Genomic DNA, 144,179 nt, shown 5'->3' with positions numbered 1-144,179 from the left:
GCAGGCGTAGTCTCCCAGAACTCCGCTAACCCGCTATATGAAGAGCTGTTGCGTGTCCGCGCGCAGCTCGCCTCCCTCCAAACCAACAACCTCCGCCTCCAGGCCAGCTACGTGCTCACCAGCAGGCCCAAACTCCTACCCCAGGCACAGCGGCCCCGGCCGCTCCTACTCCAACTACTCCAACGCCACCTCTCCCTACTCTTCCACCGCCACCCCTGCCTACTCACGAACCACCAGCCAAGAAGCGGCCTGCAACTTCCCCTACCTCCTTGACCACAGCAATCCCGGCCGAGATAACCCCAGTCCTACCTCCCAAATTCGAAGAACTCATGGAAGCCAGAATTCAGGCTGCGGTCCAGACGGCCATCCAGGACTTCGCCAATGAATTCTCCAGGCTCACTACCCGTCTAGACGAATTCGCTCGCCAAATTGACGAAAGATTTAAGGAGCAAGAGGCTCGCTACGCGACAGCTTGTGCCGAACGCGGTGGTCGGCAGCGGGAGCGGTCGCACGCCACGTCGGCTCTGCCAATGATCGCTGCTATTTGCGATCCTCAACTTTTTTCACACACAAGCTTGGAATCATCGTTCCCGGCAAGCTAGGCGGCATCCTTGGATACCACATTGGCCTAGGTGCGCTCAATTTTGTTGAATTTTCACAGCCTTGAAGACCGCCACGCCTCTGCGGCGCTAAGCCTAACGGTGGCAAGGCCTGCACCGGCCGCGTTCGGGGATTCCCCGGCTATGGCGGTCCCAGGCCAAGTCACCGGCTACGATCCAACCTCCCTAAGGATCGTCAATATGGAAACCGTGCAACTTGAGGAGCCTGTTCCCAGCGAAGAGGAATATCTTCAAGATATGCTTCGCGTATGGCGCGGACGAAAGAAGACGAAGACCCCCAGGAACGCCAAAGCGAACGCCGGCGAGCAAAGGGTGGCGGGGTGCTCTGCGCATATGCAGGGTGAGAACGCGTCGCGCGCTGATGCGCAACAAGCCAAACAGCCCCGATGGAGGCCACAGTACACGCCCCGCATCGGCAAAGAAGAAATTATCGTGGTGCTCAAGCCACGCGACACCATCGACCTAAAGGCTACCTTATACCTTAGGTCCTGGCGAAGCCGGCGCTGCCATTCGCAGCATCCTCGGGGACGCGGCAAGTGTGTGACTTGCTGTGTGGCCCGTGTGGGACCAGAACCTTCTCGTATGCACTCTTCAATCTGTCGAAGCTGCGGAGAAGCTGCTCGGGGACATCATGCTGCCAGTAGGAGGCCGCAAGATACTGTTCCGGGGCCACCCCAAGCTTTCCGGCGACTTCTGCAAGGGCGTCGTTACAGTCTCTCCGGACGAGACGTCCGAAACCGTGAGGAAGAAACTGAGTGAGGATCCCAATGTGATATCTGTGCGGAAACTGGGTAAAACACAGACTGCTGTGATTACCTTTGTGGGGACAAGGGTGCCGCGGACCGTGCTCTATAGTTGCGAGCGTCTCCCCGTCCGCTTCTATAAGAAAACGATCCCTGCCTGCCCACGCTGTGGCACGGTGGGGCATCGGGCCGACGCCTGCCCACGGCCGCAGCCTGGGCGCTGTGAACGCTGCGGGGCTCAGGTTCCTGCTCCTCCTGACAGCGGCCCAGCAGAACATCAGTGCTCCCCGTGCTGCCTAATCTGCGGAGGCAGCCATCCAACCGGGGCGCCTGGCTGCGCGGGCAAGTACCGCAAGGTCATCAAGCCGGGAGCCCCACCCGCCCCAAAGCAGAAGCAGACGCCGGGACCCAAAAAGACCCAGACGCCCAAGGCCGGACCCAAGCAGGCTCCGGGACCCAAGCCCGAACCCAAGAAGGCCCAGCCCGGGCCGCCAAAATTTGTGAAGTCCGGAAACGCGACGAGGCCACCGGTCCTGAAAGCCGAGGATTTCCCGCCTCTTGTTGTGACGGTAAAGGATGCGCAATCAAAGGACGAACCACGAAGAAAGACACAGGGACACACACAAGCGCACTAACAACTGTTTATTTCTTCCTTGAAACGCTTACTTATACACCTGGCCACGCATGCTCAAAAGCAATCTCTAACCACAATAGTCATGCCACCGGCTGTTAACGCAGACGCGAACGCAAAAAGTTGATTTCGGCAACGTACAGAGCCACGGACGTGTCACTGACGTGGCAGTTCCTGGACCTAAAACTAGAGTTCTGCGTGCGGCATGTATGTTGGTCTTACCAACCTCGTGCAAAAAAGGAACTTTTGCCGTACAAATCAGAGCATTCCAAGATTGTGAAAAGATGTATTGCTGCCCATTGCATGGATTCGGCTCTCAAAAAGTCGTGTGAGCATCAATTGCAGGCAAGTTTTGACAATCAGGTCCGCCGGCTTTCGGCAGCAGGTTTCCCTATGTCGCTCTTGACGGCGGTTGCCGAGGCCCTGATACGAAAGATGAAGACCGGTACGCCAAGTATGAGAGGGACGAGTGAACGCGAAGCGTTCAGGCCTGTGGTGGTGCCATATCTGCATAAGGTGTCTCATCACGTCAAGAGAGTTGCAGGCAGGCATGGTGTCCCTCTGGCGTTTTCTGCGCCGAATAAACTGGCGAAGCTGTGCGCCCGCACGTGCGGTGATAGAAGGAGTGGATGCCTAATCAGGCACGGGTCTACCTACATCCCTTGCGCCACAGGGGTGGTATACTCCTTCCCTCTTTCATGTGGTAAGACCTACATCGGGCAGACAGGGCGGTGCATAAACGAGCGACTCAGGGAACATGCGAATGAAGTCAGGAACAACACAGACAAAGGGGCACACCTTGTGTCCCATCTTAGTTCTTGCCGCAATTGCGCACCGCGACTTGACGAGACCGTGATACTGGGATAAAGTAAAAATGAACAAGCGCGGCTGGCTTTGGAAGCTTTCCACATAAAGGAAAACGCGGTAGATTGTATCAGTGACACGTCCGTGGCTCTGTACGTTGCCGAAATCAACTTTTTGCGTTCGCGTCTGCGTTAACAGCCGGTGGCATGACTATTGTGGTTAGAGATTGCTTTTGAGCATGCGTGGCCAGGTGTATAAGTAAGCGTTTCAAGGAAGAAATAAACAGTTGTTAGTGCGCTTGTGTGTGTCCCTGTGTCTTTCTTCGTGGTTCGTCCTTTGATTGCGCATCCTTTACCTTCACAACATCATGTACCAACTAGGCCCTACCCAAGTTTTGTTGAAGTTCCCGCCTCTGGTACCGCGCCAAAATCAGGTGAGCAGTTGGAGTGGGTTAGTCTCTGGGCCCACCCCCCCCCCTCCCTCCCCCACCGAATCCGCCCTACAGCGGCAGGTAGAGGAGCTCAGGCGCCAAAATCAAATTCTCGCCCGTAAAATTCAAGAATTAGAAGCTAAGCAGGCCGGGCATTCCGAGCCCATGCAGAACACTGAGCCCGAGGATAGCGATGACGGATCCTCAGCATCATCTTGCCTAACTAGCGTCTCGCGGCAAACCGCGGACACGGTGGTCGATTCGGCCCCTGCGGACGCTGGCCGCTTCGAGGCCCTGGAGCGTAAAGCCGAGCAGTTGGAGGAGCGGGTGGCAGCGCTCCCGAACCAAATTATGATTGCGGTCCGCGAGTCCTTTCAGGACATGTTCAGGTCCGCATTTGCTGCAATGCTTCCCGACATTGCGGCCCAGGTGACTGACTCTGTGGCTGTGCAGCCTTGGGTCAGCTCCCAAATAAAAAATTATCTCTCCTGCGACTCCCCGCAGCTAAAACGCAAAATAGCTCCTCGACAGGCAGCGGAAGAAAGCGGTTCCGGCCCGATAGCCGCGGCGTTGATGCAGCCCTTACCTGGGGCTGCGCCGGCCCCCGAACCGAGTGGCTACCCAGCACCGTAAAATAAAAACATCAAAATGGCTGGCAAACCTTCTCAGAAAACTAAAAAAGTAGACCAATTCGAAATCATTCAATGGAACTGCAGGGGTTTTAGAGCCTACAAAAAACGGTCACATCTCCAGCTCTACCTGCAGTCCCTTGGTGACATGCCGGCGCTTCTTGCTTTGCAAGAGCCCGGCAATGATGCTAAATTCTCTGGGTATAGCTCGTTTCAGGGGGGCTCCTCGACCTGCATCCTGGTGCATAAAGCATACACCGCGATTCGGGTTGATCTTGATCTGGAGACTGAGCAGGAATACACCATGGTGAGGGTTCTGCCTCTCAGGCGCCGCGACCCGTCAATACATGTACTTAATGTGTATTGCCCCCCACATAAGCCGCGTGTTACTTTCAGCGAAATTTTCTATCGTGCTCTCAAATCGGCTAACAATGAACCCCTGGTAATCATTGGGGATTTCAACGCACCCAGTCTACACTGGGGCTATCACTTCGAGAAAGCCAGGGGACGCAAGCTGGCGGAGCTCATCTCCACCCTTCGTCTTACGTTGCTCACGGATCCGTCTTGCCCCACACGTGTGGGCAACTCGGTCACCCGTGACACGTGTCCTGACTTATCTCTGGTTAGGAACACTACAAACGCCACATGGGAGAACCTGGGGGATACCCTGGGCAGCGACCACTGCCTTCACCGCATCACGCTTTTGGCGAAGGCAGCCCGTAAAAAGGGGGACAGGCGAAAATAACCAATTGGCAGCAATTTCGAACTCAGGACATCCCTCCCGTACTATTCTCCGACGGCTATGCGGAGTGGGCAACACAGGTCACCAACATACAGAAACAACACACGCAAACACTTCACACCACCGACGAGATCCCCGCAGTGGACAATCACCTCCTGCATCTGTGGGAGGCGCGCCGGAGCTTCACAAAACGATGGAAGAAACACAAGACGAATCGCAAGCTTAGAGCTCGCATGACACAACTTACGGAGCAGGCTGCGGCATATGCCGCCCAGCTCACAGACACCAATTGGATAGAACGCTGCAACTCGGCAGCGCGTCAGATGAGCTCGAAGGGGACTTGGCGTCTCTTACGCAGCCTCATAGACCCTTCTCAAACGAAAGGGGAGACGCAAAAACAGCTCCGGCGGGCTCTGCAGGGGTACCAAGCTACGACGGCGCAACTTGCGGACACTTTGTGCGACAGGTATCTCTGCCGCACAAATGACCCGGTTGGGCCCGAGTACACGTACTCCGGCAAGCCAAATCAGGATTTAGACGCCCCTTTTGAGTTGCATGACCTTAAGGTGGCCCTGGCTAAAATGCGTCGAGGTGGGGCACCGGGTCGGGATCGCTTAACAGTGAAACTGTTGGCGAACCTCTCCGACTCTGCATACCTCCACTTGCTACAATACATAAATCAGATCTGGGATGGGTGTCCACTCCCACTCGAATGGAAAACATCGCTTGTAACGTTCATCCCCAAAGCAGGTAAAGCCGTGACTACGGACAACTTGAGACCCATCTCATTGACCTCGTGTGTGGGAAAACTCATGGAGACGATGGTTCGGGATCGCCTCTCTCCATACATGGAGGGTAAGGGCCTCTTTGCACACTATGTTCGGGTTCCGCCCGCACATGTCTGCACAGGATGTCCTACTCCAACTACACAGGGACATAACACGACCCACAGCCATGCAACAAAACGACAAGGCCATTCTCGCCCTCGATCTTAAGGGGGCGTTTTACAATGTTAAACATGCCACCATACTCTCTAACTTGAACACAACTAACTGCGGGGCGAAGGCCTTCGCCTATGTCAGAGACTTCCTCTCTGAGCGTCAGGCACTCCTCCGGATCGAGGACGAGGAATACGGCCCGTACTCTATGGGTACACGAGGTACACCACAGGGGGCGGTGTTATCACCGCTCCTTTTCAACATCGCCATGATGCACCTGCCCGGCCGACTGGCTCAGGTGGAGGGCATAAAACACGCACTCTACGCAGACGATATTACAATCTGGACCACCGAGGGGAGCCTTGGGGAGATGGAGGACCGCCTTCAGCAGGCCGCCTCCATAGTCGATGCATATGCTGCCGACTGTGGTCTCCAATGTGCTCCCGCCAAATCAGAGCTTCTACACGTCAGGACAAACCACAAGGACAACACGTCTCTACACATATCTCTGTCGGGCGGTCCCATCAGAGAAGTGGCAGAGCTCCGGATCCTGGGTCTGTTCATCAATAACAAACTTAAGCCGGACTCTACTATAGCAAAACTCAAGACAATAGGTGAACAGGTAGGGCGCATGATCCACCGTGTTTCCAACAAGCGGGGTGGTCTGCGGGGCAGGGACGCGCTACGGCTCGCCCATGCCTTCGTGACCAGCCGGATCCTCTACGCCGTGCCGTACCTACGCACCACCAAACAACAAGACGAGTGCATTGACGCCATCATCAGGAAGGCAACAAAGCGAGTATTGGACCTCCCGGTGGCTACCTCCAACGCCAAACTGAAGGCGTTGGGAGTCGTAAACTCCTATCAGGAGTTGCGGGAGGCCCACCTCGTGAACCAATATACGCGGCTATCGCAGACGGTTCCTGGGCGCCGCCTGCTAAACCGCTTACACATCCAACACACATGCATACCAGAGGGGACGGAGAACATCCCGGTGCTGTGGCGCCACATGCTCTTGGTCGCTCCGCTCCCTCGTAACATGGACATGGCTTCACATGAAGGCAGACGACAAGCGCGGGTTCGCACGCTTGAGAGGCAGTATGGATATAAAGAGGGCGTCTACTAGGTGGACATCACAGGGCCGTCGCCCACGGGATTCTTCACGGCTGCCGTAATCCACCGGGGAATGAATGTCGATGGCCTATCTTTTCGGGCCCCAAATTCAACGCGAGCGGAGGAAGTCGCAATAGCTCTCGCTGCCGCCGATCCAAAATCGAGAACAGTTATCACGGACTCTCGCCGGGCCTGTGAACATTATCTTGCAGGCGAAATATCCCCTCTTGCCTCCAAAATTCTAAGACGCCCTCCCGCCGATCCAACTCGCACAAAAGTGATCTGGGCTCCTGGCCATCAGGGTCTACGAGGCAATGAGGCCGCTGATGCGGCCGTCCGAGCGCTCACACACCGGGCTCCTCATCCTAGCTCTCCTGGCACCGCTTCTGCGGTTCCGCAAAATCCTAATTCATTATTGCGACAGCCACCGTCTCTACCCAGTACCTGTCAAGGGACTGAGTAAGGCGGAGGAGCGAACTCTGCGGCGCCTGCAGACAGGAACTCTTCTCTGTCCTGCCTTAGCAAAACACTTCGATCCGAACACAGATGGGCGCTGCCCGCACTGTGGAGAGATCTGCGATATCTTTCACATGGTGTGGGCATGTACTCGGAATCCTCACCTTCCCCCTTCCCCCACCCCCACCCGAGAGGCATGGGAGACTGCCCTCCTCAACTGCTCCACGCTGTAGTCTCAAAGGGCTCTAGTAAAGCGGGCGCGAGACGGGGCCTCGTCGTGAGGTGTCCCGGACTAAGGATACCGACCATGTAGCAGGGTTTCTTGACCCTCAAACTCTCTTTGCAAATTAAAGTTTATCACCACCACCGCGCAGCCTAAAAAGCAGGCCCAGCTCCACACCCTCTAACTCCTGCACGGCGAACGACACCATCAGTGATGGCGAGGCCACGCACTAGCCTCACCATCTGGCAGTGGAACTTTCGCGGCTTTGGTTCCAAGCGCAGACTGGTTCACCAGTTCCTAGCTCGGGCAGACGGCCCCGACGTGCTCGCGCTGCAAGAGCCCTCCAATCCCCTTACCCTACCCAGCTACCTTCCCATCGTCCCCATTTCTCCTACACCCCCCTCGGGTTGCATTACTTGTACGCCGTGCGCTCACTACCATCTCCCACACTTTAGACGTCCCTGAAATAGATCATCTCCTCATTGAACTGGCGCCGCGGCACACTCGGGATAGCAGTCTCTTCATCCTCAACGTATACAGCCACCCGAAGTGCCTGCGGCACGACTTCGACCGACTATTCACGCTTGCCAAGCGCGCCGCACACAAATGCCCCCTCCTAATTGTAGGGGACTTCAACGCCCCACATACGGCCTGGGGCTACACAACCGACACCCCGAAGGGACGCAGGGTATGGCTCGCAGCTCAACAGGCCGGCTTCTCCCTTATCACAGACCCCACCACCCCTACTCGCATCGGGAACAGCGTCTGCGCAGACACTACTCCCGACCTCACCTTCACCCACCGCCTCCCCCACGCTGCGTGGTGTAACACCCAGGAGAATCTGGGTAGTGATCACTACATTATCGAGATTATTCTACAATCAGGCCAAACACGCAGACCCCCTCGTGGTACTACCATCACGAAATGGGACTCATTCCGCACCTCCCAAGCAGCTCGTACTCTAAACAACATATCAGACATAGCTACTTGGACCGACCAACTACAGCGTGACGTCCGCGCCGTGACTCGCCCCCTTCCAGAGGAATGCCGTGCAGACGCAATAGGTTCTCATCTCATGCACCTATGGGAGGCCAAGGCGGGTCTTGAGGGGAGGTGGCGGCGTCAGCGCTGGAATCGAACACTCAAACGCCGGCTGGCCCGGCTCAACAAGGAGATTGAGACACATAACGCGACCCTATCTCGCCAAAATTGCGATTCCCTCTGTAACAGGTTGGACGGCAACATGAGCCTGCCTCAGACCTGGAACCTATTCCGCCATCTCATTGATTCAACTCAGTCCAAAACACACCACCAACACAACCTCATAAAGCTCATACACACATGCCATGCCTCCCTGCAGGAACTCCTCGAGGAGCTTCGTGATCTATACTTCCCCGCATATCCCTCCGCAGACTACCCTGACTACAAAGGCTCACCCAATGACCTCCTCGACCGACCGATCACCGAGGCGGAAGTCAGGGCAGAACTTCAGCGCCTCAACACGTCCTCAGCTCCCCGCCCCGACGGAGTGCACAACAAGGCCCTCCGCAACCTTGATTCCCCCTCCGTCAAAGCCCTAACCGACGACTTCAATGAATGCTGGATGCGCGGCGCCCTCCCACCTCAGTGGAAAGACGCCAAGGTAGTCTGCTTATTTCACAAAATAGTCTATAGCACTAATCATTCGACTCTCCCTCTTGCCCAACCTCACCGCACCTCGCGCCGTTTAAACAACCATCTCAGCTTTCAACGCCTTTCAGGTAAAACCGTTGCATTCAATTCATCCGCTTTGCCGCAGGCTATTGTTCACTGGAATGGTCTTCCGCAACACATCGTCAATATTCGTGATCCAGCTTCTTTTAGGACCGAAATAACAGCCATTTTTTCTAATTACTGACGCGTCAATAACTATTGTATAATGATGTTCTTATTGTTTGATGGTGAGTACTAACAGTCAGTTGGCATTGTGTAATGATGTTCTTATTGTTTTATGGTGAGTACTAACAGTCAGTTGGCATTGTGTAATGATGTTCTTACTGTTTAATGAGTACTAACAGTCAATCAGCATTATATAATCATGTCATGCATGCTCCTGTTATTACCCCTATTTATGTAATCCCCCCCTCACACAATACTCCATGCTTGGAGCCTGTGAGGCAACGTGAATAAATAAATAAATCCGGCAAAGCCCTTCTCCCCGTTTACCTTCGTCCCATCTCCCGTACCTCGTGTGTGAGCAAGCTCATGGAGCATGTTCTCCACACCCGGCTCAGCCGATATCTGGAGAATAACAACCTCATGCCTTCGTGCATGTTTGGTTTCCGCCCAGGCTTATCCAACCAGGACGTCTTTCTACAACTCAAACACCACATCCTTGACTCCCCCGCGGGCGACACCAAGGCTATCCTCGGTGTCGACCTGACAAAAGCTTTCGACAACGTTACCCACGCAGCCGTCCTAGAAGGCCTTCACGCCCTAGGCGTAGGTCCACGGATGTACATTTACGTCCGCGACTTCCTCTCCAAACGCACAGCCACACTCACCTTGGGCGATCACCAGCTCCCCGGTGTCTCGCTGGGAGCACGCGGAACACCTCAGGGTGCTGTGCTGTCTCCTATTCTCTTCAACATAGCGCTTCTCCAACTCCCTCACGAACTCGCCCAAGTTCCCGACATACATTTCAGCGTTTATGCTGACGACATCACTGTCTGGGCCAATCGAGGCAGTGATGGCGACATGGAACACAACCTACAATTGGCCCTCAACATCATCGACTCGTACGTTCGCGCGCGCGGCCTCGCCTGCTCCCCTTCCAAATCGGAACTCTTCCTTTACCGCCCCAGGCCGCACGACCCCGCCAACCCTCCCATATCACTTAAACTAGGCAATCCTCCCATTCCCCTCGTCTCAAAGATTCGCATCCTGGGCCTTGTCCTTCACTCCCACGGCGCGCACGGCGACACCATCCAAGCTCTCCAGACACAAACTCAGCAAGTCACCCGTCTAATCCGACGCGTGGCGAACCGGCGCGCAGGTCTGCGAAAGCGGAACACTCTACGCCTCACCCAAGCCTACATCACAAGCAGCACGGCGTACTCATTTCCCTACCTCCCCCTAAAGCAGAAGGAGCGAGAACGCATCAACGCGCTCCTGGGGAGCTGCACGAAGGTCGTCCTACGCCTACCCCCCAGCACCTCTACTGTTCGGCTCCTCAACCTCGGTACCCACAACACATTTGAGGAGCTGGCAGAAGCCACTCTAACAGCACAGCTGACTCGCCTGTCGGGTACCGCGGCAGGCCGCACTCTGCTCTGTCAGCTAGGCATCGCCCCGATCATCCATCCTACCGAGGTGGCCCCCCTACCTCCAGACCTACGCACCCATCTTATCATCCATCCCATCCCTAAGAACATGCACCCGGAGCACGACGGAGAACGCAGGGCAGCCCGCGCCAAAGCCCTGCACAAGCTTTACGGCGACAGTTCCGAGGTAGCCTATGTGGACGTGGCAGCGTACTCGTCGGGCTCTCGCATGGTCCTCGCCGTCGCTATCAGGCCCGATTACTCGCATCAGGCTCCATCACCACAGACTCATCAGAAATTGCAGAGAAAGCAGCCATTGCGCTCGCTCTCATCTCCACCTCTGCCACCAAAATTCTCTCCGACTCAAAATACGCCCAGTCCAATTTCGCTAAAGACTTGATATCCTGCACCGCGGCTCGGCTTCTACGCTTCTGGCACCCCACCCACCCTGTAACCTTTATCTGGACCCCCGCACACGCAGGCCTCCCGGGTAACGAGGAGGTCCACTCCCTCGCCCGAGGTCTCACTTTCCGGGCTGGAGTTGGACCCCCTCCGTGATCCCAGGAGCGTCTGCTTACCTGCAGAGATATCCTTACCCACTACCGTGATACCCGGCGCGTTTACGCACCACCAGCTCCCTCTCTAACCCTAATCCAGGCCTCCCACTGGCGCCGACTCCAGACCCGTACTGCTCCTTACCCTATTCTTCTTCATGCCCGCTACCCCGATCAGTTCCTTTCCTCCTGTAAGCTCCCCGGGGAACCGGGAGATTTTATTTATATCCTTCTCACATGCCCCTACTTCCCACACCCTCCATCCCCAACCACGGCGGAGTCATACTGGGAGACTCTCCTGGCCAGCTCCGCTGCTGCTGACCAGCGCCGGATAATTACCGACGCCTTGAAGCGGATAGCCCTACAAGGACTGTCCTTTGCCCTTTAAGGTCAACCACTAAGGGTTGCATCGTGCCACGTAAGGCGAGGCAGGGTTTGCCCCCTCTGCACTGCTTGGCAATAAATGTTTCTACCACCACCACCGCTCCCCGGTGCTTCGTTCGAGCGCTGTTAGACACATCTGTGGACGACTGTACGATTAGAGGACGATGAGGTGCACATGAAGACGACGACGACGCTTGCGAGCAGATCTCGTGTCTCAGGATATCAGCACTTGGTATCGTAATACTTCTCCGCTAAACAGTCATTTCTTAACAGTATCATAACGCAATATTATTCTGGCAAGAAAACTCTCCAAGGGGGCTCCTGAACTGACTTGCGATACACCTGCTCAGCAATTAGCATTCGTTTGGAATGAACCTGAGGAAGGCAATCTCGAGGAGGCAGTTGTAAAGTGCACACCTTGCCCTACTGGCAATGCCGTATTATTGTCATAGTATGCAATATCCACAGAGTTCATATTATAGGCCTCTGAGCTCCCTCTGCGCTGCATCACTTTGCTCAGCATCAAGTAGCCCCCGTGTAATGGTGCTGACGAAAATTCTCAAGCAGGCAGCTCAGAGTGTACATCACACACCAACTGGCAGAGATCATATTGTGTTGCCATATAATATATTATCTGTCTTCCTCATATCAGTGTGTCACCATTCTGGCAAAGATAGATCTGTGGCACCTTAACTGCCTTCATGATTGACTCTGCTTAGCATCCTGCGTGTAATGGAGGTGACGAAGAACAGAACTGTCGAGAAGGCGACCAGTTACAACTGTAAAGTTGCCATCGACAGCCTTTCAGTAATTACGAAGCGAATGAAATTATATGAAGAGTAATTCACATAACATCTGGCGCGACCAGACCTGTCATGGCGAATTGTATCTTTAAGCCCAAATGATAAGGTAACACTTCCACGTAATAAAAACACAGCAGCAGCTGCTCAAGTACGTATGAGAGAGAAAAGCTCCCTTCCCACCACCAGACCCTGACCCTATCGACGCCCTATGTCGGAGAACTGCCAACGCATACATACATAATCTGCACCTGTCCTGCTAGGCTGGCACACTGCATTGGCCAATTACAGACAGTATACGGAATGTGGAAGTCATTTAAGACCTTCAATACTACAACAAAGCCGCAGTGCATTTTCTGGCAGCGCCACTTCCTCACTCAGGTTACGCATCTGCCTGCCACCTGGACCACATCCGGATGCACAAGCAATTCCTCTATACTGCCACAGAGGTGAGACAAAGAGGTGAGAGTTGGCTCACGCGCCCTCAGAGCTGGTTCTGCTAAAGCTGCTGGCGAACGGTGTCCTCCTTCCTTGATATTGCAGTGCTCAATTCTTACAATTTGAAAAATGACATTTTCATTTCTGCCTTTATCTCATGACACCTTTCGGTCAGTGTTCAGTACCTTTAATGCCTTTCTTTTATGTTTTTTCTCTCCCCCATGCAGAAGATATCGGACTCTTGGTACCTTGTCGGCAGCCGAAATGGAACTCCACAGCTGCCCCGTTCGAGGCATGCTCGACGGGCCCCTGTTGTCCCCGTCTCCAGAGTTGGATTTATGCAGTCAATGCTCTGCCAATGGGCCACAAGCCTGCCAGGAGCAGCCGCTGGACTTTTCGTCCACCAGTCAATCGATGTCAACACAGTCCTCGCCCAAGGCTTTGTCGCAAGCCTCCGAGGCCATGAAATCCTTCGGCTCGAGCGCCCTGACGAACATCGGTACATCTGCGATAACCAGCAACTCGTCTTCCCCTACGGTCTCTCAAAGCGTCACCGGCGGCTCTGCCTGTGTGGACCTGGGTGCTGTCTTAGTCCAGCACCAAGATGGCGTGGAACGCGTGATTGCATATGCGAGTCGCGTTTTGTCTCGCGCCGAAATTTACTCTACCTCGGAGGAGTGCCTCGCGGTTGTGTGCGCTACGATGAAGTTTAGACCCTACCTCTACGGCCGCCATTTCAAAGTCGTCACAGACCACCATTCCTTGTGCTGGCTGGCCAATCTAGTGGACCCATCGGGCCGCTCAGCAAGGTGGAGCCTCCGCCTCCAGGAATTCGACTATCAATCTGGATGCAAGCACGAAGATGCCGACATTTTCTCCCGCGCACCAGTCGACCTAAGTGATGACAGCATAGAGGACGACACTCGTTTCCTTGGAGTGGTCAGCGATTCCGACGTAATGGCGAGGCAGCGAGATGACATCAGCTTACGACCCGTCATTGAGCATTTGGAGGGCCGCACTGCTACCATACCCCGGGAGTTTTCCCAGAACCTCTCCTCTTTTTGCATGCAGGCTGTTGCAGAAGGGAATAAGATATCTGGTCATGAAATCGACAGAAATGAATTACATCCCACTGCTGATAAAGTGGCAGCCATAAAGAATGCCCCAAACCAGACAACGTGATCCAGCTGAAGGCTTTCTTGGCTTGTTCAATTTTTACTCCAAATTTTTGCCTAACCTAGCTACAGTTCTCAAACCCCCGCACGACTTGTTACGCAAAGAATCTGTATGGCATTGGTCGCGTCAATGTGAGCACGCCTTTAGGGTTTGTGAAGAGATGCAGACTAATGAATATGTTCTAGAGATGTATGACGTCAAAAAAGAAATACGGCTAATATGTGACGCTTCAGAATATGGTTTTGGTGAAGTGTTTTCGCATTACGTCGACGGAAAAGACAAGTCAACTGCATTTGCATCGCGCTCACTATCACCTGCTGAACGTAAATATGGCCAAATTGAAAAAGAAGCTTTGAACATCGTTTTTGCTGTGAAAAGATTCCACAACTACCTGTTGTTACGTCTCGCCTTCGTCCTGGGGAAGACAACGACATGGCAGCAGCGAAACGCCGACAAACCCCGAGACGCGCGTTGGGTGAGCGCCTGGATTGCCACGGAAGCCGCGTCCGTCTGCCCGGTTGAGCGAGCGTTTTCCCTACACCGAGTGTGAACGCGCGTTCGTAATGCGCGAGAACGCCGCTCATGGACATTCCGGCGTCTACGCTACGGTGATGGCATCGTCGCCCCTTCTCCCAGCGCGTGACGGCGGTGTGATCTCTCGGGAGTGAGTGAGTGCGTGTGTGTCTGTGATTGGTGCCAGTGAGAACTTCCTTCCCCTGCAAGCCCGGCCCCCATCTAGGGACCCTAGGGAAGGGAACTCTTTAAAACCCCGGCAGCGGCCCGGCCGGAGCTTTTTGTCATCGAATGATCTCCTGATGAGCTGTCGTGATGCAGCGTTCTTGCAGCTCACTTGTAAATATGTAAATTCCTGTATAAAGTCCTCTCTCATTGCCTTTTTCCAGCAGCGTCGTCTCAGACGTCCCTCATTCCCTCTCCGGCACACTACCATGCTACCTCGTCTTTAACACTGTACGGTTCAACCTCTACTGTGGTCACAGATCATCAACCGCTGACCATACTCTTCGACCCGAAAAGAAAAAGCAGTGCTGTGGATACTGCTACGGTGCACCGATGCTTTGTTTTCCTAGCAAACTACAGATACAAGATAGCACATAAGCCCGGTACGGCAATCGGCCATGCAGATGCATTATCTAGACTCTCTTGCCAGAGATGGGACAGCAGACTGAAGAGATCTTTTATTTTTGTCCACTTGAACTTCCTTTGCGTCAAAAGATATGGAGCGCGAAACAACACATGACAAGCTACTAACTGTGGTTCGCGACATAATGAGGCATGGATGGCAAAAATCTTTCTCAAGAATTGCAACCTTTCTGGGTTCAACGTTGTGAACTTTCTGTTGTAGCTGGTTGTATTGTTTGGACGAACATAGTGATCAGTCCGAAATGTTTGCAGAGTGTTGTACTAATTTGCTGCACGAACAGCAGCTTGGAATCGTAAAAATGAAAATGGTCGCAAGGTCAATGGTCTGGTGGCCGGGTATTGATGAAGCGCTAGAGCAAACGGTGCGAAAGTGCAGCATTTGTCAGTGTCCAGTCCTCCTCGCAACTGCTGCCTCTGGCTCCATAGAAAGTGTGCAAACAGCTGTGGGAGAGGGTTCATCTTGATTTTGCCGAGAAAGAAGGGAAAATGCTTCTGGTAGCTGTTGATAAATATAGCAAGTAGTTGGAAGTAAAAGTGTGTAGCACACCGACTGCCACTATGACAGTTGAAATGGTTAGATCTATGTTTTCTGCGCATAGTCTACGTTTGGAAATTGTAACCGACAACGGCCCGCAATTCTGTTCCGCTGAATTTGAAAGCTTCCTGAAAGCGCATGGGGTAAATCACCGATGCACCCCTCTGTACCACCCGCAGTCGAACGGGTAGGCGTAGCGTGCAGTACAGACTACAAAGACCACAATCAAGCAGTTGCTGGATAACAGAGAAAAAGGCACTGCAAGACCCTTGCAGCACAGAATAGACAAGTTTTTCTTGTGCTATCGAACAATACCGCCCACCTTCACCTGAAGCACACCAGCCGAATTGCTCTTGAGGAGAAAGTTGCGGACAAGGTTGTCCTTGTTGAGACCGAAGCTGACAAGTGCCATCACGGACAAAACCGAAATAGTGAAGCAATCTGCAGATAAGCCCAGACCGCAGCCGCAATCTTTTGTGACTGGTGATAATGTACTAGTCCGTTCTGTGCGCGGCGATCAAGTGAAGTGGCATCCTGGAAAAGTTCTGCGAGTGAAGTCTCCGACTATGTATTTGGTTGTTATTGGGAACAAAGTGCGTTTTACACATGCAGATCATTTCAGACATTATGTTCTTGACGATGAAACGAAAGCTAACAGGGAAATGTGCCTGTCACATGCCTTCGAGGTCGCCTCTCCTCCGCTGCCTGAGGTGCACCCAGAGCCTCAAATTGTACCAAACCCCTCAGACCACGTGTCATCTGATGATGAACAGACTTCATTAAAAACGGAGCACTCGGGAAAGGCGGCCTCCTGAGCGTTGGGGATATGACCGTTTTTGATCTAGTAGGGGAGGGAGTGTTGTGTTGGTACCCGGAATGAGGCATGGCGTTTAAATGCTACTGTGCGATAAAGATTGTGATCTCACACTGATTATGCGCATGCGCTAGTGCAGCTGCATGCATATAAATGGTTGCTCATGCTCTGTACTGGCGGGAGTTGCTTCCGTGCTGTCATGTAGGCAGCACTGATAATAAAGCAGAGTTCATCAAGCCAATGCCTTCTCTGGGGATGCAACAGTTATCAAGCTAAAATATCCTTGCCACCTCAAGGAAATGGTCGCAAATGCAGCTGAAAACGGCGCAAATGTCACCGAACGCAGAATTTCCAGTTCCTCCACTCTAACACGGCTGATATGGGACTTACAGACAGTTCCCAAAGGGAAGCATTCGAGTGCTCGAAGGGTACCAGCAACATGTGGATCAATGTTACAGCTCGAGGGTAAGAACAGAACTATCGTTACAGTGACCTAGAAGAGGGCAGTGCTACGAGCCGAGAGGGCAGCGCCTTGCATGCGTGTCACCGGAACTGTCCGAAGCGGTGGCGCTCTCCTCGATCACACTTGAAGGCGGCCGGTCTGGACATGCGCGGCCAGTGCATTTGTGTCTTATTTCGGTTGTAGCTTTTGGTCCTGCGCAGTTGTGTTTTGCGTACTGTTCTGATGTGAGTGCCCCCATTCCATGCATTAATGAGTGGAAAGCAACGTCTCAACCATTGCTATGCCCCAGGGTTTAGCATAGGAAACGCCCTAATAGAAAGTCCGAAGAAGCTGCCGCTGTTAAAAGTGCCTGCAAATCCTGACCGGAAATGCACGTGGGAAAGACGCCTACATAGAGATGACAAGCCGCTATCCGAAGACTGCACGGTATGTGAACTGCATTTCGGGCAACAGTTCATTATCGGAGACTAGGTGAACCGCATAAATGGGGAGGAAGTACGCATTCCAGACGGGACGGTAGCTACGCTTAACCGGGCGCAGTGCCCACAATTCTGCCGAACCTGCCAGCTTACCTAAGCAAAAAAGCCCATTTGCGAAGAGAAGTAGAAGAAAAAGGAAGGTAAGTAATGAAGTCACACATCAAAAAAAGGAACGAAGGCAGGTTGCAGAGGAGACAGAGGTTGACGAACCTGCGGGAGGCAACAAAGTCGGTGCGGCTGCGACTTGCGCCGCGGTGATGGCTATCAAAGTGCGTTGGACGCTTTATGAACTTCACGACGCATGGAGTATGTTTCACTTCATGTTCCCTCTAACTGTCAGGTGAGGTGACTGTTGAAAAAGCCGTGTTCGTCACTGCAGACAGAGCTGGCAACTTTCAATCGAACACGTGCGTGCTGGGTAGGTAGGTGGCTGGGCACCAGTGGAAACTATTCAAGATGCCATTAATACTCTGCAGGAAGGACATGAAATGTACATCTGCTAAGGTGCAGCATCACGGCATGAAAGCTCCCTGCATCCTTACAGTATGCTTGAAAGGCCGAGATGAGCACAAATCGGGAGCAGCCTACAGCACTAATTTCCAAGAAAGGGCAACGAAAGAGGGAATGGCTTGCTTGTATCGTTTGCAAATATTTGCGAAAAGCTTTAGTTGCGCTGCAGATCGCGCCTCAAAAAGCGTGAAGGAATCAAGCAAGGCAGCGCTACGAAGAAGCTGCAAGCAACTACACGAAAAAACCTGCCGCTTGTATGAAAGGTAGACACGCTCGCGCTAAACCTAAAAACAAAATGAAAACTGAGTGTGCGGTAAACAGTGAAGAAGTACTCGCTGAAACGAAAGGCAGTCTATGAAGCAGCAGCTTTAGGTTTATTTATTACGGCTCTAGCCATGTGGCAAAGAAATCTGTGCTGCCAAGCAAGTGCTTTGTTTGTATCGATAGCCTGTTATTTCCAGCAGAGCAAGGGCGCCGCTCCTGTTATTTCCAGCAGAGCAAGGGCGCCGCTTGCAAGCTGCAGCATTTGACCAGCATAACGATCAAGGAGGCTTGCTCTACCCCTCAGCTGAACTTTCCCATTTAGTAACAAGGCTAGAAGACATTTTCGCAAGCTATTTGAGTGCGCGAAAGGTACTCCATGAAAGTGTCATGGACATCTTGCAAATGATTAATTGCGCTGCTCCCTTAAAGATGGGATGCAGAGTGCATGCAGAAAGTTTGACTCCTCGCATAGTCAGCTTTTATGTAACCACACTGCTCAATTTTTTTTTGTAAAGGGGTTAAACAAGTCCAATAAGCTGTCAAAGGGAATGTCACCGCAACACCTCTAAAGCTGAGCAGGCTTATTAGCTGCATTTTGTACAGTCTATGCAACCACATATTGCAAGGCTCTGCACTTCTTATGTACATCTGAAGACGACAAGCATGTGCAATAAAATATTGTCAAGCAGTGGACGCAGTTTCGCTCTTTTATTTTTATTTTCGGCGTCACGCTTTAAACCTTCCTTAAAGCGAGCGTTAAAGAAAGGCATGCCTTCGCGTGTAAATATAAAATAACCTGCAAGTTAAAGCGACCGCGGTGGCTCAGTGGTTAGAGCACTAGGCTGCTGACCCGAAAGACGCGGGTTGCAACCCGGCCGCGGCGGTCGAATTTCGATGGAGATGAAATTCTAGAGGCCCGTGTAGTGTGCGACCTTAGCGCACGTTAAAGAATCCCCCCGGAAGGTAAATTGTTTTTTTTTAGGAAAGGAAATGGCACAGTAACTGTCTTACATATCTCAGCGGACGCCTGAACCGCGGCGTAAGGGAAGTAAGGAAGGTGGAAGTGAAAGACAGAAAGGGGTGCCGTAGTGGCCGTCTCCGGAATAATTTCGACCACCTGTGGATCCTTAACGTGCGCTGTCATCACACTGCACACGGCCACCTTTTGCGCTTCACCTCCTATGAAAAGCGGCAGCCGCGGTCGGGTTCGCACCCGTGAACTCCGGCTCAGTAGACGAGCACCTTAACCACAGAGCCATCACGGCGGGTGTAGGGACCTCGGGCACTTTTCTTGGCGCTTGTGGTTTTCACCTTAATTTGACTTGCAGATAAAGCAAAGGAAAGGAAAGTGCATTGTGCACTTGTGCTATGAAGAGACTCTGGCGGCACCTATAGTATATGGCGCAGCTTTAAATGGCATTTTAGGCAAATGTGCCAGTATGTGTGCGCGTGGACTAGTGCATCGTCTTGGAAAATTCATACCACACCCTCTATAATGAAATCATCACCTCTCATCTACTCGTTGCCTTTGTCATCCCTGCTACCTTGGTGCGGAGCCGCAGACTAAAAGAATACTACCCCACATTTCCTGACATCAATATTTCAACTTTCATCGCTTTAGCACTACTTCTGTTTCCAGTGCTTTTGTCGTGTGCTTCAGATAATTAGCCGGCCCTCATTGGACCTGGTAGGCGCAATAAATATCTATTTTAAAGTTATGGTTTGGTTTAACTTATTTGCTTTAACGTCCCAAAGTGACTCAGGCTATGTGACACGCCGCAGTGGAGGGCTCCGGAAATTTCGACCACCTCGGGTTCTTTAACGCGCACTGACATCGCCAGTGCACGGCCCTCTAGAATTTCGCCTCCACAGAAATCCAGCCGCTGCGGCCGGGATCGAATCCGCGTCTTTCGGGACAGGTATCAGGGTGAGGTAAGCGCAAGTGCAGTGCTGGAGAACGCTGGGCAGATTGTGCTGGAATATCTTGCCACCACACGTTCTCAGTGCCTCATAACCTAACGCGTACCGGAACCTTGGATGAGCCCTAACGATACCTTGATCGATAATAAAGCGTACATTATGGACTTCAAAATTTATAGCCCGATCAGCTCACCTCTAGCTGCCTACAATGTATTTACTCGATAATAGGATCCGAGCAACATCAGACTTCAAGCAACCAATGGACCAGGCCGGCTTTCGTACAGCCTACTCCACAATAAATCATAACTGCACCATCATTCGGGTCACTGAAAAATGCGCAGAATTTGAGCAACAATCATATACAGCTTTACTAGATTACGGACAAGCATTTTACTCATTCAAAATCTGAGAAGTCATGCAGGCAATGTATAACCAGTGTGTAGAAGAGGCATTTGTAAAATTACAGCAAGATATTTATAGCGGTTGCACAGGCAACATATTTCTCTATAGAGAACCTAATAAAATCTTCATCATGAAAGATGCAGGCAGGGATAACCGGGTGTAGTAGAGACATATTAAAACTAACGCAAGATGTATATAGTGGTTGCACAGCCAAGGTATTCCTCCATAGAGAAACTAATAAAGTAGTAGTCATGAAGGATGCAGGCAGGGAGAGGCGATCTCTTCAGTGTTCTTAACCGCGTGTTTACAAGTGGTATATAGAGATCTGGATTAGGAAGTGTAGGGGGTCGAAGTTAATGCAGAATACCTTAGCAATCTGCGATTTGCTGATGACATTCCTTTCCTAAGTATCTCAGGGGAGGAAGGGGGGGACAGTTGCAAAGGCTGGTCGAGGACCTAGACAGGAAAAGCAGAATGGGCAGTCTAAAAGTTACTGCGTGAAATGCTAATATTTAGCTGTATCGGAAAGCAACAGCCGTTTACGATAGGCGGCGAAGTACTGAAAGTGCTAAGGGATTACATCTCCTTGGGGCAGGTAGTGACCACAGATCCAAAGCACGAAGTGGAACGCATTTGCCAGTTATTATCAGATCATGGCTGGCAGTTTACCTATACCCTTCAAGAGAAAAGGATATATCCGCTGTATCTGCCAGCCCTTATGGGGCAGAAAGAAGCAGGCCAAAAAAAAGGCTGCAGATGAACTGAACACAACAGAGCCAGCTGTGGAAAGAAAAATGATAGGTGGAACGTTGAGACAGGAAGAGAGCAAATGGGATAAGGAAATAAACGCGACACCCTGATACTGTAGTGTAAATCAAGAAGAAATGGTTATAGGCAGCCTATGTAATGCGAATGTAAGATAAGAGAGGGTCTTTAACGGTGATAGACTGGATTCCAAGAGAAGGCAAGCGTAGGAGGGCTGGCAGAAATTCAGGTGGGCGGATGAGATTGGAAAGTTTGCAGGGTGAAGGTAGCCGCAGCAGGCACTGGATGGAAGTAATTGGACATATACACGAGAGGCACTTCTATCGAAGCAATTGGTAGATTGGCTGATGATGACATTAAAATATGAGAGTATTGTGCAACTCATGATCTAACATGAGCCTGTGGCCTAACTCAATCTTATCTTCATTTGTGCATTATGCTGTGTGGCAAATTTAGTGAGGTCGGTGATGAGCTCTGTACAGAAGTGGTGGTTTGGGAAATGAGCAATGCGAGGTGTTGACAACCATCGTTCATTTGCTGTCTGTTCGTGAAGAGAAAATACCAGCATAACTGAAATTCCAAGCCACCTGCATATTTCTTTTCTAATACATGCTAAACTGGCTTCTACTGACGTCACAACGGCTGCTATGTAGGCCGAACCGGAGTATGAGGAAAATGTGCACGAGTGTCTGATCAATTTATCGCCACCTGCGCCGTGAAATCATGGTGGCTACTATACGTGGTGCACTGTGACGGCACTTGTCACATAAAATGCAAAGCATATATAAGGATTAAAAAAATAAGCTTGGACAAGCCCATTGCCTTTCCAGGCTTTCTTGTGGCTGTCAGTGCTGCAGTTTGCTGGAGTATAAATCCTATTCAGTTGATTCAGAGTACCTTTAACCGGAGAGGAATTAGATATGCCTGCCTGCAAATGCACAACTCAATGCACCGATATAAACGTTTAGTTCACATCTTTGCTCTTTTTTCTGCTTTATTTTCAGTATATATAGGAGAACCCTGTGCTTCCCCTTGTCAAGACCATTAAGGCCCGCAAGCCTTTATCTACCATAGTAAGGCACGAGCAAGGCTTCCGCACTCCGTACCGAACCACTAGTCGAGGCGCATCACCTTTCTTTCTAAATTTTCCGGTATTATCACATATACTGTTATCTGTGGAATACATTCTCTACAAGCCCTAAAATATAGGCAGGTCTGCTGCTCATCGCAGAACCGCTGAAAGAAACTCGGCCGGGCGGTTTTTGAAGGTTCCTGATTGAGGCGAGCCTTGAAGAATAAAGCATGCGGGCTGATAGCCGCATGGTTTTGCTGAACTACGATCGGAACACAACTACCGCCCGTGTCGGCTGCACGTCACATCCCACTTTAGCCACACCCAAATTGCCTTGTATCTTCGTGTCCGCATCATTGCGAAGCAAATTGTAGCTCACGCAGCATGAGATTCACAACTGCAGTGTCTCGATCGTAACGACAACGCATGCTCTGTGCCTTTTGCCGTCATTGTCTGCTGCAGCTACCGTACCCAAGTCATCCGGATCGACAAAGACACGCGCTTCCTCACTGCCCAAGAAGCGTTAGCATTCCTCGCACACCGAGCATTTCTGGCACACCGAGGTACATAGTAATGTGCGTTTATTCGTGTTTCATACGGAACAGACAGCCTGTACGCATAAGCTGATTTGTTTGCAAATAACTGCTTATGGCCAGCCATACAGGAAGCGACCGATTCACGATTAGCTATTGCGATGTGACAGTCTTCATGCAATGACTAAACTATTCTGTATAAGCTGAAAGGAACCACCTGATATTTTTTCTCTGAGAGCCCATTTGCAAGACCGCACTAAATAGTCACAAAGCATTTGCTGATATAATGAGCATGTATGCCTGCATGTAAGCAAATTTTAGCTCAGGCAGGATGAGATTCACGACTGCTGTGTCTCGATCGTAATGACAAGGCATGCTCTGTGCCCTTTGCTGTCAATGTCTGCAGCAGATACCATACCCAAGTCACCCGGATCAACAAGGGCACGCGCTTCCTCGCTTCACGACAAGCGTTACCATTCCTCGCACACCGAGGTACTTAGTAATGTGCATTTACTGGTGTTTCAAACGGAACAGATATCCTGTACGCATAAGCTGATCTCTTTGAAATTACTGCATATGGCCAGCCATACAACAAGTGAGCGATTCACGATTTGCAATTGCGGTGTGACCATCTTCATGAAAAGAATAAACTCCTGTGTATCAGCTGCGAGGAACCACCTGATATCTTTTCTCTGAAAGCCCATTTGCAAGACCGCTGCAAATAATCACAAAGCAATGGCTGACATAATGAGCATGTATGCCTGCATGCAAGGAAATATTAGCTCAGGCAGGATGAGATTCACGACTGCTATGTCTTGATAGTAACGACAAGGCATGCTCTGTGCCCTTTGCCTTCATTGTCTGCAGCAGATACCATACCCAAGTCACCCGGATCGACAAGGGCACGCGCTTCCTCGCTTCACGGGAGTCGTTACCATTTCTCGCACACCGACGTACTTAGTAATGTGCGTTTCCTGGTGTTTCTTACGGAACAGATATCCTGTACGCATAAGCTGATTTGTTTGTAAATAACATCTTATGGCCAGCCCTATAACAAGTGAGCAATTCACGATTTGCTAGTGCGGTGTGAAAATCTTCATGAAATGACTAAACTCCTGTCTATCAGCAGACAGGAGCCAACTGATATTTTTTCTCTGAAAGCATATTTGCAGGACTGCAGCAAGTAGTCACAAAGCAATGCCTGATATAATGAGCATGTATGCCTGCATGTAAGCAAATTGTAGCTCAGCCAGGAAGAGATTCACGACTGCTGTGTCTTGATCGTAACGACAAGGCATGCTCTGTGCCCTTTGCCGTCATATTCTGCAGAAGATACCATAGCCAAGTCACCCTGATCGACAAAGACACGCGCTTCGTCGCTGCCCGAAAAGCGTTATCATTCCTCGCACACCGAGGTACATGGTAATGTGCGTTTATTGGTGTTTCATGCGGAACAGACATCCTGTACGCACAAGCTGATTTGTTTGTAAATCATTGCTTATGGCCAGCCCTACAAGAAGTGAACAATTCACGATTTGCTTTTTCGGTGTGACAATCTTCATGAAATGACTAAAATATTGTGTATCAGCCAAGAGGAACCACCTGATATTTTTTCTCTGAAAGCATATTTGCAAGACTGCAGCAAGTAGTCACAAAGCAATGCCTGATATAATGAGCATGTATGCCTGCACGTAAGCAAATTGTAGCTCAGCCAGGAAGAGATTCACGACTGCTGTGTCTTGATCGTAACGACAAGGCATGCTCTGTGCCCTTTGTCCATACAGAAGTCATCCGGATCGACAAAGACACGCGCTTCGTCGCTGCCCGAAAAGCGTTATCATTCCTCGCACACCGAGGTACTTAGTAATGTGCGATTAATGGTGTTTCATGCGAAACAGATATCCTGTACGCACAAGCTTTTTTGTTTGTAAATCATTGCTTATGGCCAGCCCTACAAGAAGTGAGCAATTCACGATTTGCTATTTCGGTGTGACAATCTTCATGAAATGACTAAAATCTTGTGTATCAGCTGAGAGGAACCACCTGATATTTTTTCTCTGAAAGCCCATTTGCAAGACCGCAGCAAATAATCACAAAGCAATGGATGATATAATGAGCATGTATGCCTGCATGTAAGCAAATTCTAGCTCAGGCAGGATGAGATTCACGACTGCTGTCTTGATCGTAACGACAACGTATGCTCTGTGCCCTTTGTCCATACACAAGTCATCCGGATCGACAAAGACACGCGCTTTGTCGCTGCCCGAAAAGCGTTACCATTCATCGCACGCCGAGGTACATGGTAATGTGCGTTTATTGGTGTTTCATGCTGAACAGATATCCTGTACGCACAAGCTGAGTTGTTTGTAAATCATTGCTTATGGCCAGCCCTAAAAGAATTGAGCGATTCACGATTTGCTGTTTCGGTGTGACAATCTTCATGAAATGACTAAAATCTTGTGTATCAGCTGAGAGGTACCACCTGATATTTTTTCTCTGAAAGCCCATTTGCAAGACCGCAGCAAATAATCACAAAGCAATGGATGATATAATGAGCATGTATGCCTGCATGTAAGCAAATTGTAGCTCAGCCAGGAAGAGATTCACGACTGCTGTGTCTTGATCGTAACGACAACGCATGGTCTGTGCCCTTTGTCCATACACAAGTCATCCGGATCGACAAAGACACGCGCTTCGTCGCTGCCCGAAAAGCGTTATCATTCCTCGCACACCGAGGTACTTAGTAATGTGCGTTTAATGGTGTTTCATGCGAAACAGATATCCTGTACGGACAAGCTGATTTCTTTGTAAATCATTGCTTATGGCCAGCCCTACAAGAAGTGAGCAATTCACGATTTGCTATTTCGGTGTGACAATCTTCATGAAATGACTAAAATCTTGTGTATCAGCTGAGAGGAACCACCTGATATTTTTTCTCTGAAAGCCCATTTGCAAGACCGCCGCAAATAATCACAAAGCAATGGATGATATAATGAGCATGTATGCCTGCATGTAAGCAAATTCTAGCTCAGGCAGGATGAGACTCACGACTGCTGTGTCATTGTCGTAATGACAACGCATGCTCTGTGCCCTTTGTCCATACACAAGTCATGCCGATCGACAAAGACACGAGCTTCCTCGCTGCCCGAAGAGCGTTACCATTCAACGCACGCCGAGGTACATGGTAATGTGCGTTTATTCGTGTTTCATGCGGAACACATATACTGTACGCACAAGCTGATTTGTTTGTAAATAATTGCTTATGGCCAGCCCTAAAAGAATTGAGCGATTCACGATTTGCTATTTCGGTGTGACAATCTTCATGAAATGACTAAACTCTTGTGTATCAGCTCAGAGGTACCACCAGATATTTTTTCCCTGAAAGCCCATATGCAAGACCGCACTAAATAGTCACAAAGCCATTACTGATATAATGAGCATGTATGCCTGCATGTAAGCAAATTGTAGATCAGGCAGGATGAGATTCACGACTCCTGTGTCTTGATCGTAACGACAATGCACGCTCTGTGCCCTCTGCCGTCATTGTCTGCAGCAAGTACCATACCCAAGTCATCCGGATCGACAAAGACACGCTCTTCCTCGCTGCTCAAGAAGCGTTACCATTCCTTGCACGCCGAGGTACTTAGTAATGCGCGTTTACTGGTGTTTCATGCAGAACAGATATCCTGTACGCATAAGCTGATTTCTTTGTAAATAATTCCTTACGGCAAGCCATACAAGAAGTGAGTGATTCACGATTTGCTAGTGCGATGTGACAATCTTCATGAAATGACTAAACTCTTGTGTACCAGCTGAGAGGAACCACCTGATGTTTTTGGTCTGAGAGCCCATTTCCAAGACCGCACTAAATATTCACAAAGCAATTGCTGATATAATGAGCATGTATGCCATCTTAGACAATTTAAACTCTTACTCTGAGCGGGTTAGCTTCACAAGCCTTTTGAGCGCATTTTAGTTGTGCCAATATATTACAACTGCAGGTAAATTCATACCAATGTTCCAGGCTACATATATTTCTTACCAAAGTATGCAAACCAGTTATCACCTTGCTGGAGAGTGAACTTCTCAGGGGGTGCCGAACTGACAACTGATGCTTTGTGTCACCCATTGTCCTGGCGGACATGGTCTAACTACAAACTCTTGCGACCAGGCTACATATCTTTCTTACCAAAGTATGCAAACCAGTTATCACCTTGCTGGAGAGTGAACTTCTCAGGGGGTGCCGAACTGACAACTGATGCGTTGTGTCACCCATTGTCCTGGCGGACATGGTCTAACTACAAACTCTTGCGATAAAATTATCTTAGTACAGGCAGCCCGTCAAACGAATACTTGAATTCCCTTTCCTTCTTATTTCCAAATGTGTCATAGCTTCAAACCTATCATTTTGCACTTCAGCAGAGTCAACAGTCTGAGACTATAACACGCCTGCACATTAGGCTATTTGCACAAAAATTTTATTTCTCTCACTTACGAAGTGTACTTCTTTGGAAGGTTCCTGCCACAAGAATAGATTTGTCATGGCAGTTATCTAATGGCAAAACATAGCACTGAAAATATTCGTACAGAAGAATGACTGATTCTAAGAAAAATGCCGTGGAAATTATTTAAAATGGGTCTAAAGAAATTTGCGCTCGCATTTTGCCACATTACTCGCTGCCTGCTTCGGTGTCTTCGCAGGCTGATATTGCTTCCCTGGCAAAGCCTAACGAGGTCATCGTCATCAAGCACACTGCTAAGGAGTAATTACGCCGCATGTTGCCTGCAACATGCGCTGGTGGAGGGGAACATATATACTGACACATCTTCTTTTGGTTTCAGAGCCCCCAAAGGATGATAATGTAAATGCGACAGTGAGAGTAGATTCCCGCTCTTCGCTTGCCTCCCAGTTCTGTGCTTTGTTTACGACGCGGGTTTCACAAGGCATGCTGTTTTGTATTTGCAGGACACAGAAGAGGCCTCCGTCCTTGAAGTCGTTGGGCGCTGACCGGGAGCTGCGGAGTTCGGTGGTGCAAATTCTGTCGAGTGGCCTGTCTTCTTCACGCGTGAACTAGAGCGATTAAAGTAAAATAAGGGCACAAAGCTACGTTTGCTTTGTGTGTTACCTAGGTTTGACACGCGAAGGTAAATTGTAATTTCTTTTTTGAGGAAAGGAAATGGCACAGTAGCTGTCTCACATATCTAGGCGGACACCTGAACCGCACCGTAAAGGAAGGGAGGAAGGTGGGAGTGAAAGAAGAAATGGAGAAAGGGGTGCTGTAGTGGACGTCTCCGGAATAATTTTGACCACCTGGGGATCTTTAACGTGCACTGTCTTCGCACTGCACACGGGCGCCTTTTGCGCTTTGCGTCCATCGAAACGCGGCCGCCGCGGTCGGGTTCGAACCCGGGTACTCCGGCTAGGTAGACAAGCACCTTAACCACAAAGCTACCGGGGCGGGTGTAGTGACCTCGGGCTCTATTCGTGGCGCTTGTGGTTTTCACCTTAATTTGACTTTCAGATAAAGCAAAGGAAAGGAAAGTGCATTGTGCACATGTGCTATGAAGATATTCTGACGGCACCTGTAGTATATGGCGCAGCTTTAAATGGCATTTTAGTCAAATGTGCCAGTATGCGTGCGCGTGGACTAGTGCATCGTGTTGGAAAATTCATAGTACTCCCTCTATAATGAAATCATCACCTCTCATCTACTCGTTGCCTCTGTCATCCCTGCTACCTTGGTGCGGAGCCATATACTTATAGAGTACTACCCCACATTTCCTGACATCAATATTTTATCTTTCATCTCTTTAGCACTACTTCTGTTTCCAGTGCTTTTTCGTGCACTTCGCGATAATCAGAAAGCAGAAGGGGTATAGAAAAAACAGGGAAAGAGGCAAGCGAACCAAGATTAAAGTGAAAAAGGCAGGGACAAAAGTTAAGATAAACAACGAGTGAAATTAAAAAGTAAAGAAACAGGGAAAAACTTAAATATATAATCACTGGAAGAAATAAAAAAGAAAAAATATGCAAATGAAAACAAACAAAAACTTAAAAGCGTAGAAGAAATAACGAAATAAAAATATAAAATGCGGGAGCACGCAGGGCGAGCAAATAGCAAGGCCCCCATGCCCGTGAGGCAGGGGCAGGGCCACGGCCCACCAAGATTGGCCATATGGTGCCCCCGACCACATGAGGCATGTGGAAACCTCAGGACTGGCAGGTAGGCCTACGAGCCGTCCGGGCTGGAATAAACACGATAGATGGCTGAAAGGAAAGAAGAAACATTAACGGCAATGCGAATAAGCAACAGACGAAACCGAGGGGAAGGTAACACAGACGGGAAGTCATGAGGGGAAAGTGCGGATACCGAACCCAAACTGAAGTTTGGAAGCGCGACGCCAGCGCGGCAGCGGCAAACCGTGGAACGCCGGGGCTCCATAAAGCAGCCGCTCTGCTCTAGTGCGCTACTAGACTGTGAAAAATGTGTGCTAAATTACCGACATTTCACAGAAAATTTCGGTTGGCACAGAGAAAATATCAGTTAGCGACCCAAGACATATTTCTAAGCGTATTTGTGTCTTTGTATCAGTGAGAGTGTCAACTCTGTCACAGAGCAGATCGCCCTTTGTGCAGCCCACAGCAGGAGCGGGAAACCAGCGAGACGGTTTTGTGCGGCAGTGTGTGTTCCAGCGTGTGCGCGAGCGGTACGTTGAGTGAAACGATGTTCATAGAGTGTGATAAGTAGGGCATTTGTATATTTTGTATATATTAAACTTTCATATTGTTAAGTGTAACTTATAGCCCATCATTCTACACACACACACACACACACACACATATATATATATATATATATATATATATATATATATATATATATATATATATATAGGTTGCGAAAGAATGAAGTACTTGACTGCTTACAAGAATATATAGCGAAGTATACGCTTCGTTAAAGAAAACATATTTATTCGACTCGACGTTTCGATCGGAAGACCGATCTTCTTCAGGAGTGATTTTACTTTGTTAATGCATCCCCTTTTATAGGGGTGGGCACAGAACAGGTAAGTGAGAAACACAAAGCACATAGCAGAAATTATTTATTTTCACCTGTTGTTCAATTTAGAATAATTAATTAAAAATCCCCTGTGCCCCTTGGTTTCTGTGGCTGTTGGCTTCTCTCACATTTATAACGAGCCCCTCATTCCCCTTCCCTTTTTTACTTAATTGCTTAGCGAGGGCCTCGGTTCTGGCAGCCTTGACGCTATAGGAAGCATAAGAGCGTTCTCACAAAGCTTCCACCCTCGCCGTTCGATGACGTTCTACGTCACATCAGCGGTAACTCAGGACGTGCTACGTCCGCCGCTCAAGAACGTGGGTGGCGCTGCTGGACACTCTGAAATGTTAGGTTATTTTTAAGCATAAATACCTCCAAAGCAGAAGATTCGACAGCCGTGGCCGTAGCTCAGCGGTAGGGCACCGGACGAGTAATTCGGAGGTCGTGGGTTCGGATCCCACCTGCGGCATGTGGTTGTTTTTCTTCTGCTTTTCCAATCAATTAGCTTTAAGCGATAACATACTCAGTATTATTCTAAACTGAACAACAGGTGAAAATAAATAAATGGTTTGGTTTATGGGGTTTAACATCCCAAAGCGACTAAGGCTATGAGAGACGCCGTAGTGGAGGGCTCCGGAAATTTCGACCACCTGGGGTTCATTAACATGCACTGACATCGCACAGTACACGGGCCTCGAATTTCTCCTGCAAAGAAATTCAACCGCCGCGGCCGGGATCGAACCCGCGTCTTTTGGGACAGCAGCCGAGCACCATAGCCACTGAGCCACCGCGAAGGCTTGAAATAAATAAATAAATAAATTAAAAATCCCCTGTGCCGCTTGGCTTCTGTGGCTGTTGGCTTCTCTCATATTATATATATATATATATATATATATATATATATATATATAGTTTGGTTTATGGGGTTTAACGTCCCAAAGCGACTAAGGCCTCTAGAATTTCTCCTCCAAAGAAATTCAACCGCCGCGGCCGGGATCGAACCCGCGTCTTTCGGGTCAGCAGCCGAGCACCATAACCACTGAGCCACCACGGCGGCATATATATATATATATGTATATATATATATATATATATATTCTATATCAGTTAGCCGAATAAGCCAACATACTTCAGAAGTGGGATATTTCAACCTGCACGGGATATTCAGCCTGCAAGAAAACCTACGTAAGCGTGAAGGATGACGAGAGCAACTACCCCCAAACTCGACGAGCGACGATGCTCTACAGAACAGTGGGACGTGTGTGTGAGAACTAAGCCAATTGCGCCAAGCGGACTGATCACATTCGTCGCCGAAACTGAATGATTTTAGCTGTTAAACCAAATTTCTGTTTCTAAAATAACAGTGCGGACATTGCAATGTATCTCTAATGTGTCTAACTTCCGAGTGTTTAGGTTGGCTCAATTGAATTGTCCGCAATCTTGTGTTTACTTTGTGTTTTGCTTCTTTATGTTCGAAGTTGTTTTATGTTTAGTTCTACTCGTGCTAGAGCAAATCACCTAATTTTGTTCGTGTGTGCTTCACGTGTTTTCAGAGTTTTCTGTTGTTTTGAATCAGTGTGACGGATGTAAATTGTTGATTGTTGAACTGTAGTTAAAAGTAGAGAGATGGCTGAAGGAAAGAGTGCGCCATCTATGGCAGATTTGTTAAAAATGGCGAATGAGAAGAGTGACGTTATCAATCAGCTTCTGCAGAGGTTAAGCATGCCACCTCAGCCAACCGTCTCGACATTTCAAATAATGCCTGACATGAGAAAATCAATCAAAGACTTCACCGCAGACAGAGCCCAGAACCAGCCAGCGCTTGGCTTCAAAGCCTAAAGGGAACGGCGACTCTACACAATTGGCCTCCGGAATTTAAGCTCGAAACTAAACCACATCTTTTTGGACCGGCTTTAGACTGGTACCGAAGTCATCGTGCGCGCATCAAGTCATGAAAGGAGTCCGAAGACCTCTTCCGGCGGACATTCATAGGCCAGCCGAGCGCGGCAGATCGATACCGGCGAATGAAGGAACCTGTGCAGCAGGGAAGAGTACGAGCGCGTATTTTCACGCTAAGGTACGTTTGTGCGCCGAGGCCCACCTGAACTTGAATGATACGCGTGAGCAAGTGTTGATTGGCTTGAGGTCACCTGTCAGCGAGTCAGCTGTGCTCAATGCTGATGGGGCGCACACGATGATGACGATCTCATTCATGACATCCAAGATTACGAGAGAGTGGAAAAGCCGAGAAATGAGCGAAGCGTACTTGAGATGGGTTCGAGACGGGCTACACCCATCCCAAGCGTGTTGCAAGGCAAGGATACCACGAAGTTGCAAGAAGAGCTACGATGAGGAACACAAGACTGCCCCTCGGCAATGAGAAAGGAGAGCCCAACTGCAGCAGTGGACACATTTCCAGGGATTGTCCTGAGCCGAAACGCGAGGTAACATGCCTTCGCTGCGGGCAGACCGAGCATACCCAGGGGCACTGCCAGCAACAGATCACCGTAATTGAGGAGCCCAGTACTGCACGACAAGGGCTCCTGCTGAAACATGTGACAGTCAATGGGAAAGTGAAATTAATTGAGATAGTGGACACTGCATAATGCGTGCTTCCGCTGCTGCCCGCGGCGGCGTCGAACTCAGGGCGGAGAACAAGCTGCTTTACGGGTGTAAACACAAACTCCCTGGCTGCGTGCATCACTGGGACCTGCAATGCAGACGTTGAAGTAGATGGCGTCATTGTCGCGAACGAGGCACTATCCATGGACGTGATTATACGAAGGACCTTCACAGAACTTCCGCATGTCACGTATAGAAGCGCAGATGGTTGCTTTCGTTTCTGGCCCAGGAACCAATGCCCATTCGCTCCCAACGAGGCAGCTCCCGCATAGTGGCTCAGGCGCGTGACTTCGGCAGACGTCCAGCTTGAGGGTGATTTCGTCAACCGGGTTGCCCTAACTACAGAGTTCGACCTCACGGGACCAGTTGTTGTATGCCGTTTGGGGCAGGACGTGCTTGTCGATATGGTAGGCGGTAAAGCCATGCTGCCACTCTGTCCGATCGACAGTGGAATAACGGTTATCAAAAAGGACACCTTTTTGGGCGCGCGGCACCGGTTGACATAACCGAAGCGGATCGAGGGTCACCGAGTGACATGGAATTAGTGGAAGGGAAAGAAAAGAGAGAGGAAGTGCGTTTGGTTTCAGAAAGGCGGCCAATTCTAGAGCATGAAGTTGACGTCGGAGAGAGCCTCACCGCAGAATAAAACGCAGAGCTGGTGAAGCTGCTCAACGACCATCGAGACTGTTTTGCGATGAGCCTCGAAGAGCTGGTATGCACAAAGGTGCTCGAGATGGATATCCAAGAAGTCCCGGGAAGTTCGCCGGTAGCAGTGCGTCCATACAAGATGAATTTGGAAGAGAGAGATACAATGAGAAAAATCGTTCAAGAATGCAAGCAGCAAGGCATAGTGAGCGAGACTCTTTCTCCGTACTCGAGTCCGGCGATTCTGGTGAAGAACGGAGAAAAACAGCTCGTGGTCGACTACCACAGGGTACACGCACAGACGGTTAAGAGAAATATCATTTGCCAAGCGTAGACATCCAGCTCGAGAGACTGTCTGGAGCCAAACTCTACGCCGTTTTGGACCTCGTACATGGCTATTTGCAAGTACCATTCTCCAAGAGTGCGAAGGCGAGAGCACCACAGCCCAGCACCGCCCCTACCGTGGGTGGTATCCACAGCGTCCACACCTGTCCATCTGATTGGACAGCATTCTTCGAACATTATTCCCAGTCAGGGATCTGGGGAATACGAAGCCTATTTAATGGGGTGTTGTTTTGTTGACTCCAGTGCACTCCTGTTAGCGAAGAAGCTCCCTTACACTGAAAGTCGCTCTCAGTTTCTCCTTTTGTAAATAATGTAAATATTCTATAAAGTTCGCTTTCCTTGATTTCTTCGTAACCCCGTCTCCCTCCTACATCGTCCCTTCTCCACCACGCTCACCCGATCCTAATAACGCATAGCTCGGGTGCACCGACGCTGTTGCGCTTCTGTGTTGAGTTGCAGCCGGAGCCAACGTCGCACAAGCTGCGTCGCTCGAAACGCACTGATATAAATCTGGCAAGGACACAGGAGCAGCGATCAACTTACAGCACAGTTTAACCAAACAAAGAAACGCCTGGCACAAAAACGCTTCGCTGTAGTTTTCGCTGACGTGGTCAGAGCGGCTACTCTGCCGAGAAGCCGGACAAACAGCGACGAGAGCGCCCCCGCTCGGCGGTACAGGCAAGGGCGACATCCGCGGCGTCGGAGTTTGCAAACTGAAAAAGTAATCTAGTAACGTTGGTGAAAAGTGTGGAAGTGTTACTCGACGTCTTGGTGTGATGTCATAAATTGTGACGTCGTATTGTGTGACGTCATGTTTACGCATTTCTGCAATGCGGGTGCCGCAGTGATCTCTTAGCATTTTCATGATGTCAAACCAGCGGCGGCGAAGGTGCGACGCTTCTCGCTAACGGTCCGCCCAAAAGTCACGGAACAACTTCGTCCAGAGAAAGCTGATGTGGACGAGCGTATCCCGGCATTGTAGTGGGTGTCACCCGTAGCGGTGGTTCAAAAACCCAATGGGACCATACGGCTATGTAACGACCTTCGAGAGGTGAACAAGGCCGTGGTTCCCGACAACTTTCCAGTTCCGCATACAGACGAGCTGCTGCACGCTTTGTTAGGAGCAAAACATTTTTCTGAGCTTATTTGGCACAAGCTTATCATGAAATAGTCCTCCATCCAGGCATTCGAGATCTCACTTCATTTATCACGCTTGAAGGATTATTCAGGTTCAAACGAGTGTTTTTTGGTTTGGCTCCGGTTTCATCCCTAACCCAACAACTAATATCTCAAGTTCTTAAAGAATGCACCGGAGCACTTTTCTACATCGATGATATCATAGTATTCGGAAGATCGGTACAAGAGCAAGAAAACAATCTCAGAGAAGTGCTGAGAAAAATAAAAGGGTCAGGGCTCAAACTTAACAAGTGTGTATTCTCGTTATCGAAACGCATGTTTCTAAGTCACAAGTCGAACAAGCAATGTGTATCACCTGCCCAAGACAAGCTAGAGAATCTAATCACAACGCCTCCTCCCACAACAGTGACAGAATTAAAATTATTCTTAGGTATGGCGGAGTATTACGCAAAATTTGTGCCTTGCCTCACTACTGTGGCAGGACCAATGCGGGCTCTTCTAGGAAAAAATTGCCCTTTTGAATAAAACAACCAGTCACGTTCAAGTCAGTTTTGAAGAGGCAAAACGTTTGCTCACGTCAGCACCAATATTATTCTAACCTACATACCATTGTCATACTGTCATTTTCAGTAATGCTTAGTTGCCTGGCAAGAGCAAAGACGCAGATGGAAGACAAAGAAGATGCACGAAAAGAGTCGGATACACCATGGATTCTTTCGGGTATAGGTAGTAAGACGGAGGGGGTCCGAGCAGCCGCGGCGAAGAAGGCGCGTTGCCTCTCCCCATGGGCATAAGCACTCAGTGTCGTCTCAGCCATCAAGGATCCCATTTTCGCTTGATGTTTCGCCAGAAGTATACCCGAATGTTCACGTCCACAAAATGTTTTCAGCTCACGTACACTCTAGTCCTTCACACGATACGAACGTGAGAGCTAATATGCTTCTTTTCTCTCATAATGACACAGTGGATTCATGAACGCACTCTCGATTGCTGCAGCCATGCGCCCTGCAAAACACAAGACCTTACAGTATTCCCTTCAGCGCAGCAGCCGAACTCACCGCAGCTGGGGACAAGACTGTGCATAGTGTGGACACAAAAGTAGCAAGGCGCTACGAATAATCCAAAGCATAGTTTATTATTAGCAAACCACTCATCAACGCGCATCCAGAAAGTGGCCGCTCGTCGCGTCCTAATTTTGCTACCACACCAGATTATAATATTACGCGACGTCGTAGGCCACACTCATAAAGTTATGAGCGCAAAAAACCACCAGAAATACAGATAAAATATCCAGAGAAGCTATAACAAGGTTCCACTTATTGGCATGGGACATTGCTTATATGATTATGGAAAGAATTTCAGCTAACAGTTGGATACCTATGGAGAACAGACTATGCATTTTTTGCTACCAAGACCTCCGGGTAGCAAAACAACACTTGCCCGCTGGCAAGGGTTAAGAAGATCCGACCTCCTTTTCGAAACGGCGTCCGCTGCCGACACGAACAGTGTGGTGGCCAATAGGCCTGCCTCACCCTGTCTATTTCGTGGTAGGAAAACAATTACGATAGTTGGAAACACCTCCGACTGAAACATTCCTAAGATCAGTGCCGCTACACCTTGCAATGAATTTAAAACCGAAATGAGAAAAGATGAGAAATGCGGCAATTAAAACCCAGGATGGCCTGGTAGCAAATGAAGATGGATGAAACAAGGTAAAGATGGACAGCACAGAGAAGAAACTTAGCAACAAAGCCCGCCCTCCAATGAAGGTTCACACAAGAGTGGTAACACAAAGTACCACAGAACGGACATCCTCAATGCGTTGTCATTAGAAATTACATAATATCCGACGAGGGAAGGAGTACGGTGGGCCCAGCACACAGCACTATGGCCTCGTGCCTGCCTTGTACCCAGGAAAATATAAAAAATAAATACTAAGGGCTTCACTTACGAAATAAATAATGCAGCATCAGAATAAGCGAGGCATTTAGGCCACTCGGATTAAATAAACGAAATGTACATTAGGCAAACTCATGTACAAGGCATACAAAAAAAGCTTATTATAAAATCTCTGTTCACCGCCATCCGGCACTAAGCAGTTTTTTAATGCGAACATGATTTCCTTCGGTCTGGTTCTCGCCTCTTGTAAGATAAAATGCTCTGAAAAAGGCCATCCTCACCCTCCCTGGTCGTTTACTGCGCGTTGTGCTGTGCTACTTAGCTTTATGCTGACATAGCGCAGAAACGAATTGTAAATACACGCGCACTATGCTGTGCAAACTACCACAGTAAAGAGAGGAGATAGCAACCTCTTTTTGTTGTTGTTTACTGGGCCCGTATATCCACTTTCTGTCGTAATCGAAACCGTCATAATCGGCCGCACCGGCCACATTTCATTGGTCGAAACGCCGGAAGAGGATGTGGCGGCTCGAATCCAGCGAAAACTGTCGAACAAACCGGACGGTGATGTCACACATATAGCGCATGCTCCATAGCAGATGCTCAAGGACCCCAGCAGAGCCTCCCGCTTCGGAGTGAACTGGTTAGTGTCACTGCGTTTTTCGGCATGTCAGCTAGCTATAAATCGGGTACGAGCTTTTGCTTACTTTTATTTCGTTGCGCGATTCGCAGCTCTTAGCCCTCACAAGCACCGATTTGTTGCAGATATTGTCACGGACAGAAGACGACAAAATAGGCAGTGGCGCGGCAGGCACAAAGCAGCCGCGCTAGGCCCGTCGCCATGAAATCATTCCATCGCCATGTCATGTAGTACTGTCTTCACCGGGTTTGCCGTCACGAAACAATATTGTTCACTTCATCGAAACCAGATGGCGCCACTATCACTGAAGCTGTCGCCTCTGCGTACCTTTTATGATTTAACATAAAGCATAATGTGCCGCACAATGCCTGTGTTTACTAAGCGAAAACGTGCATTCGCTATTCTTGAACCCTCTATTAGCTGCTTAAGCATCCTGCATTTTATGATCGTGTGCAGCGTCTGGCAGCGTGACTCCGCATGTGCACGAATGGTCGGTCTCCAACGACGCGTGACTGCACCGGCACCATTGCCACGGCAGAGGTGCTTTTAAGGCGTCCTTTGCGGTTCTGGACAGCTGCGGTGGCTCTGCACTGAGCTCGCGAGTTGGCTCGCAAGGTTGGTTTCGCATGCGCTTCATGCCATGGCGAACCTCTGAAAACTTCGTCTGCCTGGTTTCACAACGCATTAATTAAGAGAAACACAGCAAGCACTTTTTTTAGCTGATCCATTCTACTTATTTACTGCACAGAAATGAAAAGCCTTAAGCGGCACCTCGCGGTGCTTGCAGTGACTGTATATAAGGAATGAAAAACGCAAATTACCGCCTGCACAATGGTCCGATCACAGCAACATATTACGTATAGCGATGTTGCGGACGGCAATTAAGTCGCCACAACGTCTTCATGGTTCAGCACGGTAGCGCGCATTGTGCAGCGAATCAGTGTAGGCCATAAATTTGCCTCTCCATTCCTTACCAATGGCGACATTGGCGACGAGGTACCCTAGCGCCTCGTTTGCTTCGGGGCATTTGTATACAACCAGTGGTTGGAATTCGGTCACCAGAATTGTTGCCCAAGGGCATATTCTGTTCTCTGAAGCTTGTTAGCTTCTTCTGCCAGCATTCACTTGTGTACCTGCAGGCAACCGTTTTGCATAGCGTGGATCTGCCAGTTTTGCGTTACGGTTTTCATTCTTTGGTTCCCCTTTCAAGGGGGTTTAGGGGGGGGGGGGGGGGGTGTAATTTGTTAAGGTCCTGATTCTTGTTGTGTATTTTGTGGGGCCGTATTACCAATGAAGGGGTGCAAGATGTGATGAAATTTTTAGGGCCAACAATTTTTCACTTTATACACTGTCATAGATAGGTATAAATACTGTAAGGAGTAAACACTGTCATGGACAGGTGACCCTCTTCACAGTTACTGATACTGCTATTGCCAAGGGCTTCTTCTGCGCATTTGATTATCAGTAAGTACTTGTGCAGTAGGATTTTGTTTTGGTACTCGGTACAGTGTAAAATCTGTCAGTGCGCTAGCCAGTGCTAAGATCTCTGCTCACCCATCTCGCCATTGTCTCTCTGGTGACATGGGTTGCTCAGTCGCCACTGTCTGCCTGACGGCCCGGGTTGCGCAGTTACCACAGTCTCTGGTGACACAGGTTGCTCGGGAAGAGCCCCACTGGTGGCAGCATCTGCCATCGCACGGCGGTGGCGCATCCCTTAGCCGCTGCGCCATTGCGCCGGGAATGGTGTGAGGAATTCCTGCGGCACATCAGAAGATAGAGGCTGCAGCGTGACAGGCTGCGGCACACCAGGAGATCGCGGCTGCGGCGGTGAAAACGATGGCGCTCGACGATAACGTTGCATGAAGATAGCCGTAGGCGACATTCTCCGCATCAAGAAACCGTCCGTTCGGTTCAAGGGAGACTGCGCCTTTTCTTCACCAACTAAAGTGGTCGAGAGGAGGGGACCAGCCTTTCCCGACTTGGAGACGGCCGTACGTGGAATGCCTCCAAGCTTTCCATGGTTCCAGAGAGGGGCACCGGTGAACCAGGCCAGTTTAGTGTGACGCCGCAGCCGCGGTCTCCTGGTGCGCCGCAGCCTATCTTCAGATGTGCCGCAGCCTGCCGTGCTGCAGCCGCCTTGCCTCAGGACGCAGCAGCAGTCTACGAGCCCGTCGCCATCGTCGAAAGTGCAACGTTAAACTCGAGAGCGCCGGCCATCGGCCTGGCTCCAAGACTATCAGACTTATTAGTTGGTGGTCTGATCTTATGTTTATAGTCTGTAAATATGTGTAAATTGTGTAAATAGTACAGTGTACATGCCTTGGGGTTTCCTTACTTATACTTCCCAGTCAACCACGGATATCCGTAGTACGTACGATTAAGATCCGAATCTCCAGTGCCAGGTGGGGATGTCCGTAGGGCATGCCTACGGACGTCCATATCCGGACATACGCGTCGGAGATTCGGAGTATGTCCGAAGGACGTTCGTTATAGGATGGCTGGCGGATATCCGCGGACGGATGTCCGACGGGTATCCGTGAATATGCCTTTAGGGATGTGAACTTACGACGTCACATACATATTTTGTTTTTCCTCACATAAAAGAAATTCTATTTTGCAAACGACAAATTCAGCCGATCAAATTTTTATACCGGCAATTAGTTGCATATTCGGATTAATCAATTAACATCACTCGAATATGGTGCTGATATGAAAGAACCTGAGGTAACCGAGGCATGCTGCCTTCCATGAAAACTAAACTCCTACCAGAAGCCGCGGCACATGGAGGAAGGACATGCCGCGGCAGGACGACAGGCCTTAAAGTCGATCCAATCCAATCCGTCAGCCACCAGTTCCGGCGCGGGCGGCACGGTGCACAACAGCGCGATCTTTGCGTAGTTTTTCGTGGCATCGTGCTTCTTTCGACCTTTATTTTTGCTACAGTATGCGGTTTGTTTGTTCTGCGGTTGCTTGGCTGTGCTATAAATGTGATCAATCACCTATGCGCTCGACAAGACCTTCTTCTGCAACAGAAGCTTTCGTGAAATAGCCCGGACGTCGTACTGCACCCGACTCTTTGTTGCCTCGGATGAAAGAAGCGGCGTGTTATAACTTGCAAGTAAGTAACTGTGCTTGAAGATTACCTTGATGATGTTGCCGTGGGATGAGCAAAATGCTGTAGCATATTATACTCACTTGCACAACTTAATTGTTTGCACTGGAGTGGAAGTTACAAGTACATACGATGCGGTAGCTGCCGCAAACGTGTTTGCCCGCGTACGCGAGCCTGTCGCGAAGCTCCGTAAGCCAGTGCATCGCGCCTCTCTCGTTCTACACTACGAAAAAAATTGAGACGAGGTGTACACATGCATGGTGTGAATCTTAAGGCAGTTGTACGTAAGTTCTTAATAGCGATAAAACAGAACGCACGAAAAGGATAATGTCGGGGCTGTGTGTGTTTTGCAGTGATTCGCGACTGATTTCTTATTTTCTTACTGTCTTTGCGGTGTGTATGTGGCCCGCCTGCGGAGTGTATTGGTGCCTAAATTATGTCATGCCATGGAACGTGCAGGTAGGTTGAAAATAATGTAAAATTCGTCTACCTTCACAGCTTATCGACTTGTTTCAACATTAGGCTTGTCAAATGGATATTTCCAGCCATCTACAGCACAGTAATTTGCGCTGAAATTAATTTTTCATCTTTTTCCTTGCAGCGTGTATGTGGACAGCTCGTGCAATTGATTGCTGCAAATGTGCCACATCGTAGTGTCAACAGGTATGTATTAGTTGCTGTGTAAGTGCATGTTGCCCACTCACAACCTGTCCACTTGTTCCCTCAGGGTTGCTGCACGGACGTCACCAGCCCATTCAGAGCAACCGTGTTGTAGCTTGCGCTGCAGAGCATTGGTCTACATGTAAGTTCGAAGTGTGTTGAAATTATCAGCTCCCCTCATGCACTCTTCATCTTTTCCTTTGCAGCACGTGTGTGGACATTTCGTGCAAATGATGGCTGCGAATGTGTGACATAGTCAGCAGGTATGTTTTGCTATGGTATTTTTTATTATGATCTTCAGTGGCAGTATCTTGATTTGCAAAAATCATGTACCCTTTCAGTGACAGTATTTTTGCATTTTTGTTTGTTTTCTAGGGAAAAACTTTTTTACAACAGATTCAACATGAGAATACAACCTGCATACAGTAACCCGTCCTATTGCATGGGACCTCTTCCAGCGTCAAGCGTGAAGAATGCCTCTTGAAGGTTGAAAGCATGCATTAATGCCTTTAATAAAATTGTTTGATTTTAAGACAACTTGCTTTGTGTTTGGTTGCTTCCTATAGGCATATGCATTTGATGTACGATGAGGCCTGTGCCTGATATCAAACACTTTGTGGGCTTGTATATAAACTCATTTAGTATATGACAGTTAAATTAGTGGCTGCAGTCACCAAGGCCTGCAACATGCCAATGTCCTCTTTAGGTCCGCGGCGGATATCCGCGGATATCCGTATCGGATGTCCGTGGGAGATCTTTCCAGTTACAAATGTACCTCCGTCGGACGTCCCTCGGAGATCCGTCGGAGGTCGGCGGATCTCCCACGGATATCCGTACATCCGTTAAGGGACGTACATCGTACGTCCGCTGGACGTACAGTGGTTGATTGGGTTACTAACAACTAATTACTAAAAATAAGGGGGGGAGTATGTTGTATTCAGTTTCCGTTTCATTTTAAATTCTTTATTCTCCAGGGGGCGCTTCTGTTTGTTATATATATATATATATATATATATATATATATATATATATATATGACTGTTTCAATAAACGTGTTGTGTGTGCATCGGGACGGCTGAAGTCTGACTTCCACCTTCGAAAATATAACATCACCCACTGTCCGGGGGACATGAAGTCTAACTACAAACTGCTGCGATATAAATTATCTTACACATACAAGCAGCCCCTCAAACCAATACTTGAATTCCCTTTGCTTATTTACAAATGTGTCATAGCTTCAAACCTATCATTTTGCACTTCAGTAGTCAGCAGGAAGTCCCAGACTATAACATGCATGCACATTAGGCTATTTGTGCCAAAATTTTATCCCTCTCATTTATGAAGTGTATTTGTTTGGAAGGTTCCTGCAACCAGAATAGATTTGTCATGGCAGTCATTTAACGTCAAAATATAGCACTGAAAAAATTCGTATCGAAGAAATACTGATTCTAACAAAAATGCAGTGGAAATCTTGAAAATGAGTAAACAAATTTGCGCTCGCACTTTGCCTTATTACTCGCTGCCTGCTTCTGTGTCTTCGCAGGCTAATATTGCTTCCCTGGCGAAGCCTAAAGAGGTCGTCGTTATCAAGCACACTGGTAAGGAGTAATTACGCCGCATGTTGCCTGCAACATGCGCTGGTGGAGGGCGACATATATACTGACGCATCTTCTTTTGGTTTCAGTGCCACCAAAGGATGATAACTTAACAGGCCGGCAACAAAAATGAGTTGAAAGTTGGAGTAGCGTTGAAGCATTGACGAATGCAGTGCACTTGTTAGTTCAGTCTTTATTGTTGTGTGTTGAAAGCGAGGTGTTCTACAAGCAGGGACAAATGTGTGCTGGGCGCTTGCTTCGAAATTCATGGTGCGGACTTTTCAGCGTCAGTGTAATGGACCACGAATAAGCATCGCCGAAGTTCGCTTCGGGCTCTTCCGAACTTTCATCGTTACTGTTTGAATCCCCCGCAGCAGGATTGATTCACGTCGCGTGAATAGCATGTGTAAACAAATTTGCGCTCGCACTTTGCCTTATTACTCGCTGCCTCCTTCTGTGTCTTCGCAGGCTAATATTGCTTCCCTGGCGAAGCCTAACGAGGTCGTCGTCATCAAGCACACTGGTAAGGAGTAATTACGCCGCATGTTGCTTGCAACATGCGCTGGTTGAGGGCGACATATATACTGACGCATCTTCTTTTGGTTTCAGTGCCAAAAAAGGATGATAACGTAACAGGCCGGCAACAAAAATGAGTTGAAAGTTGGAGTAGCGTTGAAGCATTGACGAATGCAGTGCACTTGTTAGTTCAGTCTTTAGTGTTGTGTGTTAGAAGCGAGGTAGTAGCGTTGAAGCATTGACGAATGCAGTGCACTTGTTAGTTCAGTCTTTATTGTTGTGTGTTAGAAGCGAGGTGTTCTACAAGCAGGGACAAATGTGTGCTGTGCGCTTGCTTCGAAATTCATGATGCGGACTTTTCAGCGTCAGTGTACTGGACCACGAATAAGCATAGCCGAAGTTGGCTTCGGGCTCTTCGGAACTTTCATCGTTACGTTTTTTTCGGCTGTTGAAACCGCACGGACGCTGCTGCACAATCACCGGAGGACTGCACCTGCTGCTGAGAGGCGCTATCGCTGCTGCTTCCGGGGGAGCCTGCCTTACCTGCAACCAGATCTACAGCGGCAGACCCTGACTAAGCGCCTGCGCATTGCATCTACATCCCGGCCTTCAGCTATAAATTGGCGCACCAGCGCCAGACAAGCATCATAACAGCGAGCGATCCAGGAGCGAGCGCATCGAGCAAGGCATAACTGCTTCTGCACTTCTTTGCAGGTGCGTAGCATTGACTTATTCTTATTTAGAAAATTTGCTACCCGCTCGGCGCCTTGATCGCTCGCTGTTGAAAAATGGGTGACAAACCACCTAGTACAATAAAAGATCTGCTGAAGTATGTAAATGATCAGAATGCCGACCTTAGAAAGGAAGTAGAAGAACTGAAGCAAAGCATGACTTTCATGAACGATTCCTTCGAAGCCTTTCGCACGACTGGTGAAGAACTCGAGGCCTTGAAGAGAAAGCACGCAGCCCTAAAACTAGAGAAAGAAGAACTAGCACAAACCTTAGCAAAAACACAGAAGGAACTGATTGAACTAAAGCAATACTCCACGCTTTCTAACGTGGAAATTAAGGGCATCCCGGAGGCCGAAGACGAGTCATTGGTAGAAGTGGTCCAGAAAATCAGACGGTACATGACACCAATAACCCCATGGTTATTGGTGTCATGTACCGTCCACCCATGTCTAGAACTCAGCCATTTTTGGACAAACTAGAAGAGGCACTGTATAGCCTCACAAATAGGCAAAAAAGGCGATTATTTATGGCGACATTAACATCAACACAGCTGTTTCCTCTAGTAGTGAATACGTAAATCTTTTGCCATCCTACGGCTTTCAAAACCATATAGCAAGTCCAACAAGACTAACGCCAACCTCATCATCTACGATAGATCACATATTATCAAATTTGGATGTCAGACCCTTGAAATTTGGTGTGATAAAATATAACATTACAGACCATTTCCCGACCTTTCTTATCGCTCCTACAATAGCTGTACATCATTCCAAGGACAACACTCACATACCATCTAGATGGGACTATGAGGCAACAAAAACTTCTACCCAAGAAAGACTTTTCAAGCATCGATTTTGATGACGCCAACAAAGCATATGATGCATTCAACATACTACTTTCATCACGTTGCGTGCAAAAGCAATACAACTCTCGCAGAGCACGGCGCCTTTGTCCTTGGATGAATGAAGAAATACTCTCCATAATCCGACTAAAAGAGCATTGGCATACTAAGTTGATGAAAAATCCAAACAACAATTATTACAAGGAAAAGTACAGAAGCATGCGGAATATGTCACTTTCTAGGATGCGGAGGCGAAAAGAACAGTATTATAGCAACTTGATTAAGAAGGCCCAAGGTAACGCAAAAGAAATATGGCGGAGCCTCCATCATTAGATCCCCCGAGAAATGTAGTATTTCGCCACAGCTCAGTGCCTTCAACTCTGACCTAGCATGTCTTGCTTCAACGTTCAACCATTTTTTTCTTAACATAGGTAATAGTATAGCTTAGTATAGCTGCCACCTTGAAAATCGACTCTTCTACTGTTTTGCCAACTCCGTGCTCGAATACTTTTACTTACACAGAGATAACAGCTGCCGAAATTGTTGCTGTCCTCCGCCAGATGTCGCTTAATAAAGCTATGGGTCATGATGAAATATCGGTGAACATCATTAAGGACAACATTCATATTCTGTGCCTTCCACTGGAAAAAATATTTAATCAGGCTTTTTATCCAGTATCTATCCGGAAACCCTCAAGATTGGGAGAGTTGTACATATCTACAAAAACGACAACCCCAATGATGTCGAAAATTACCGCCCAATTACAATACTGAGTTGCATTAATACGCTCTTCGAAAAACTAATAGCTAAGAGAATACAGGATTTTATTGAAAAATATGGCATCTTAGCCAGAGAACAGCATGGTTTCCGCAGAGGTCACTACAGGCACAGCAGTACACTCAGCAACAGAAATAATTAACCGGGCTTTAAACTCAAAGAAGATTATTATAGGCATATTCCTTGACATTAGAAAAGCATTCGCCACTGTTAACCATGACATTTTGTTACAGAAACTTGAAAGTTATAGATTTCGAGGACCAGCCAGCAATTTTTTCCGTAGCTACCTAACTAACCGCATGCAATTCGTGCAAATCTCAGATCAAAGATCTTCAATGAGGGAGGTTAGGACAGGAGTTCCGCAAGGGTCAGTATTTGGCCCCCTGCTTTTTTCCCTCTTTATAAATGATTTTCCTCGTTACATAGAGCATGGACAAGCAGTCATGTACGCAGATGACACAGCTCTACTAATATCTCATCAGTCGGCACAAAAGGCCGAATCACTTGCAAATAATAGCCTTCAAAAAGCAGCAAATTGGTTTAGCACTAACAAACTAGCGCTAAATGTTAAAAAAACAAAGTTCATTGCTTTCACCTCCCGTCGTAAATCTACCCCCGTAGAATGTAGCCTGCATCTCGATGGATTGCCTATTGAAAGGGTTCAAAGCTACAAATATTTAGGAGTAACTCTTGATGATAATCTACACTGGGCACCTCATTAGACAACTTATGCAAAAAGTTATCCTCTGGATGCTATGCAGTAATTAAAGCACAAAAACATTTCGACAAGAACAGACTACGAACGATATACTTCAGCGTTTTCCATAACCATTTAATATACTGAATTGAATCCTAGGGTTTCACCTTCGCTTCTTAGCAAAAGTTAGCACTCTCCAGAAAAGGGCTGTCAGAATAATATCATCCCCACCGAGAGCAATACCATCCAAACCTCTTTTTGATGAATTAAACATAATGCCCTTCACCAATGTACGTGAGTACAAAACGGTCATTTTAGTCCACCATATAATTAGCACGAACTGTCCACACCCTTCTTCCATATTAATCTCTCCCAAACGTGACACTCGGCAGGCACAACACAATAATTTTAATTTAACAATAGCTCCCAACATATACGGGCAGCGCTCAATATCTTTTATCGGGGCTAAAATATGGAATACAGTTCTGTGTTACATGAAATACACGTCCAACTTTGTTTCTAAACTCAAACGGCACTATCTCAAAAAGCAATCTGATGCACCAAGCTAAACACTTGTTGTTGTTCACAGCAATGCTCCATATAGTGATTGTTTAACTTTGACAATATTTGTAATGAATCCATCACTAGCCATAGCGGCTAAGGATCCAGATGACTACACAGCAAATTCTGTATCAATTTCTCCGTGAATAAACGTTCTGATTCTGACAGCGTAAATGCGACAGTGAGTGTAGATTCGTGCTCTTCGCTTGCCTCCCAGTTCTGTGCTTTCTGTTTATTGCGCGGGTTTCACAAGGCTGGCAGTTTTTTATGTGCAGGACACAAAAGAGGCCTCCATCCTTGAAGTCGTTGGCCACTGACCGAGAGCTGCGGAGTTCGATGGTCTGAATCCTGTCGAGTGGCCTGTCTTATGGCAGGGCGTGAACTAGAGCGATTAAATGTATCATAAGGGCACAAAACTACGTTTGTTTTGTGTGGCACCTAGGCTTGACACGCGAAGGTAAATTGTAAATTGTTTTTTATTTTTCAGGAAAGGAAATGACACAGTAAGTGTCTCGCATATCTCGGTGAAATGTTTTTTTTAGGTCAAAGTAACTGTCTCGCATATCTCAGTGTACACCTGAACCGCGCCGTATGGGAAGGGAGGAAGGTAGGAGTGAAAGAAGAAAGAGAGAAAGAAGTGACGTAGTGGAGGTCTCCGCGATACCAGGGAATAGAAGGGAACGAGGCTGCGCACACAGCCACCGGAGCATCTCTCCCCGGAGTTTCACTGAATTCCCAGACTCTGTCGGGACTCCTGTACCGAATCCACTTACGACTTATGTGGATATCAAAGCGTATCTGTGCCTAAGTAGTCAGATGTTCGCAGAGCCTGCTAAAGGCCTGGATATAACTGAGGAACGCCACCCCAGAAGGCTGCCAATGGGGTCATTTCTAAGCACCACACGCCTTGACGTGGAGGTGGCGAAAAGCAATGCGGAAAGAAAAGACTTCGAAGAAAAGCTCAGGGAAGAGCAACAGCTACGGTAGCACTACATTCGATAGGTTGGGGCAACCAAAAGGAAATAAAAATAATAAGCCCCTGCCTGCACCACATACGTGCAACAGGCTTAACCCAATTTGAAAATAAAAGAATAGGCCCGTAGGCAAATTGTACTTTCGCCACCCGTGGGTGGAATACAATAAAAGGGAGAAAAGCTACTGCAGCGACCCACAGCCGGGGGAGCGCCACAGGAGGGGCTCTCACAACCACAAAATACGACAAGAGATGACTTAGACCATGTGGCAGTAGAGAATGGTGGAATGCCGGGAGAACACCCAGCAGTACGACCCCCTGTCGAGGACACTGAGGGTTTCAAAGTGGCAGAAAACCATAAGAAGCTAAAGTGGAGGGGTGTTGTGAACGTGAATTTCCAACACCGGAACGCTCCCAAGGATGGCGTCCAGGCCTGCGTCTCAACGAGCCTGCGCGTCGTCTTCGTGGAGAGTGTTGTGCGTTCGGGCCAGACAGCTACCGGGACGCTACCAGTGATCGCGTTCAAGCCTTCCAGGCCAATCAGCCACCAGGACGCTCCTGACTGGACGAACAGGGGCGGGAGTCTGTGCCGACTCTATTTAAGGGCTCCCGTCTCCTTTGTCTGTGTCATTTCCTGTTGTGTAACATCGTGCCATGTAGCATGCTTTTCGCTGCTTGTAATTATGTGAATACATTTACCTTTTTCATGTTGCTTCAAATCAGTACCCCGTCTCGTCATTGCTGCGGTTGGTCGGCGACAGCGGACCCGCGTCCCGACGACAACTGAGAACCCGCGTCTCAACAGGAGACAGAGCTTGCAAAACAGTTGCAATCAGCACCCCCAAACCTCATTACCAACAGCCAGGAGCAGCAACAGAGAGCCCCAGAGAGCTACCAACAAGAAAGCGGCATGATTTCATACATGGAGATGGTAGTGGCTACCAACTGAAGCACACAGTCCTCCGGGTGGTCCATTGGAACCGACTTGTGCAAGTCAGAGCTGGGGAAAAAAAAGACTATGCTTCTGGAGGTGGGAAAGGCTGCCAGTGTGGCAGCAGGCCTATGAGACACACCGGAGGCCATAGTAATTATTCATGCAGGAATCAACAACATGCACGAGGACGAGACACCGACTAACTCGGTTGAACAGCTCCAAACCCATCTGCTGACATGACGGGAGCGAGCCACTCCACATCGTTTCCTGGTTTGCGAAATATCAGCCGCGATAGCTTCAACCGAGGTCACCCACAAGCGCTGTAAGCAGTGGAATGAGGGCATGAAGTGTGTCTGTGGTGATAGGACCATGAGTGGAGTTTGTGAAAACACATTGGACCCTAGATAGTGAACTGCAGGACATGCAGTGCATCGAGAATGCCACAGAGATGCTGGGAGAATGACTGGCGTGACGACTGTGTGCTTTTTTAGAGGTACACCCACTCACAGACACCCAAAAATGGCATGGCAGCAACCTAAAGAAGGAAGCCATGAAAGCACTTGGAGAGGTTTTCCTGAAGGAACACCACTTCGAACATGACTTCGACCATGGAAGCAACCACAGAGCAGCGCTACATTGAAACATGCACAGCAAGAGAGGGGGCACAGAGCATGTGGGTGGAGAAAAGAGAAGAAACAGAGTAGAGACAGTTAACAAAGAGCAGAGTAGCAAAACAGTGCAGCAGCCGCAAGCCAGGCCAAGGAAACCGGCGAAGCAGAAAACGAGGCAGAAAGAAACAGGTGTTGTTCTACCTAAACCTCCATGGTGGCGAAAGAGCGCAATAATGGAAGGAGTTCTCTCACATCCTGGAAGCAGATGTTATGCCTTCCTGCTTTGTGGGAACCAACTTACGCGATGCAGAAGTGCCACCCCCCTGAAAAGCTGTTTAGGAGGGCCTAAACAGTCTTGCAGCTAAGCGGAAAGGTGGAGTCCTGGGTGTCCTCTACAGAACAGATTTGGTGTGGGACAGGGTACACGAGACCTGTGCAGAGCACATGTGGCTGGGCTGCTTAGAAAGATAGAGAGGCACGTTGCAAATGGCCGTAAGTGTGGTTTATTTGTGGACAGGAAAAAAATGCATTGCGGAAAGACACAGAAATCTTGGCCTGCACGGAGAGGGATATAGCGACTTGGAATCTCACAACTCTCCTGGAGGGGGACTTTAATGCCCATATTGATTAGCTCGACACTGAAACAGACAAAATGGGCACACTGTTTTTGGAATGGGCTGAAAGATTTGAACTAGTGTTAGTGAACACTACAGAGAAATGCAAGAGGAAAGAAATATGGGCTGTATGAGATAAGTCGTCCTGTACTGACGATTTCCTTACGTCATTCCCCATCTTTACTCAGCTTACTGAGCTGCAGATAGACTCCACAGGCCAGGACAGCATTCGCAGTGACCACCGCAGTCTCAGGCTGGTTTTTTGGACCTTCCCTTCCCACCCCTCATCTTTTAGTTCAAAACCTAGTCCCCATGCTGTGCTGGACTGGGTTATTGAGAAAGTGTCAGAAAAGATGGAGGAGGAGGTACAACAAGTGAAAATTGACACATATGAGGATTTCGAACATTGGCACCGGAACATGCTCGCAAACCAAATTCCAGCTTGGAGCTCGCCACAAAATAGGAAAAGGAAAGCTTGGTGGGACAGAGAGGTTCCCCAGGAATTGGCGGTAGGTAAGCAGGCCTGCAGAGAGCACCGTTATGCTTTGCAGGGAGAAGCAGGTGAAGTGGATGTCTGCAGACTGTGGATGGAGTATCAACTAGCAAAAAACATCGCCATGCTAGTACAAAAAAAAGTGTGGACAGTAAATAGGAAACTCCTCAGAGAACTTGAAACTGCTGGGAAAACCCTCAGAACCGCACATCACCATCAGAATCTGCCAAGTTAATTAAATAAGGCATCCACTGATCTACTGGGGAAAAGTATGAAGGAGCAGCTGCTTTTATGGCATGTAAACTGCGTTCACGGGCCCAAACAACCCAGGAAGAGCGTACATCATTATTACAGGTAGCGCCCCCCTGTGACACAGTCACTATAGGGGAGCTGGAGCGAGCCATCAAACACTTGACAGGGAAGACAGCGGCTAGTCTGGATGGTATCCCTCCGGTACTGTTAAAGCGAGTGGGAAAAGGAACACGGCAGCTCATGCTGGAAGCCCTAAATGATGTGCAGTCAGAGAAAGTGCCTGCAAGCTGAAGATGCTCCCGGATCTGGCTCATCTGGAAAAAGGGGAGTGACAAATGGTTTCCAGAGAGTTACCGCCTCATCACACTGACATCTGCCGTGTACAGGCTGCTCAGCTATGGTCTACGGACACTCCTGCAGAGCTAGACAGAGGAACGTAAAAAACCGTAGCGCAAAGAGACGAGGAAACAGAAACAACGACAACACACGGCGCTATTGCGCTACGGTTTTTACGTTTCGAATATGAACCAACAAGCCCAAGCATATACCCTTCTAGACAGGGTACACAGTTCCTGGGAGAGCTCCAGAATGGTTTCTGCAGAAACCGCTGTCTGGAAGACAACCTTCATGTGATCACTCAGGTGATAGAAAGTGCGGCAAAGGAAAAACGCCATCTACCTCTTGCTTTTCTACACATCGCACAGGCACACGAGTCCGTGGAACATGCAGGGCTTTAGGCTCTCCTCCAGTGCCTGGGCATACCAGGAGAGCTCCTGCGGCTGGTGCAGGCCCTCTAAGTGGACACCTAGACCATCATTCATTGAAGAAATGAGCTCACCAACCGAGTGGAGGTGTCCAGGAGACTGCGCCAAGGCTGTCTGATGTCCCCACTTCTTTTCTTGAAGTATGTGTGCAGGATAGAAAGGAGACTGACAGAAAGTGGGCTGGGTTTTGATCTCAGCCACATCGAGGGAAGCATCCATGTAATGCAACATCTGCCAGCTCTCTTCTATGCAGACAACATTGTCCTGCTGATGAAAGGCTCAGAGGAGCTCCAGTCTTTGCTGTACCTATGTGCAGAAGACGGAACTGTGCAGGGGCTGGGTTTCAAAGCAAAGAAATCGTTGGCCCTGCTCCTCCCCAATGATTATTTTTCATTTTTAGAAACATCAAAGGCAAAAACTGCATGCATTGAAATAATTATCTCTTTGGTGCATCAGTGTTTCACACACCAATTTTCATCTTGATTATTCTTGATTACTGCGGTGTACAATTCGTGGAAATCCTTGCTTAAGTCATTCAACGTGACACCAGCACTTTGCACTCTTTAAGTGCTGGTTGGGCCTCCGTGAAGAGTGTAGCTCTGCAAAACCTGTGCTATTATTGCTCTTATTATTAGTATTGTGTGGTGAATTCTACATGGTGTATTATTTTCAGCTGTTCGCTGGTTTATGGAAACTTTTTTGGCTTGCTGAAGAGAACAATGTGATTTCTTGTGGTTCCTCACAAATGAGTAACCTTATTTCTTTGAGCACATAGCATTACTGACTCTGTCAAAGCAGTATTCTTTCCTTTGTGCATTCAGCCTGCACTCTGACATCTTCCATTCTGTTTTCAGCCATTTTTAAAAAGAGGCAATGTTTATCTGTATGGGATTACTGCGACAAAGTATTTTTAGTTTATTCACAGTACTGAATGCTGTTCTGCTCCTCTGTATTTCATCATGTATGGATTGCAATTCACGACGGTGGCATTGACCTTCATATAACTTTCATTTGATTTGATTTATGGGGTTTAACATCCCAATGCGACTCAGGATATGAGAGGTGCCGTAGTGAAGGCCTCAGGAAATTTCGACCACCTGCTGTTTAACATACGCTGACATCGCACAGTATACGGGCCTTAATAATTTAGCCTCGATCGAAACTACACCTCCATGGCCAGGATCAAACCCGCGTTTTTTGGGTCACCAGCTGAGCACCACAACTGAGCCACTGCGGCGGCTTTTGAGCCAGAATTTTTTTTTTATTACAATGTGAAGCTGTTTGAAAAATATTGCTTGCCCAACATCTCTGCAGGACGCAACGCTCTATTGATGCTGCACTGTTGAACAAGGCAGCTCCAGTTTTACCGTATTCGCTGACCTGAGCTGTTTTTTTTTAGTTTTGCCCAGTTGGGGCCCTTACACAAGCCAGGTCTTCAAGCGTTACAATATGCCCTAAAACCAGTGTAGTGCTACTGAGATTCTGCTAAGAATAATGCAGCAGATGGTGACAAGCTGCACTTTTACTATTTCTTGCCACTTTCACTTTCTCTACAGTGGAGGTCTAGTCATATGAGCATCTGCCTAGCATGCAGGATGTGTGGGGTTCAATTCCCTGTGCCACTGAGCAATCATCAGTGATACAATGTACAAGCTTTCCCCCTGGCTTATACTGGATGGAATGCTTGGAAATGGGTCTTTCACCCGACCATGTGTAGACGAAATTGCCTTATGTCATGGTGCTCTTTGGCCAACACTGCTCTCATAATTGATCGCACAAACTTTCTTGCAGAGCACGAATATTGAACTTTTCGGACATGACTCAAATACAAACGTGAAGACAAAATGCCTTTTCATATCGCATCGAGTAATGCATCTTCAGTATAAAAAAATTTCAGAAAAAGATCAATGGGCAAATGTTTTTACTATTTTCAAAACAATGCACAGTGAAACCTTTATCATTCGAACAAGGGTGAGCCCCGCCACGGTGGTTCAGTGGTTACGGCGCGCGGCTGCTGGCCTGAAAGGCGCGGGTTCGATCCCGACCGCGGCGCCCGAATTTCGATGGAGGCGATGTTCTAGAGCCCGTGTACTGTGCCATGTCAGTGCACATTAAAGAACCCCAGGTGGTCAAAATTTTCGGAGCCCTTCACGACGGCATCCCTCATAGCCTGAGTCGCTTTGGGAAGTTAAACCCAAATAAACCAAACAAAACCGAACTAGGGTGATTCAAAGTTCCGGTTAATTTGAAGAATTTCTACGGTCCCATAACTTCTAATTCAAATATGACCGGATAATTCAAAGTGGCCGCCTGCACCAGCCTGGTTAATTCGAAGACCTGGTTAATTCAAACATCCCAATTTCACAGCAAAAGCGGAAGCGATGGGCCCTAGGAGCCACCAGGTGGCACCACAGAGCGATACCGATGCTTGATATGCAAAGCACCCCTGCCCTAATACTCCCAGCACAGGAACCAATCTATGATATGGCTTGTAAACTGCTGAAACGTGCGCCTGTGCTTTTCACGCTTCGAGACCCTTCTTGTTCCACATGTAGTCAGCCTTTGCTCGGAAAATAGCAAGGCGATATTGGGGTGATTGGCCTGAGGCAGTTTTGGATGAACGGCGAGTAGTGCGTGCCAAGTGCTGGCACCCAATTAGAAAACGATCCGCGGCACTTCATGCATAAAAAAATTACACAGGATTGCATTTGTCTGCATAAGAGCGGAGATGCGAGACTTTCTCGTCCTCTCTTTCTCCCTTAATTTTTAATTTTTTTCTTTTTTTTAAGGCGGAGTACATTTGCATTGAGGGAGTAATAAGTCATTCGCATCCAGCCAAGCAGAACCTTACACCTACAAAAGAAACCTACGCAGCTTCCACAGAAATCTCACAGTTGGGACATTTTCATACAATAACAGCGCAAGGACTCTAGGCCAAATAAGACTCAAGGAAGGAAAGGTGGAAAGGACGAACACAGCCCTGACTCTCAACTGTTTATTTAGGGGCAAAATACATAGCTTTTATATGCGCTCAGGCCTGCGCAAGCGCAAACTATACAGGTACACTGACACGAACTGCAACTTTAGCGCAAAACCCACCATATAAACATTTTTCCATTTTATACAAAGCAATCAAGGTATCGCTAACACAACGTGGCCCAGGATTCTTGATATAGTATGCTTCTATTGTCTATCAAGTGGATTGCAACCTGCTTCTGCCCAGTACCTTCACTTCCTGAATATTTGGTGTACAGGCATTATAAGTGTGACAGTGCTCAACAAGACCGGCACCCTGATTGTTCTGAATATCTTTTGCATGCTCCCTCAGCTGATCGCTCACGCAACACCACATCTGGCCAATGTAGGCTTTGCCACATGACAATGGGACATCTTGGACAACCCCGATGGCACATTCCACAAATACCTTCTCGTGCCTCTTTTTACAGTTTACAGTTTTGCTTCCACCAGTGATGCATAGTTAAACCACAGAAGTCATAGATAAACTGACGGCAATCTTCTCCCATCACAAAATTCCTGTAGAAGTCAACTCAGACAATAGCCCGCTATTCACGCCATCTCATGAATTCAGGCAGCTCGTGACTAAATACAAGTTCCGACATATTACCTCAAGCCCGCATTACCCCCAGTCTAATGGACTTGCAGAAAAGGGTGCTCAAGTGGCAAAATGCATCTCCCGAATATGTTCAAAGACTGGTGCCGATCACTAGCTAGGACCTCAGACCTATCGAACAATGATACCCTTGGAGGACAGGAGGTCACCCAGGGAACTTTCACTGGGCAGGAGGCTAAAGGCTACCAGACTTCGGGAAGCCAAGGGAGGTAAAAGTGAACAAGCACAAACAGGTCACGCAGGGCCAGTCTCACTCAACTGCAACCTGGTCATGTTGTTTGCTTGAAGAGTGACTTGGGATGGAAGCCCAAAGCTCAGGTTCTGGAGGAATGTTCACCGTGCTCGTACCACCTTTTAACTGAAACTGGTCATCACCTTCGCAGGAAAAGGAGACATCTGCTTCATACAGAGGAGACCCTAGACGACGAGGACGTCTCGAGCGACATAGACGCCAACAGCAACACACCCCAGGAGGGAAGCCACTAGCTGGTGGAGTGCAGCTGGCAAGGGCAAAGTCCAGGGAACACTAGTGATCTGACTGAAACCTTGCCAGCACCAGCAATATCCCGAGATCAGGCACCGCTCACACCAAGGAGACCGATCAAACCTTGAAAGCCCTGTGTCAGACGAGACTGTGATGAACCATACCATCAAATTCCTTAACTCATCTCAAGGAAGGAAGGTGTATGAACTTATTGGTGCTTATGCTGGTTGCAGCGCAGCTGGAACTAGCAACACAGGTGTGGGAGCGTATATGTGACTGCCACAATAAAGCTTGCCCCTACTTGTTCATGCCAAACTGAGTTCTGGTGCACATTACTGCAGCTGATATACTTCAGATCATACATCAAGAAATTAATCTGCTGAGTGTTCCACCCCCTCATGCAATAGCCCTTCAATGGTTTGTAGAAAAAATGAAGCACCAAACAGGACAGCACAGAGGAAGAAATGATGCGACAGGCGCCAACCAACCAACTTGCCCCGTAACATGTTTTACAGCACGACCCTTCAATGGTGCATTGAGGTACATATAAATAAATAAATAAAGTACCTGTCAACTGATGTACTGCGAGTTTGCACAGCATTGCAATGAAGAAATTGTGCAGGTTTCAATTTAGAGTGTGTGGTCAGTTCGCTTTATTTCGGATAATTATGCAAACTTTTAATAAGCCCACTGTTTCAAAGATCTTTATTTTCAGATAAGCGTGTTGTATCCCATTCATTTTTGTGCCGTAAAATATTCTTAAGCCTATTTCTTCCTTAACACTAAATAAAAATGGGCTACTCGAGGTGAACAAGAACATGCTACAGTTGGCAGGAACTACATTAAAAACTGCTGGATATTTATATGATAAAGTTCATTTAGTACAAACACATATTACTGACAGGCATGCTCACAAAATATTTCATTTGATTTCTTCAGTATGGTTAACGTCACCCTGTGTACTTTTTCTGTATTTTTCTTGAGTTGTGGTAAGGAGGAGCTTTTCAGATTCAAAGGATGATGTGGAGGCTGTCACAAAATCATGGCTCAGACTTTCTCCAGAGGAAGTGCGCACTCCCAAGAGTGCACCAGTGCACTGAAGAATCTCATGCAATAAATGATTTTTCATTTACCCTCTGCTAGTTCTTTTATGAAAACATTGCCGAGGTCTTGTGGTAAACAACATGCAAAAACCACTTGAATACCCTGGATATGCACGCTTCCCTACGATGTTTCGAGAAATGTCCATTTATGTGTTTGGACGTCCATCAAGTGAACTACACTAGTACATGAGGTCAGTGGTCTTACATTGGATAGTCTGACAAATGTCCAAGGGGGGGACTTCTGGTAAAAGAAAAAGGACTTCCAGTAGCAATCCGAAAATCCAAAGACAGATAACCGCTGGACATCGAATGCTGTGCAGATCGAGACAGAGGAGCAGAGCAAGCACATTTTTTTTGCGTGACGTGTTTTAGGAGTGAGAGCAGATTAGATGGAAGAACAAAACTCACAACTTGCACAAAGCATAGCAAGCCTTAAGAGTGAATTAGAGAAAGAAAAAGAGAAGAAAAAAATGTTACACGAGAAGCTGAAAAGAACAGAAGAAATGTAAAAAGCCATCATTTCCAAGTGAGAACGCGAAAATGTCAGCGCTGGCCTCGTGAACGTGGTTAACACTGGCATAAGAAGTCGGAGAGTAGGAGAGGGCAAGGCCGATGCATGTGCAGAGTCACAAGACAGCCAGCCAGTTAGGGCAGACCATGATACACGGGCACTCTATGGATGGCAACAGAAAAGACGACGATAAGGGATAAAGAAATGAAAAGACAACGGAAAGAAGCTGCAGCTGCCAGAAGCAAGACGAGCGGCAAAGCCATGATACATGGTGAGTCCAACATGGCCAGGTGCAACGACACCATAAAAGAGAGTGAAGAGGGCAAAGTATTTGAAGCTGGCATGTATTCTGAAAAGACTGTGAAGGGCGTATTTGAGGAGGAGAAAGAAAGGCTGCTGGAGACAATGGAGGGGCAGAACCTAGTTGTGATACGTGGAATGGTTAACGATGGGCAGCAGAGACTAGGCTCAGGGGTGAGGAACTGTAGAAGAGGGCATGGAGGGCCACAAGGCCTAATCAAGGGTCCAAACTGTGCTCCGCACAATGCCGGAGATTACAGAGAAGGGTTTATATGTGAATGCAGGTCACACCTAAATTTACTATCAAGTCACACTGCGCTAGTTACTAACAGATACTACTCCACCTAATGTCTTGCAAAATAGCCAAACATTTTGTGCAGCATAGATTTATGAGTACAGTTGAGCCCACTTATAATAGCTGCTGTTATTATGAATACTCGCTCATTCTCAGAAGATACAAAGTAGCGCTGTCAACTCGGCCCGCAGTAGAAAAACTGCCTCCTCCGAAAAGCACAAAGACTGGAGAGCATCTCCACGAACGCCTGACACCCATCCCGCAAAAAACTATGGGGACTAAACCACACAGTAAAAAGGTGGGCATTACTGACAAAACAATGCAGTTTTACGAAATGATGCCGCGAAAAACATATACTTTAAAGGAGACACCAGTGCTGGGCTTGGCATGGCAAGCCTCGCAAACTGCAGTGGGAATTACCTTTTCACTCGTTACGGGTCGAACACAAAAGCTTGGATAAAGCATGGCTTTTTGTTCTGATTCAGTGAGCGTGCAACCCCATATAAGCTTCGAATTGCGAATGCGTTTGCTCGCCAAGCGGCTTTCTGAGTTCCACTATGATATCACGAATCAAATGCGAACTCGTTCTTGTGCTTGAAAAATTTGCAATGCACCACACGTTGCATTCTTCGACTGTGGTGACAAAGCTGTTCTCAGCATTGAATGCCACATGCAAGATCCAGTTAACAGACATGGGCGTGACTCACACGCTCAAAATTTCCTGCTATGTCAAATCACAAACGCATGCTGGGTGATTCGCCACCCAGCATGCGCTGCTGCATGCTGGGGGTGGCATGCTGTGCCATGGAATAACAGGTCGCTGTCGTACATGTGCGCAATTAGACACATGTGGATTTGTAGCAACTGAAGGATGCACAGATGGCCAGACACCATTTCGCGAGGGATGACTTCACTGGTGCTGATCATGATGCCAGCATTGCAAAGCCATGCAATGGCGAAGGCACTGTACACGACGCCAACACTCCCAACTATCAAGAATCACACAATGGCGATGAGGAAACCAACCTGCCTTCATTTGCAGTGGATGTGTTTACCGCGATTAATTATACTGTGCTCTTAAAGCAGACTGTTCGCAACTACAGCTCTAGGAAGAAACACGCTTATGACTGCATTGAAGAGCATCGATAGTGCCGTCATACAGTTTCCTTAAAAGAAGCCGATGTGGATAATGAACTTCTCTTAGAAATAAACACCAGTTTTGTCAGACTTTGGATTTCTGGCTGTAAAATGGGAAGTTCGTTTGTTACGAATCTCAAACTTAATAAACTCAATTCGCGCGACTGTCAGGTTTGTTACAAGCGGGCTTCACTGTATATAAAAGTCAAACCCATTTATGACAACATTGAAGTGCTCTGGAAATACCATCACTATAACCGATCATTATTATAACATGGTTGTGCCCGAAAAAAAGCTTTAGAGCATTTATTGGCAAGAAAGACCTGAAAAGGTTTGATCACTCTAATGCCTGTAAAAACTCATTAATTCGAACTTCAGGGGACCGGAAAAATGTTAAAATCATCTAGTGATCCTAAAAACAAAACCAATGATCCTCAAAAACTAACAAGAACTGACTGCACCACGGTATATTTGTTTGATGAAAGACTTTGCAATGGTTGCTGGCTTTTGAGATAAGAACAGTGTGATAAATTTTTTTCCCATACTGCATGAATACTGTCCGGAGCAATGAAGCAGAACTGCTGAAATGTGATATGGGCCTCTGCGACAACCTTCACGTTACGAAGCGCAAGCGCTGGAGCTCCACCGCTACTGCGTCACACCCCTCAAAAGTTGCAGCGTCGTGTACGAGGAGGCTTCACTAGAGAAGAAGCGAATGGCATGTTATCAGCGTGCAGTTTTCGTGTCCTGGAAGAACTGGAGAAACCATGCAGACGAATGTGATCGTGCCAATCAGCACCTGAAACAGTGCGCAGCAGGGCTACAGTGAACCAGAAGAGCCCAGTACAGCGAGTGGAGAGGGCAGTGCCTTGCTGTGCGTGTCGCTGGAAGTGTCGCCTGAAGCAGCGGCGCTGCTGTCGACCACTCTTGAAGGCAGCCGACCCAGGCAAGCCTGACGGCGCTTCGGTTGTGGCTTCTCGTTAATTCTGTGCGGTTGTATTTCACAAGTGTTTTGATGTGAGTGTAATGTAACGAAGAAGACGAAGCTGGCAGTGGCGCGGGACGGAGCGCTCACACTAGGCCAGCGGCCAATAATTCATCTCTTCTCCATCGTTCAACCAGTCTCATCCTTTGGCTGGCCGCCATGCAACATTTGGACTCCGAAGTACACGGAAGCCACCACCACCTTTGCCGTACAGGCCCCGGCGAACCATTCGAGCCAAGCAACTCAGCATCCTGCACGGTGGCAGGATACCCAACAGCCAATCCCACGCTCTCACCGCAACATGTCTATGCTCAAGCCACCTTCCTCCATCCAAGACCGGTCTCCTCCCCTGGGGGAATCCAGTGAGGCACAGCAACTAAGCTACAACATTGACATCCTCAGAAAAGCTAGCTATGACCTGGACCACTTACATTCGTGAAATCTGGGACGCTGGCGAATGCAATCTGTCAGAAGGTGAAGGAAGACCCCGACAGCGCCAAGCACGTGGCCGGGTTCTGTCAGTACACGGCTGCGTCTCAGAAGGAGCGGCCTAGTGTATTCTTGGAGGGACTCATCTGCGCCTGTCAAAAGTGGATCAGATGCCGCGACGTCATTGTTGACGGGGTACAATGGTGGACAGCAGCGCAATTCAAACCCTGGGGGAAAGCCACCCTCTCTACACTGGACGGCCTTCGTGGAACTTGTGGCCAAACTACTGGCATCCATCGCCAAAATAGCTGACCACGCACAGGTCCGCTCTCTGGCGGAACTCATCATCGACTGCTGCGAAGCCATTCTCTCTTCTCCGGGCTAAAATGAAGAGGAGCAGATAGAGTGTCTACAAGACGCTGCACAGGGAGGTGAAGCTCCCGAGCGAGCCGCCCTGCCGTGCATGAGGGCGCTCGCGTCAAGTCTACTTGCAGAGTTCATGTGCAGTGAACGCACAGTGCAAGAAGAACAACAAACACGCCACGCCACGTTATTTGAACAATGCTGCTATATAGGTGTGGTCACCTTAAGCACAAACTGTGAGGAGGAGCATGGCATATTACAACGGATTCAACACAGACCCATTCGTTTCGTGGGAGAAGCGGACCACAGGCCCACAGCAGGGCGCAATAGTACCGACCTTACAGTTTCCATCAGCGGTTCTCAGGAAACTAGGTGCAACCCACCCATCAGGCATGGTGCCTGCACTGCGATTGCGGGAGGACAATGCCGGAGATAAGAAAGAAGGGTTTATATGTGAATGCAGGTCACACCTAAATTTACTATCATGTCACACTGCGCTAGTTACTAACAGATGCTACTCCACCTAATGTCTTGCAATATAGCCAAAAATTTTGTGCAGTATAGATTTATGAGTACAGTTGAGCCCACTTATCATAGCTGCTGTTATTATGAATACTTGTTCATTCTCAGAAGATACAAAGTAGCCCTGTCAACTCGGCCCGCAGTAGAAAAACTTCCTCCTCCGAAAAGCACAAAGACTGGAGAGCATCTCCACGAACCCCTGACACCCATCCCGCAAAAAACTATGGGGACTAAACAGCACAGTAAAAAGGTGGGCATTACTGACAAAACAATTCAGTTTTACGAAATGATGCCGCGAAAAACATATACTTTAAAGGAGACACCAGTGCTGGGCTTGGCATGGCAAGCCTCGCAAACTGCAGTGGGAGTTACCTTTTCACTCGTTACGGGTCGAACACAAAAGCTTGGATAAGGCATGGCTTTTTGTTCTGATTCAATGAGCGTGCAACCCCACATAAGCTTCGAATTGCCAATGCGTTTCCTCGCCAAGCGGCTTTCTGAGTTCCACTATGATATCACGAATCAAATGCGAACTCCTTCTTGTGCTTGAACAATTTGCAATGCACCACACGTTGCATTCTTCGACTGTGGTGACAAAGCTGTTCTCAGCATTGAATGCCACATGCAAGATCCAGTTAACAGACATGGGCGTGACCCACACGCTCAAAATTCCCTGCTATGTCAAATCACAAACGCATGCTGGGTGATTCGCCACCCAGCATGCGCTGCTGCATGCTGGGGGTGGCATGCTATGCCATGGAATGACAGGTCGCTGTCGTACATGTGCGCAATTATACACATATGGATTTGTAGCAACTGAATGATGCACAGATGGCGAGACACCATTTCGCGTGGGATGACTTCACTGGTGCTGATCATGACGCCAGCATTGCAAAGCCATGCAATGGCGAAGCCACTGTACACGACGTCAACACTCCCAACTATCAAGAATCACACAATGGCGATAAGGAAACCAACCTGCCTTCATTTGCAGTGGATGTGTTTACCGCGATTAATTATACTGTGCTCTTAAAGCAGACTGTTCGCACCTACAGCTCTAGCAAGAAACAGGCTTATGACTGCATTGAAGAGCTTCGATAGTGGCATCATAAAGTTTCCTTAAAAGAAGCCGATGTGCATAATGAACTTCTCTTAGAAATAAACACCAGTTTTGTCAGACTTTGGATTTCTGGCTATGTAAACTGGAAAGTTCGTTTGTTACAAATCTCAAACTTAATAAACTCAATTCGCGCGACTGTCAGGTTTGTTACAAGCGGGCTTCACTGTATATAAAAGTCAAACCCATTTATAACAATATTGAAGTGCTCCGGAAATACCATCACTATAACCGATCATTATTATAACATGGTTGTGCCCGAAAAAAGCTTTAGAGCATTTATTGACAAGAAAGACCTGAAAGGGTTTGATCACTCTAATGCCTGTAAAAACTCATTAAATCGAACTTCAGGGGACCGGAAAAATGTTCAAATCACCTAATGATCCTAAAAACAAAATCGAATGATCCTCAAAAACTAACAAGAACTGACTGCACCACGGTATATTTGTTTGATGAAAGACTTTGCAATGGTTGCTGGCTTTTGAGATAAGAACAGTGTGATAATTTTTTTTCCCCATACTGCATGAATACTGTCCGGAGCAATGAAGCAGAACTGCTGAAATGTGTATGGTGTATGGTGTCAGAAGGTGAAGGAAGACCCCGACAGCGCCAAGCACGTGGCCGGCTTCTGTCAGTGCACGGCTGCGTCTCAGAAGGAGCGGCCTAGTGTATTCTTGGAGGGACTCAACTGCGCCTGTCAAAATTGGTTCAGATGCCGCAACGTCATTGTTGGCGGGGTACAATGGTGGACAGCAGCGCAATGCAAACCCTGGGGGAAAGCCACCCTCTCTACACTGGACGGCCTTCGTGGAATTTGTGGCCGAACTACTGGCATCCATCGCCAAAATAGCTGACCACGCACAGGTCCGCTCTCTGGCGGAACTCATCATCGACTGCTGCGAAGCCATTCTCTCTTCTCCGGGCTAAAATGAAGAGGAGCAGATAGAGTGTGTCTACAAGACGCTGCACAGGGAGGTGAAGCTCCCGAGCGAGCCGCCCTGCCGTGCATGAGGGCGCTCGCGTCAAGTCTACTTGCAGAGTTCATGTGCAGTGAACGCAAAGTGCAAGAAGAACAACAAACACGCCACGCCACGTTATTTGAACAATGCTGCTATATAGGTGTGGTCACCTTAAGCACAAACTGTGAGGAGGAGCATGGCATATTACAACGGATTCAACACACACCCATTCGTTTCGTGGGAGAAGCGGACCACAGGCCCACAGCAGGGCGCAATAGTACCGACCTTACAGTTTCCATCAGCGGTTCTCAGGAAACTAGGTGCAACCCACCCATCAGGCATGGTGCCTGCACTGCGATTGCGGGAGGACAATGCCGGAGATAAGAAAGAAGGGTTTATATGTGAATGCAGGTCACACCTAAATTTACTATCATGTCACACTGCGCTAGTTACTAACAGATGCTACTCCACCTGATGTCTTGCAATATAGCCAAAAATTTTGTGCAGTATAGATTTATGAGTACAGTTGAGCCCACTTATCATAGCTGCTGTTATTATGAATACTTGTTCATTTTCAGAAGATACAAAGTAGCGCTGTCAACTCGGCCCGCAGTAGAAAAACTTCCTCCTCCGAAAAGCACAAAGACTGGAGAGCATCTCCACGAACCCCTGACACCCATCCCGCAAAAAGCTATGGGGACTAAACAACACAGTAAAAAGGTGGGCATTACTGACAAAACAATGCAGTTTTACGAAATGATCCCGCGAAAAAAAAATACTTTAAAGGAGACACCAGTGCTGGGCCTGGCATGGCAAGCCTCGCAAACTGCAGTGGGAGTTACCTTTTCACTCGTTACGGGTCGAACACAAATGCTTGGATAAGGCATGGCTTTTTGTTCTGATTCAGTGAGCGTGCAACCCCACATAAGCTTCGGATTGCCAATGCGTTTCCTCCCCAAGCGGCTTTCTGAGTTCCACTATGATATCACGAATCAAATTCGAACTCCTTCTTGTGCTTGAAAAATTTGCAATGCACCACACGTTGCATTCTTCGACTGTGGTGACAAAGCTGTTCTCAGCATTGAATGCCACATGCAAGATCCAGTTAACAGACATGGGCGTGACTCACACGCTCAAAATTCCCTGCTATGTCAAATCACAAACGCATGCTGGGTGATTCGCCACCCAGCATGCGCTGCTGCATGCAGGGGGTGGCATGCTATGCCATGGAATGACAGGTCGCTGTCGTACATGTGCGCAATTATACACATGTGTATTTGTAGCAACTGAATGATGCACAGATGGCGAGACACCATTTCGCGTGGGATGACTTCACTGGTGCTGATCATGACGCCAGCATTGCAAAGCCATGCAATGGCGAAGCCACTGTACACGACGACAACACTCCCAACTACAGAGAATCACACAATGGCGATGAGGAAACCAACCTGCCTTCATTTGCAGTGGATGTGTTAACCGCGATTAGTTATACTGTGCTCTTAAAGCAGACTGTTCGCACCTACAGCTCTAGCAAGAAACACGCTTATGACTGCATTGAAGAGCTTCGATAGTGCCGTCATAAAGTTTCCTTAAAAGAAGCCAATGTGCATAATGAACTTCTCTTAGAAATAAACACCAGTTTTGTCAGACTTTGGATTTCTGGCTGTAAAATGGGAAGTTCGTTTGTTACGGATCTCAAACTTAATAAACTCAATTCGCGCGACTATCAGGTTTGCTACAAGCGGGCTTCACTGTATATAAAAGTCAAACCCATTTATGACAACATTGAAGTGCTCTGGAAATACCATCACTATAACCGATCATTATTATAACATGGTTGTGCCCGAAAAGAGCTTTAGAGCATTTATTGACAAGAAAGACCTGAAAAGGTTTGATCACTCTAATGCCTGTAAAAACTCATTAATTCGAACTTCAGGGGACCGGAAAAATGTTAAAATCATCTAGTGATCCTAAAAACAAAACCAATGATCCTCAAAAACTAACAAGAACTGACTGCACCACGGTATATTTGTTTGATGAAAGACTTTGCAATGGTTGCTGGCTTTTGAGATAAGAACAGTGTGATAATTTTTTTTCCCATACTGCATGAATACTGTCTGGAGCAATGAAGCAGAACTGCTGAAATGTGATATGGGCCTCTGCGACAACCTTCACGTTACGAAGCGCAAGCGCTGGAGCTCCACCGCTACTGCGTCACACCCCTCAAAAGTTGCATCGTCGTGTACGAGGAGGCTTCACTAGAGAAGAAGCGAATGGCATGTGATCAGCGTGCAGTTTTGGTGTCCTGAAAGAACTGGAGAAACCATGCAGACGAATGTGATCATGCCAATCAGCACCTGAAACAGTGCGCAGCAGGGCTACAGTGAACCAGAAGAGTCCAGTTCAGCGAGCGGAGAGGGCAGTGCCTTGCTGTGCGTGTCGCTGGAAGTGTCGCCTGAAGCAGCGGCGCTGCTGTCGACCACTCTTGAAGGCAGCCGACCCAGGCAAGCCTGACGGCGCTTCGGTTGTGGCTTCTCGTTAATTCTGTGCGGTTGTATTTCACAAGTGTTTTGATGTGAGTGTAATGTAACGAAGAAGACGAAGCTGGCAGTGGCGCGGGACGGAGCGCTCACACTAGGCCAGCGGCCAATAATTCATCTCTTCTCCATCGTTCAACCAGTCTCATCCTTTGGCTGGCCGCCATGCAACATTTGGACTCCGAAGTACACGGAAGCCACCACCACCTTTGCCGTACAGGCCCCGGCGAACCATTCGAGCCAAGCAACTCAGCATCCTGCAAGGTGGCAGGATACCCAACAGCCAATCCCACGCTCTCACCGCAACATGTCTATGCTCAAGCCACCTTCCTCCATCCAAGACCGGTCTCCTCCCCTGGGGGAATCCAGTGAGGCACAGCAACTAAGCTACAACATTGACATCCTCAGAAAAGCTAGCTATGACCTGGACCACTTACATTCGTGAAATCTGGGACGCTGGCGAATGCAATCTGTCAGAAGGTGAAGGAAGACCCCGACAGCGCCAAGCACGTGGCCGGGTTCTGTCAGTACACGGCTGCGTCTCAGAAGGAGCGGCCTAGTGTATTCTTGGAGGGACTCATCTGCGCCTGTCAAAAGTGGATCAGATGCCGCGACGTCATTGTTGACGGGGTACAATGGTGGACAGCAGCGCAATTCAAACCCTGGGGGAAAGCCACCCTCTCTACACTGGACGGCCTTCGTGGAATTTGTGGCCAAACTACTGGCATCCATCGCCAAAATAGCTGACCACGCACAGGTCCGCTCTCTGGCGGAACTCATCATCGACTGCTGCGAAGCCATTCTCTCTTCTCCGGGCTAAAATGAAGAGGAGCAGATAGAGTGTCTACAAGACGCTGCACAGGGAGTTGAAGCTCCCGAGCGAGCCGCCCTGCCGTGCATGAGGGCGCTCGCGTCAAGTCTACTTGCAGAGTTCATGTGCAGTGAACGCACAGTGCAAGAAGAACAACAAACACGCCACGCCACTTTATTTGAACAATGCTGCTATATAGGTGTGGTCACCTTAAGCACAAACTGTGAGGAGGAGCATGGCATATTACAACGGATTCAACACAGACCCATTCGTTTCGTGGGAGAAGCGGACCACAGGCCCACAGCAGGGCGCAATAGTACCGACCTTACAGTTTCCATCAGCGGTTCTCAGGAAACTAGGTGCAACCCACCCATCAGGCATGGTGCCTGCACTGCGATTGCGGGAGGACAATGCCGGAGATAAGAAAGAAGGGTTTATATGTGAATGCAGGTCACACCTAAATTTACTATCATGTCACACTGCGCTAGTTACTAATAGATGCTACTCCACCTAATGTCTTGCAATATAGCCAAAAATTTTGTGCAGTATAGATTTATGAGTACAGTTGAGCCCACTTATCATAGCTGCTGTTATTATGAATACTTGTTCATTCTCAGAAGATACAAAGTAGCCCTGTCAACTCGGCCCGCAGTAGAAAAACTTCCTCCTCCGAAAAGCACAAAGACTGGAGAGCATCTCCACGAACCCCTGACACCCATCCCGCAAAAAACTATGGGGACTAAACAACACAGTAAAAAGGTGGGCATTACTGACAAAACAATTCAGTTTTACGAAATGATGCCGCGAAAAACATATACTTTAAAGGAGACACCAGTGCTGGGCTTGGCATGGCAAGCCTCGCAAACTGCAGTGGGAGTTACCTTTTCACTCGTTACGGGTCGAACACAAAAGCTTGGATAAGGCATGGCTTTTTGTTCTGATTCAATGAGCGTGCAACCCCACATAAGCTTCGAATTGCCAATGCGTTTCCTCGCCAAGCGGCTTTCTGAGTTCCACTATGATATCACGAATCAAATGCGAACTCCTTCTTGTGCTTGAACAATTTGCAATGCACCACACGTTGCATTCTTCGACTGTGGTGACAAAGCTGTTCTCAGCATTGAATGCCACATGCAAGATCCAGTTAACAGACATGGGCGTGACCCACACGCTCAAAATTCCCTGCTATGTCAAATCACAAACGCATGCTGGGTGATTCGCCACCCAGCATGCGCTGCTGCATGCTGGGGGTGGCATGCTATGCCATTGAATGACAGGTCGCTGCCGTACATGTGCGCAATTATACACATATGGATTTGTAGCAACTGAATGATGCACAGATGGCGAGACACCATTTCGCGTGGGATGACTTCACTGGTGCTGATCATGACGCCAGCATTGCAAAGCCATGCAATGGCGAAGCCACTGTACACGACGTCAACACTCCCAACTATCAAGAATCACACAATGGCGATAAGGAAACCAACCTGCCTTCATTTGCAGTGGATGTGTTTACCGCGATTAATTATACTGTGCTCTTAAAGCAGACTGTTCGCACCTACAGCTCTAGCAAGAAACAGGCTTATGACTGCATTGAAGAGCTTCGATAGTGGCATCATAAAGTTTCCTTAAAAGAAGCCGATGTGCATAATGAACTTCTCTTAGAAATAAACACCAGTTTTGTCAGACTTTGGATTTCTGGCTATGTAAACTGGAAAGTTCGTTTGTTACAAATCTCAAACTTAATAAACTCAATTCGCGCGACTGTCAGGTATGTTACAAGCGGGCTTCACTGTATATAAAAGTCAAACCCATTTATAACAATATTGAAGTGCTCTGGAAATACCATCACTATAACCGATCATTATTATAACATGGTTGTGCCCGAAAAAAGCTTTAGAGCATTTATTGACAAGAAAGACCTGAAAGGGTTTGATCACTCTAATGCCTGTAAAAACTCATTAAATCGAACTTCAGGGGACCGGAAAAATGTTCAAATCATCTAATGATCCTAAAAACAAAATCGAATGATCCTCAAAAACTAACAAGAACTGACTGCACCACGGTATATTTGTTTGATGAAAGACTTTGCAATGGTTGCTGGCTTTTGAGATAAGAACAGTGTGATAATTTTTTTTTTCCCATACTGCATGAATACTGTCCGGAGCAATGAAGCAGAACTGCTGAAATGTGTATGGTGTATGGTGTCAGAAGGTGAAGGAAGACCCCGACAGCGCCAAGCACGTGGCCGGCTTCTGTCAGTATACGGCTGCGTCTCAGAAGGAGCGGCCTAGTGTATTCTTGGAGGGACTCAACTGCGCCTGTCAAAATTGGTTCAGATGCCGCAACGTCAGTGTTGGCGGGGTACAATGGTGGACAGCAGCGCAATGCAAACCCTGGGGGAAAGCCACCCTCTCTACACTGGACGGCCTTCGTGGAATTTGTGGCCGAACTACTGGCATCCATCGCCAAAATAGCTGACCACGCACAGGTCCGCTCTCTGGCGGAACTCATCATCGACTGCTGCGAAGCCATTCTCTCTTCTCCGGGCAAAAATGAAGAGGAGCAGATAGAGTGTGTCTACAAGACGCTGCACAGGGAGGTGAAGCTGCCGAGCGAGCCGCCCTGCCGCGCATGAGGGCGCTCGCGTCAAGTCTACTTGCAGAGTTCATGTGCAGTGACAGCACAGTGCAAGAAGAAGAAGAAACACGCCACGCCATGTTATTTGAACAATGCTGCTATATAGGTGTGGTCACCTTAAATGTGTATGCTGAAATGTTGTATGTTCTGATTTTTGCTCTGTTCGCTATCTGCTTCTTTTGAAATGTACTTGTCATTTTTTATCAATATGTTTGTACCCCACTCCTGCCTAAGGCCTGTAACACAGGCCGGCAGTATTTGCTAAATAAATAAATAAATAAACAACCTTCACGTTACGAAGCGCAAGCGCAGGAGCTCCACCGCTACTGCGTCACACCCCTCAAAAGTTGCAGCGTCGTGTACGAGGAGGCTTCACTAGAGAAGAAGCGAATGGCATGTGATCAGCGTGCAGTTTTGGTGTCCTGGAAGAACTGGAGAAACCATGCAGACGAATGTGATCGTGCCAATCAGCACCTGAAACAGTGCGCAGCAGGGCTACAGTGAACCAGAAGAGTCCAGTACAGCGAGCGGAGAGGGCAGTGCCTTGCTGTGCGTGTCGCTGGAAGTGTCGCCTGAAGCAGCGGCGCTGCTGTCGACCACTCTTGAAGGCAGCCGACCCAGGCAAGCCTGACGGCCCTTCGGTTGTGGCTTCTCGTTAATTCTGTGCGGTTGTATTTCACAAGTGTTTTGATGTGAGTGAAATGTAACGAAGAAGACGAAGCTGGCAGTGGCGCGGGACGGAGCGCTCACACTAGGCAAGCGGCCAATAATTCATCTCTTCTCCATCGTTCAACCAGTCTCATCCTTTGGCTGGCCGCCATGCAACATTTGGACTCCGAAGTACACAGAAGCCACCACCACCTTTGCCGTACAGGCCCCGGCGAACCATTCGAGCCAAGCAACTCAGCATCCTGCACGGTGGCAGGATACCCAACAGCCAATCCCACGCTCTCACCGCAACATGTCTATGCTCAAGCCACCTTCCTCCATCCAAGACCGGTCTCCTCCCCTGGGGGAATCCAGTGAGGCACAGCAACTAAGCTACAACATTGACATCCTCAGAAAAGCTAGCTATGACCTGGACCACTTACATTCGTGAAATCTGGGACGCTGGCGAATGCAATCTGTCAGAAGGTGAAGGAAGACCCCGACAGCGCCAAGCACGTGGCCGGCTTCTGTCAGTACACGGCTGCGTCTCAGAAGGAGCGGCCTAGTGTATTCTTGGAGGGACTCATCTGCGCCTGTCAAAATTGGTTCAGATGCCGCGACGTCATTGTTGACGGGGTACAATGGTGGACAGCAGCGCAATTCAAACCCTGGGGGAAAGCCACCTTCTCTACACTGGACGGCCTTCGCGGAATTTGTGGCCAAACTACTGGCATCCATCGCCAAAATAGCTGACCACGCACAGGTCCGCTCTCTGGCGGAACTCATCATCGACTGCTGCGAAGCCATTCTCTCTTCTCCAGGCTAAAATGAAGAGGAGCAGATAGAGTGTGTCTACAAGACGCTGCACAGGGAGGTGAAGCTCCCGAGCGAGCCGCCCTGCCGTGCATGAGGGCGCTCGCGTCAAGTCTACTTGCAGAGTTCATGTGCAGTGAACGCACAGTGCAAGAAGAACAACAAACACGCCACGCCACGTTATTTGAACAATGCTGCTATATAGGTGTGGTCACCTTAAGCACAAACTGTGAGGAGGAGCATGGCATATTACAACGGATTCAACACAGACCCATTCGTTTCGTGGGAGAAGCGGACCACAGGCCCACAGCAGGGCGCAATAGTACCGACCTTACAGTTTCCATCAGCGGTTCTCAGGAAACTAGGTGCAACCCACCCATCAGGCATGGTGCCTGCACTGCGATTGCGGGAGGACAATGCCGGAGATAAGAAAGAAGGGTTTATATGTGAATGCAGGTCACACCTAAATTTACTATCATGTCACACTGCGCTAGTTACTAACAGATGCTACTCCACCTAATGTCTTGCAATATAGCCAAAAATTTTGTGCAGTATAGATTTATGAGTACAGTTGAGCCCACTTATCATAGCTGCTGTTATTATGAATACTTGTTCATTCTCAGAAGATACAAAGTAGCGCTGTCAACTCGGCCCGCAGTAGAAAAACTTCCTCCTCCGAAAAGCACAAAGACTGGAGAGCATCTCCACGAACCCCTGACACCCATCCCGCAAAAAACTATGGGGACTAAACAACACAGTAAAAAGGTGGGCATTACTGACAAAACAATTCAGTTTTACGAAATGATGCCGCGAAAAACATATACTTTAAAGGAGACACCAGTGCTGGGCTTGGCATGGCAAGCCTCGCAAACTGCAGTGGGAGTTACCTTTTCACTCGTTACGGGTCGAACACAAAAGCTTGGATAAGGCATGGCTTTTTGTTCTGATTCAATGAGCGTGCAACCCCACATAAGCTTCGAATTGCCAATGCGTTTCCTCGCCAAGCGGCTTTCTGAGTTCCACTATGATATCACGAATCAAATGCGAACTCCTTCTTGTGCTTGAACAATTTGCAATGCACCACACGTTGCATTCTTCGACTGTGGTGACAAAGCTGTTCTCAGCATTGAATGCCACATGCAAGATCCAGTTAACAGACATGGGCGTGACCCACACGCTCAAACTTCCCTGCTATGTCAAATCACAAACGCATGCTGGGTGATTCGCCACCCAGCATGTGCTGCTGCATGCTGGGGGTGGCATGCTATGCCATGGAATGACAGGTCGCTGTCGTACATGTGCGCAATTATACACATATGGATTTGTAGCAACTGAATGATGCACAGATGGCGAGACACCATTTCGCGTGGGATGACTTCACTGGTGCTGATCATGACGCCAGCATTGCAAAGCCATGCAATGGCGAAGCCACTGTACACGACGTCAACACTCCCAACTATCAAGAATCACACAATGGCGATAAGGAAACCAACCTGCCTTCATTTGCAGTGGATGTGTTTACCGCGATTAATTATACTGTGCTCTTAAAGCAGACTGTTCGCACCTACAGCTCTAGCAAGAAACAGGCTTATGACTGCATTGAAGAGCTTCGATAGTGGCATCATAAAGTTTCCTTAAAAGAAGCCGATGTGCATAATGAACTTCTCTTAGAAATAAACACCAGTTTTGTCAGACTTTGGATTTCTGGCTATGTAAACTGGAAAGTTCGTTTGTTACAAATCTCAAACTTAATAAACTCAATTCGCGCGACTGTCAGGTTTGTTACAAGCGGGCTTCACTGTATATAAAAGTCAAACCCATTTATAACAATATTGAAGTGCTCTGGAAATACCATCACTATAACCGATCATTATTATAACATGGTTGTGCCCGAAAAAAGCTTTAGAGCATTTATTGACAAGAAAGACCTGAAAGGGTTTGATCACTCTAATGCCTGTAAAAACTCATTAAATCGAACTTCAGGGGACCGGAAAAATGTTCAAATCATCTAATGATCCTAAAAACAAAATCGAATGATCCTCAAAAACTAACAAGAACTGACTCCCCCACGGTATATTTGTTTGATGAAAGACTTTGCAATGGTTGCTGGCTTTTGAGATAAGAACAGTGTGATAATTTTTTTTTTCCCATACTGCATGAATACTGTCCGGAGCAATGAAGCAGAACTGCTGAAATGTGTATGGTGTATGGTGTCAGAAGGTGAAGGAAGACCCCGACAGCGCCAAGCACGTGGCCGGCTTCTGTCAGTACACGGCTGCGTCTCAGAAGGAGCGGCCTAGTGTATTCTTGGAGGGACTCAACTGCGCCTGTCAAAATTGGTTCAGATGCCGCAACGTCATTGTTGGCGGGGTACAATGGTGGACAGCAGCGCAATGCAAACCCTGGGGGAAAGCCACCCTCTCTACACTGGACGGCCTTCGTGGAATTTGTGGCCGAACTACTGGCATCCATCGCCAAAATAGCTGACCACGCACAGGTCCGCTCTCTGGCGGAACTCATCATCGACTGCTGCGAAGCCATTCTCTCTTCTCCGGGCAAAAATGAAGAGGAGCAGATAGAGTGTGTCTACAAGACGCTGCACAGGGAGGTGAAGCTGCCGAGCGAGCCGCCCTGCCGCGCATGAGGGCGCTCGCGTCAAGTCTACTTGCAGAGTTCATGTGCAGTGACAGCACAGTGCAAGAAGAAGAAGAAACACGCCACGCCATGTTATTTGAACAATGCTGCTATATAGGTGTGGTCACCTTAAATGTGTATGCTGAAATGTTGTATGTTCTGATTTTTGCTCTGTTCGCTATCTGCTTCTTTTGAAATGTACTTGTCATTTTTTATCAATATGTTTGTACCCCACTCCTGCCTAAGGCCTGTAACACAGGCCGGCAGTATTTGCTAAATAAATAAATAAATAAACAACCTTCACGTTACGAAGCGCAAGCGCTGGAGCTCCACCGCTACTGCGTCACACCCCTCAAAAGTTGCAGCGTCGTGTACGAGGAGGCTTCACTAGAGAAGAAGCGAATGGCATGTGATCAGCGTGCAGTTTTGGTGTCCTGGAAGAACTGGAGAAACCATGCAGACGAATGTGATCGTGCCAATCAGCACCTGAAACAGTGCGCAGCATGGCTACAGTGAACCAGAAGAGTCCAGTACAGCGAGCGGAGAGGGCAGTGCCTTGCTGTGCGTGTCGCTGGAAGTGTCGCCTGAAGCAGCGGCGCTGCTGTCGACCACTCTTGAAGGCAGAGGACCCAGGCAAGCCTGACGGCCCTTCGGTTGTGGCTTCTCGTTAATTCTGTGCGGTTGTATTTCACAAGTGTTTTGATGTGAGTGTAATGTAACGAAGAAGACGAAGCTGGCAGTGGCGCGGGACGGAGCGCTCACACTAGGCAAGCGGCCAATAATTCATCTCTTCTCCATCGTTCAACCAGTCTCATCCTTTGGCTGGCCGCCATGCAACATTTGGACTCCGAAGTACACAGAAGCCACCACCACCTTTGCCGTACAGGCCCCGGCGAACCATTCGAGCCAAGCAACTCAGCATCCTGCACGGTGGCAGGATACCCAACAGCCAATCCCACGCTCTCACCGCAACATGTCTATGCTCAAGCCACCTTCCTCCATCCAAGACCGGTCTCCTCCCCTGGGGGAATCCAGTGAGGCACAGACACTAAGCTACAACATTGACATCCTCAGAAAAGCTAGCTATGACCTGGACCACTTACATTCGTGAAATCTGGGACGCTGGCGAATGCAATCTGTCAGAAGGTGAAGGAAGACCCCGACAGCGCCAAGCACGTGGCCGGCTTCTGTCAGTACACGGCTGCGTCTCAGAAGGAGCGGCCTAGTGTATTCTTGGAGGGACTCATCTGCGCCTGTCAAAATTGGTTCAGATGCCGCGACGTCATTGTTGACGGGGTACAATGGTGGACAGCAGCGCAATTCAAACCCTGGGGGAAAGCCACCTTCTCTACACTGGACGGCCTTCGTGGAATTTGTGGCCAAACTACTGGCATCCATCGCCAAAATAGCTGACCACGCACAGGTCCGCTCTCTGGCGGAACTCATCATCGACTGCTGCGAAGCCATTCTCTCTTCTCCAGGCTAAAATGAAGAGGAGCAGATAGAGTGTGTCTACAAGACGCTGCACAGAGAGGTGAAGCTCCCGAGCGAGCCGCCCTGCCGTGCATGAGGGCGCTCGCGTCAAGTCTACTTGCAGAGTTCATGTGCAGTGAACGCACAGTGCAAGAAGAACAACAAACACGCCACGCCACGTTATTTGAACAATGCTGCTATATAGGTCTGGTCACCTTAAGCACAAACTGTGAGGAGGAGCATGGCATATTACAACGGATTCAACACAGACCCATTCGTTTCGTGGGAGAAGCGGACCACAGGCCCACAGCAGGGCGCAATAGTACCGACCTTACAGTTTCCATCAGCGGTTCTCAGGAAACTAGGTGCAACCCACCCATCAGGCATGGTGCCTGCACTGCGATTGCGGGAGGACAATGCCGGAGATAAGAGAGAAGGGTTTATATGTGAATGCAGGTCACACCTAAATTTACTATCATGTCACACTGCGCTAGTTACTAACAGATGCTACACCACCTAATGTCTTGCAATATAGCCAAAAATTTTGTGCAGTACAGATTTATGAGTACAGTTGAGCCCACTTATCATAGCTGCTGTTATTATGAATACTTGTTCATTCTCAGAAGATACAAAGTAGCGCTGTCAACTCGGCCCGCAGTAGAAAAACTTCCTCCTCCGAAAAGCACAAAGACTGGAGAGCATCTCCACGAACCCCTGACACCCATCCCGCAAAAAGCTATGGGGACTAAACAACACAGTAAAAAGGTGGGCATTACTGACAAAACAATGCAGTTTTACGAAATGATCCCGCGAAAAACATATACTTTAAAGGAGACACCAGTGCTGGGCCTGGCATGGCAAGCCTCGCAAACTGCAGTGGGAGTTACCTTTTCACTCGTTAAGGGTCGAACACAAATGCTTGGATAAGGCATGGCTTTTTGTTCTGATTCAGTGAGCGTGCAACCCCACATAAGCTTCGGATTGCCAATGCGTTTCCTCCCCAAGCGGCTTTCTGAGTTCCACTATGATATCACGAATCAAATTCGAACTCCTTCTTGTGCTTGAAAAATTTGCAATGCACCACACGTTGGATTCTTCGACTGTGGTGACAAAGCTGTTCTCAGCATTGAATGCCACATGCAAGATCCAGTTAACAGACATGGGCGTGACTCACACGCTCAAAATTCCCTGCTATGTCAAATCACAAACGCATGCTGGGTGATTCGCCACCCAGCATGCGCTACTGCATGCTGGGGGTGGCATGCTATGCCATGGAATGACAGGTCGCTGTCGTACATGTGCGCAATTATACACATGTGGATTTGTAGCAACTGAATGATGCACAGATGGCGAGACACCATTTCGCGTGGGATGACTTCACTGGTGCTGATCATGACGCCAGCATTGCAAAGCCATGCAATGGCGAAGCCACTGTACACGACGACAACACTCCCAACTACAGAGAATCACACAATGGCGATGAGGAAACCAACCTGCCTTCATTTGCAGTGGATGTGTTAACCGCGATTAGTTATACTGTGCTCTTAAAGCAGACTGTTCGCACCTACAGCTCTAGCAAGAAACACGCTTATGACTGCATTGAAGAGCTTCGATAGTGCCGTCATAAAGTTTCCTTAAAAGAAGCCAATGTGCATAATGAACTTCTTAGAAATAAACACCAGTTTTGTCAGACTTTGGATTTCTGGCTGTAAAATGGGAAGTTCGTTTGTTACGGATCTCAAACTTAATAAACTCAATTCGCGCGACTATCAGGTTTGTTACAAGCGGGCTTCACTGTATATAAAAGTCAAACCCATTTATGACAACATTGAAGTGCTCTGGAAATACCATCACTATAACCGATCATTATTATAACATGGTTGTGCCCGAAAAGAGCTTTAGAGCATTTATTGACAAGAAAGACCTGAAAAGGTTTGATCACTCTAATGCCTGTAAAAACTCATGAATTCGAACTTCAGGGGACCGGAAAAATGTTAAAATCATCTAGTGATCCTAAAAACAAAACCAATGATCCTCAAAAACTAACAAGAACTGACTGCACCACGGTATATTTGTTTGATGAAAGACTTTGCAATGGTTGCTGGCTTTTGAGATAAGAACAGTGTGATAATTTTTTTTCCCATACTGCATGAATACTGTCTGGAGCAATGAAGCAGAACTTTTGAAATGTGATATGGGCCTCTGCGACAACCTTCACGTTAAGAAGCGCAAGCGCTGGAGCTCCACCGCTACTGCGTCACACCCCTCAAAAGTTGCAGCGTCGTGTACGAGGAGGCTTCACTAGAGAAGAAGCGAATGGCATGTGATCAGCGTGCAGTTTTGGTGTCCTGGAAGAACTGGAGAAACCATGCAGACGAATGTGATCGTGCCAATCAGCACCTGAAACAGTGCGCAGCAGGGCTACAGTGAACAAGAAGAGTCCAGTACAGCGAGCGGAGAGGGCAGTGCCTTGCTGTGCGTGTCGCTGGAAGTGTCGCCTGAAGCAGCGGCGCTGCTGTCGACCACTCTTGAAGGCAGCCGACCCAGGCAAGCCTGACGGCCCTTCGGTTGTGGCTTCTCGTTAATTCTGTGCGGTTGTATTTCACAAGTGTTTTGATGTGAGTGAAATGTAACGAAGAAGACGAAGCTGGCAGTGGCGCGGGACGGAGCGCTCACACTAGGCAAGCGGCCAATAATTCATCTCTTCTCCATCGTTCAACCAGTCTCATCCTTTGGCTGGCCGCCATGCAACATTTGGACTCCGAAGTACACAGAAGCCACCACCACCTTTGCCGTACAGGCCCCGGCGAACCATTCGAGCCAAGCAACTCAGCATCCTGCACGGTGGCAGGATACCCAACAGCCAATCCCACGCTCTCACCGCAACATGTCTATGCTCAAGCCACCTTCCTCCATCCAAGACCGGTCTCCTCCCCTGGGGGACTCCAGTGACGCACAGCAACTAAGCTACAACATTGACATCCTCAGAAAAGCTAGCTATGACCTGGACCACTTACATTCGTGAAATCTGGGACGCTGGCGAATGCAATCTGTCAGAAGGTGAAGGAAGACCCCGACAGCGCCAAGCACGTGGCCGGCTTCTGTCAGTACACGGCTGCGTCTCAGAAGGAGCGGCCTAGTGTATTCTTGGAGGGACTCATCTGCGCCTGTCAAAATTGGTTCAGATGCCGCGACGTCATTGTTGACGGGGTACAATGGTGGACAGCAGCGCAATTCAAACCCTGGGGGAAAGCCACCTTCTCTACACTGGACGGCCTTCGTGGAATGTGTGGCCAAACTACTGGCATCCATCGCCAAAATAGCTGACCACGCACAGGTCCGCTCTCTGGCGGAACTCATCATCGACTGCTGCGAAGCCATTCTCTCTTCTCCAGGCTAAAATGAAGAGGAGCAGATAGAGTGTGTCTACAAGACGCTGCACAGGGAGGTGAAGCTCCCGAGCGAGCCGCCCTGCCGTGCATGAGGGCGCTCGCGTCAAGTCTACTTGCAGAGTTCATGTGCAGTGAACGCACAGTGCAAGAAGAACAACAAACACGCCACGCCACGTTATTTGAACAATGCTGCTATATAGGTGTGGTCACCTTAAGCACAAACTGTGAGGAGGAGCATGGCATATTACAACGGATTCAACACAGACCCATTCGTTTCGTGGGAGAAGCGGACCACAGGCCCACAGCAGGGCGCAATAGTACCGACCTTACAGTTTCCATCAGCGGTTCTCAGGAAACTAGGTGCAACCCACCCACCAGGCATGTTGCCTGCACTGCGATTGCGGGAGGACAATGCCGGAGATAAGAGAGAAGGGTTTATATGTGAATGCAGGTCACACCTAAATTTACTATCATGTCACACTGCGCTAGTTACTAACAGATGCTACTCCACCTAATGTCTTGCAATATAGCCAAAAATTTTGTGCAGTACAGATTTATGAGTACAGTTGAGCCCACTTATCATAGCTGCTGTTATTATGAATACTTGTTCATTCTCAGAAGATACAAAGTAGCGCTGTCAACTCGGCCCGCAGTAGAAAAACTTCCTCCTCCGAAAAGCACAAAGACTGGAGAGCATCTCCACGAACCCCTGACACCCATCCCGCAAAAAGCTATGGGGACTAAACAACACAGTAAAAAGGTGGGCATTACTGACAAAACAATGCAGTTTTACGAAATGATCCCGCGAAAAACATATACTTTAAAGGAGACACCAGTGCTGGGCCTGGCATGGCAAGCCTCGCAAACTGCAGTGGGAGTTACCTTTTCACTCGTTACGGGTCGAACACAAATGCTTGGATAAGGCATGGCTTTTTGTTCTGATTCAGTGAGCGTGCAACCCCACATAAGCTTCGGATTGCCAATGCGTTTCCTCCCCAAGCGGCTTTCTGAGTTCCACTATGATATCACGAATCAAATTCGAACTCCTTCTTGTGCTTGAAAAATTTGCAATGCACCACACGTTGGATTCTTCGACTGTGGTGACAAAGCTGTTCTCAGCATTGAATGCCACATGCAAGATTCAGTTCACAGACATGGGCGTGACTCACACGCTCAAAATTCCCTGCTATGTCAAATCACAAACGCATGCTGGGTGATTCGCCACCCAGCATGCGCTGCTGCATGCTGGGGGTGGCATGCTATGCCATGGAATGACAGGTCGCTGTCGTACATGTGCGCAATTATACACATGTGGATTTGTAGCAACTGAATGATGCACAGATGGCGAGACACCATTTCGCGTGGGATGACTTCACTGGTGCTGATCATGACGCCAGCATTGCAAAGCCATGCAATGGCGAAGCCACTGTACACGACGACAACACTCCCAACTACAGAGAATCACACAATGGCGATGAGGAAACCAACCTGCCTTCATTTGCAGTGGATGTGTTAACCGCGATTAGTTATACTGTGCTCTTAAAGCAGACTGTTCGCACCTACAGCTCTAGCAAGAAACACGCTTATGACTGCATTGAAGAGCTTCGATAGTGCCGTCATAAAGTTTCCTTAAAAGAAGCCAATGTGCATAATGAACTTCTCTTAGAAATAAACACCAGTTTTGTCAGACTTTGGATTTCTGGCTGTAAAATGGGAAGTTCGTTTGTTACGGATCTCAAACTTAATAAACTCAATTCGCGCGACTATCAGGTTTGTTACAAGCGGGCTTCACTGTATATAAAAGTCAAACCCATTTATGACAACATTGAAGTGCTCTGGAAATACCATCACTATAACCGATCATTATTATAACATGGTTGTGCCCGAAAAGAGCTTTAGAGCATTTATTGACAAGAAAGACCTGAAAAGGTTTGATCACTCTAATGCCTGTAAAAACTCATTAATTCGAACTTCAGGGGACCGGAAAAATGTTAAAATCATCTAGTGATCCTAAAAACAAAACCAATGATCCTCAAAAACTAACAAGAACTGACTGCACCACGGTATATTTGTTTGATGAAAGACTTTGCAATGGTTGCTGGCTTTTGAGATAAGAACAGTGTGATAATTTTTTTTCCCATACAGCATGAATACTGTCCGGAGCAATGAAGCAGAACTGCTGAAATGTGATATGGGCCTCTGCGACAACCTTCACGTTACGAAGCGCAAGCGCTGGAGCTCCACCGCTACTCCGTCACACCCCTCAAAAGTTGCATCGTCGTGTACGAGGAGGCTTCACTAGAGAAGCGAATGGCATGTGATCAGCGTGCAGTTTTGGTGTCCTGAAAGAACTGGAGAAACCATGCAGACGAATGTGATCGTGCCAATCAGCACCTGAAACAGTGCGCAGCAGGGCTACAGTGAACCATAAGAGTCCAGTTCAGCGAGCGGAGAGGGCAGTGCCTTGCTGTGCGTGTCGCTGGAAGTGTCGCCTGAAGCAGCGGCGCTGCTGTCGACCACTCTTGAAGGCAGCCGACCCAGGCAAGCCTGACGGCGCTTCGGTTGTGGCTTCTCGTTAATTCTGTGCGGTTGTATTTCACAAGTGTTTTGATGTGAGTGTAATGTAACGAAGAAGACGAAGCTGGCAGTGGCGCGGGACGGAGCGCTCACACTAGGCCAGCGGCCAATAATTCATCTCTTCTCCATCGTTGAACCAGTCTCATCCTTTGGCTGGCCGCCATGCAACATTTGGACTCCGAAGTACACAGAAGCCACCACCACCTTTGCCGTACAGGCCCCGGCGAACCATTCCAGCCAAGCAACTCAGCATCCTGCATGGTGGCAGGATACCCAACAGCCAATCCCACGCTCTCACCGCAACATGTCTATGCTCAAGCCACCTTCCTCCATCCAAGACCGGTCTCCTCCCCTGGGGGAATCCAGTGAGGCACAGCAACTAAGCTACAACATTGACATCCTCAGAAAAGCTAGCTATGACCACTTACATTCGTGAAATCTGGGACGCTGGCGAATGCAATGTGTCAGAAGGTGAAGGAAGACCCCGACAGCGCCAAGCACGTGGCCGGCTTCTGTCAGTACACGGCTGCGTCTCAGAAGGAGCGGCCTATAGTGTATTCTTGGAGGGACTCATCTGCGCCTGTCAAAATTGGTTCAGATGCCGCGACGTCATTGTTGACGGGGTACAATGGTGGACAGCAGCGCAATTCAAACCCTGGGGGAAAGCCACCCTCTCTACACTGGACGGCCTTCGTGGAATTTGTGGCCAAACTACTGGCATCCATCGCCAAAATAGCTGACCACGCACAGGTCCGCTCTCTGGCGGAACTCATCATCGACTGCTGCGAAGCCATTCTCTCTTCTCCGGGCTAAAATTAAGAGGAGCAGATAGAGTGTGTCTACAAGACGCTGCACAGGGAGGTGAAGCTCCCGAGCGAGCCGCCCTGCCGTGCATGAGGGCGCTCGCGTCAAGTCTACTTGCAGAGTTCATGTGCAGTGAACGCACAGTGCAAGAAGAACAACAAACACGCCACGCCACGTTATTTGAACAATGCTGCTATATAGGTGTGGTCACCTTAAGCACAAACTGTGAGGAGGAGCATCGCATATTACAACGGATTCAACACAGACCCATTCGTTTCGTGGGAGAAGCGGACAGCAGGCCCACAGCAGGGCGCAATAGTACCGACCTGACAGTTTCCATCAGCGGTTCTCAGGAAACTAGGTGCAACCCACCCATCAGGCATGGTGCCTGCACTGCGATTGCGGGAGGACAATGCCGGAGATAAGAGAGAAGGGTTTATATGTGAATGCAGGTCACACCTAAATTTACTATCATGTCACACTGCGCTAGTTACTAACAGATGCTACTCCACCTAATGTCTTGCAATATAGCCAAAAATTTTGTGCAGTATAGATTTATGAGTACAGTTGAGCCCACTTATCATAGCTGCTGTTATTATGAATACTTGTTCATTCTCAGAAGATACAAAGTAGCGCTGTCAACTCGGCCCGCAGTAGAAAAACTTCCTCCTCCGAAAAGCACAAAGACTGGAGAGCATCTCCACGAACCCCTGACACCCATCCCGCAAAAAGCTATGGGGACTAAACAACACAGTAAAAAGGTGGGCATTACTGACAAAACAATTCAGTTTTACGAAATGATGCCGCGAAAAACATATCCTTTAAAGGAGACACCAGTGCTGGGCTTGGCATGGCAAGCCTCGCAAACTGCAGTGGGAGTTACCTTTTCACTCGTTACGGGTCGAACACAAAAGCTTGGATAAGGCATGGCTTTTTGTTCTGATTCAATGAGCGTGCAACCCCATATAAGCTTCGAATTGCCAATGCGTTTCCTCGCCAAGCGGCTTTCTGAGTTCCACTATGATATCACGAATAAATGCGAACTCCTTCTTGTGCTTGAACAATTTGCAATGCACCACACGTTGCATTCTTAGACTGTGGTGACAAAGCTGTTCTCAGCATTGAATGCCACATGCAAGATCCAGTTAACAGACATGGGCGTGACCCACACGCTCAAAATTCCCTGCTATGTCAAATCACAAACGCATGCTGGGTGATTCGCCACCCAGCATGCGCTGCTGCATGCTGGGGGTGGCATGCTATGCCATGGAATGACAGGTCGCTGTCGTACATGTGCGCAATTATACACGTATGGATTTGTAGCAACTGAATGATGCACAGATGGCGAGACACCATTTCGCGTGGGATGACTTCACTGGTGCTGATCATGACGCCAGCATTGCAAAGCCATGCAATGGCGAAGCCACTGTACACGACGTCAACACTCCCAACTATCAAGAATCACACAATGGCGATAAGGAAACCAACCTGCCTTCATTTGCAGTGGATGTGTTTACCGCGATTAATTATACTGTGCTCTTAAAGCAGACTGTTCGCACCTACAGCTCTAGCAAGAAACAGGCTTATGACTGCATTGAAGAGCTTCGATAGTGGCATCATGAAGTTTCCTTAAAAGAAGCCGATGTGCATAATGAACTTCTCTTAGAAATAAACACCAGTTTTGTCAGACTTTGGATTTCTGGCTATGTAAACTGGAAAGTTCGTTTGTTACAAATCTCAAACTTAATAAACTCAATTCGCGCGACTGTCAGGTTTGTTACAAGCGGGCTTCACTGTATATAAAAGTCAAACCCATTTATAACAATATTCAAGTGCTCTGGAAATACCATCACTATAACCGATCATTATTATAACATGGTTGTGCCAGAAAAGAGCTTTAATTTATTGACAAGAAAGACCTGAAAAGGTCTGATCACTCTAATGCCTGTAAAAACTCATTAATTCGAACTTCAGGGGACCGGAAAAATGTTAAAATCATCTAGTGATCCTAAAAACAAAACCAATGATCCTCAAAAACTAACAAGAACTGACTGCACCACGGTATATTTGTTTGATGAAAGACTTTGCAATGGTTGCTGGCTTTTGAGATAAGAACAGTGTGATAATTTTTTTTCCCATACAGCATGAATACTGTCCGGAGCAATGAAGCAGAACTGCTGAAATGTGATATGGGCCTCTGCGACAACCTTCACGTTACGAAGCGCAAGCGCTGGAGCTCCACCGCTACTCCGTCACACCCCTCAAAAGTTGCAGCGTCGTGTACGAGGAGGCTTCACTAGAGAAGAAGCGAATGGCATGTGATCAGCGTGCAGTTTTGGTGTCCTGGAAGAACTGGAGAAACCATGCAGACGAATGTGATCGTGCCAATCAGCACCTGAAACAGTGCGCAGCAGGGCTACAGTGAACCAGAAGAGTCCAGTACAGCGAGCGGAGAGGGCAGTGCCTTGCTGTGCGTGTCGCTGGAAGTGTAGCCTGAAGCAGCGGCGCTGCTGTCGACCACTCTTGAAGGCAGCCGACCCAGGCAAGCCTGACGGCGCTTCGGTTGTGGCTTCTCGTTATTTCTGTGCGGTTGTATTTCACAAGTGTTTTGATGTGAGTGTAATGTAACGAAGAAGACGAAGCTGGCAGTGGCGCGGGACGGAGCGCTCACACTAGGCCAGCGGCCAATAATTCATCTCTTCTCCATCGTTCAACCAGTCTCATCCTTTGGCTGGCCGCCATGCAACATTTGGACTCCGAAGTACACAGAAGCCACCACCACCTTTGCCGTACAGGCCCCGGCGAACCATTCGAGCCAAGCAACTCAGCATCCTGCACGGTGGCAGGATACCCAACAGCCAATCCCACGCTCTCACCGCAACATGTGTATTCTCAAGCCACCTTCCTCCATCCAAGACCGGTCTCCTCCCCTGGGGGACTCCAGTGACGCACAGCAACTAAGCTACAACATTGACATCCTCAGAAAAGCTAGCTATGACCTGGACCACTTACATTCGTGAAATCTGGGACGCTGGCGAATGCAATCTGTCAGAAGGTGAAGGAAGACCCCGACAGCGCCAAGCACGTGGCCGGCTTCTGTCAGTACACGGCTGCGTCTCAGAAGGAGCGGCCTAGTGTATTCTTGGAGGGACTCATCTGCGCCTGTCAAAATTGGTTCAGATGCCGCGACGTCATTGTTGACGGGGTACAATGGTGGACAGCAGCGCAATTCAAACCCTGGGGGAAAGCCACCCTCTCTACACTGGACGGCCTTCGTGGAATTTGTGGCCAAACTACTGGCATCCATCGCAAAAATAGCTGACCACGCACAGGTCCGCTCTCTGGCGGATCTCATCATCAACTGCTGCGAAGCCATTCTCTCTTCTCCGGGCTAAAATGAAGAGGAGCAGATAGAGTAAGTCTACAAGACGCTGCACAGGGAGGTGAAGCTCCCGATCGAGCCGCCCTGCCGTGCATGAGGGCGCTCGCGACAAGTCTACTTGCAGAGTTCATGTGCAGTGAACGCACAGTGCAAGAAGAACAACAAACACGCCACGCCACGTTATTTGAACAATGCTGCTATATAGGTGTGGTCACCTTAAGCACAAACTGTGAGGAGGAGCATGGCATATTACAACGGATTCAACACAGACCCATTCGTTTCGTGGGAGAAGCGGACCACAGGCCCACAGCAGGGCGCAATAGTACCGACCTTACAGTTTCCATCAGCGGTTCTCAGGAAACTAGGTGCAACCCACCCACCAGGCATGGTGCCTGCACTGCGATTGCGGGAGGACAATGCCGGAGATAAGAGAGAAGGGTTTATATGTGAATGCAGGTCACACCTAAATTTACTATCATGTCACACTGCGCTAGTTAATAACAGATGCTACTCCACCTGATGTCTTGCAATATAGCCAAAAATTTTGTGCAGTATAGATTTATGAGTACAGTTGAGCCCACTTATCATAGCTGCTGTTATTATGAATACTTGTTCATTCTCAGAAGATACAAAGTAGCGCTGTCAACTCGGCCCGCAGTAGAAAAACTTCCTCCTCCGAAAAGCACAAAGACTGGAGAGCATCTCCACGAACCCCTGACACCCATCCCGCAAAAAACTATGGGGACTAAACAACACAGTAAAAAGGTGGGCATTACTGACAAAACAATTCAGTTTTACGAAATGATGCCGCGAAAAACATATACTTTAAAGGAGACACCAGTGCTGGGCTTGGCATGGCAAGCCTCGCAAACTGCAGTGGGAGTTACCTTTTCACTCGTTACGGGTCGAACACAAAAGCTTGGATAAGGCATGGCTTTTTGTTCTGATTCAATGAGCGTGCAACCCCACATAAGCTTCGAATTGCCAATGCGTTTCCTCGCCAAGCGGCTTTCTGAGTTCCACTATGATATCACGAATCAAATGCGAACTCCTTCTTGTGCTTGAAAAATTTGCAATGCACCACACGTTGCATTCTTCGACTGTGGTGACAAAGCTGTTCTCAGCATTGAATGCCACATGCAAGATCCAGTTAACAGACATGGGCGTGACTCACACGCTCAAAATTCCCTGCTATGTCAAATCACAAACGCATGCTGGGTGATTCGCCACCCAGCATGCGCTGCTGCATGCAGGGGGTGGCATGCTATGCCATGGAATGACAGGTCGCTGTCGTACATGTGCGCAATTATACACATGTGTATTTGTAGCAACTGAATGATGCACAGATGGCGAGACACCATTTCGCGTGGGATGACTTCACTGGTGCTGATCATGACGCCAGCATTGCAAAGCCATGCAATGGCGAAGCCACTGTACACGACGTCAACACTCCCAACTATCAAGAATCACACAATGGCGATAAGGAAACCAACCTGCCTTCATTTGCAGTGGATGTGTTTACCGCGATTAATTATACTGTGCTCTTAAAGCAGACTGTTCGCACCTACAGCTCTAGCAAGAAACAGGCTTATGACTGCATTGAAGAGCTTCGATAGTGGCATCATAAAGTTTCCTTAAAAGAAGCCGATGTGCATAATGAACTTCTCTTAGAAATAAACACCAGTTTTGTCAGACTTTGGATTTCTGGCTATGTAAACTGGAAAGTTCGTTTGTTACAAATCTCAAACTTAATAAACTCAATTCGCGCGACTGTCAGGTTTGTTACAAGCGGGCTTCACTGTATATAAAAGTCAAACCCATTTATAACAATATTGAAGTGCTCTGGAAATACCATCACTATAACCGATCATTATTATAACATGGTTGTGCCCGAAAAAAGCTTTAGAGCATTTATTGACAAGAAAGACCTGAAAGGGTTTGATCACTCTAATGCCTGTAAAAACTCATTAAATCGAACTTCAGGGGACCGGAAAAATGTTCAAATCATCTAATGATCCTAAAAACAAAATCGAATGATCCTCAAAAACTAACAAGAACTGACTGCACCACGGTATATTTGTTTGATGAAAGACTTTGCAATGGTTGCTGGCTTTTGAGATAAGAACAGTGTGATAATTTTTTTTTCCCATACTGCATGAATACTGTCCGGAGCAATGAAGCAGAACTGCTGAAATGTGTATGGTGTATGGTGTCAGAAGGTGAAGGAAGACCCCAACAGCGCCAAGCACGTGGCCGGCTTCTGTCAGTATACGGCTGCGTCTCAGAAGGAGCGGCCTAGTGTATTCTTGGAGGGACTCAACTGCGCCTGTCAAAATTGGTTCAGATGCCGCAACGTCATTGTTGGCGGGGTACAATGGTGGACAGCAGCGCAATGCAAACCCTGGGGGAAAGCCACCCTCTCTACACTGGACGGCCTTCGTGGAATTTGTGGCCGAACTACTGGCATCCATCGCCAAAATAGCTGACCACGCACAGGTCCGCTCTCTGGCGGAACTCATCATCGACTGCTGCGAAGCCATTCTCTCTTCTCCGGGCAAAAATGAAGAGGAGCAGATAGAGTGTGTCTACAAGACGCTGCACAGGGAGGTGAAGCTGCCGAGCGAGCCGCCCTGCCGCGCATGAGGGCGCTCGCGTCAAGTCTACTTGCAGAGTTCATGTGCAGTGACAGCACAGTGCAAGAAGAAGAAGAAACACGCCACGCCATGTTATTTGAACAATGCTGCTATATAGGTGTGGTCACCTTAAATGTGTATGCTGAAATGTTGTATGTTCTGATTTTTGCTCTGTTCGCTATCTGCTTCTTTTGAAATGTACTTGTCATTTTTTATCAATATGTTTGTACCCCACTCCTGCCTAAGGCCTGTAACACAGGCCGGCAGTATTTGCTAAATAAATAAATAAATAAACAACCTTCACGTTACGAAGCGCAAGCGCTGGAGCTCCACCGCTACTGCGTCACACCCCTCAAAAGTTGCAGCGTCGTGTACGAGGAGGCTTCACTAGAGAAGAAGCGAATGGCATGTGATCAGCGTGCAGTTTTGGTGTCCTGGAAGAACTGGAGAAACCATGCAGACGAATGTGATCGTGCCAATCAGCACCTGAAACAGTGCGCAGCAGGGCTACAGTGAACCAGAAGAGTCCAGTACAGCGAGCGGAGAGGGCAGTGCCTTGCTGTGCGTGTCGCTGGAAGTGTCGCCTGAAACAGCGGCGCTGCTGTCGACCACTCTTGAAGGCAGAGGACCCAGGCAAGCCTGACGGCCCTTCGGTTGTGGCTTCTCATTAATTCTGTGCGGTTGTATTTCACAAGTGTTTTGATGTGAGTGTAATGTAACGAAGAAGACGAAGCTGGCAGTGGCGCGGGACGGAGCGCTCACACTAGGCAAGCGGCCAATAATTCATCTCTTCTCCATCGTTCAACCAGTCTCATCCTTTGGCTGGCCGCCATGCAACATTTGGACTCCGAAGTACACAGAAGCCACCACCACCTTTGCCGTACAGGCCCCGGCGAACCATTCGAGCCAAGCAACTCAGCATCCTGCACGGTGGCAGGATACCCAACAGCCAATCCCACGCTCTCACCGCAACATGTCTATGCTCAAGCCACCTTCCTCCATCCAAGACCGGTCTCCTCCCCTGGGGGAATCCAGTGAGGCACAGCAACTAAGCTACAACATTGACATCCTCAGAAAAGCTAGCTATGACCTGGACCACTTACATTCGTGAAATCTGGGACGCTGGCGAATGCAATCTGTCAGAAGGTGAAGGAAGACCCCGACAGCGCCAAGCACGTGGCCGGCTTCTGTCAGTACACGGCTGCGTCTCAGAAGGAGCGGCCTAGAGCATTCTTGGAGGGACTCATCTGCGCCTGTCAAAATTGGTTCAGATGCCGCGACGTCATTGTTGACGGGGTACAATGGTGGACAGCAGCGCAATTTAAACCCTGGGGGAAAGCCACCTTCTCTACACTGGACGGCCTTCGTGGAATTTGTGGCCAAACTACAGGCATCCATCGCCAAAATAGCTGACCACGCACAGGTCCGCTCTCTGGCGGAACTCATCATCGACTGCTGCGAAGCCATTCTCTCTTCTCCAGGCCAAAATGAAGAGGAGCAGATAGAGTGTGTCTACAAGACGCTGCACAGGGAGGTGAAGCTGCCGAGCGAGCCGCCCTGCCGTGCATGAGGGCGCTCGCGTCAAGTCTACTTGCAGAGTTCATGTGCAGTGAACGCACAGTGCAAGAACAACAAACACGCCACGCCACGTTATTTGAACAATGCTGCTATATAGGTGTGGTCACCTTAAGCACAAACTGTGAGGAGGAGCATGGCATATTACAACGGATTCAACACAGACCCATTCGTTTCGTGGGAGAAGCGGACCACAGGCCCACAGCAGGGCGCAATAGTACCGCCCTTACAGTTTCCATCAGCGGTTCTCAGGAAACTAGGTGCAACCCACCCATCAGGCATGGTGCCTGCACTGCGATTGCGGGAAGACAATGCCGGAGATAAGAAAGAAGGGTTTATATGTGAATGCAGGTCACACCTAAATTTACTATCATGTCACACTGCGCTAGTTACTAACAGATGCTACTCCACCTAATGTCTTGCAATATAGCCAAAAATTTTGTGCAGTATAGATTTATGAGTACAGTTGAGCCCACTTATCATAGCTGCTGTTATTATGAATACTTGTTCATTCTCAGAAGATACAAAGTAGCGCTGTCAACTCGGCCCGCAGTAGAAAAACTTCCTCCTCCGAAAAGCACAAAGACTGGAGAGCATCTCCACGAACCCCTGACACCCATCCCGCAAAAAACTATGGGGACTAAACAACACAGTAAAAAGGTGGGCATTACTGACAAAACAATTCAGTTTTACGAAATGATGCCGCGAAAAACATACTTTAAAGGAGACACCAGTGCTGGGCTTGGCATGGCAAGCCTCGCAAACTGCAGTGGGAGTTACCTTTTCACTCGTTACGGATCGAACACAAAAGCTTGGATAAGGCATGGCTTTTTGTTCTGATTCAATGAGCGTGCAACCCCACATAAGCTTCGAATTGCCAATGCGTTTCCTCGCCAAGCGGCTTTCTGAGTTCCACTATGATATCACGAATCAAATGCGAACTCCTTCTTGTGCTTGAACAATTTGCAATGCACCACACGTTGCATTCTTCGACTGTGGTGACAAAGCTGTTCTCAGCATTGAATGCCACATGCAAGATCCAGTTAACAGACATGGGCGTGACCCACACGCTCAAACTTCCCTGCTATGTCAAATCACAAACGCATGCTGGGTGATTCGCCACCCAGCATGCGCTGCTGCATGCTGGGGGTGGCATGCTATGCCATGGAATGACAGGTCGCTGTCGTACATGTGCGCAATTATACACATATGGATTTGTAGCAACTGAATGATGCACAGATGGCGAGACACCATTTCGCGTGGGATGACTTCACTGGTGCTGATCATGACGCCAGCATTGCAAAGCCATGCAATGGCGAAGCCACTGTACACGACGTCAACACTCCCAACTATCAAGAATCACACAATGGCGATAAGGAAACCAACCTGCCTTCATTTGCAGTGGATGTGTTTACCGCGATTAATTATACTGTGCTCTTAAAGCAGACTGTTCGCACCTACAGCTCTAGCAAGAAACAGGCTTATGACTGCATTGAAGAGCTTCGATAGTGGCATCATAAAGTTTCCTTAAAAGAAGCCGATGTGCATAATGAACTTCTCTTAGAAATAAACACCAGTTTTGTCAGACTTTGGATTTCTGGCTATGTAAACTGGAAAGTTCGTTTGTTACAAATCTCAAACTTAATAAACTCAATTCGCGCGACTGTCAGGTTTGTTACAAGCGGGCTTCACTGTATATAAAAGTCAAACCCATTTATAACAATATTGAAGTGCTCTGGAAATACCATCACTATAACCGATCATTATTATAACATGGTTGTGCCCGAAAAAAGCTTTAGAGCATTTATTGACAAGAAAGACCTGAAAGGGTTTGATCACTCTAATGCCTGTAAAAACTCATTAAATCGAACTTCAGGGGACCGGAAAAATGTTCAAATCATCTAATGATCCTAAAAACAAAATCGAATGATCCTCAAAAACTAACAAGAACTGACTCCCCCACGGTATATTTGTTTGATGAAAGACTTTGCAATGGTTGCTGGCTTTTGAGATAAGAACAGTGTGATAATTTTTTTTTTTCCCATACTGCATGAATACTCTCCGGAGCAATGAAGCAGAACTGCTGAAATGTGTATGGTGTATGGTGTCAGAAGGTGAAGGAAGACCCCGACAGCGCCAAGCACGTGGCCGGCTTCTGTCAGTACACGGCTGCGTCTCAGAAGGAGCGGCCTAGTGTATTCTTGGAGGGACTCAACTGCGCCTGTCAAAATTGGTTCAGATGCCGCAACGTCATTGTTGGCGGGGTACAATGGTGGACAGCAGCGCAATGCAAACCCTGGGGGAAAGCCACCCTCTCTACACTGGACGGCCTTCGTGGAAATTGTGGCCGAACTACTGGCATCCATCGCCAAAATAGCTGACCACGCACAGGTCCGCTCTCTGGCGGAACTCATCATCGACTGCTGCGAAGCCATTCTCTCTTCTCCGGGCAAAAATGAAGAGGAGCAGATAGAGTGTGTCTACAAGACGCTGCACAGGGAGGTGAAGCTGCCGAGCGAGCCGCCCTGCCGCGCATGAGGGCGCTCGCGTCAAGTCTACTTGCAGAGTTCATGTGCAGTGACAGCACAGTGCAAGAAGAAGAAGAAACACGCCACGCCATGTTATTTGAACAATGCTGCTATATAGGTGTGGTCACCTTAAATGTGTATGCTGAAATGTTGTATGTTCTGATTTTTGCTCTGTTCGCTATCTGCTTCTTTTGAAATGTACTTGTCATTTTTTATCAATATGTTTGTACCCCACTCCTGCCTAAGGCCTGTAACACAGGCCGGCAGTATTTGCTAAATAAATAAATAAATAAACAACCTTCACGTTACGAAGCGCAAGCGCTGGAGCTCCACCGCTACTGCGTCACACCCCTCAAAAGTTGCAGCGTCGTGTACGAGGAGGCTTCACTAGAGAAGAAGCGAATGGCATGTGATCAGCGTGCAGTTTTGGTGTCCTGGAAGAACTGGAGAAACCATGCAGACGAATGTGATCGTGCCAATCAGCACCTGAAACAGTGCGCAGCAGGGCTACAGTGAACCAGAAGAGTCCAGTACAGCGAGCGGAGAGGGCAGTGCCTTGCTGTGCGTGTCGCTGGAAGTGTCGCCTGAAGCAGCGGCGCTGCTGTCGACCACTCTTGAAGGCAGCCGACCCAGGCAAGCCTGACGGCCCTTCGGTTGTGGCTTCTCGTTAATTCTGTGCGGTTGTATTTCACAAGTGTTTTGATGTGAGTGAAATGTAACGAAGAAGACGAAGCTGGCAGTGGCGCGGGACGGAGCGCTCACACTAGGCAAGCGGCCAATAATTCATCTCTTCTCCATCGTTCAACCAGTCTCATCCTTTGGCTGGCCGCCATGCAACATTTGGACTCCGAAGTACACAGAAGCCACCACCACCTTTGCCGTACAGGCCCCGGCGAACCATTCGAGCCAAGCAACTCAGCATCCTGCACGGTGGCAGGATACCCAACAGCCAATCCCACGCTCTCACCACAACATGTCTATGCTCAAGCCACCTTCCTCCATCCAAGACCGGTCTCCTCCCCTGGGGGAATCCAGTGAGGCACAGCAACTAAGCTACAACATTGACATCCTCAGAAAAGCTAGCTATGACCTGGACCACTTACATTCGTGAAATCTGGGACGCTGGCGAATGCAATCTGTCAGAAGGTGAAGGAAGACCCCGACAGCGCCAAGCACGTGGCCGGCTTCTGTCAGTACACGGCTGCGTCTCAGAAGGAGCGGCCTAGTGTATTCTTGGAGGGACTCATCTGCGCCTGTCAAAATTGGTTCAGATGCCGCGACGTCATTGTTGACGGGGTACAATGGTGGACAGCAGCGCAATTCAAACCCTGGGGGAAAGCCACCTTCTCTACACTGGACGGCCTTCGTGGAATTTGTGGCCAAACTACTGGCATTCATCGCCAAAATAGCTGACCACGCACAGGTCCGCTCTCTGGCGGAACTCATCATCGACTGCTGCGAAGCCATTCTCTCTTCTCCAGGCTAAAATGAAGAGGAGCAGATAGAGTGTGTCTACAAGACGCTGCACAGGGAGGTGAAGCTCCCGAGCGAGCCGCCCTGCCGTGCATGAGGGCGCTCGCGTCAAGTCTACTTGCAGAGTTCATGTGCAGTGAACGCACAGTGCAAGAAGAACAACAAACACGCCACGCCACGTTATTTGAACAATGCTGCTATATAGGTGTGGTCACCTTAAGCACAAACTGTGAGGAGGAGCATGGCATATTACAACGGATTCAACACAGACCCATTCGTTTCGTGGGAGAAGCGGACCACAGGCCCACAGCAGGGCGCAATAGTACCGACCTTACAGTTTCCATCAGCGGTTCTCAGGAAACTAGGTGCAACCCACCCACCAGGCATGGTGCCTGCACTGCGATTGCGGGAGGACAATGCCGGAGATAAGAGAGAAGGGTTTATATGTGAATGCAGGTCACACCTAAATTTACTATCATGTCACACTGCGCTAGTTACTAACAGATGCTACTCCACCTAATGTCTTGCAATATAGCCAAAAATTTTGTGCAGTATAGATTTATGAGTACAGTTGAGCCCACTTATCATAGCTGCTGTTATTATGAATACTTGTTCATTCTCAGAAGATACAAAGTAGCGCTGTCAACTCGGCCCGCAGTAGAAAAACTTCCTCCTCCGAAAAGCACAAAGACTGGAGAGCATCTCCACGAACCCCTGACACCCATCCCGCAAAAAACTATGGGGACTAAACAACACAGTAAAAAGGTGGGCATTACTGACAAAACAATTCAGTTTTACGAAATGATGCCGCGAAAAACATATACTTTAAAGGAGACACCAGTGCTGGGCTTGGCATGGCAAGCCTCGCAAACTGCAGTGGGAGTTACCTTTTCACTCGTTACGGGTCGAACACAAAAGCTTGGATAAGGCATGGCTTTTTGTTCTGATTCAATGAGCGTGCAACCCCACATAAGCTTCGAATTGCCAATGCGTTTCCTCGCCAAGCGGCTTTCTGAGTTCCACTATGATATCACGAATCAAATGCGAACTCCTTCTTGTGCTTGAAAAATTTGCAATGCACCACACGTTGCATTCTTCGACTGTGGTGACAAAGCTGTTCTCAGCATTGAATGCCACATGCAAGATCCAGTTAACAGACATGGGCGTGACTCACACGCTCAAAATTCCCTGCTATGTCAAATCACAAACGCATGCTGGGTGATTCGCCACCCAGCATGCGCTGCTGCATGCTGGGGGTGGCATGCTATGCCATGGAATGACAGGTCGCTGTCGTACATGTGCGCAATTATACACATATGGATTTGTAGCAACTGAATGATGCACAGATGGCGAGACACCATTTCGCGTGGGATGACTTCACTGGTGCTGATCATGACGCCAGCATTGCAAAGCCATGCAATGGCGAAGCCACACACTCCCAACTATCAAGAATCACACAATGGCGATAAGGAAACCAACCTGCCTTCATTTGCAGTGGATGTGTTTACCGCGATTAATTATACTGTGCTCTTAAAGCAGACTGTTCGCACCTACAGCTCTAGCAAGAAACAGGCTTATGACTGCATTGAAGAGCTTCGATAGTGGCATCATGAAGTTTCCTTAAAAGAAGCCGATGTGCATAATGAACTTCTCTTAGAAATAAACACCAGTTTTGTCAGACTTTGGATTTCTGGCTGTAAACTGGGAAGTTCGTTTGTTACAAATCTCAAACTTAATAAACTCAATTCGCGCGACTGTCAGGTTTGTTACAAGCAGGCTTCACTGTATATAAAAGTCAAACCCATTTATAACAATATTCAAGTGCTCTGGAAATACCATCACTATAACCGATCATTATTATAACATGGTTGTGCCAGAAAAAAGCTTTAATTTATTGACAAGAAAGACCTGAAAAGGTCTGATCGCTCTAATGCCTGTAAAAACTCATTAATTCGAACTTCAGGGGACCGGAAAAATGTTAAAATCATCTAGTGATCCTAAAAACAAAACCAATGATCCTCAAAAACTAACAAGAACTGACTGCACCACGGTATATTTGTTTGATGAAAGACTTTGCAATGGTTGCTGGCTTTTGAGATAAGAACAGTGTGATAATTTTTTTTCCCATACAGCATGAATACTGTCCGGAGCAATGAAGCAGAACTGCTGAAATGTGATATGGGCCTCTGCGACAACCTTCACGTTACGAAGCGCAAGCGCTGGAGCTCCACCGCTACTCCGTCACACCCCTCAAAAGTTGCAGCGTCGTGCACGAGGAGGCTTCACTAGAGAAGAAGCGAATGGCATGTGATCAGCGTGCAGTTTTGGTGTCCTGGAAGAACTGGAGAAACCATGCAGACGAATGTGATCGTGCCAATCAGCACCTGAAACAGTGCGCAGCAGGGCTACAGTGAACCAGAAGAGTCCAGTACAGCGAGCGGAGAGGGCAGTGCCTTGCTGTGCGTGTCGCTGGAAGTGTCGCCTGAAGCAGCGGCGCTGCTGTCGACCACTCTTGAAGGCAGCCGACCCAGGCAAGCCTGACGGCGCTTCGGTTGTGGCTTCTCGTTAATTCTGTGCGGTTGTATTTCACAAGCGTTTTGATGTGAGTGTAATGTAACGAAGAAGACGAAGCTGGCAGTGGCGCGGGACGGAGCGCTCACACTAGGCCAGCGGCCAATAATTCATCTCTTCTCCATCGTTCAACCAGTCTCATCCTTTGGCTGGCCGCCATGCAACATTTGGACTCCGAAGTACACAGAAGCCACCACCACCTTTGCCGTACAGGCCCCGGCGAACCATTCGAGCCAAGCAACTCAGCATCCTGCACGGTGGCAGGATACCCAACAGCCAATCCCACGCTCTCGCCGCAACATGTCTATGCTCAAGCCACATTCCTCCATCCAAGACCGGTCTCCTCCCCTGGGGGAATCCAGTGAGGCACAGCAACTAAGCTACAACATTGACATCCTCAGAAAAGCTAGCTATGACCTGGACCACTTACATTCGTGAAATCTGGGACGCTGGCGAATGCAATCTGTCAGAAGGTGAAGGAAGACCCCGACAGCGCCAAGCACGTGGCCGGCTTCTGTCAGTACACGGCTGCGTCTCAGAAGGAGCGGCCTAGTGTATTCTTGGAGGGACTCATCTGCGCCTGTCAAAATTGGTTCAGATGCCGCGACGTCATTGTTGACGGGGTACAATGGTGAACAGCAGCGCAATTCAAACCCTGGGGGAAAGCCACCTTCTCTACACTGGACGGCCTTCGTGGAATTTGTGGCCAAACTACTGGCATCCATCGCCAAAATAGCTGACCACGCACAGGTCCGCTCTCTGGCGGAACTCATCATCGACTGCTGCGAAGCCATTCTCTCTTCTCCGGGCAAAAATGAAGAGGAGCAGATAGAGTGTGTCTACAAGACGCTGCACAGGGAGGTGAAGCTGCCGAGCGAGCCGCCCTGCCGCGCATGAGGGCGCTCGCGTCAAGTCTACTTGCAGAGTTCATGTGCAGTGACAGCACAGTGCAAGAAGAAGAAGAAACACGCCACGCCATGTTATTTGAACAATGCTGCTATATAGGTGTGGTCACCTTAAATGTGTATGCTGAAATGTTGTATGTTCTGATTTTTGCTCTGTTCGCTATCTGCTTCTTTTGAAATGTACTTGTCATTTTTTATCAATATGTTTGTACCCCACTCCTGCCTAAGGCCTGTAACACAGGCCGGCAGTATTTGCTAAATAAATAAATAAATAAACAACCTTCACGTTACGAAGCGCAAGCGCTGGAGCTCCACCGCTACTGCGTCACACCCCTCAAAAGTTGCAGCGTCGTGTACGAGGAGGCTTCACTAGAGAAGAAGCGAATGGCATGTGATCAGCGTGCAGTTTTGGTGTCCTGGAAGAACTGGAGAAACCATGCAGACGAATGTGATCGTGCCAATCAGCACCTGAAACAGTGCGCAGCAGGGCTACAGTGAACCAGAAGAGTCCAGTACAGCGAGCGGAGAGGGCAGTGCCTTGCTGTGCGTGTCGCTGGAAGTGTCGCCTGAAGCAGCGGCGCTGCTGTCGACCACTCTTGAAGGCAGCCGACCCAGGCAAGCCTGACGGCCCTTCGGTTGTGGCTTCTCGTTAATTCTGTGCGGTTGTATTTCACAAGTGTTTTGATGTGAGTGAAATGTAACGAAGAAGACGAAGCTGGCAGTGGCGCGGGACGGAGCGCTCACACTAGGCAAGCGGCCAATAATTCATCTCTTCTCCATCGTTCAACCAGTCTCATCCTTTGGCTGGCCGCCATGCAACATTTGGACTCCGAAGTACACAGAAGCCACCACCACCTTTGCCGTACAGGCCCCGGCGAACCATTCGAGCCAAGCAACTCAGCATCCTGCACGGTGGCAGGATACCCAACAGCCAATCCCACGCTCTCACCGCAACATGTCTATGCTCAAGCCACCTTCCTCCATCCAAGACCGGTCTCCTCCCCTGGGGGAATCCAGTGAGGCACAGACACTAAGCTACAACATTGACATCCTCAGAAAAGCTAGCTATGACCTGGACCACTTACATTCGTGAAATCTGGGACGCTGGCGAATGCAATCTGTCAGAAGGTGAAGGAAGACCCCGACAGCGCCAAGCACGTGGCCGGCTTCTGTCAGTACACAGCTGCGTCTCAGAAGGAGCGGCCTAGTGTATTCTTGGAGGGACTCATCTGCGCCTGTCAAAATTGGTTCAGATGCCGCGACGTCATTGTTGACGGGGTACAATGGTGGACAGCAGCGCAATTCAAACCCTGGGGGAAAGCCACCTTCTCTACACTGGACGGCCTTCGTGGAATTTGTGGCCAAACTACTGGCATTCATCGCCAAAATAGCTGACCACGCACAGGTCCGCTCTCTGGCGGAACTCATCATCGACTGCTGCGAAGCCATTCTCTCTTCTCCAGGCTAAAATGAAGAGGAGCAGATAGAGTGTGTCTACAAGACGCTGCACAGGGAGGTGAAGCTCCCGAGCGAGCCGCCCTGCCGTGCATGAGGGCGCTCGCGTCAAGTCTACTTGCAGAGTTCATGTGCAGTGAACGCACAGTGCAAGAAGAACAACAAACACGCCACGCCACGTTATTTGAACAATGCTGCTATATAGGTGTGGTCACCTTAAGCACAAACTGTGAGGAGGAGCATGGCATATTACAACGGATTCAACACAGACCCATTCGTTTCGTGGGAGAAGCGGACCACAGGCCCACAGCAGGGCGCAATAGTACCGACCTTACAGTTTCCATCAGCGGTTCTCAGGAAACTAGGTGCAACCCACCCACCAGGCATGGTGCCTGCACTGCGATTGCGGGAGGACAATGCCGGAGATAAGAGAGAAGGGTTTATATGTGAATGCAGGTCACACCTAAATTTACTATCATGTCACACTGCGCTAGTTACTAACAGATGCTACTCCACCTAATGTCTTGCAATATAGCCAAAAATTTTGTGCAGTATAGATTTATGAGTACAGTTGAGCCCACTTATCATAGCTGCTGTTATTATGAATACTTGTTCATTCTCAGAAGATACAAAGTAGCGCTGTCAACTCGGCCCGCAGTAGAAAAACTTCCTCCTCCGAAAAGCACAAAGACTGGAGAGCATCTCCACGAACCCCTGACACCCATCCCGCAAAAAACTATGGGGACTAAACAACACAGTAAAAAGGTGGGCATTACTGACAAAACAATTCAGTTTTACGAAATGATGCCGCGAAAAACATATACTTTAAAGGAGACACCAGTGCTGGGCTTGGCATGGCAAGCCTCGCAAACTGCAGTGGGAGTTACCTTTTCACTCGTTACGGGTCGAACACAAAAGCTTGGATAAGGCATGGCTTTTTGTTCTGATTCAATGAGCGTGCAACCCCACATAAGCTTCGAATTGCCAATGCGTTTCCTCGCCAAGCGGCTTTCTGAGTTCCACTATGATATCACGAATCAAATGCGAACTCCTTCTTGTGCTTGAAAAATTTGCAATGCACCACACGTTGCATTCTTCGACTGTGGTGACAAAGCTGTTCTCAGCATTGAATGCCACATGCAAGATCCAGTTAACAGACATGGGCGTGACTCACACGCTCAAAATTCCCTGCTATGTCAAATCACAAACGCATGCTGGGTGATTCGCCACCCAGCATGCGCTGCTGCATGCTGGGGGTGGCATGCTATGCCATGGAATGACAGGTCGCTGTCGTACATGTGCGCAATTATACACATATGGATTTGTAGCAACTGAATGATGCACAGATGGCGAGACACCATTTCGCGTGGGATGACTTCACTGGTGCTGATCATGACGCCAGCATTGCAAAGCCATGCAATGGCGAAGCCACACACTCCCAACTATCAAGAATCACACAATGGCGATAAGGAAACCAACCTGCCTTCATTTGCAGTGGATGTGTTTACCGCGATTAATTATACTGTGCTCTTAAAGCAGACTGTTCGCACCTACAGCTCTAGCAAGAAACAGGCTTATGACTGCATTGAAGAGCTTCAATAGTGGCATCATGAAGTTTCCTTAAAAGAAGCCGATGTGCATAATGAACTTCTCTTAGAAATAAACACCAGTTTTGTCAGACTTTGGATTTCTGGCTGTAAACTGGGAAGTTCGTTTGTTACAAATCTCAAACTTAATAAACTCAATTCGCGCGACTGTCAGGTTTGTTACAAGCAGGCTTCACTGTATATAAAAGTCAAACCCATTTATAACAATATTCAAGTGCTCTGGAAATACCATCACTATAACCGATCATTATTATAACATGGTTGTGCCAGAAAAAAGCTTTAATTTATTGACAAGAAAGACCTGAAAAGGTCTGATCGCTCTAATGCCTGTAAAAACTCATTAATTCGAACTTCAGGGGACCGGAAAAATGTTAAAATCATCTAGTGATCCTAAAAACAAAACCAATGATCCTCAAAAACTAACAAGAACTGACTGCACCACGGTATATTTGTTTGATGAAAGACTTTGCAATGGTTGCTGGCTTTTGAGATAAGAACAGTGTGATAATTTTTTTTCCCATACAGCATGAATACTGTCCGGAGCAATGAAGCAGAACTGCTGAAATGTGATATGGGCCTCTGCGACAACCTTCACGTTACGAAGCGCAAGCGCTGGAGCTCCACCGCTACTCCGTCACACCCCTCAAAAGTTGCAGCGTCGTGCACGAGGAGGCTTCACTAGAGAAGAAGCGAATGGCATGTGATCAGCGTGCAGTTTTGGTGTCCTGGAAGAACTGGAGAAACCATGCAGACGAATGTGATCGTGCCAATCAGCACCTGAAACAGTGCGCAGCAGGGCTACAGTGAACCAGAAGAGTCCAGTACAGCGAGCGGAGAGGGCAGTGCCTTGCTGTGCGTGTCGCTGGAAGTGTCGCCTGAAGCAGCGGCGCTGCTGTCGACCACTCTTGAAGGCAGCCGACCCAGGCAAGCCTGACGGCGCTTCGGTTGTGGCTTCTCGTTAATTCTGTGCGGTTGTATTTCACAAGCGTTTTGATGTGAGTGTAATGTAACGAAGAAGACGAAGCTGGCAGTGGCGCGGGACGGAGCGCTCACACTAGGCCAGCGGCCAATAATTCATCTCTTCTCCATCGTTCAACCAGTCTCATCCTTTGGCTGGCCGCCATGCAACATTTGGACTCCGAAGTACACAGAAGCCACCACCACCTTTGCCGTACAGGCCCCGGCGAACCATTCGAGCCAAGCAACTCAGCATCCTGCACGGTGGCAGGATACCCAACAGCCAATCCCACGCTCTCGCCGCAACATGTCTATGCTCAAGCCACATTCCTCCATCCAAGACCGGTCTCCTCCCCTGGGGGAATCCAGTGAGGCACAGCAACTAAGCTACAACATTGACATCCTCAGAAAAGCTAGCTATGACCTGGACCACTTACATTCGTGAAATCTGGGACGCTGGCGAATGCAATCTGTCAGAAGGTGAAGGAAGACCCCGACAGCGCCAAGCACGTGGCCGGCTTCTGTCAGTACACGGCTGCGTCTCAGAAGGAGCGGCCTAGTGTATTCTTGGAGGGACTCATCTGCGCCTGTCAAAATTGGTTCAGATGCCGCGACGTCATTGTTGACGGGGTACAATGGTGGACAGCAGCGCAATTCAAACCCTGGGGGAAAGCCACCTTCTCTACACTGGACGGCCTTCGTGGAATTTGTGGCCAAACTACTGGCATCCATCGCCAAAATAGCTGACCACGCACAGGTCCGCTCTCTGGCGGAACTCATCATCGACTGCTGCGAAGCCATTCTCTCTTCTCCGGGCTAAAATGAAGAGGAGCAGATAGAGTGTGTCTACAAGACGCTGCACAGGGAGGTGAAGCTCCCGAGCGAGCCGCCCTGCCGTGCATGAGGGCGCTCGCGTCAAGTCTACTTGCAGAGTTCATGTGCAGTGAACGCACAGTGCAAGAAGAACAAACACGCCACGTCACATTATTTGAACAATGCTGCTATATAGGTGTGGTCACCTTAAGCACAAACTGTGAGTAGGAGCATGGCATATTACAACGGATTCAACACAGACCCATTCGTTTCGTGGGAGAAGCGGACCACAGGCCCACAGCAGGGCGCAATAGTACCGACCTTACAGTTTCCATCAGCGGTTCTCAGGAAACTAGGTGCAACCCACCCACCAGGCATGGTGCCTGCACTGCGATTGCGGGAGGACAATGCCGGAGATAAGAGAGAAGGGTTTATATGTGAATGCAGGTCACACCTAAATTTACTATCATGTCACACTGCGCTAGTTACTAACAGATGCTACTCCACCTAATGTCTTGCAATATAGCCAAAAATTTTGTGCAGTACAGATTTATGAGTACAGTTGAGCCCACTTATCATAGCTGCTGTTATTATGAATACTTGTTCATTCTCAGAAGATACAAAGTAGCGCTGTCAACTCGGCCCGCAGTAGAAAAACTTCCTCCTCCGAAAAGCACAAAGACTGGAGAGCATCTCCACGAACCCCTGACACCCATCCCGCAAAAAGCTATGGGGACTAAACAACACAGTAAAAAGGTGGGCATTACTGACAAAACAATGCAGTTTTACGAAATGATCCCGCGAAAAACATATACTTTAAAGGAGACACCAGTGCTGGGCCTGGCATGGCAAGCCTCGCAAACTGCAGTGGGAGTTACCTTTTCACTCGTTAAGGGTCGAACACAAATGCTTGGATAAGGCATGGCTTTTTGTTCTGATTCAGTGAGCGTGCAACCCCACATAAGCTTCGGATTGCCAATGCGTTTCCTCCCCAAGCGGCTTTCTGAGTTCCACTATGATATCACGAATCAAATTCGAACTCCTTCTTGTGCTTGAAAAATTTGCAATGCACCACACGTTGGATTCTTCGACTGTGGTGACAAAGCTGTTCTCAGCATTGAATGCCACATGCAAGATCCAGTTAACAGACATGGGCGTGACTCACACGCTCAAAATTCCCTGCTATGTCAAATCACAAACGCATGCTGGGTGATTCGCCACCCAGCATGCGCTACTGCATGCTGGGGGTGGCATGCTATGCCATGGAATGACAGGTCGCTGTCGTACATGTGCGCAATTATACACATGTGGATTTGTAGCAACTGAATGATGCACAGATGGCGAGACACCATTTCGCGTGGGATGACTTCACTGGTGCTGATCATGACGCCAGCATTGCAAAGCCATGCAATGGCGAAGCCACTGTACACGACGACAACACTCCCAACTACAGAGAATCACACAATGGCGATGAGGAAACCAACCTGCCTTCATTTGCAGTGGATGTGTTAACCGCGATTAGTTATACTGTGCTCTTAAAGCAGACTGTTCGCACCTACAGCTCTAGCAAGAAACACGCTTATGACTGCATTGAAGAGCTTCGATAGTGCCGTCATAAAGTTTCCTTAAAAGAAGCCAATGTGCATAATGAACTTCTTAGAAATAAACACCAGTTTTGTCAGACTTTGGATTTCTGGCTGTAAAATGGGAAGTTCGTTTGTTACGGATCTCAAACTTAATAAACTCAATTCGCGCGACTATCAGGTTTGTTACAAGCGGGCTTCACTGTATATAAAAGTCAAACCCATTTATGACAACATTGAAGTGCTCTGGAAATACCATCACTATAACCGATCATTATTATAACATGGTTGTGCCCGAAAAGAGCTTTAGAGCATTTATTGACAAGAAAGACCTGAAAAGGTTTGATCACTCTAATGCCTGTAAAAACTCATGAATTCGAACTTCAGGGGACCGGAAAAATGTTAAAATCATCTAGTGATCCTAAAAACAAAACCAATGATCCTCAAAAACTAACAAGAACTGACTGCACCACGGTATATTTGTTTGATGAAAGACTTTGCAATGGTTGCTGGCTTTTGAGATAAGAACAGTGTGATAATTTTTTTTCCCATACTGCATGAATACTGTCTGGAGCAATGAAGCAGAACTTTTGAAATGTGATATGGGCCTCTGCGACAACCTTCACGTTAAGAAGCGCAAGCGCTGGAGCTCCACCGCTACTGCGTCACACCCCTCAAAAGTTGCAGCGTCGTGTACGAGGAGGCTTCACTAGAGAAGAAGCGAATGGCATGTGATCAGCGTGCAGTTTTGGTGTCCTGGAAGAACTGGAGAAACCATGCAGACGAATGTGATCGTGCCAATCAGCACCTGAAACAGTGCGCAGCAGGGCTACAGTGAACAAGAAGAGTCCAGTACAGCGAGCGGAGAGGGCAGTGCCTTGCTGTGCGTGTCGCTGGAAGTGTCGCCTGAAGCAGCGGCGCTGCTGTCGACCACTCTTGAAGGCAGCCGACCCAGGCAAGCCTGACGGCCCTTCGGTTGTGGCTTCTCGTTAATTCTGTGCGGTTGTATTTCACAAGTGTTTTGATGTGAGTGAAATGTAACGAAGAAGACGAAGCTGGCAGTGGCGCGGGACGGAGCGCTCACACTAGGCAAGCGGCCAATAATTCATCTCTTCTCCATCGTTCAACCAGTCTCATCCTTTGGCTGGCCGCCATGCAACATTTGGACTCCGAAGTACACAGAAGCCACCACCACCTTTGCCGTACAGGCCCCGGCGAACCATTCGAGCCAAGCAACTCAGCATCCTGCACGGTGGCAGGATACCCAACAGCCAATCCCACGCTCTCACCGCAACATGTCTATGCTCAAGCCACCTTCCTCCATCCAAGACCGGTCTCCTCCCCTGGGGGACTCCAGTGACGCACAGCAACTAAGCTACAACATTGACATCCTCAGAAAAGCTAGCTATGACCTGGACCACTTACATTCGTGAAATCTGGGACGCTGGCGAATGCAATCTGTCAGAAGGTGAAGGAAGACCCCGACAGCGCCAAGCACGTGGCCGGCTTCTGTCAGTACACGGCTGCGTCTCAGAAGGAGCGGCCTAGTGTATTCTTGGAGGGACTCATCTGCGCCTGTCAAAATTGGTTCAGATGCCGCGACGTCATTGTTGACGGGGTACAATGGTGGACAGCAGCGCAATTCAAACCCTGGGGGAAAGCCACCTTCTCTACACTGGACGGCCTTCGTGGAATGTGTGGCCAAACTACTGGCATCCATCGCCAAAATAGCTGACCACGCACAGGTCCGCTCTCTGGCGGAACTCATCATCGACTGCTGCGAAGCCATTCTCTCTTCTCCAGGCTAAAATGAAGAGGAGCAGATAGAGTGTGTCTACAAGACGCTGCACAGGGAGGTGAAGCTCCCGAGCGAGCCGCCCTGCCGTGCATGAGGGCGCTCGCGTCAAGTCTACTTGCAGAGTTCATGTGCAGTGAACGCACAGTGCAAGAAGAACAACAAACACGCCACGCCACGTTATTTGAACAATGCTGCTATATAGGTGTGGTCACCTTAAGCACAAACTGTGAGGAGGAGCATGGCATATTACAACGGATTCAACACAGACCCATTCGTTTCGTGGGAGAAGCGGACCACAGGCCCACAGCAGGGCGCAATAGTACCGACCTTACAGTTTCCATCAGCGGTTCTCAGGAAACTAGGTGCAACCCACCCACCAGGCATGTTGCCTGCACTGCGATTGCGGGAGGACAATGCCGGAGATAAGAGAGAAGGGTTTATATGTGAATGCAGGTCACACCTAAATTTACTATCATGTCACACTGCGCTAGTTACTAACAGATGCTACTCCACCTAATGTCTTGCAATATAGCCAAAAATTTTGTGCAGTACAGATTTATGAGTACAGTTGAGCCCACTTATCATAGCTGCTGTTATTATGAATACTTGTTCATTCTCAGAAGATACAAAGTAGCGCTGTCAACTCGGCCCGCAGTAGAAAAACTTCCTCCTCCGAAAAGCACAAAGACTGGAGAGCATCTCCACGAACCCCTGACACCCATCCCGCAAAAAGCTATGGGGACTAAACAACACAGTAAAAAGGTGGGCATTACTGACAAAACAATGCAGTTTTACGAAATGATCCCGCGAAAAACATATACTTTAAAGGAGACACCAGTGCTGGGCCTGGCATGGCAAGCCTCGCAAACTGCAGTGGGAGTTACCTTTTCACTCGTTACGGGTCGAACACAAATGCTTGGATAAGGCATGGCTTTTTGTTCTGATTCAGTGAGCGTGCAACCCCACATAAGCTTCGGATTGCCAATGCGTTTCCTCCCCAAGCGGCTTTCTGAGTTCCACTATGATATCACGAATCAAATTCGAACTCCTTCTTGTGCTTGAAAAATTTGCAATGCACCACACGTTGGATTCTTCGACTGTGGTGACAAAGCTGTTCTCAGCATTGAATGCCACATGCAAGATTCAGTTCACAGACATGGGCGTGACTCACACGCTCAAAATTCCCTGCTATGTCAAATCACAAACGCATGCTGGGTGATTCGCCACCCAGCATGCGCTGCTGCATGCTGGGGGTGGCATGCTATGCCATGGAATGACAGGTCGCTGTCGTACATGTGCGCAATTATACACATGTGGATTTGTAGCAACTGAATGATGCACAGATGGCGGGACACCATTTCGCGTGGGATGACTTCACTGGTGCTGATCATGACGCCAGCATTGCAAAGCCATGCAATGGCGAAGCCACTGTACACGACGACAACACTCCCAACTACAGAGAATCACACAATGGCGATGAGGAAACCAACCTGCCTTCATTTGCAGTGGATGTGTTAACCGCGATTAGTTATACTGTGCTCTTAAAGCAGACTGTTCGCACCTACAGCTCTAGCAAGAAACACGCTTATGACTGCATTGAAGAGCTTCGATAGTGCCGTCATAAAGTTTCCTTAAAAGAAGCCAATGTGCATAATGAACTTCTCTTAGAAATAAACACCAGTTTTGTCAGACTTTGGATTTCTGGCTGTAAAATGGGAAGTTCGTTTGTTACGGATCTCAAACTTAATAAACTCAATTCGCGCGACTATCAGGTTTGTTACAAGCGGGCTTCACTGTATATAAAAGTCAAACCCATTTATGACAACATTGAAGTGCTCTGGAAATACCATCACTATAACCGATCATTATTATAACATGGTTGTGCCCGAAAAGAGCTTTAGAGCATTTATTGACAAGAAAGACCTGAAAAGGTTTGATCACTCTAATGCCTGTAAAAACTCATTAATTCGAACTTCAGGGGACCGGAAAAATGTTAAAATCATCTAGTGATCCTAAAAACAAAACCAATGATCCTCAAAAACTAACAAGAACTGACTGCACCACGGTATATTTGTTTGATGAAAGACTTTGCAATGGTTGCTGGCTTTTGAGATAAGAACAGTGTGATAATTTTTTTTCCCATACAGCATGAATACTGTCCGGAGCAATGAAGCAGAACTGCTGAAATGTGATATGGGCCTCTGCGACAACCTTCACGTTACGAAGCGCAAGCGCTGGAGCTCCACCGCTACTCCGTCACACCCCTCAAAAGTTGCATCGTCGTGTACGAGGAGGCTTCACTAGAGAAGCGAATGGCATGTGATCAGCGTGCAGTTTTGGTGTCCTGAAAGAACTGGAGAAACCATGCAGACGAATGTGATCGTGCCAATCAGCACCTGAAACAGTGCGCAGCAGGGCTACAGTGAACCATAAGAGTCCAGTTCAGCGAGCGGAGAGGGCAGTGCCTTGCTGTGCGTGTCGCTGGAAGTGTCGCCTGAAGCAGCGGCGCTGCTGTCGACCACTCTTGAAGGCAGCCGACCCAGGCAAGCCTGACGGCGCTTCGGTTGTGGCTTCTCGTTAATTCTGTGCGGTTGTATTTCACAAGTGTTTTGATGTGAGTGTAATGTAACGAAGAAGACGAAGCTGGCAGTGGCGCGGGACGGAGCGCTCACACTAGGCCAGCGGCCAATAATTCATCTCTTCTCCATCGTTGAACCAGTCTCATCCTTTGGCTGGCCGCCATGCAACATTTGGACTCCGAAGTACACAGAAGCCACCACCACCTTTGCCGTACAGGCCCCGGCGAACCATTCCAGCCAAGCAACTCAGCATCCTGCATGGTGGCAGGATACCCAACAGCCAATCCCACGCTCTCACCGCAACATGTCTATGCTCAAGCCACCTTCCTCCATCCAAGACCGGTCTCCTCCCCTGGGGGAATCCAGTGAGGCACAGCAACTAAGCTACAACATTGACATCCTCAGAAAAGCTAGCTATGACCACTTACATTCGTGAAATCTGGGACGCTGGCGAATGCAATGTGTCAGAAGGTGAAGGAAGACCCCGACAGCGCCAAGCACGTGGCCGGCTTCTGTCAGTACACGGCTGCGTCTCAGAAGGAGCGGCCTATAGTGTATTCTTGGAGGGACTCATCTGCGCCTGTCAAAATTGGTTCAGATGCCGCGACGTCATTGTTGACGGGGTACAATGGTGGACAGCAGCGCAATTCAAACCCTGGGGGAAAGCCACCCTCTCTACACTGGACGGCCTTCGTGGAATTTGTGGCCAAACTACTGGCATCCATCGCCAAAATAGCTGACCACGCACAGGTCCGCTCTCTGGCGGAACTCATCATCGACTGCTGCGAAGCCATTCTCTCTTCTCCGGGCTAAAATTAAGAGGAGCAGATAGAGTGTGTCTACAAGACGCTGCACAGGGAGGTGAAGCTCCCGAGCGAGCCGCCCTGCCGTGCATGAGGGCGCTCGCGTCAAGTCTACTTGCAGAGTTCATGTGCAGTGAACGCACAGTGCAAGAAGAACAACAAACACGCCACGCCACGTTATTTGAACAATGCTGCTATATAGGTGTGGTCACCTTAAGCACAAACTGTGAGGAGGAGCATCGCATATTACAACGGATTCAACACAGACCCATTCGTTTCGTGGGAGAAGCGGACAGCAGGCCCACAGCAGGGCGCAATAGTACCGACCTGACAGTTTCCATCAGCGGTTCTCAGGAAACTAGGTGCAACCCACCCATCAGGCATGGTGCCTGCACTGCGATTGCGGGAGGACAATGCCGGAGATAAGAGAGAAGGGTTTATATGTGAATGCAGGTCACACCTAAATTTACTATCATGTCACACTGCGCTAGTTACTAACAGATGCTACTCCACCTAATGTCTTGCAATATAGCCAAAAATTTTGTGCAGTATAGATTTATGAGTACAGTTGAGCCCACTTATCATAGCTGCTGTTATTATGAATACTTGTTCATTCTCAGAAGATACAAAGTAGCGCTGTCAACTCGGCCCGCAGTAGAAAAACTTCCTCCTCCGAAAAGCACAAAGACTGGAGAGCATCTCCACAAACCCCTGACACCCATCCCGCAAAAAACTATGGGGACTAAACAACACAGTAAAAAGGTGGGCATTACTGACAAAACAATTCAGTTTTACGAAATGATGCCGCGAAAAACATATCCTTTAAAGGAGACACCAGTGCTGGGCTTGGCATGGCAAGCCTCGCAAACTGCAGTGGGAGTTACCTTTTCACTCGTTACGGGTCGAACACAAAAGCTTGGATAAGGCATGGCTTTTTGTTCTGATTCAATGAGCGTGCAACCCCATATAAGCTTCGAATTGCCAATGCGTTTCCTCGCCAAGCGGCTTTCTGAGTTCCACTATGATATCACGAATAAATGCGAACTCCTTCTTGTGCTTGAACAATTTGCAATGCACCACACGTTGCATTCTTAGACTGTGGTGACAAAGCTGTTCTCAGCATTGAATGCCACATGCAAGATCCAGTTAACAGACATGGGCGTGACCCACACGCTCAAAATTCCCTGCTATGTCAAATCACAAACGCATGCTGGGTGATTCGCCACCCAGCATGCGCTGCTGCATGCTGGGGGTGGCATGCTATGCCATGGAATGACAGGTCGCTGTCGTACATGTGCGCAATTATACACGTATGGATTTGTAGCAACTGAATGATGCACAGATGGCGAGACACCATTTCGCGTGGGATGACTTCACTGGTGCTGATCATGACGCCAGCATTGCAAAGCCATGCAATGGCGAAGCCACTGTACACGACGTCAACACTCCCAACTATCAAGAATCACACAATGGCGATAAGGAAACCAACCTGCCTTCATTTGCAGTGGATGTGTTTACCGCGATTAATTATACTGTGCTCTTAAAGCAGACTGTTCGCACCTACAGCTCTAGCAAGAAACAGGCTTATGACTGCATTGAAGAGCTTCGATAGTGGCATCATAAAGTTTCCTTAAAAGAAGCCGATGTGCATAATGAACTTCTCTTAGAAATAAACACCAGTTTTGTCAGACTTTGGATTTCTGGCTATGTAAACTGGAAAGTTCGTTTGTTACAAATCTCAAACTTAATAAACTCAATTCGCGCGACTGTCAGGTTTGTTACAAGCGGGCTTCACTGTATATAAAAGTCAAACCCATTTATAACAATATTCAAGTGCTCTGGAAATACCATCACTATAACCGATCATTATTATAACATGGTTGTGCCAGAAAAGAGCTTTAATTTATTGACAAGAAAGACCTGAAAAGGTCTGATCACTCTAATGCCTGTAAAAACTCATTAATTCGAACTTCAGGGGACCGGAAAAATGTTAAAATCATCTAGTGATCCTAAAAACAAAACCAATGATCCTCAAAAACTAACAAGAACTGACTGCACCACGGTATATTTGTTTGATGAAAGACTTTGCAATGGTTGCTGGCTTTTGAGATAAGAACAGTGTGATAATTTTTTTTCCCATACAGCATGAATACTGTCCGGAGCAATGAAGCAGAACTGCTGAAATGTGATATGGGCCTCTGCGACAACCTTCACGTTACGAAGCGCAAGCGCTGGAGCTCCACCGCTACTCCGTCACACCCCTCAAAAGTTGCAGCGTCGTGTACGAGGAGGCTTCACTAGAGAAGAAGCGAATGGCATGTGATCAGCGTGCAGTTTTGGTGTCCTGGAAGAACTGGAGAAACCATGCAGACGAATGTGATCGTGCCAATCAGCACCTGAAACAGTGCGCAGCAGGGCTACAGTGAACCAGAAGAGTCCAGTACAGCGAGCGGAGAGGGCAGTGCCTTGCTGTGCGTGTCGCTGGAAGTGTAGCCTGAAGCAGCGGCGCTGCTGTCGACCACTCTTGAAGGCAGCCGACCCAGGCAAGCCTGACGGCGCTTCGGTTGTGGCTTCTCGTTATTTCTGTGCGGTTGTATTTCACAAGTGTTTTGATGTGAGTGTAATGTAACGAAGAAGACGAAGCTGGCAGTGGCGCGGGACGGAGCGCTCACACTAGGCCAGCGGCCAATAATTCATCTCTTCTCCATCGTTCAACCAGTCTCATCCTTTGGCTGGCCGCCATGCAACATTTGGACTCCGAAGTACACAGAAGCCACCACCACCTTTGCCGTACAGGCCCCGGCGAACCATTCGAGCCAAGCAACTCAGCATCCTGCACGGTGGCAGGATACCCAACAGCCAATCCCACGCTCTCACCGCAACATGTGTATTCTCAAGCCACCTTCCTCCATCCAAGACCGGTCTCCTCCCCTGGGGGACTCCAGTGACGCACAGCAACTAAGCTACAACATTGACATCCTCAGAAAAGCTAGCTATGACCTGGACCACTTACATTCGTGAAATCTGGGACGCTGGCGAATGCAATCTGTCAGAAGGTGAAGGAAGACCCCGACAGCGCCAAGCACGTGGCCGGCTTCTGTCAGTACACGGCTGCGTCTCAGAAGGAGCGGCCTAGTGTATTCTTGGAGGGACTCATCTGCGCCTGTCAAAATTGGTTCAGATGCCGCGACGTCATTGTTGACGGGGTACAATGGTGGACAGCAGCGCAATTCAAACCCTGGGGGAAAGCCACCCTCTCTACACTGGACGGCCTTCGTGGAATTTGTGGCCAAACTACTGGCATCCATCGCAAAAATAGCTGACCACGCACAGGTCCGCTCTCTGGCGGATCTCATCATCAACTGCTGCGAAGCCATTCTCTCTTCTCCGGGCTAAAATGAAGAGGAGCAGATAGAGTAAGTCTACAAGACGCTGCACAGGGAGGTGAAGCTCCCGATCGAGCCGCCCTGCCGTGCATGAGGGCGCTCGCGACAAGTCTACTTGCAGAGTTCATGTGCAGTGAACGCACAGTGCAAGAAGAACAACAAACACGCCACGCCACGTTATTTGAACAATGCTGCTATATAGGTGTGGTCACCTTAAGCACAAACTGTGAGGAGGAGCATGGCATATTACAACGGATTCAACACAGACCCATTCGTTTCGTGGGAGAAGCGGACCACAGGCCCACAGCAGGGCGCAATAGTACCGACCTTACAGTTTCCATCAGCGGTTCTCAGGAAACTAGGTGCAACCCACCCACCAGGCATGGTGCCTGCACTGCGATTGCGGGAGGACAATGCCGGAGATAAGAGAGAAGGGTTTATATGTGAATGCAGGTCACACCTAAATTTACTATCATGTCACACTGCGCTAGTTAATAACAGATGCTACTCCACCTGATGTCTTGCAATATAGCCAAAAATTTTGTGCAGTATAGATTTATGAGTACAGTTGAGCCCACTTATCATAGCTGCTGTTATTATGAATACTTGTTCATTCTCAGAAGATACAAAGTAGCGCTGTCAACTCGGCCCGCAGTAGAAAAACTTCCTCCTCCGAAAAGCACAAAGACTGGAGAGCATCTCCACGAACCCCTGACACCCATCCCGCAAAAAGCTATGGGGACTAAACAACACAGTAAAAAGGTGGGCATTACTGACAAAACAATTCAGTTTTACGAAATGATGCCGCGAAAAACATACCCTTTAAAGGAGACACCAGTGCTGGGCTTGGCATGGCAAGCCTCGCAAACTGCAGTGGGAGTTACCTTTTCACTCGTTACGGGTCGAACACAAAAGCTTGGATAAGGCATGGCTTTTTGTTCTGATTCAATGAGCGTGCAACCCCATATAAGCTTCGAATTGCCAATGCGTTTCCTCGCCAAGCGGCTTTCTGAGTTCCACTATGATATCACGAATAAATGCGAACTCCTTCTTGTGCTTGAACAATTTGCAATGCACCACACGTTGCATTCTTAGACTGTGGTGACAAAGCTGTTCTCAGCATTGAATGCCACATGCAAGATCCAGTTAACAGACATGGGCGTGACCCACACGCTCAAAATTCCCTGCTATGTCAAATCACAAACGCATGCTGGGTGATTCGCCACCCAGCATGCGCTGCTGCATGCTGGGGGTGGCATGCTATGCCATGGAATGACAGGTCGCTGTCGTACATGTGCGCAATTATACACGTATGGATTTGTAGCAACTGAATGATGCACAGATGGCGAGACACCATTTCGCGTGGGATGACTTCACTGGTGCTGATCATGACGCCAGCATTGCAAAGCCATGCAATGGCGAAGCCACTGTACACGACGTCAACACTCCCAACTATCAAGAATCACACAATGGCGATAAGGAAACCAACCTGCCTTCATTTGCAGTGGATGTGTTTACCGCGATTAATTATACTGTGCTCTTAAAGCAGACTGTTCGCACCTACAGCTCTAGCAAGAAACAGGCTTATGACTGCATTGAAGAGCTTCGATAGTGGCATCATAAAGTTTCCTTAAAAGAAGCCGATGTGCATAATGAACTTCTCTTAGAAATAAACACCAGTTTTGTCAGACTTTGGATTTCTGGCTATGTAAACTGGAAAGTTCGTTTGTTACAAATCTCAAACTTAATAAACTCAATTCGCGCGACTGTCAGGTTTGTTACAAGCGGGCTTCACTGTATATAAAAGTCAAACCCATTTATAACAATATTCAAGTGCTCTGGAAATACCATCACTATAACCGATCATTATTATAACATGGTTGTGCCAGAAAAGAGCTTTAATTTATTGACAAGAAAGACCTGAAAAGGTCTGATCACTCTAATGCCTGTAAAAACTATTCGAACTTCAGGGGACCGGAAAAATGTTAAAATCATCTAGTGATCCTAAAAACAAAACCAATGATCCTCAAAAACTAACAAGAACTGACTGCACCACGGTATATTTGTTTGATGAAAGACTTTGCAATGGTTGCTGGCTTTTGAGATAAGAACAGTGTGATAATTTTTTTTCCCATACAGCATGAATACTGTCCGGAGCAATGAAGCAGAACTGCTGAAATGTGATATGGGCCTCTGCGACAACCTTCACGTTACGAAGCGCAAGCGCTGGAGCTCCACCGCTACTCCGTCACACCCCTCAAAAGTTGCAGCGTCGTGTACGAGGAGGCTTCACTAGAGAAGAAGCGAATGGCATGTGATCAGCGTGCAGTTTTGGTGTCCTGGAAGAACTGGAGAAACCATGCAGACGAATGTGATCGTGCCAATCAGCACCTGAAACAGTGCGCAGCAGGGCTACAGTGAACCAGAAGAGTCCAGTACAGCGAGCGGAGAGGGCAGTGCCTTGCTGTGCGTGTCGCTGGAAGTGTAGCCTGAAGCAGCGGCGCTGCTGTCGACCACTCTTGAAGGCAGCCGACCCAGGCAAGCCTGACGGCGCTTCGGTTGTGGCTTCTCGTTATTTCTGTGCGGTTGTATTTCACAAGTGTTTTGATGTGAGTGTAATGTAACGAAGAAGACGAAGCTGGCAGTGGCGCGGGACGGAGCGCTCACACTAGGCCAGCGGCCAATAATTCATCTCTTCTCCATCGTTCAACCAGTCTCATCCTTTGGCTGGCCGCCATGCAACATTTGGACTCCGAAGTACACAGAAGCCACCACCACCTTTGCCGTACAGGCCCCGGCGAACCATTCGAGCCAAGCAACTCAGCATCCTGCACGGTGGCAGGATACCCAACAGCCAATCCCACGCTCTCACCGCAACATGTGTATTCTCAAGCCACCTTCCTCCATCCAAGACCGGTCTCCTCCCCTGGGGGACTCCAGTGACGCACAGCAACTAAGCTACAACATTGACATCCTCAGAAAAGCTAGCTATGACCTGGACCACTTACATTCGTGAAATCTGGGACGCTGGCGAATGCAATCTGTCAGAAGGTGAAGGAAGACCCCGACAGCGCCAAGCACGTGGCCGGCTTCTGTCAGTACACGGCTGCGTCTCAGAAGGAGCGGCCTAGTGTATTCTTGGAGGGACTCATCTGCGCCTGTCAAAATTGGTTCAGATGCCGCGACGTCATTGTTGACGGGGTACAATGGTGGACAGCAGCGCAATTCAAACCCTGGGGGAAAGCCACCCTCTCTACACTGGACGGCCTTCGTGGAATTTGTGGCCAAACTACTGGCATCCATCGCAAAAATAGCTGACCACGCACAGGTCCGCTCTCTGGCGGATCTCATCATCAACTGCTGCGAAGCCATTCTCTCTTCTCCGGGCTAAAATGAAGAGGAGCAGATAGAGTAAGTCTACAAGACGCTGCACAGGGAGGTGAAGCTCCCGATCGAGCCGCCCTGCCGTGCATGAGGGCGCTCGCGACAAGTCTACTTGCAGAGTTCATGTGCAGTGAACGCACAGTGCAAGAAGAACAACAAACACGCCACGCCACGTTATTTGAACAATGCTGCTATATAGGTGTGGTCACCTTAAGCACAAACTGTGAGGAGGAGCATGGCATATTACAACGGATTCAACACAGACCCATTCGTTTCGTGGGAGAAGCGGACCACAGGCCCACAGCAGGGCGCAATAGTACCGACCTTACAGTTTCCATCAGCGGTTCTCAGGAAACTAGGTGCAACCCACCCACCAGGCATGGTGCCTGCACTGCGATTGCGGGAGGACAATGCCGGAGATAAGAGAGAAGGGTTTATATGTGAATGCAGGTCACACCTAAATTTACTATCATGTCACACTGCGCTAGTTAATAACAGATGCTACTCCACCTGATGTCTTGCAATATAGCCAAAAATTTTGTGCAGTATAGATTTATGAGTACAGTTGAGCCCACTTATCATAGCTGCTGTTATTATGAATACTTGTTCATTCTCAGAAGATACAAAGTAGCGCTGTCAACTCGGCCCGCAGTAGAAAAACTTCCTCCTCCGAAAAGCACAAAGACTGGAGAGCATCTCCACGAACCCCTGACACCCATCCCGCAAAAAACTATGGGGACTAAACAACACAGTAAAAAGGTGGGCATTACTGACAAAACAATTCAGTTTTACGAAATGATGCCGCGAAAAACATATACTTTAAAGGAGACACCAGTGCTGGGCTTGGCATGGCAAGCCTCGCAAACTGCAGTGGGAGTTACCTTTTCACTCGTTACGGGTCGAACACAAAAGCTTGGATAAGGCATGGCTTTTTGTTCTGATTCAATGAGCGTGCAACCCCACATAAGCTTCGAATTGCCAATGCGTTTCCTCGCCAAGCGGCTTTCTGAGTTCCACTATGATATCACGAATCAAATGCGAACTCCTTCTTGTGCTTGAAAAATTTGCAATGCACCACACGTTGCATTCTTCGACTGTGGTGACAAAGCTGTTCTCAGCATTGAATGCCACATGCAAGATCCAGTTAACAGACATGGGCGTGACTCACACGCTCAAAATTCCCTGCTATGTCAAATCACAAACGCATGCTGGGTGATTCGCCACCCAGCATGCGCTGCTGCATGCTGGGGGTGGCATGCTATGCCATGGAATGACAGGTCGCTGTCGTACATGTGCGCAATTATACACATATGGATTTGTAGCAACTGAATGATGCACAGATGGCGAGACACCATTTCGCGTGGGATGACTTCACTGGTGCTGATCATGACGCCAGCATTGCAAAGCCATGCAATGGCGAAGCCACTGTACACGACGTCAACACTCCCAACTATCAAGAATCACACAATGGCGATAAGGAAACCAACCTGCCTTCATTTGCAGTGGATGTGTTTACCGCGATTAATTATACTGTGCTCTTAAAGCAGACTGTTCGCACCTACAGCTCTAGCAAGAAACAGGCTTATGACTGCATTGAAGAGCTTCGATAGTGGCATCATAAAGTTTCCTTAAAAGAAGCCGATGTGCATAATGAACTTCTCTTAGAAATAAACACCAGTTTTGTCAGACTTTGGATTTCTGGCTATGTAAACTGGAAAGTTCGTTTGTTACAAATCTCAAACTTAATAAACTCAATTCGCGCGACTGTCAGGTTTGTTACAAGCGGGCTTCACTGTATATAAAAGTCAAACCCATTTATAACAATATTGAAGTGCTCTGGAAATACCATCACTATAACCGATCATTATTATAACATGGTTGTGCCCGAAAAAAGCTTTAGAGCATTTATTGACAAGAAAGACCTGAAAGGGTTTGATCACTCTAATGCCTGTAAAAACTCATTAAATCGAACTTCAGGGGACCGGAAAAATGTTCAAATCATCTAATGATCCTAAAAACAAAATCGAATGATCCTCAAAAACTAACAAGAACTGACTGCACCACGGTATATTTGTTTGATGAAAGACTTTGCAATGGTTGCTGGCTTTTGAGATAAGAACAGTGTGATAATTTTTTTTTTTCCCATACTGCATGAATACTGTCCGGAGCAATGAAGCAGAACTGCTGAAATGTGTATGGTGTATGGTGTCAGAAGGTGAAGGAAGACCCCAACAGCGCCAAGCACGTGGCCGGCTTCTGTCAGTATACGGCTGCGTCTCAGAAGGAGCGGCCTAGTGTATTCTTGGAGGGACTCAACTGCGCCTGTCAAAATTGGTTCAGATGCCGCAACGTCATTGTTGGCGGGGTACAATGGTGGACAGCAGCGCAATGCAAACCCTGGGGGAAAGCCACCCTCTCTACACTGGACGGCCTTCGTGGAATTTGTGGCCGAACTACTGGCATCCATCGCCAAAATAGCTGACCACGCACAGGTCCGCTCTCTGGCGGAACTCATCATCGACTGCTGCGAAGCCATTCTCTCTTCTCCGGGCAAAAATGAAGAGGAGCAGATAGAGTGTGTCTACAAGACGCTGCACAGGGAGGTGAAGCTGCCGAGCGAGCCGCCCTGCCGCGCATGAGGGCGCTCGCGTCAAGTCTACTTGCAGAGTTCATGTGCAGTGACAGCACAGTGCAAGAAGAAGAAGAAACACGCCACGCCATGTTATTTGAACAATGCTGCTATATAGGTGTGGTCACCTTAAATGTGTATGCTGAAATGTTGTATGTTCTGATTTTTGCTCTGTTCGCTATCTGCTTCTTTTGAAATGTACTTGTCATTTTTTATCAATATGTTTGTACCCCACTCCTGCCTAAGGCCTGTAACACAGGCCGGCAGTATTTGCTAAATAAATAAATAAATAAACAACCTTCACGTTACGAAGCGCAAGCGCTGGAGCTCCACCGCTACTGCGTCACACCCCTCAAAAGTTGCAGCGTCGTGTACGAGGAGGCTTCACTAGAGAAGAAGCGAATGGCATGTGATCAGCGTGCAGTTTTGGTGTCCTGGAAGAACTGGAGAAACCATGCAGACGAATGTGATCGTGCCAATCAGCACCTGAAACAGTGCGCAGCAGGGCTACAGTGAACCAGAAGAGTCCAGTACAGCGAGCGGAGAGGGCAGTGCCTTGCTGTGCGTGTCGCTGGAAGTGTCGCCTGAAACAGCGGCGCTGCTGTCGACCACTCTTGAAGGCAGAGGACCCAGGCAAGCCTGACGGCCCTTCGGTTGTGGCTTCTCATTAATTCTGTGCGGTTGTATTTCACAAGTGTTTTGATGTGAGTGTAATGTAACGAAGAAGACGAAGCTGGCAGTGGCGCGGGACGGAGCGCTCACACTAGGCAAGCGGCCAATAATTCATCTCTTCTCCATCGTTCAACCAGTCTCATCCTTTGGCTGGCCGCCATGCAACATTTGGACTCCGAAGTACACAGAAGCCACCACCACCTTTGCCGTACAGGCCCCGGCGAACCATTCGAGCCAAGCAACTCAGCATCCTGCACGGTGGCAGGATACCCAACAGCCAATCCCACGCTCTCACCGCAACATGTCTATGCTCAAGCCACCTTCCTCCATCCAAGACCGGTCTCCTCCCCTGGGGGAATCCAGTGAGGCACAGCAACTAAGCTACAACATTGACATCCTCAGAAAAGCTAGCTATGACCTGGACCACTTATATTCGTGAAATCTGGGACGCTGGCGAATGCAATCTGTCAGAAGGTGAAGGAAGACCCCGACAGCGCCAAGCACGTGGCCGGCTTCTGTCAGTACACGGCTGCGTCTCAGAAGGAGCGGCCTAGAGCATTCTTGGAGGGACTCATCTGCGCCTGTCAAAATTGGTTCAGATGCCGCGACGTCATTGTTGACGGGGTACAATGGTGGACAGCAGCGCAATTCAAACCCTGGGGGAAAGCCACCTTCTCTACACTGGACGGCCTTCGTGGAATTTGTGGCCAAACTACTGGCATCCATCGCCAAAATAGCTGACCACGCACAGGTCCGCTCTCTGGCGGAACTCATCATCGACTGCTGCGAAGCCATTCTCTCTTCTCCAGGCCAAAATGAAGAGGAGCAGATAGAGTGTGTCTACAAGACGCTGCACAGGGAGGTGAAGCTGCCGAGCGAGCCGCCCTGCCGTGCATGAGGGCGCTCGCGTCAAGTCTACTTGCAGAGTTCATGTGCAGTGAACGCACAGTGCAAGAACAACAAACACGCCACGCCACGTTATTTGAACAATGCTGCTATATAGGTGTGGTCACCTTAAGCACAAACTGTGAGGAGGAGCATGGCATATTACAACGGATTCAACACAGACCCATTCGTTTCGTGGGAGAAGCGGACCACAGGCCCACAGCAGGGCGCAATAGTACCGCCCTTACAGTTTCCATCAGCGGTTCTCAGGAAACTAGGTGCAACCCACCCATCAGGCATGGTGCCTGCACTGCGATTGCGGGAAGACAATGCCGGAGATAAGAAAGAAGGGTTTATATGTGAATGCAGGTCACACCTAAATTTACTATCATGTCACACTGCGCTAGTTACTAACAGATGCTACTCCACCTAATGTCTTGCAATATAGCCAAAAATTTTGTGCAGTATAGATTTATGAGTACAGTTGAGCCCACTTATCATAGCTGCTGTTATTATGAATACTTGTTCATTCTCAGAAGATACAAAGTAGCGCTGTCAACTCGGCCCGCAGTAGAAAAACTTCCTCCTCCGAAAAGCACAAAGACTGGAGAGCATCTCCACGAACCCCTGACACCCATCCCGCAAAAAACTATGGGGACTAAACAACACAGTAAAAAGGTGGGCATTACTGACAAAACAATTCAGTTTTACGAAATGATGCCGCGAAAAACATACTTTAAAGGAGACACCAGTGCTGGGCTTGGCATGGCAAGCCTCGCAAACTGCAGTGGGAGTTACCTTTTCACTCGTTACGGATCGAACACAAAAGCTTGGATAAGGCATGGCTTTTTGTTCTGATTCAATGAGCGTGCAACCCCACATAAGCTTCGAATTGCCAATGCGTTTCCTCGCCAAGCGGCTTTCTGAGTTCCACTATGATATCACGAATCAAATGCGAACTCCTTCTTGTGCTTGAACAATTTGCAATGCACCACACGTTGCATTCTTCGACTGTGGTGACAAAGCTGTTCTCAGCATTGAATGCCACATGCAAGATCCAGTTAACAGACATGGGCGTGACCCACACGCTCAAACTTCCCTGCTATGTCAAATCACAAACGCATGCTGGGTGATTCGCCACCCAGCATGCGCTGCTGCATGCTGGGGGTGGCATGCTATGCCATGGAATGACAGGTCGCTGTCGTACATGTGCGCAATTATACACATATGGATTTGTAGCAACTGAATGATGCACAGATGGCGAGACACCATTTCGCGTGGGATGACTTCACTGGTGCTGATCATGACGCCAGCATTGCAAAGCCATGCAATGGCGAAGCCACTGTACACGACGTCAACACTCCCAACTATCAAGAATCACACAATGGCGATAAGGAAACCAACCTGCCTTCATTTGCAGTGGATGTGTTTACCGCGATTAATTATACTGTGCTCTTAAAGCAGACTGTTCGCACCTACAGCTCTAGCAAGAAACAGGCTTATGACTGCATTGAAGAGCTTCGATAGTGGCATCATAAAGTTTCCTTAAAAGAAGCCGATGTGCATAATGAACTTCTCTTAGAAATAAACACCAGTTTTGTCAGACTTTGGATTTCTGGCTATGTAAACTGGAAAGTTCGTTTGTTACAAATCTCAAACTTAATAAACTCAATTCGCGCGACTGTCAGGTTTGTTACAAGCGGGCTTCACTGTATATAAAAGTCAAACCCATTTATAACAATATTGAAGTGCTCTGGAAATACCATCACTATAACCGATCATTATTATAACATGGTTGTGCCCGAAAAAAGCTTTAGAGCATTTATTGACAAGAAAGACCTGAAAGGGTTTGATCACTCTAATGCCTGTAAAAACTCATTAAATCGAACTTCAGGGGACCGGAAAAATGTTCAAATCATCTAATGATCCTAAAAACAAAATCGAATGATCCTCAAAAACTAACAAGAACTGACTCCCCCACGGTATATTTGTTTGATGAAAGACTTTGCAATGGTTGCTGGCTTTTGAGATAAGAACAGTGTGATAATTTTTTTTTTTCCCATACTGCATGAATACTCTCCGGAGCAATGAAGCAGAACTGCTGAAATGTGTATGGTGTATGGTGTCAGAAGGTGAAGGAAGACCCCGACAGCGCCAAGCACGTGGCCGGCTTCTGTCAGTACACGGCTGCGTCTCAGAAGGAGCGGCCTAGTGTATTCTTGGAGGGACTCAACTGCGCCTGTCAAAATTGGTTCAGATGCCGCAACGTCATTGTTGGCGGGGTACAATGGTGGACAGCAGCGCAATGCAAACCCTGGGGGAAAGCCACCCTCTCTACACTGGACGGCCTTCGTGGAAATTGTGGCCGAACTACTGGCATCCATCGCCAAAATAGCTGACCACGCACAGGTCCGCTCTCTGGCGGAACTCATCATCGACTGCTGCGAAGCCATTCTCTCTTCTCCGGGCAAAAATGAAGAGGAGCAGATAGAGTGTGTCTACAAGACGCTGCACAGGGAGGTGAAGCTGCCGAGCGAGCCGCCCTGCCGCGCATGAGGGCGCTCGCGTCAAGTCTACTTGCAGAGTTCATGTGCAGTGACAGCACAGTGCAAGAAGAAGAAGAAACACGCCACGCCATGTTATTTGAACAATGCTGCTATATAGGTGTGGTCACCTTAAATGTGTATGCTGAAATGTTGTATGTTCTGATTTTTGCTCTGTTCGCTATCTGCTTCTTTTGAAATGTACTTGTCATTTTTTATCAATATGTTTGTACCCCACTCCTGCCTAAGGCCTGTAACACAGGCCGGCAGTATTTGCTAAATAAATAAATAAATAAACAACCTTCACGTTACGAAGCGCAAGCGCTGGAGCTCCACCGCTACTGCGTCACACCCCTCAAAAGTTGCAGCGTCGTGTACGAGGAGGCTTCACTAGAGAAGAAGCGAATGGCATGTGATCAGCGTGCAGTTTTGGTGTCCTGGAAGAACTGGAGAAACCATGCAGACGAATGTGATCGTGCCAATCAGCACCTGAAACAGTGCGCAGCAGGGCTACAGTGAACCAGAAGAGTCCAGTACAGCGAGCGGAGAGGGCAGTGCCTTGCTGTGCGTGTCGCTGGAAGTGTCGCCTGAAGCAGCGGCGCTGCTGTCGACCACTCTTGAAGGCAGCCGACCCAGGCAAGCCTGACGGCCCTTCGGTTGTGGCTTCTCGTTAATTCTGTGCGGTTGTATTTCACAAGTGTTTTGATGTGAGTGAAATGTAACGAAGAAGACGAAGCTGGCAGTGGCGCGGGACGGAGCGCTCACACTAGGCAAGCGGCCAATAATTCATCTCTTCTCCATCGTTCAACCAGTCTCATCCTTTGGCTGGCCGCCATGCAACATTTGGACTCCGAAGTACACAGAAGCCACCACCACCTTTGCCGTACAGGCCCCGGCGAACCATTCGAGCCAAGCAACTCAGCATCCTGCACGGTGGCAGGATACCCAACAGCCAATCCCACGCTCTCACCACAACATGTCTATGCTCAAGCCACCTTCCTCCATCCAAGACCGGTCTCCTCCCCTGGGGGAATCCAGTGAGGCACAGCAACTAAGCTACAACATTGACATCCTCAGAAAAGCTAGCTATGACCTGGACCACTTACATTCGTGAAATCTGGGACGCTGGCGAATGCAATCTGTCAGAAGGTGAAGGAAGACCCCGACAGCGCCAAGCACGTGGCCGGCTTCTGTCAGTACACGGCTGCGTCTCAGAAGGAGCGGCCTAGTGTATTCTTGGAGGGACTCATCTGCGCCTGTCAAAATTGGTTCAGATGCCGCGACGTCATTGTTGACGGGGTACAATGGTGGACAGCAGCGCAATTCAAACCCTGGGGGAAAGCCACCTTCTCTACACTGGACGGCCTTCGTGGAATTTGTGGCCAAACTACTGGCATTCATCGCCAAAATAGCTGACCACGCACAGGTCCGCTCTCTGGCGGAACTCATCATCGACTGCTGCGAAGCCATTCTCTCTTCTCCAGGCTAAAATGAAGAGGAGCAGATAGAGTGTGTCTACAAGACGCTGCACAGGGAGGTGAAGCTCCCGAGCGAGCCGCCCTGCCGTGCATGAGGGCGCTCGCGTCAAGTCTACTTGCAGAGTTCATGTGCAGTGAACGCACAGTGCAAGAAGAACAACAAACACGCCACGCCACGTTATTTGAACAATGCTGCTATATAGGTGTGGTCACCTTAAGCACAAACTGTGAGGAGGAGCATGGCATATTACAACGGATTCAACACAGACCCATTCGTTTCGTGGGAGAAGCGGACCACAGGCCCACAGCAGGGCGCAATAGTACCGACCTTACAGTTTCCATCAGCGGTTCTCAGGAAACTAGGTGCAACCCACCCACCAGGCATGGTGCCTGCACTGCGATTGCGGGAGGACAATGCCGGAGATAAGAGAGAAGGGTTTATATGTGAATGCAGGTCACACCTAAATTTACTATCATGTCACACTGCGCTAGTTACTAACAGATGCTACTCCACCTAATGTCTTGCAATATAGCCAAAAATTTTGTGCAGTATAGATTTATGAGTACAGTTGAGCCCACTTATCATAGCTGCTGTTATTATGAATACTTGTTCATTCTCAGAAGATACAAAGTAGCGCTGTCAACTCGGCCCGCAGTAGAAAAACTTCCTCCTCCGAAAAGCACAAAGACTGGAGAGCATCTCCACGAACCCCTGACACCCATCCCGCAAAAAACTATGGGGACTAAACAACACAGTAAAAAGGTGGGCATTACTGACAAAACAATTCAGTTTTACGAAATGATGCCGCGAAAAACATATACTTTAAAGGAGACACCAGTGCTGGGCTTGGCATGGCAAGCCTCGCAAACTGCAGTGGGAGTTACCTTTTCACTCGTTACGGGTCGAACACAAAAGCTTGGATAAGGCATGGCTTTTTGTTCTGATTCAATGAGCGTGCAACCCCACATAAGCTTCGAATTGCCAATGCGTTTCCTCGCCAAGCGGCTTTCTGAGTTCCACTATGATATCACGAATCAAATGCGAACTCCTTCTTGTGCTTGAAAAATTTGCAATGCACCACACGTTGCATTCTTCGACTGTGGTGACAAAGCTGTTCTCAGCATTGAATGCCACATGCAAGATCCAGTTAACAGACATGGGCGTGACTCACACGCTCAAAATTCCCTGCTATGTCAAATCACAAACGCATGCTGGGTGATTCGCCACCCAGCATGCGCTGCTGCATGCTGGGGGTGGCATGCTATGCCATGGAATGACAGGTCGCTGTCGTACATGTGCGCAATTATACACATATGGATTTGTAGCAACTGAATGATGCACAGATGGCGAGACACCATTTCGCGTGGGATGACTTCACTGGTGCTGATCATGACGCCAGCATTGCAAAGCCATGCAATGGCGAAGCCACACACTCCCAACTATCAAGAATCACACAATGGCGATAAGGAAACCAACCTGCCTTCATTTGCAGTGGATGTGTTTACCGCGATTAATTATACTGTGCTCTTAAAGCAGACTGTTCGCACCTACAGCTCTAGCAAGAAACAGGCTTATGACTGCATTGAAGAGCTTCGATAGTGGCATCATGAAGTTTCCTTAAAAGAAGCCGATGTGCATAATGAACTTCTCTTAGAAATAAACACCAGTTTTGTCAGACTTTGGATTTCTGGCTGTAAACTGGGAAGTTCGTTTGTTACAAATCTCAAACTTAATAAACTCAATTCGCGCGACTGTCAGGTTTGTTACAAGCAGGCTTCACTGTATATAAAAGTCAAACCCATTTATAACAATATTCAAGTGCTCTGGAAATACCATCACTATAACCGATCATTATTATAACATGGTTGTGCCAGAAAAAAGCTTTAATTTATTGACAAGAAAGACCTGAAAAGGTCTGATCGCTCTAATGCCTGTAAAAACTCATTAATTCGAACTTCAGGGGACCGGAAAAATGTTAAAATCATCTAGTGATCCTAAAAACAAAACCAATGATCCTCAAAAACTAACAAGAACTGACTGCACCACGGTATATTTGTTTGATGAAAGACTTTGCAATGGTTGCTGGCTTTTGAGATAAGAACAGTGTGATAATTTTTTTTCCCATACAGCATGAATACTGTCCGGAGCAATGAAGCAGAACTGCTGAAATGTGATATGGGCCTCTGCGACAACCTTCACGTTACGAAGCGCAAGCGCTGGAGCTCCATCGCTACTCCGTCACACCCCTCAAAAGTTGCAGCGTCGTGCACGAGGAGGCTTCACTAGAGAAGAAGCGAATGGCATGTGATCAGCGTGCAGTTTTGGTGTCCTGGAAGAACTGGAGAAACCATGCAGACGAATGTGATCGTGCCAATCAGCACCTGAAACAGTGCGCAGCAGGGCTACAGTGAACCAGAAGAGTCCAGTACAGCGAGCGGAGAGGGCAGTGCCTTGCTGTGCGTGTCGCTGGAAGTGTCGCCTGAAGCAGCGGCGCTGCTGTCGACCACTCTTGAAGGCAGCCGACCCAGGCAAGCCTGACGGCGCTTCGGTTGTGGCTTCTCGTTAATTCTGTGCGGTTGTATTTCACAAGCGTTTTGATGTGAGTGTAATGTAACGAAGAAGACGAAGCTGGCAGTGGCGCGGGACGGAGCGCTCACACTAGGCCAGCGGCCAATAATTCATCTCTTCTCCATCGTTCAACCAGTCTCATCCTTTGGCTGGCCGCCATGCAACATTTGGACTCCGAAGTACACAGAAGCCACCACCACCTTTGCCGTACAGGCCCCGGCGAACCATTCGAGCCAAGCAACTCAGCATCCTGCACGGTGGCAGGATACCCAACAGCCAATCCCACGCTCTCGCCGCAACATGTCTATGCTCAAGCCACATTCCTCCATCCAAGACCGGTCTCCTCCCCTGGGGGAATCCAGTGAGGCACAGCAACTAAGCTACAACATTGACATCCTCAGAAAAGCTAGCTATGACCTGGACCACTTACATTCGTGAAATCTGGGACGCTGGCGAATGCAATCTGTCAGAAGGTGAAGGAAGACCCCGACAGCGCCAAGCACGTGGCCGGCTTCTGTCAGTACACGGCTGCGTCTCAGAAGGAGCGGCCTAGTGTATTCTTGGAGGGACTCATCTGCGCCTGTCAAAATTGGTTCAGATGCCGCGACGTCATTGTTGACGGGGTACAATGGTGAACAGCAGCGCAATTCAAACCCTGGGGGAAAGCCACCTTCTCTACACTGGACGGCCTTCGTGGAATTTGTGGCCAAACTACTGGCATCCATCGCCAAAATAGCTGACCACGCACAGGTCCGCTCTCTGGCGGAACTCATCATCGACTGCTGCGAAGCCATTCTCTCTTCTCCGGGCAAAAATGAAGAGGAGCAGATAGAGTGTGTCTACAAGACGCTGCACAGGGAGGTGAAGCTGCCGAGCGAGCCGCCCTGCCGCGCATGAGGGCGCTCGCGTCAAGTCTACTTGCAGAGTTCATGTGCAGTGACAGCACAGTGCAAGAAGAAGAAGAAACACGCCACGCCATGTTATTTGAACAATGCTGCTATATAGGTGTGGTCACCTTAAATGTGTATGCTGAAATGTTGTATGTTCTGATTTTTGCTCTGTTCGCTATCTGCTTCTTTTGAAATGTACTTGTCATTTTTTATCAATATGTTTGTACCCCACTCCTGCCTAAGGCCTGTAACACAGGCCGGCAGTATTTGCTAAATAAATAAATAAATAAACAACCTTCACGTTACGAAGCGCAAGCGCTGGAGCTCCACCGCTACTGCGTCACACCCCTCAAAAGTTGCAGCGTCGTGTACGAGGAGGCTTCACTAGAGAAGAAGCGAATGGCATGTGATCAGCGTGCAGTTTTGGTGTCCTGGAAGAACTGGAGAAACCATGCAGACGAATGTGATCGTGCCAATCAGCACCTGAAACAGTGCGCAGCAGGGCTACAGTGAACCAGAAGAGTCCAGTACAGCGAGCGGAGAGGGCAGTGCCTTGCTGTGCGTGTCGCTGGAAGTGTCGCCTGAAGCAGCGGCGCTGCTGTCGACCACTCTTGAAGGCAGCCGACCCAGGCAAGCCTGACGGCCCTTCGGTTGTGGCTTCTCGTTAATTCTGTGCGGTTGTATTTCACAAGTGTTTTGATGTGAGTGAAATGTAACGAAGAAGACGAAGCTGGCAGTGGCGCGGGACGGAGCGCTCACACTAGGCAAGCGGCCAATAATTCATCTCTTCTCCATCGTTCAACCAGTCTCATCCTTTGGCTGGCCGCCATGCAACATTTGGACTCCGAAGTACACAGAAGCCACCACCACCTTTGCCGTACAGGCCCCGGCGAACCATTCGAGCCAAGCAACTCAGCATCCTGCACGGTGGCAGGATACCCAACAGCCAATCCCACGCTCTCACCGCAACATGTCTATGCTCAAGCCACCTTCCTCCATCCAAGACCGGTCTCCTCCCCTGGGGGAATCCAGTGAGGCACAGACACTAAGCTACAACATTGACATCCTCAGAAAAGCTAGCTATGACCTGGACCACTTACATTCGTGAAATCTGGGACGCTGGCGAATGCAATCTGTCAGAAGGTGAAGGAAGACCCCGACAGCGCCAAGCACGTGGCCGGCTTCTGTCAGTACACAGCTGCGTCTCAGAAGGAGCGGCCTAGTGTATTCTTGGAGGGACTCATCTGCGCCTGTCAAAATTGGTTCAGATGCCGCGACGTCATTGTTGACGGGGTACAATGGTGGACAGCAGCGCAATTCAAACCCTGGGGGAAAGCCACCTTCTCTACACTGGACGGCCTTCGTGGAATTTGTGGCCAAACTACTGGCATTCATCGCCAAAATAGCTGACCACGCACAGGTCCGCTCTCTGGCGGAACTCATCATCGACTGCTGCGAAGCCATTCTCTCTTCTCCAGGCTAAAATGAAGAGGAGCAGATAGAGTGTGTCTACAAGACGCTGCACAGGGAGGTGAAGCTCCCGAGCGAGCCGCCCTGCCGTGCATGAGGGCGCTCGCGTCAAGTCTACTTGCAGAGTTCATGTGCAGTGAACGCACAGTGCAAGAAGAACAACAAACACGCCACGCCACGTTATTTGAACAATGCTGCTATATAGGTGTGGTCACCTTAAGCACAAACTGTGAGGAGGAGCATGGCATATTACAACGGATTCAACACAGACCCATTCGTTTCGTGGGAGAAGCGGACCACAGGCCCACAGCAGGGCGCAATAGTACCGACCTTACAGTTTCCATCAGCGGTTCTCAGGAAACTAGGTGCAACCCACCCACCAGGCATGGTGCCTGCACTGCGATTGCGGGAGGACAATGCCGGAGATAAGAGAGAAGGGTTTATATGTGAATGCAGGTCACACCTAAATTTACTATCATGTCACACTGCGCTAGTTACTAACAGATGCTACTCCACCTAATGTCTTGCAATATAGCCAAAAATTTTGTGCAGTATAGATTTATGAGTACAGTTGAGCCCACTTATCATAGCTGCTGTTATTATGAATACTTGTTCATTCTCAGAAGATACAAAGTAGCGCTGTCAACTCGGCCCGCAGTAGAAAAACTTCCTCCTCCGAAAAGCACAAAGACTGGAGAGCATCTCCACGAACCCCTGACACCCATCCCGCAAAAAACTATGGGGACTAAACAACACAGTAAAAAGGTGGGCATTACTGACAAAACAATTCAGTTTTACGAAATGATGCCGCGAAAAACATATACTTTAAAGGAGACACCAGTGCTGGGCTTGGCATGGCAAGCCTCGCAAACTGCAGTGGGAGTTACCTTTTCACTCGTTACGGGTCGAACACAAAAGCTTGGATAAGGCATGGCTTTTTGTTCTGATTCAATGAGCGTGCAACCCCACATAAGCTTCGAATTGCCAATGCGTTTCCTCGCCAAGCGGCTTTCTGAGTTCCACTATGATATCACGAATCAAATGCGAACTCCTTCTTGTGCTTGAAAAATTTGCAATGCACCACACGTTGCATTCTTCGACTGTGGTGACAAAGCTGTTCTCAGCATTGAATGCCACATGCAAGATCCAGTTAACAGACATGGGCGTGACTCACACGCTCAAAATTCCCTGCTATGTCAAATCACAAACGCATGCTGGGTGATTCGCCACCCAGCATGCGCTGCTGCATGCTGGGGGTGGCATGCTATGCCATGGAATGACAGGTCGCTGTCGTACATGTGCGCAATTATACACATATGGATTTGTAGCAACTGAATGATGCACAGATGGCGAGACACCATTTCGCGTGGGATGACTTCACTGGTGCTGATCATGACGCCAGCATTGCAAAGCCATGCAATGGCGAAGCCACACACTCCCAACTATCAAGAATCACACAATGGCGATAAGGAAACCAACCTGCCTTCATTTGGAGTGGATGTGTTTACCGCGATTAATTATACTGTGCTCTTAAAGCAGACTGTTCGCACCTACAGCTCTAGCAAGAAACAGGCTTATGACTGCATTGAAGAGCTTCAATAGTGGCATCATGAAGTTTCCTTAAAAGAAGCCGATGTGCATAATGAACTTCTCTTAGAAATAAACACCAGTTTTGTCAGACTTTGGATTTCTGGCTGTAAACTGGGAAGTTCGTTTGTTACAAATCTCAAACTTAATAAACTCAATTCGCGCGACTGTCAGGTTTGTTACAAGCAGGCTTCACTGTATATAAAAGTCAAACCCATTTATAACAATATTCAAGTGCTCTGGAAATACCATCACTATAACCGATCATTATTATAACATGGTTGTGCCAGAAAAAAGCTTTAATTTATTGACAAGAAAGACCTGAAAAGGTCTGATCGCTCTAATGCCTGTAAAAACTCATTAATTCGAACTTCAGGGGACCGGAAAAATGTTAAAATCATCTAGTGATCCTAAAAACAAAACCAATGATCCTCAAAAACTAACAAGAACTGACTGCACCACGGTATATTTGTTTGATGAAAGACTTTGCAATGGTTGCTGGCTTTTGAGATAAGAACAGTGTGATAATTTTTTTTCCCATACAGCATGAATACTGTCCGGAGCAATGAAGCAGAACTGCTGAAATGTGATATGGGCCTCTGCGACAACCTTCACGTTACGAAGCGCAAGCGCTGGAGCTCCACCGCTACTCCGTCACACCCCTCAAAAGTTGCAGCGTCGTGCACGAGGAGGCTTCACTAGAGAAGAAGCGAATGGCATGTGATCAGCGTGCAGTTTTGGTGTCCTGGAAGAACTGGAGAAACCATGCAGACGAATGTGATCGTGCCAATCAGCACCTGAAACAGTGCGCAGCAGGGCTACAGTGAACCAGAAGAGTCCAGTACAGCGAGCGGAGAGGGCAGTGCCTTGCTGTGCGTGTCGCTGGAAGTGTCGCCTGAAGCAGCGGCGCTGCTGTCGACCACTCTTGAAGGCAGCCGACCCAGGCAAGCCTGACGGCGCTTCGGTTGTGGCTTCTCGTTAATTCTGTGCGGTTGTATTTCACAAGCGTTTTGATGTGAGTGTAATGTAACGAAGAAGACGAAGCTGGCAGTGGCGCGGGACGGAGCGCTCACACTAGGCCAGCGGCCAATAATTCATCTCTTCTCCATCGTTCAACCAGTCTCATCCTTTGGCTGGCCGCCATGCAACATTTGGACTCCGAAGTACACAGAAGCCACCACCACCTTTGCCGTACAGGCCCCGGCGAACCATTCGAGCCAAGCAACTCAGCATCCTGCACGGTGGCAGGATACCCAACAGCCAATCCCACGCTCTCGCCGCAACATGTCTATGCTCAAGCCACATTCCTCCATCCAAGACCGGTCTCCTCCCCTGGGGGAATCCAGTGAGGCACAGCAACTAAGCTACAACATTGACATCCTCAGAAAAGCTAGCTATGACCTGGACCACTTACATTCGTGAAATCTGGGACGCTGGCGAATGCAATCTGTCAGAAGGTGAAGGAAGACCCCGACAGCGCCAAGCACGTGGCCGGCTTCTGTCAGTACACGGCTGCGTCTCAGAAGGAGCGGCCTAGTGTATTCTTGGAGGGACTCATCTGCGCCTGTCAAAATTGGTTCAGATGCCGCGACGTCATTGTTGACGGGGTACAATGGTGGACAGCAGCGCAATTCAAACCCTGGGGGAAAGCCACCTTCTCTACACTGGACGGCCTTCGTGGAATTTGTGGCCAAACTACTGGCATCCATCGCCAAAATAGCTGACCACGCACAGGTCCGCTCTCTGGCGGAACTCATCATCGACTGCTGCGAAGCCATTCTCTCTTCTCCGGGCTAAAATGAAGAGGAGCAGATAGAGTGTGTCTACAAGACGCTGCACAGGGAGGTGAAGCTCCCGAGCGAGCCGCCCTGCCGTGCATGAGGGCGCTCGCGTCAAGTCTACTTGCAGAGTTCATGTGCAGTGAACGCACAGTGCAAGAAGAACAAACACGCCACGTCACATTATTTGAACAATGCTGCTATATAGGTGTGGTCACCTTAAGCACAAACTGTGAGTAGGAGCATGGCATATTACAACGGATTCAACACAGACCCATTCGTTTCGTGGGAGAAGCGGACCACAGGCCCACAGCAGGGCGCAATAGTACCGACCTTACAGTTTCCATCAGCGGTTCTCAGGAAACTAGGTGCAACCCACCCACCAGGCATGGTGCCTGCACTGCGATTGCGGGAGGACAATGCCGGAGATAAGAGAGAAGGGTTTATATGTGAATGCAGGTCACACCTAAATTTACTATCATGTCACACTGCGCTAGTTACTAACAGATGCTACTCCACCTAATGTCTTGCAATATAGCCAAAAATTTTGTGCAGTACAGATTTATGAGTACAGTTGAGCCCACTTATCATAGCTGCTGTTATTATGAATACTTGTTCATTCTCAGAAGATACAAAGTAGCGCTGTCAACTCGGCCCGCAGTAGAAAAACTTCCTCCTCCGAAAAGCACAAAGACTGGAGAGCATCTCCACGAACCCCTGACACCCATCCCGCAAAAAGCTATGGGGACTAAACAACACAGTAAAAAGGTGGGCATTACTGACAAAACAATGCAGTTTTACGAAATGATCCCGCGAAAAACATATACTTTAAAGGAGACACCAGTGCTGGGCCTGGCATGGCAAGCCTCGCAAACTGCAGTGGGAGTTACCTTTTCACTCGTTACGGGTCGAACACAAATGCTTGGATAAGGCATGGCTTTTTGTTCTGATTCAGTGAGCGTGCAACCCCACATAAGCTTCGGATTGCCAATGCGTTTCCTCCCCAAGCGGCTTTCTGAGTTCCACTATGATATCACGAATCAAATTCGAACTCCTTCTTTTGCTTGAAAAATTTGCAATGCACCACACGTTGGATTCTTCGACTGTGGTGACAAAGCTGTTCTCAGCATTGAATGCCACATGCAAGATCCAGTTAACAGACATGGGCGTGACTCACACGCTCAAAATTCCCTGCTATGTCAAATCACAAACGCATGCTGGGTGATTCGCCACCCAGCATGCGCTGCTGCATGCTGGGGGTGGCATGCTATGCCATGGAATGACAGGTCGCTGTCGTACATGTGCGCAATTATACACATGTGGATTTGTAGCAACTGAATGATGCACAGATGGCGAGACACCATTTCGCGTGGGATGACTTCACTGGTGCTGATCATGACGCCAGCATTGCAAAGCTATGCAATGGCGAAGCCACTGTACACGACGACAACAGTCCCAACTACAGAGAATCACACAATGGCGATGAGGAAACCAACCTGCCTTCATTTGCAGTGGATGTATTAACCGCGATTAGTTATACTGTGCTCTTAAAGCAGACTGTTCGCACCTACAGCTCTAGCAAGAAACACGCTTATGACTGCATTGAAGAGCTTCGATAGTGCCGTCATAACGTTTCCTTAAAGGAAGCCAATGTGCATAATGAACTTCTCTTAGAAATAAACACCAGTTTTGTCAGACTTTGGATTTCTGGCTGTAAAATGGGAAGTTCGTTTGTTACGGATCTCAAACTTAATAAACTCAATTCGCGCGACTATCAGGTTTGTTACAAGCGGGCTTCACTGTATATAAAAGTCAAACCCATTTATGACAACATTGAAGTGCTCTGGAAATACCATCACTATAACCGATCATTATTATAACATAGTTGTGCCCGAAAAGAGCTTTAGAGCATTTATTGACAAGAAAGACCTGAAAAGGTTTGATCACTCTAATGCCTGTAAAAACTCATTAATTCGAACTTCAGGGGACCGGAAAAATGTTAAAATCATCTAGTGATCCTAAAAACAAAACCAATGATCCTCAAAAACTAACAAGAACTGACTGCACCACGGTATATTTGTTTGATCAATGATTTTGCAATGGTTGCTGGCTTTTGAGATAAGAACAGTGTGATAATTTTTTTTCCCATACTGCATGAATACTGTCTGGAGCAATGAAGCAGAACTGCTGAAATGTGATATGGGCCTCTGCGACAACCTTCACGTTACGAAGCGCAAGCGCTGGAGCTCCACCGCTACTGCGTCACACCCCTCAAAAGTTGCATCGTCGTGAACGAGGAGGCTTCACTAGAGAAGAAGCGAATGGCATGTGATCAGCGTGCAGTTTTGGTGTCCTGGAAGAACTGGAGAAACCATGCAGACGAATATGATCGTGCCAATCAGCACTTGAAACAGTGCGCAGCAGGGCTACAGTGAACCAGAAGAGTCCAGTACAGCGAGCGGAGAGGGCAGTGCCTTGCTGTGCGTGTCGCTGGAAGTGTCGCCTGAAGCAGCGGCGCTGCTGTCGACCACTCTTGAAGGCAGCCGACCCAGGCAAGCCTGACGGCGCTTCGGTTGTGGCTTCTCGTTAATTCTGTGCGGTTGTATTTCACAAGTGTTTTGATGTGAGTGTAATGTAACGAAGAAGACGAAGCTGGCAGTGGCGCGGGACGGAGCGCTCACACTAGGCCAGCGGCCAATAATTCATCTCTTCTCCATCGTTCAACCAGTCTCATCCTTTGGCTGGCCGCCATGCAACATTTGGACTCCGAAGTACACGGAAGCCACCACCACCTTTGCCGTACAGGCCCCGGCGAACCATTCGAGCCAAGCAACTCAGCATCCTGCACGGTGGCAGGATACCCAACAGCCAATCCCACGCTCTCACCGCAACATGTCTATGCTCAAGCCACCTTCCTCCATCCAAGACCGGTCTCCTCCCCTGGGGGAATCCAGTGAGGCACAGCAACTAAGCTACAACATTGACATCCTCAGAAAAGCTAGCTATGACCTGGACCACTTACATTCGTGAAATCTGGGACGCTGGCGAATGCAATCTGTCAGAAGGTGAAGGAAGACCCCGACAGCGCCAAGCACGTGGCCGGCTTCTGTCAGTACACGGCTGCGTCTCAGAAGGAGCGGCCTAGTGTATTCTTGGAGGGACTCATCTGCGCCTGTCAAAATTGGTTCAGATGCCGCGACGTCATTGTTGACGGGGTACAATGGTGGACAGCAGCGCAATTCAAACCCTGGGGGAAAGCCACCCTCTCTACTCTGGACGGCCTCCGTGGAATTTATGGCCAAACTACTGGCATCCATCGCCAAAATAGCTGACCACGCACAGGTCCGCTCTCTGGCGGAACTCATCATCGACTGCTGCGAAGCCATTCTCTCTTCTCCGGGCTAAAATGAAGAGGAGCAGATAGAGTGTGTCTACAAGACGCTGCACAGGGAGGTGAAGCTCCCGAGCGAGCCGCCCTGCCGTGCATGAGGGCGCTCGCGTCAAGTCTACTTGCAGAGTTCATGTGCAGTGAACGCACAGTGCAAGAAGAACAACAAACACGCCACGCCACGTTATTTGAACAATGCTGCTATATAGGTGTGGTCACCTTAAGCACAAACTGTGAGGAGGAGCATGGCATATTACAACGGATTCAACACAGACCCATTCGTTTCGTGGGAGAAGCGGACCACAGGCCCACAGCAGGGCGCAATAGTACCGACCTTACAGTTTCCATCAGCGGTTCTCAGGAAACTAGGTGCAACCCACCCATCAGGCATGGTGCCTGCACTGCGATTGCGGGAGGACAATGCCGGAGATAAGAAAGAAGGGTTTATATGTGAATGCAGGTCACACCTAAATTTACTATCATGTCACACTGCGCTAGTTACTAACAGATGCTACTCCACCTAATGTCTTGCAATATACCCAAAAATTTTGTGCAGTATAGATTTATGAGTACAGTTGAGCCCACTTATCGTAGCTGCTGTTATTATGAATACTTGTTCATTCTCAGAAGATACAAAGTAGCGCTGTCAACTCGGCCCGCAGTAGAAAAACTTCCTCCTCCGAAAAGCACAAAGACTGGAGAGCATCTCCACGAACCCCTGACACCCATCCCGCAAAAAACTATGGGGACTAAACAACACAGTAAAAAGGTGGGCATTACTGACAAAACAATTCAGTTTTACGAAATGATGCCGCGAAAAACATATACTTTAAAGGAGACACCAGTGCTGGGCTTGGCATGGCAAGCCTCGCAAACTGCAGTGGGAGTTACCTTTTCACTCGTTACGGGTCGAACACAAAAGCTTGGATAAGGCATGGCTTTTTGTTCTGATTCAATGAGCGTGCAACCCCACATAAGCTTCGAATTGCCAATGCGTTTCCTCGCCAAGCGGCTTTCTGAGTTCCACTATGATATCACGAATCAAATGCGACCTCCTTCTTGTGCTTGAAAAATTTGCAATGCACCACACGTTGCATTCTTCGACTGTGGTGACAAAGCTGTTCTCAGCATTGAATGCCACATGCAAGATCCAGTTAACAGACATGGGCGTGACTCACACGCTCAAAATTCCCTGCTATGTCAAATCACAAACGCATGCTGGGTGATTCGCCACCCAGCATGCGCTGCTGCATGCTGGGGGTGGCATGCTATGCCATGGAATGACAGGTCGCTGTCGTACATGTGCGCAATTATACACATGTGGATTTGTAGCAACTGAATGATGCACAGATGGCGAGACACCATTTCGCGTGGGATGACTTCACTGGTGCTGATCATGACGCCAGCATTGCAAAGCCATGCAATGGCGAAGCCACTGTACACGACGACAACACTCCCAACTACAGAGAATCACACAATGGCGATGAGGAAACCAACCTGCCTTCATTTGCAGTGGATGTGTTAACCGCGATTAGTTATACTGTGCTCTTAAAGCAGACTGTTCGCACCTACAGCTCTAGCAAGAAACACGCTTATGACTGCATTGAAGAGCTTCGATAGTGCCGTCATAAAGTTTCCTTAAAAGAAGCCAATGTGCATAATGAACTTCTCTTAGAAATAAACACCAGTTTTGTCAGACTTTGGATTTCTGGTTATGTAAACTGGAAAGTTCGTTTGTTACAAATCTCAAACTTAATAAACTCAATTCGCGCGACTGTCAGGTTTGTTACAAGCGGGCTTCACTGTATATAAAAGTAAAACCCATTTATAACAATATTGAAGTGCTCTGGAAATACCATCACTATAACCGATCATTATTATATCATGGTTGTGCCCGAAAAAAGCTTTAGAGCATTTATTGACAAGAAAGACCTGAAAGGGTTTGATCACTCTAATGCCTGTAAAAACTCATTAAATCGAACTTCAGGGGACCGGAAAAATGTTCAAATCATCTAATGATCCTAAAAACAAAATCGAATGATCCTCAAAAACTAACAAGAACTGACTGCACCACGGTATATTTGTTTGATGAAAGACTTTGCAATGGTTGCTGGCTTTTGAGATAAGAACAGTGTGATAATTTTTTTTCCCCATACTGCATGAATACTGTCCGGAGCAATGAAGCAGAACTGCTGAAATGTGTATGGTGTATGGTGTCAGAAGGTGAAGGAAGACCCCGACAGCGCCAAGCACGTGGCCGGCTTCTGTCAGTACACGGCTGCGTCTCAGAAGGAGCGGCCTAGTGTATTCTTGGAGGGACTCATCTGTGCCTGTCAAAATTGGTTCAGATGCCGCAACGTCATTGTTGGCGGGGTACAATGGTGGACAGCAGCGCAATGCAAACCCTGGGGGAAAGCCACCCTCTCTACACTGGACGGCCTTCGTGGAATTTGTGGCCGAACTACTGGCATCCATCGCCAAAATAGCTGACCACGCACAGGTCCGCTCTCTGGCGGAACTCATCATCGACTGCTGCGAAGCCATTCTCTCTTCTCCGGGCAAAAATGAAGAGGAGCAGATAGAGTGTGTCTACAAGACGCTGCACAGGGAGGTGAAGCTGCCGAGCGAGCCGCCCTGCCGCGCATGAGGGCGCTCGCGTCAAGTCTACTTGCAGAGTTCATGTGCAGTGACAGCACAGTGCAAGAAGAAGAAGAAACACGCCACGCCATGTTATTTGAACAATGCTGCTATATAGGTGTGGTCACCTTAAATGTGTATGCTGAAATGTTGTATGTTCTGATTTTTCCTCTGTTCGCTATCTGCTTCTTTTGAAATGTACTTGTCATTTTTTATCAATATGTTTGTACCCCACTCCTGCCTAAGGCCTGTAACACAGGCCGGCAGTATTTGCTAAATAAATAAATAAATAAACAACCTTCACGTTACGAAGCGCAAGCGCTGGAGCTCCACCGCTACTCCGTCACACCCCTCAAAAGTTGCAGCGTCGTGCACGAGGAGGCTTCACTAGAGAAGAAGCGAATGGCATGTGATCAGCGTGCAGTTTTGGTGTCCTGGAAGAACTGGAGAAACCATGCAGACGAATGTGATCGTGCCAATCAGCACCTGAAACAGTGCGCAGCAGGGCTACAGTGAACCAGAAGAGTCCAGTACAGCGAGCGGAGAGGGCAGTGCCTTGCTGTGCGTGTCGCTGGAAGTGTCGCCTGAAGCAGCGGCGCTGCTGTCGACCACTCTTGAAGGCAGCCGACCCAGGCAAGCCTGACGGCGCTTCGGTTGTGGCTTCTCGTTAATTCTGTGCGGTTGTATTTCACAAGCGTTTTGATGTGAGTGTAATGTAACGAAGAAGACGAAGCTGGCAGTGGCGCGGGACGGAGCGCTCACACTAGGCCAGCGGCCAATAATTCATCTCTTCTCCATCGTTCAACCAGTCTCATCCTTTGGCTGGCCGCCATGCAACATTTGGACTCCGAAGTACACAGAAGCCACCACCACCTTTGCCGTACAGGCCCCGGCGAACCATTCGAGCCAAGCAACTCAGCATCCTGCACGGTGGCAGGATACCCAACAGCCAATCCCACGCTCTCGCCGCAACATGTCTATGCTCAAGCCACATTCCTCCATCCAAGACCGGTCTCCTCCCCTGGGGGAATCCAGTGAGGCACAGCAACTAAGCTACAACACTGACATCCTCAGAAAAGCTAGCTATGACCTGGACCACTTACATTCGTGAAATCTGGGACGCTGGCGAATGCAATCTGTCAGAAGGTGAAGGAAGACCCCGACAGCGCCAAGCACGTGGCCGGCTTCTGTCAGTACACGGCTGCGTCTCAGAAGGAGCGGCCTAGTGTATTCTTGGAGGGACTCATCTGCGCCTGTCAAAATTGGTTCAGATGCCGCGACGTCATTGTTGACGGGGTACAATGGTGGACAGCAGCGCAATTCAAACCCTGGGGGAAAGCCACCTTCTCTACACTGGACGGCCTTCGTGGAATTTGTGGCCAAACTACTGGCATCCATCGCCAAAATAGCTGACCACGCACAGGTCCGCTCTCTGGCGGAACTCATCATCGACTGCTGCGAAGCCATTCTCTCTTCTCCGGGCTAAAATGAAGAGGAGCAGATAGAGTGTGTCTACAAGACGCTGCACAGGGAGGTGAAGCTCCCGAGCGAGCCGCCCTGCCGTGCATGAGGGCGCTCGCGTCAAGTCTACTTGCAGAGTTCATGTGCAGTGAACGCACAGTGCAAGAAGAACAAACACGCCACGCCACATTATTTGAACAATGCTGCTATATAGGTGTGGTCACCTTAAGCACAAACTGTGAGTAGGAGCATGGCATATTACAACGGATTCAACACAGACCCATTCGTTTCGTGGGAGAAGCGGACCACAGGCCCACAGCAGGGCGCAATAGTACCGACCTTACAGTTTCCATCAGCGGTTCTCAGGAAACTAGGTGCAACCCACCCACCAGGCATGGTGCCTGCACTGCGATTGCGGGAGGACAATGCCGGAGATAAGAGAGAAGGGTTTATATGTGAATGCAGGTCACACCTAAATTTACTATCATGTCACACTGCGCTAGTTACTAACAGATGCTACTCCACCTAATGTCTTGCAATATAGCCAAAAATTTTGTGCAGTACAGATTTATGAGTACAGTTGAGCCCACTTATCATAGCTGCTGTTATTATGAATACTTGTTCATTCTCAGAAGATACAAAGTAGCGCTGTCAACTCGGCCCGCAGTAGAAAAACTTCCTCCTCCGAAAAGCACAAAGACTGGAGAGCATCTCCACGAACCCCTGACACCCATCCCGCAAAAAGCTATGGGGACTAAACAACACAGTAAAAAGGTGGGCATTACTGACAAAACAATGCAGTTTTACGAAATGATCCCGCGAAAAACATATACTTTAAAGGAGACACCAGTGCTGGGCCTGGCATGGCAAGCCTCGCAAACTGCAGTGGGAGTTACCTTTTCACTCGTTACGGGTCGAACACAAATGCTTGGATAAGGCATGGCTTTTTGTTCTGATTCAGTGAGCGTGCAACCCCACATAAGCTTCGGATTGCCAATGCGTTTCCTCCCCAAGCGGCTTTCTGAGTTCCACTATGATATCACGAATCAAATTCGAACTCCTTCTTTTGCTTGAAAAATTTGCAATGCACCACACGTTGGATTCTTCGACTGTGGTGACAAAGCTGTTCTCAGCATTGAATGCCACATGCAAGATCCAGTTAACAGACATGGGCGTGACTCACACGCTCAAAATTTCCTGCTATGTCAAATCACAAACGCATGCTGGGTGATTCGCCACCCAGCATGCGCTGCTGCATGCTGGGGGTGGCATGCTATGCCATGGAATGACAGGTCGCTGTCGTACATGTGCGCAATTATACACATGTGGATTTGTAGCAACTGAATGATGCACAGACGGCGAGACACCATTTCGCGTGGGATGACTTCACTGGTGCTGATCATGACGCCAGCATTGCAAAGCCATGCAATGGCGAAGCCACTGTACACGACGTCAACACTCCCAACTATCAAGAATCACACAATGGCGATGAGGAAACCAACCTGCCTTCATTTGCAGTGGATGTGTTTACCGCGAATAGTTATACTGTGCTCTTAAAGCAGACTGTTCGTACCTACAGCTCTAGCAAGAAACACGCTTATGACTGCATTGAAGAGCTTCGATAGTGCCGTCATAAAGTTTCCTTAAAAGAAGCCAATGTGGATAATGAACTTCTCTTAGAAATAAACACCAGTTTTGTCAGACTTTGGATTTCTGGCTGTAAAATGGGAAGTTCGTTTGTTACGAATCTCAAACTTAATAAACTCAATTCTCGCGACTGTCAGGTTTGTTACAAGCGGGCTTCACTGTATATAAAAGTCAAACCCATTTATGACAACATTGAAGTGCTCTGGAAATACCATCACTATAACCGATCATTATTATAACATGGTTGTGCCCGAAAAAAGCTTTAGAGCATTTATTGACAAGAAAGACCTGAAAGGGTTTGATCACTCTAATGCCTGTAAAAACTCATTAAATCGAACTTCAGGGGACCGGAAAAATGTTCAAATCATCTAATGATCCTAAAAACAAAATCGAATGATCCTCAAAAACTAACAAGAACTGACTGCACCACGGTATATTTGTTTGATGAAAGACTTTGCAATGGTTGCTGGCTTTTGAGATAAGAACAGTGTGATAATTTTTTTTCCCATACTGCATGAATACTGACCGGAGCAATGAAGCAGAACTGCTGAAATGTGATATGGGCCTCTGCGACAACCTTCACGTTACGAAGCGCAAGCGCTGGAGCTCCACCGCTACTGCGTCACACCCCTCAAAAGTTGCAGCGTCGTGTACGAGGAGGCTTCACTAGAGAAGAAGCGAATGGCATGTGATCAGCGTGCAGTTTTGGTGTCCTGAAAGAACTGGAGAAACCATGCAGACGAATGTGATCGTGCCAATCAGCACCTGAAACAGTGCGCAGCAGGGCTACAGTGAACCAGAAGAGTCCAGTACAGCGAGCGGAGAGGGCAGTGCCTTGCTGTGCGTGTCGCTGGAAGTGTCGCCTGAAGCAGCGGCGCTGCTGTCGACCACTCTTGAAGGCAGCCGACCCAGGCAAGCCTGACGGCGCTTCGGTTGTGGCTTCTCGTTAATTCTGTGCGGTTGTATTTCACAAGTGTTTTGATGTGAGTGTAATGTAACGAAGAAGACGAAGCTGGCAGTGGCGCGGGACGGAGCGCTCACACTAGGCCAGCGGCCAATAATTCATCTCTTCTCCATGGTTCAACCAGTCTCATCCTTTGGCTGGCTGCCATGCAACATTTGGACTCCGAAGTACACAGAAGCCACCACCACCTTTGCAGTACAGGCCCCGGCGAACCATTCGAGCCAAGCAACTCAGCATCCTGCACGGTGGCAGGATACCCAACAGCCAATCCCACGCCCTCACCGCAACATGTCAATGCCCAAGCCACCTTCCTCCATCCAAGACCGGTCTCCTCGCCTGGGGGAATCCAGTGAGGCACAGCAACTAAGCTACAACATTGACATCCTCAGAAAAGCTAGCTATGACCTGGACCACTTACATTCATGAAATCTGGGACGCTGGCGAATGCAATCTGTCAGAAGATGAAGGAAGACCCCGACAGCGCCAAGCACGTGGCCGGCTTCTGTCAGTACACGGCTGCGTCTCAGAAGGAGCGGCGTAGTGTTTTCTTGGAGGGACTCATCTGCGCCTGTCAAAATTGGTTCAGATGCCGCGACGTCATTGTTGGCGGAGTACAATGGCGGGGTACAATGGCGGACAGCAGCGCAATTCAAACCCTGGGGGAAAGCCACCCTCTCTACACTGGACGGCCTTCGTGGAATTTCTGGCCAAACTACTGGCATCCATCGCAAAAATAGCTGACCACGCACAGGTCCGCTCTCTGGCGGAACTCATCAGACTGCTGCAAAGCCATTCTCTCTTCTCCGGGCAAAACTGAAGAGGAGCAGATAGAGTGTGTCTACAAGACGCTGCACAGGGAGGTGAAGCTCCCGAGCGAGCCGCCCTGCCGTGCATGAGGGCGCTCGCGACAAGTCTACTTGCAGAGTTCATGTGCAGTGAACGCACAGTGCAAGAAGAACAACAAAAACGCCACACCACGTTATTTGAACAATGCTGCTATATAGGTGTGGTCACCTTAAGCACAAACTGTGAGGAGGAGCATGGCATATTACAACGGATTCAACACAGACCCATTCGTTTCGCGGGAGAAGTGGACCACAGGCCCACAGCAGGGCGCAATAGTACCGACCTTACAGTTTCCATCAGCGGTTCTCATGAAACTAGGTGCAACCCACCCACCAAGCATGGTGCCTGCACTGCGATTGCGGGAGGACTCCCAGGGCCGAATGCAGGAAAGGGCGTCTACAAATCTACAACAGCAGCTCAGTGACGAAGCCGGCAGGCATGTGACCACCAGGGAACGACAGCCCATGTAGAGGGACAGAAAGAATGTTTACCTGAACTCGCAGCCATGGCAACAGCACCTCCTGGACTGTCGCCACCTCGCATCAATATCTACTTCTTGCATCCATGAGTGCAAAGCCATGGCTCAACCACTGCTATGCCCCAGGGTGCAGCACAGGGTACACGTGAAGAAAAATCATGCAGAAGTTGTTACTATTCAAGGTGCCTGCTGATCCTAAACAGAGAATCACGTGGGAGAGGAACCTACAGCGAGGCAACAAGCCCCTAAACGCAAACTGCGTGGTATGTTAGCTACATGTGAGCAAGATTTTTAGGGATTATGTGCACCACATAAATGCCGAGGCAGTTTACATTCCACGCGGGGTGCCTGCGCTTACCACAGATACAGTTCCCACAATTTTACCCAATCTGCCAGCTTACCAATTTAGCAAGCTCCCCACTCCCAAGAGGGATGAGAGAAAACGGAAGGGTGATGATGATGTCGCACCACGAAAAAAAGGCACAAAGGCAGGTTGCAGAGGTGACCGCAGTTGACAAACCTGCGGCCAACAACGAAGAATGCGCAGCCGCGAATGTCACTAAGGTGAGGAGAATGGAATTGCCAGGGAAGCGCTGGATGCAGCATGAACTTCAAGATGAAGATGGAGTATGCTTAACTTCATGCTCTAGCGACTCGCTCTCAGCTGAGGTGACTGTGGAAAGGCTGTGTTCTTCATTGCAGACAGTGGCAGCGCCTTGCTTGCGAAGACGTTCCTGGTGGGCAAGCAGGTAGCTGGAGCACCAGTGGAAACAATTCAAGATGCTGTAACCACAATGCAAGAAGCGCATGATTTTCATATTTGCAAAGGTGCAGGATCACAGGATGAAGGCTACCTGATGACCAGCCTAACAGTGAGCTTGCAAAGCCAAAATAAGTACAAGTCAAGAAGAGCCTATAGTACTAGCTGCCAAGACAAGGCAATGAAAGATGCAGCAGCTTGCATCACTTGCGAGTGTTTAAGGAAAGTGCTTTTTAAGTGGCAGTCACGTCTGAAAAGACGTCAAGAATTGAGCAGCCAGAATACTGGTATACGATGCCGCGGTCTCGTTTCTAGAAGCTACAAGCATGTGCACGAAAATACTAACGGCTTTTATCGAAGCTAGACAAGCTCACACTGATTCTTAAGAAAATGAAAACTAAGTGTGCTCCAACAGCTGACGAAATACGTTCTCAAAAGATAAGCACCTTGTCACCACAGCAACAGCTGGCTGTAAGGCAGTGCTTCAAAAAATCTAGGAGAACGAGACCACGGGGAAT

The 144,179-nt window shown here is 48.6% G+C and overlaps 1 long non-coding RNA gene, 1 other non-coding gene and 15 pseudogenes across 2 annotated transcripts; all 17 read left to right on the top strand.

Moving 5' to 3' along the window:
• The window catches only part of LOC149355390 (uncharacterized), a 1,450-nt pseudogene extending 1,177 nt beyond the window's left edge, over positions 1-273 (top strand).
• A 30,083-nt stretch (positions 274-30,356) lies between these two features.
• Positions 30,357-30,431, top strand: TRNAT-AGU (transfer RNA threonine (anticodon AGU)). Its single transcript has one exon. It is a non-coding gene; the product is annotated as a tRNA-Thr (tRNA).
• A 9,432-nt stretch (positions 30,432-39,863) lies between these two features.
• On the top strand, positions 39,864-41,559 carry LOC149355388 (uncharacterized). The gene is made up of 5 exons (XR_016291493.1): positions 39,864-40,368; positions 40,964-41,025; positions 41,090-41,164; positions 41,229-41,285; positions 41,398-41,559. It is a non-coding gene; the product is annotated as an uncharacterized LOC149355388 (long non-coding RNA).
• Positions 41,560-57,393: 15,834 nt separating this feature from the next.
• On the top strand, positions 57,394-63,186 carry LOC149355387 (uncharacterized; annotated as a pseudogene).
• A 2,183-nt stretch (positions 63,187-65,369) lies between these two features.
• On the top strand, positions 65,370-69,204 carry LOC149355386 (uncharacterized; annotated as a pseudogene).
• A 444-nt stretch (positions 69,205-69,648) lies between these two features.
• On the top strand, positions 69,649-73,311 carry LOC149355385 (uncharacterized; annotated as a pseudogene).
• Positions 73,312-73,804: 493 nt separating this feature from the next.
• LOC149355384 (uncharacterized) lies at positions 73,805-82,764 on the top strand (annotated as a pseudogene).
• A 927-nt stretch (positions 82,765-83,691) lies between these two features.
• LOC149355383 (uncharacterized) lies at positions 83,692-87,572 on the top strand (annotated as a pseudogene).
• Positions 87,573-88,016: 444 nt separating this feature from the next.
• On the top strand, positions 88,017-91,675 carry LOC149355382 (uncharacterized; annotated as a pseudogene).
• Positions 91,676-92,119: 444 nt separating this feature from the next.
• Positions 92,120-97,135, top strand: LOC149355381 (uncharacterized; annotated as a pseudogene).
• Positions 97,051-109,427, top strand: LOC149355380 (uncharacterized; annotated as a pseudogene).
• Positions 109,428-110,354: 927 nt separating this feature from the next.
• LOC149355379 (uncharacterized) lies at positions 110,355-112,813 on the top strand (annotated as a pseudogene).
• Positions 112,814-113,735: 922 nt separating this feature from the next.
• LOC149355378 (uncharacterized) lies at positions 113,736-117,618 on the top strand (annotated as a pseudogene).
• A 444-nt stretch (positions 117,619-118,062) lies between these two features.
• Positions 118,063-121,721, top strand: LOC149355377 (uncharacterized; annotated as a pseudogene).
• Positions 121,722-122,165: 444 nt separating this feature from the next.
• On the top strand, positions 122,166-127,181 carry LOC149355376 (uncharacterized; annotated as a pseudogene).
• LOC149355375 (uncharacterized) lies at positions 127,097-137,515 on the top strand (annotated as a pseudogene).
• A 444-nt stretch (positions 137,516-137,959) lies between these two features.
• On the top strand, positions 137,960-142,003 carry LOC149355374 (uncharacterized; annotated as a pseudogene).
• The last annotated feature ends 2,176 nt before the right edge of the window (positions 142,004-144,179 follow it).

Source organism: Amblyomma mixtum, chromosome 3 (genome assembly GCF_055824585.1).
Source record: "Amblyomma mixtum isolate Tamu chromosome 3, ASM5582458v1, whole genome shotgun sequence".
NCBI classification, from domain to species: Eukaryota; Metazoa; Arthropoda; class Arachnida; order Ixodida; family Ixodidae; genus Amblyomma; species Amblyomma mixtum.
This window is presented reverse-complemented; position numbering and strand designations above follow the sequence as displayed.